General features: G+C 52.4%; 1 pseudogene; it reads right to left on the bottom strand.

Annotated features, from left to right (window-relative positions):
• Nucleotides 1-12,335: 12,335 nt before the first annotated feature.
• LOC103296310 (hsp90 co-chaperone Cdc37-like) lies at nucleotides 12,336-14,389 on the bottom strand (annotated as a pseudogene).
• Between the last annotated feature and the right edge of the window lie 129,790 nt (nucleotides 14,390-144,179).

Here is a 144,179-nt window from a genome sequence, read left to right as displayed (position 1 = left end):
GGTGTCCTTTGTTGGAAGGAGATGTCCAGTGAAGGCTATGAGTGTGTGTGCGTGAGTGTGTATGTGTGTGTCAGTGTATGAGTGTATGTTTGTGTGTGAATGTGTGTGAGTGTGTGAGTGTGTCGGTGTATGAGTGTATGTGTGTGTGTGAATGTGTGTGAGTGTGTGAGTGTGTCGGTGTATGAGTGTATGTGTGTGTGTGAATGTGTGTGTGAGTGCATGAGTGTATATGTGACTGTGTATGTGCATGTACATATGTATGTGAGTGTGTGTGCATGTGTGTATGTGTGTGAGTGCATGAGTGTATGTGTGAGTGTGAGTGTGTGTGGGTGCATGTGCTTGTGTGAGTGTGTGAGTGTGTATGTAAGTGTGTGAGTGTGAGTATATGTGTGTGTATGTGTGTATGAGTGTGTTAATGTATAAGCATATGTGTGAGTGTGGGTATGTGAGTGTGTGAATGTAGGTGCATGTGTGTGTGTGTATGTGAGTGTGTGACTATGTGATTATGTGTGAGTGTGTGTATGTGAGTGTATGTGTGAGCATGTGTGTGGTGTGTGTGTTTGAGTGTGTGAGTGTGTATGTGTATGAGAGTGTGTGAGTATATGTGTGAGTGTGTGTGAGTGTATGTGTGAGCATGTGTGTGGTTGTGTGTGTGTTTGAGTGTGTGTGATTGTGTGTGAGTGTGTATGTGTGTGAGAGTGTGTGAATATATGAGTATATGTGTGTATGAATATGTGTGTATTTGAGTGTGTGTGATTGTGTGTGTGAGAGTGTGTGTGTGTGTGTGTGTGTGTGTGTGTGTGTAGTGGCATGGCTTTCCCCAGTCAGCGTGGGTCCAGGATTCCCAGGTTTGCATGTTTGTGTGGGTGAGGGAGACTGGCTAAGTTTTGGTGTTCCAGCACAAAGCTATCAGACCGAGGACCACAAAGCTGGCTCACATCCCCACTTCGCTGGTAGAGCTGTGCCCATGCCCCTCCCCTGGCCAGAACTGGTCAGGAATGATGAAGGACAGCTCCTGGCTGGGCAGATCCCAGGCCCTCCGCTGGGTCATTTGGGCATGCTGGACTCTCCATGGTCCCCCTCTGCTGATGCTGGTCTGCATAGAGCGGGGAGCCCAGCTTAGCGGTGAGCCGTCTCCTCAAATTGGGGACCAGGAAAGTGTCCTGAGATTCCTGGGAGGCCTTTGCTCTCAGCCCTGCTTCCTGCTCGGCTCTCCGGAGCTTGGCAGGAGGTGGCTTTCCTCCCAGGAGCAGATGAACATGCTGACAAGACAGAGAAGCAAACCGAAGGGAAGGTCAGGCTCCAGAAAGCATTCTCCACGGAGGAAAGAATGTTGACTCAGACACTACATCCTTGGACCAGGATCCAGGCGGACCTTTAATCCACATATAAGCCGCCTCTTCCTTTGGGGATACGGTTGCAAGAACGACTGGAAATTTCTACCCATATTTTATTCTCTTCCAACAAGAAACATATTTTATTCTCTTCCAACAAGAAACAGCCAGGGTTTCAACCAGCCAGGCGGGTGCTGCCCCTCGGGGTGACTGTGGAGTCCCAGAGCCGCCCTCTGCTCTTTCCTGGCGTTCTTCTCCAGTCTTACAACGACTGCAAATGTGTCAGGGAGAGTTCATGCACTTCGTGACTTTGTCTCAGAAAGTCTCTAATCATTGCCGGTTCCTTAATTCAGTCAAGGCCATTCACAGTGACATAGAGTAGAATCAGAGACCACCCCTCTCTTAACCAGCGGGGCACTGGAGATCCTCATCCACAGGCTACCGAGGCAGCATAAGGGCATATGTGACAACTTTTAAATCTCATGCTTAAAAAGAACAAATTTTTAAAATTTATTGGTATTCATAGCCTCCTCCCCTAACCCACTAAGTGTTCCCATATTGATTACTCTTCCTTCATTCTCAGCCTCCAGTTCTCTCACAAAATGGGTCTGGGCCCCTTTGTATAAGTCGGGGTAATTATGAAACGACTTTGTACTTCTCTTGTGAATTTATCTCTCTATCAATAACCATACTTATTATCTACCTATCTATCTATCATTCTCTCATCTATCATCTATATATTTCTATATCATTTATACCTCTCTATCACCTATATGTCCCTATTATCTATCTATCTATCTATCTATCTATCTATCTATCTATCTATCTATCATCTATCATATCTCTTTCTTTCTTTCTTTCTTTCTTTCTATCTTTCTATCTATCTATCTTTCTTTCTTTCTATCTATCTGCAAAACATAAATCCATATGTGAAAGAGAGAACATATAGCAGTCTATGGGGATAGGTTATGGAGTGAAAGGGCTTTTTGATAGATTTCTAACTCACCCTAACTCACCTTTTGCTTAATGGATTGTCTTTATTTGAAGGGATAAATGCACTGGTTTTATGAACCAGACCAGGACTTTATTTGGGGCCTGAGTCATGTTTGATCCTGGGTCATTCCATGCCATAGTTCCACAGTTTCTTCATCTTTAAACTGGAATTCATTCTTTCCACAAATGATGACTGACCTTTTTTATGTGCCAGGCACCGCTTTAAGTGCTTGGGATACATCACTAATAAAGCAAATCCAAATCTCTGTTCTCTTGGAAATTACATTCACGAATGGAATAAATTGTAAATTAAGTGATATGTTAACATAGAGCAAGGTAAAGAACACAAGAATGCCTGGTGGTTAGGGCTCAATGATAAATATTGCGATATTTAAATATTAAAAATAGAGTGATTAGAATTGGCTTCATTAAGAAGATGAGATTTGAGCAAATGAATGGTAAGAGGGGAGTGAGTTAGGCATGTGGCTATCAGGTGAGTTGGGGGGGGGGGCGCAGATAGCCCTATTATGGGAACATATTCACAAAACAAGGAGGAGGCCAGTGTGGCTGGAGTGAGGTGAACACGGAAGAGGGAATTAAGCCTGGGGTTGGACAGATCATGGGGAAATTGATCATACAGGGATTTGTAGGCCAAAATAAGGAATCTGGCTTTTATGCTGAACACAATCAGGCACCATTGGGGGGTTCTGCCCACAGGGGCGGGCATGTCATGCCCTGGAATTCAAGTGGGTCTCTCTGAGAGATGCACTGTCAGAAAATTCGAGGAGGTCATGCGTGACATCAGGGAGGCCAGGGAGGAGACTATTACAGTAACTTGGGCAAGAGACGACAGGTGGTTTGGACCAAGGACTAACAGTGCCTACCGCACAGGGTGGTTGTACCGCTTAAATGAGATAATGTATGGGTGAACCCAGAAGGCTGCCTCACAATGTAAGCATGCAACAGATGGTAACTATAAGTATCGCAATGTGACCTCATGTCAAGACTTGAGCCACATGGAGACCCAAAATTTATTCAGGTTTTAACTCCTTCTTTTTAATTTTGGATAAATTTCCCAGGTGATTCTACTCTGCGTTTCAAAGTAATACTAATGGTTCAGTAGGTTTGTACAAATTATGCTCAGCCATATATCCATGCAAATTCTCCAGAGAGGGTTATATAACATTCCTGGAATAATAGAATGGCTCAATTATTATAGGGCATTAGCAATATAAAGTGTATTCACTATTTCTTAATGTAACACTAGACATCTCTTCGTTTCAAAAACAGTCCCCTACTTCCAGAAAGCATCAAAGATGCAAAAATAATGTACAAGGTCATTTCTTCTACCCCATAACCTTCTTACTCTGCTTTGTCACAGCCAAGATACTGTGGCATCCAGTAAGGTTCTGATTGCCTTTGGGCAGCTTTTATTTCTTTGACCTCTTAAAGTTAGACACTTCAGAACCCACGTCTCTCATATATCCCATCTGTCCAAAGTCTTAAAACTATGGGGACTATAGGGTGAACACAAATTTTCTTGTATACAATAGCATCTTCCTCTTCCTTAAAAAAAAAAAAAAAGATATTTCCAAACAGACTGCAAATGCTCCTTACAATTTCTGTCTGCTGTCACCAGCCATGGGCTATAAAAAACCTTGTTTTTATTTGAGGGCTGTAAACAGGGAAAGAAGAGCGAATAAAAAGAGAATGACATTTCAGTTTCAGGACTTTTGGGTCAATAGTCCAAGTTGTCTGGCGTCTTGTCAACTTAAATCCAATTAAGCACCCCCAATCAAAAGGTTGATTATGACATCACACTTCTCAAACCCAGAGAAACATTTCCCCAGCTGTTTGCTTTTTCTACAGAAATGTGTAGAAACCTAAAAATGACATGAGATCATCTAGGTACTAGTAAGGGCTCCCAAGCCCCTGGTAACCAGTCAGTGCTCAGTAAGTGTTAGCTAGTTATTCTTTTAGCCAAGACTGGACGTGTGCAATGGGGTGCCTCCAATTTCACACCTTTCTTTGGACTCCTCTTTCTCACGCTGCGTATTTTTTCTCATTTAAAATGCTCTTATTTCCCTGTCCCTGAACTCCTGGTGTCCCTGGGCCCAGCTGTGCCTGAGCCCTGTCCAAGGTCCTGGCCTCCAGGTTTCATATTTCAGAAATGGGGCTACTGTTGGGTAATACTTTCCAAGTAGATATTTCCTTGGATTTCCTGAAAGGCAATGTTCTCTGTCCCTCGCTTCTTCTTCCACCTTTATTTTCTTTGTTCCCAGGCCTCGGGGAACCTTCCTTTCCTAGCTGTGAGCACCTACACTTCCTGTGGCCATCGCATTTCCTGTTGCAGCAGGTCCCGCTGGCATCCCCTATTCGTTCATGTGGAGCCTGCCAGGATTTCAAAGTACAAACTGCCTCTCAGATTGGCTTCAGACTTCCTCTGCCCCATGCAGGGCTGAGGTTGCTTCCTGGAGCCCATTAGGATCTGCCTCAGCTGCCTTTCCTTTCATTTCTCTATCCTACTGTTTCAGTTCTGACTACAAAACAAAACCTTGCTGCTGTTTTTATCTACCCCATGCATTAGAAGTTCTTCTTTCAAAGTCTAGACCAAACTTGCCTTTCTTATCTCTGTTTCATCCCTTGGGTCTGAGATAACTGCAGGGACATTAACCACAACTACAACCACAGTGGCGGGTGCTGTCTGTTGCTTGTTATGAGCCAAGCAGTGAGGTAAGCACCTTGGGTAATACTGGCCCTGCTTTACAGATGTGAACTTGGAGGCTCAATCGATAGAACAGCATATTCTCTACAACAGTATCTTCCATTCCTATTCATCAGTTTATGTCTAAAATCTTTCAACCCATGTGCTTGAACCTACCCTCTGGGTCACCGAACCTCACTATCCTGAATAGAGCTCAGGAGTGAGTTAGATTCCCAGATGTGAAAAAGACCAAAAAATAGGAGAAGAACTGAGGCAGGGATTTCCATGCTGCACCCCAAACCCCTGGCTGCAATTCACAGCCCCGGCTGCATTAGAGCAAGCCTGGCCTGACCTTGGGGAGGAACACATGTTCCACTCTGTAGGAAGTGAATGAGACCTCCCACAGTTGGGATCTAGGCTCTTTCTTCAGGGGACCTTGTCTAGGACACAGCTTTGAAACCAAATCTAACCCTCCCATCTGCTGAACTACCCAGATGTTAGCATGAGAGGGGTCTGGCTGAGATCCAGAGTTGCCAGCTCTGATCTGTTGTCTCCTAGGGATGGTGACAACTCAAGTGCTGGACAGCGGTGTTAGAAGTAGCGCGATTCTGATCGAATTCAGCTGGGGTGCAGGGTGTCTGGCTCTTGTTCTTACAACCATGTTGCCTCCTCTTAGGGTTCCTGAGAGGTTGTTACACAAAGAACAGTATCAACAGCAAACAAGGCATCCCTTTACTCTTAGGGACCCAATGGCCCCTATGGCCATTACCCAATGAAAGAATCTCAGGAAGAGCTGGAATAATAGGGAATGTAGCTCATTCTAAAGAACTGCGAGGGTTTCTACTGCCTCCTGAACCCAAATCCCAATGTGGTCACCAGCTGGTCCCCAAGTTGGAAATGAGTGCACCATTGCATGCACGCGGGAAGGTGAGGAGAGGGCCCAGACATGGAGGCAGGAGGCGGGAGAGAAGAGGAACCCACGTCACTGGTTGTCAGACTTAGGAGTGCTTGAGATTGTCTTGGGAGAGTATTGTAAATAGTCTAAGTGCCCATCAGCAGATGAGTGGATTAGAAAATGGTGGTACATCTACACAATAGAATACTACGCTGCTGTAGAATTCTTACCATTTGCAACAGCATGGATGGAACTGAAGAGCATTATGCTAAGCGAAATAAGCCAGTCAGAGAAAGACAAATATCACATGATCTCACTCATTTGTGGAACATAATGAACAACATAAACAGATGAAAAAAAACAGATCCAGAGACAGAGAAGCATCCATCAGACCATCAAACCTCAGAGGGAAGGTAGGGGAGGGTGGGGGTAAGGAGGAGAGATCAACCAAAGGACTTGTATGCATGCATATAAGCCTAACCAATGAACACAGACACCAGGGGGGTGAGGGCATGAGTGGGAGGTGGGAGGGCAATGGGGGGATAAGGACACATATGTAATACCTTAATAAATAAATAAATAAATAAATATTTTTCTCTTAAAAAAATGCACATGTCAAAGAGACAGTTTAGGACCAGTGGGTTGGAATCAGGCGATTCCGATCCACAGTGAAGTCTAGAACAGTGAACACTGGGGACTCTGTGACAGCTCCCTAGGCTACAGTCCATTCTGTGTGCAGGGGTTCCGCTCAGTCCATTAGGCTGGCCCTCCATGCGGGTAAGATAGAGACAGGGAGGACACTGCTTCCCCACCTTCTCCATGCGTGAGCTTTGAGGACTCCTTTATCTTAGCTTGGAGGAGTCCTGGCAGCAGTCTGGCCTCTTTTCCTGGTCTGATCTATTCTTCATTTGAGGGTGTTCCTCCACAAATCCCAGATTTACAGAAAGGCAGTTCCAGTGAGGAGAACAAGAGAGACCCACTGGAGGGGAAAAGGCATGTTTTTCGGTGAGTCTCTGAAAGGGAGAACTAACTTACTTGATTCCCCCCCACCCTGGAAGGTCCACCTCATATTCCCACGGCCTTAGAGTGTCTTTGGTCCGTATTCCAAGCCCTCATGATGGGCTTGTGTCCCTGATGGTGCTCACTTAGCTGCAGGAAGACTGTGTCCCCCTGCCCTGCCGTCTCCAATGCCCAGCGCAGGACCAGGCACCCGTAGGCTCGGCGAGCGCTGGCTGAACACATGCGTGAGGGAACGAATGGATGAACTGGGACGGGGCTTCTCAGTCTTGCCAATAATGCCAACTCTGAACCCAGATCTCTGTGACCTTTGGGGAGTCAGTTGACCTCTCTGGCTCTCAGGCTACTCATCTGGAAGGAGAAATAATACTAGTCCTGACTTCGGAGGCTGTGAAGTTTGGTTATTGCATGTTTAGTGCTCAGGACAGTGTCTGTGAGCAACCGCATCCACTAGCATTAAACTTAAGAAAAGGACACAATGTTATCAATGTTTAATTTGCTGAATAGGCCATTAAAAAGGTACAAGAAATAGCATTTATTGTTATTAGTTCATATAGAATAGATATCTCCACATAAAAACAGAGGAAAGGCATACTCTCAGAGTAATGATCATTCCTTTAAGATTTTAATAAATCTAACTTTATAAAAATTATCTTCACTCTCTTCATTTAAAAAGTTACAAAGGACCAAAGGAAACATCTTCTTTCCTCGCTCAGAGCCACTGAGCTGGATTGCTGCCCTTTGCAGGAACTGGCGTGGCTGGTGCTCACGGCCAAGAGCCTTGGCGTCTCTTTGCTCATGGTGGCACTGGGTTGCTAAGAACCATGGGTCGTGTGGGCCTGATTGTGGCTGGGCAGGGCAGGGTTGGTCACTGCTGCCTTTGGGGCCTGTGGACAGGATTCTGTCTTGGCTCAACCAAGCGTGTTCTTTGTTCCTTATTGTGACACCTTGGCCACACACACCTGCTCTTCAATGAGAATTTTCTAGAACTCCTTTGATTCCCAGCACTGGGATGGATGCTAAGGAGGATCTCTGGGTCAGCTGGTCACTTGACTGGGATGGGATGAATAGCACCGTCTCATTCACATGTCTAGGGGCTGTCTCTGCGAGCTGGGGTGATATGTGTGTCTCATGTCCAGCAGGCTAGTGTAGACTCACTCATATGATGGTCACAGGGTTCCCTAACACAGCAGGAGGGGACAATGCCATCGCACAAGCACTTTTCAAGTTTATGGCAGCATCATCTTTGCGATGGTCCTATTGGCCAAAGCATGTCACATGACCAGGCTCAGGGTCAGTGTGGGAGGGACAGCGGAGGGCCTGGACACTGGGGGTATGAGCAATGGTAACAATCTACCACATCGGTAACAGCAGGCTGTTGTTTTTAAGAAAAGCAGAACCTCTTTCCCCAGGTTAAAAGAACTTATTCAGGGCAGAATGTGGGCAAACCAGCTATTTCTCTCATCGGCGTAATGTTTAAGACCATGGGCTCTGGTTCCATCTTGTGATATTTTTCAGAGGGAAGGGGGGAGTGGGAAGAAATCACACAAAGAACTTGTATCCATATATGCATAACCCATGGACACAGGCAAGAGGGTGGTGACAGCCTGGGGACGGGGCAGGAACCAGGTGGGGGGTTTGTGAGGGGAAGAAGGGGGACATCTGTAACACATTCAACAATAAAGATTAAAAAAAAAAGAAAGAAAAAGACCACGGGCTCTGGGTTAGACCTGCGGAGTGCAGGTCCAGCTCCACCGCTGCCCGCTGGTTCCTGGGTCAGTCTCACCCCCTTCTCCTTCTTCAGGCGCCTTTTCTGTATTAAATGGTAATGAGGCTGCTGGGGCAATGATGATGTCCTGAGCATGGAATGCCTTCAGGGACTTATGGTGCTGAGAACAGCGCCTGGCACACAGCGGTGCACAACGAGGACGGCTAATACCACTGCCACCGGGTTCCAGTGCTTTCCCGCGGCCCCTGCCCAGCGCTCCTCCCAGGAAACACGGCGGGGGTGGGGGAGGGTGGGTGGAGACCACAGTTTGGGCAGCAGCAGCTTCAGGGGCCGCTTTCTCTACTCCCTCCAGGGCCCTTGGAGCCGACGATGGGCCAGCCCTTCCGCCGCTGAAGAGCGTTGCCCACACGCGAGGTGCTGTTATTTTTACTCCGAGAGAGAGCTCGCGCCTGGGACTCCCGTCAGATGCAGGTTCCAGTGGAATTAGAAGGTCACTGCCCCGCCAGGACACATCTGGCCGGAAGGACATGCCCGAGTCCCCCCGGAGGCTCCTGGTCACCTCTGCTGCCTGGCCTCAGAGAAGGGACGGAACGGGTCTGCCTGCAGGTAATTAATTAATTCTCCTGCTGTTGGGGATGTGCATCTGCTTCGGTGGCTACATTTGTTAATATCAACAGGGATTTCTTTCAGAACAATTGTAATAAAACTTAAAAAAAAGAAGAGGAACATTTTTGAACCACTAAGCAGGCCGTCCTAAATGTCTGGCCTGTGTGGTATGTAAAACCTTTCATCCAGCGTGCATTTTTTATGGAAGGATGGAAAACCTGAGAAATAAAACATCAGAATGCACAAGGTAGAGCTTCCCAGGCAGCTGGAATGGAGCAGCCGCCCCGGGCGCAGGGCAATGCTGGGGGGCACAGGGCCAAGGCACTGGGGGTGAGCAGGCGTCCAGGAGGGTTAGCGGAGCCAGGAAAGAGCCAGTGAGGTCTGAACAGCGGTGAACTCCTGAGGAAGGATCCAAGAATAAGAGACAGTCACTGTCACCCAGGACGCTCACGCCACCGCTGCTGGCCAGTCACGGTCATGCTCCAACAGACAGACCCAAACCTGTGCAGTGGTTCACACACCACCCACACTCACTTTTCCGATGCTACGTCAGAGTGGGAGCTTCTGAAGGGTGGGCACCTCTCCTCCAAGTGGCTCTTCAAGGTCCGGTCTTCTGCAAGCCGTGGCCTGACCATCTCGGAACGTGGCTCCTGAGGTTCACATGTGCCCGAGGATAACGCGGGGAGTGTCTGTGGGTCAGCCTGGCTGGGGCTCCATTATTGATACTCACACTTCATTGGTTAAAACTCAGCCACCTGGCCACGCCTACCCGAGAGAGTCTGAAAGTGTGGTCCCACTGTATTCTCTCCTCCCCTGAAGGGATACTAGTTCAGCAAATGCATAGCCAGTTCCTGCCACTCCTTGATTGCATCATTTGCATTTTTGCCCCGGAATAATCTATTCTGTGTACTGAAGCTACAGTGGTCAGTGCAGCTCTCGATTTCTTATTGCAATACGATTAGAACCCGACCCCTTCCCAGGCCCCGCAAAGCCCAGCATGGCTGAGAATCTGCCTGCATCTCAGACTTCCATCTCATGCCCTCTCTGCTCAATCCAGGGGCCACTTATCCCCAAACATACAGGGAGCTCTTCCCTGTCTGATGGAATTTTAAAAAATTTAATACCCTTATTTTTTCCCCATGGAAGTCTTTATTTATATATATAAAAGGCTAAGTTGACTCATGCATGTACAATACATATAAAGCTCTTGCTGGCGCCAATCACACGCATGTGTTTCCATCTGTCATTGTCGATCTTGAATTTAGTTGACACTTCTATTATAGAGAAAGGGCAAATAGCGATATTAAAATATTTCTTCTAATTAGTTTCCTTTCAATGTGCATAAATTCGTGCTCCAGGCCTCTAGTTGACATATAATTGAGAAGAAAAAATTGTATATATTCTAGTTGTACAACGTGGTGATTTGATACTAGTATGCATTGTGAAATGGTCACCATAGCAAACTAATTAACACATCTGTTTCCTCACATAGTTAACATCTGTGTGTGGTGAGAACACTTATGATCTTCTCTCTCAGCAAATTTCAAGTATAAATATGTTATTATTAACTACTAGAGGCCCGGTGCATGAAATTCATGCACTTGAGGGAGGGGAGTCCCTGAGCCCGGCCTGTGTCCTCTGGCAGTCCGGGACCCCTCGCTCCCTACTACAGCCTGCTTGCTGCTTCTTACCACTTGGCTCACTGCTCCTTAGAACTGCCAGAGGCAGAAGAGGCTCCCACCACTGCTGCTGTGCTCGCCAGCTGTGAGCCCGGCTTCTGGCTGAGTGGCGCTCCCCCTGTGGGAGCACACTGACCACCAGGGGGCAGCTCCTGCATTGAACATCTGTCCCCTAATGGTCAGTGCACATCATAACTACTGTCCCTTAATGGTCAGTGCACATCATTCTGGTTGTTCTGCCATAATGGTCGCTTAGGCTTTTATTATATAGAGAGTCATCACATTGTACATTAGGTCCCAGAACTGATTCATCTTATAGCTGAAAGTTTGCATCCTTTGACCAAATTTCGCCACACCCCAGCCCCTGGCAACTGCTGCTTCTGTGAGCTTCACTTTTTAGGTCCCACATATAAGTGAGATTATACAGTATTTGACTTTCTGTATCTGGCTTATTTCACTGAGTTTAATGTCCTCTGGGTTCATCCATGTTGCAAATGCTGGGTTTTCTTCTTTTTTTATGGCTGAGTAATTTCCCATTATATGTGTATCTCACATTGTCTTTATCCACTCATCCTTTGATAGACCCTCAGGTTGTTCCATGTCTTGACTAACTATATATATAAAAGGCTAATATGCAAGTTTGACTGGAGACTGGAAGCTCAGTTGCTCGCTATGACGTGCGCTTACCACCAGGGGGTGGCACGGAATGAAGGAAGGCCCTGGCCGGTGGCTGGCAGCCAGGGAAGAAAGGCCCCGGCTAACAGCTGGAAGGCCTGATGGGCCCTGATTGCCGGCCAGGCCTAGGGACCCTACCGTGCATGAATTTCATGCACCGGGCCTCTAGTTGTATATAATGCTGTGATGAACACAGGGTGCAGATATCACAAGGAGATACTGATTTCATGTACTTTGCATAAATACCCAGAAGTGAGATTGTTGGATCATACGGTACTTTGATTTTAATCTTTTTTTTTTTTTTTTTTTTACAGAGCATCTGAAATCCTTTATTGGAAGACCACTGCTGTTTACCAGATAGAAGACTCCACAGCTGACCGAGGGAACAGAGCCCACAGTGACTGGAGCAGGCCCTCGGCTGGGGACCCTCCCCCTCTCCTGTGAATCAGCCTAACCACCTCTGCCCTCCCTGGACCCCGGGGCCTTTGGCATGATGCTGATGGGGGAGCTGGAGGCAGTGAAGGCCCTGGACTCAAAGCAAGACTTGGATGAGTGCTGGGGGGAGGGGCATGGGGGCGGGTCTCCCAGGCTGGAGGGTGGGGGAAAGGGAAGGACACTAGCGGGGAGGGCAATGACATCTACTTTCATTTTCTGAAAAGTGGGCACAGAAGCCTACAGGCAGGTGGGCGGCAGCTGGGGAGAATCACGCACTGACATCCTTCTCATCTGGCTGACAGCTTCCGGCAAAGAGTCCCGGGCCTGCCCGCGCCCCCTCCTTGGCCTCGCTGGACTTGGAGTTGGGGGCCCAGAGCCTGAGTGGATGCAGCACTGTGTGTGGTGCTTCACATCTCGCTGATGGCATCTTGGAGCATCTGCACGGCCTTCACATCAAAGCACTTCTGGAGTTCCTCGGGGAGAGACTCGTCGACTTCCACGGGGTCCAGGCCACCCGGGCCACGCCGCTTCTTGCATCCCTCCTCCTCGTACTCCTCCATGGCCTTCTCGATGCGTGCGTGGCGTGGCCCGCACATGCTCCCTGAGGGCCTCCAGCTCATCGCTGCAGCCCTCCAGGTACCGGCGGCCGCTGTCTGGATCTTGGTGAAGCACTGCCGGAAGCGGGCAGGGCTCCACCTGCAGGCCTTGGCCAGCTCCAGGACGACCTGCATGACAATGGTCTGGCGTGCCGCCTGCCCCATGTGGCACTGCTCTCCACCTCTAGGTCAACGCACCGGATGACCAGGTGGTTGGCGTCTCCTCGCACACCAGGGGGGCGTTGTCTGAGGTGCTTCTGACGGCCATCCCAGCGGAGGAGGTGCCCAAGTGCTCTATCTGTTCCTCAGACTTCTCCCAAAGGTTGTGGGTCCTGTCCCCTCGCCTCTTCTGACTCCTGCACCTGCCCAGGCTTGGTGCTGACCATGCTCCCGCTGAGGCCATCTTTGCTGAGCGTGCCCACGTTCCAGGGCATGCTCTTCTCCTTGTGCAGAAGCTCCAGCTTCTGCTCCCAGCTCTGCTCCTCCTTAATCTTCAAAAGAAAAAAAAGACAAAAAATCCACACCTGAGGATAGGTTTTTGATGACTTTTAGAGAGAGAGGAAGGGAGAAAGAGAAACAATGATGTGAGAGAGAAACTTCGATCGGTTGCCTCCCATACGTATCCCAACCGGGGATCAACCCCACAACCCAGGTATGTGCCTTGACTGGGAATTGAACCCACAACCTTTCTTTGGCGCACAGGCCGACGCTCCAGCCAACAGCGCACCGGGCCAGGCTCCCTCGAACTCTCTGAGGAGCCTCCCCGCCCTCTCCCGGGCGCTGCACAGTTCCATTCCCACCCGCAGGCACTCCCCGCCCCACGCACCCGCACGCGGAATCCTCGAGCTTTTCTCTGGTGCTGCTTTCCCTCAGGACACCCTCTGCTGGGGGTCCATCTCCTCAGTACGCGTAGTTGTTAAAATGCCACTTCCTGCCCGGCTGGTGTGGCTCAGTGGTTGAGTGTTGACCTATGAACCAGGAGGTCAAGGTTCAATTCCTGGTCAGAGTACGTGCCTGGGTTGCAAGCTTGATCCCCAGTGTGGGGTGTGCAGGAGGCAGCCCATCAATGATTCTCTCTCATCATTGATGTTTTTATGCCTCTCTCTCCCTCCCTCTCTGAAATCATATATATATATATATTTTAAAAGTCACTTCCTAAGAGACACTCTCCTGACCACCTTAGGTTGCCAGCCCCTGCCCCGCTCTCCCCCGCATCACTCCAGCTCCCCTTGCTGGAGCCGTCCCACTCAGAATGGCCGGCACTACTCCTGGGATGGCCTGTGGATCCCGTGTCCTCCACTAGCCGGAGCGGGGGAAGTGCTCTGGGCTTTGAGAACCATTCAGTGCAGTCACGGTGCCCACGCCTCAGTGCCATTGTGGTGTCCACGCCTCAGTGACCTCGTGGCCCAGTGTCCTCGTGGCCCAGTGCCCTCGCAGTGCCGCGCCTCTGCGGCTGTACTGCAGGAGCAGCCACACACACTGTAAGTGAATGTGCATGGCTGTTTCCAACAAAACTTTATTTTCAAAAACAGACCATGGCACAGGCTCTCATTAGCTGATCCTGGCCCTGGAGCCAGAGGTCCTGGTGGGCAGTGAACTCTGCTTTATCCATTGCTGCACCCTCAGCTCTTAGCATGGCGACTGGCATGTAGTAGAGCTCCTCCAAGCCCATGTCCAGGGATGTGGACTTGGCTGTAAGCTCAATATTGAGGGGGAATGTGGGCATGCAGGGACTCAGGCCGCCCAAGCTTAGAGATATTGGGTGTGGCAACGGGACATGCTCATTCCCAACCGAGCTCCCTGCCTTCCTCGACTCAGGAGACTGCTGAGCAGAAATCTTGACCTTCGTAGACAATCTCCACTTTGGGATGGCCACGTACACAGTGCTGGGTGCGGGTACCCGAGTGGACTGCTGTTGAGCTGGGCTTCTGAGAAAGCATTTGCTTTCCCGAGGAAAAGGAACAGACTCGGTCGTGCATCCTTGACTCTGTCCCTCTGACTGGGTGCAGATGTGATGCCAGGAGGGGCAGGACAGAGGGCGGCCCCGTGTCACCGAGAGAGTCTACCCCAGTGTCCAGAGCTCGGGGCTGCTGGCTATTTAAGGCAACTCGAGCCTTCACTTGGTTAGTCCCTGGGAGTGAGGTTTGCTTTTGCTTGGAGCTGAACACGTCCTCACCGCTGCGCTTGGTAACTGCTCTGCCAGCGGCCCATCCCCTGCCCTCTGTCCTCCCTGGCCATCTCAACAACTCTTTCCTCTAATTGCCCCTGTCCTTTCCTCTCTGTGCAAATTCCCAGCAGAATTTGGGAAGAAATAACTAGAAAAGTTCTTGGTCTTGGGAGACATAACCCTGTGGGGACACCCTGCCGATTGGGGACATGGCCAGCGACGCCCATCTCCTGCTCGCCCCGAGTTTGCCAGCCTTTGAGAGCTTCAGCGCTGGGTCTCCTGACTCTGGGCCGATTGACTGGCACCCTCCACACCTTCTAAAGCCCCAGGCCTGTAGGACCCGCCCCACCCGGAGGCTGCATGCACACCCCTCTGACTGCGCCCAGCCCTGCTTTACCAGAGAGAGGAGGCTATTAGGAGAGGGACTTCCCATGGGCCACCCTGACAGCTCTATGAGAACCTTCCTTCCATCGAACAGCAGCTCACAGGAGGGCCTGAGATCTTTTAAGTCATTTATTAATTCATTAATTCAATAAACATTTACTGAACACTGTGTGTTTGCCACAAGGCAAAATGACAGCTATTCCCAGCATAGAGATGCTCACAGCTGAGAATAGGTGACAGACCCATAAACAGATCCCCCTGATAAGATGGTCACGTGCTATGAGGGAGATCCCCAACATGCCAGGAAAAAGGAGGGATAGTGGTGCGCTTGCCTGGCAGTTTGCCCGGGTTTCAAGTACAAATGCCCTGTAAACAAGGGTGGCCACAGGGTCACTCCAGGCAGAAGAAGGACCATGCACTGACGTCCTGAGGCGGGAGTGAGGACCGAGACCGAGGACCGGGGATCGGGGAGGAGGTTGCTGTGGACAGGGTCTGGGTTCTGGGAGGTGCTGGCAACAATGCTGACGCTGACGCTGACGCTGGCCATGGCTGGGGAAAGCAGGCCAGCCAGGCTGGAGAGCGTGGCCCCAGACCTAGGGGCTTCCCCAGCAAACAGCCCTGAAAGCATGGAAAACACAGAGGGAGGGCTCCTCTACCCGTGCACGCTATCAGTGTGAGTGTTAACACGACACCGGGAAAGTCTCTGGAGATAATCGAGTGTGTACTTACTGTAGCATGGGCCTCGCCAGTGTGATCACGGACTCAATTCACACTTCCTGTTTCCTTTTCTCTAAGACAACAATCTATCATGTTTCCTACTTACTCTCAGTAGCATAAGCAAATCCCCTTCCCTCCTAGTGGCCATCACAGACAGGAGGGTTATTGCATCTGAGGGTGTTTGCCTAGCTGTACAAGGCTCGATTGTGCCTGAGAAGTCACACTGTGCATTGGAATTGTCACACTCACACACACACACACACACACACACACACACACTCACACACACAAGCATCACACACTCACACACATACATATACATACACACACTCACACACACATACACACACAAGCATCACACACTACTCACACACACTCACACACCCTGCAGGGGTTGCCACACATGTAGCTGCTTAAGCCAGCTGGCACTCTGGTTCAACAATGGGAGATGGTGTGCCAAGCAGGGTGACCTCCCTGACCAACCGCGAGAAGCCAGGGCCCTTGCCCAGCCCCGAAAGCGCCCGTCTTCTCCAGCCTCCCCCTCCCCTACTTTGTGAGCTTGCTGACCTTGTCCGTGAAGCTCACTCACATTTGGGCTTGTTGGTTCTGGTTCAGGATGGCGGCATTTACTGGGGAATGGACGAGAAGCGTGGCTAGGGTTCTGTTTCCAGAATTGTGATTCTAGAATTCTAAGTCTCACGAGGCTCCGGGGCGCTGCACTTCGAAGACACTAGAAGCACAGCCCAGCAGAGATGGGGCTGGCACCGAGGGTCAAGCCTGGCCTCTGACTCTCTGTCCTGGCCGAGGCAGGACGGCCCGATGGTTGGGCATCTCCCAGGACTGGATGCTCTGAGGCCACTAGAGGAAGTGAAAGTAGTGCTGGCTGATGATGCGAATTGTTTAACAGCAGAGGCCACTACAGCTCCCACACCAAGCCAGGCTCCCCCGGCATCTGGACGGCTGAGCCCTCTGGGAGTGCTGATGAGCATGCACTGAGGGTGTGGGTATTATTTCTCAGCAGCTACCTCCTGTGGTCGCCATGATTCTTTTTCCTTTTACTCTGTATCCTGGGAGGAGATACCAATGATTTCTTCTGGAAATCGGTTCTGCAGCCCTTGCTGTGCTCCGTGGGTGTTTATAGGCATGGACTGAACCCACAGTGCGCCCTGCGCAGGTGCGTGAGGCAGTCGTGACAAGGACATAGGGGAGGGGGGAGTTAAAATGCAGAGTCTGAGGGCCAGTGTGTGGCCTAGACGTCCTCCTCTCTGGGCTTCCATGTCCCGCCCGTAATTGAAGGTGATGAACTGGGTGGTGGATCTTGGTGGCCAACTTAGATGCGCACAGGGGCCAGAGACAGCAGAGCAGTGAAGCAGGCCGGATAGGGGCGCGATGGCCCACTGGAGAGCGTGTTGGGCCCTGGGTTAGCTCCAGCTCCTTGTCCCAGGCAGGAATGTGGGCCCAAAGTTTGGACAGCTTCTGTTTTACCCAGATAAGCCAGGAATCTGGATTGTAGGCGAGATCTTCACATTTGTAAATACTGGCCTGCACTTATTGAAACACTGAGAAAACCAAATGCTCTCATCCAATGACCAAATTTCAACCATGGCCACCACTTTCTGTCCTCTCCGCTGGCTGGTCTGCCATCCACGCCTGGTGGTCTGTGACCCATTGATAGTGCTTTGCGGGGATGGAGCTCCGACCGTGAACTGTGGGCACCCTTCTGTGGTTGTTTAAAAAAACAGCCAGAGGGGATTATGCTGAGTGAAATAAGTCAGACAGAGAAAGAGCAATACCATATGATTTCATTTATATGTGGAATCTAAAAAGACAAAATAAATGAACAAACAAAACAGAAACAAAATCATACATACAAAGAACATTTTGATGGTTGCCAGATTGGGGGGTGGGTGAAAATGGCGAAGAGATTAAGAAGCACAAATTGGCAGTTACAGAATAGTTACAGGAATGTAAAGTACAGCATAGGGAATATAGTCAGTAATATTGTAATCACTATGTACCGTGCCAGGGTATTCGAATTTTTGGGGTGTTCACTTCGTAAGTTACATAAATGTCTAATCACGATGTTGTACACCTGAAACCATATAATATTGTATGTCAACTGTAATTGAGAAATAAAGATTTATTTTAAAATGAGCTCTGTTATTAGCTGAGCAATTTGGGCCAGTCACTTCTCCTCTCTTTTCTAAAACGGAACACAATGAGGGCTGTCTCGTCGGGCTGCTGGGAGAGTGATAGGGAACGATGGACCCACACTGCTCAGCCCAGGGCACTGCCACGTCTTAATCCTCTGTTCCTTCTTCAGTCCTTTCCCCTTGCATTTTATTTACTCATTCAGTCACTCAGCAAATAATAATTAGGCGCCGACCGTGGGCCAGGCATTGTGCCAGGTGCTGGAAATACAGTAGAGAGCAAGCTAAGTGGGCTCTGTGAACCCTTTGAAGGATTAATCACAATGCAAATGGTCGTTTCCGGATGTTAATTATGTACCAAGTGCAGTGCTCAGTGCTTTATAAGCATTGACTCTTTGATAACCCTATCAGGTATCTACTCTTACTCCTACTTTACAGGTTAGAAGAAATGAGAGCCGAAACAAGATCCATTACTTGCTCCAGGCGACACAACTAATAATGGAGCTGGGCCTTGAGTCTCGCTCTGCCTGACCTGGAGCCCTTACTGCCCGAGACTCCAGGCTGTGAGCAGCCAGTAAACGGACAATGCAGAGTACAGTGCAATAGGGGTGAGTGAGAAGAAATAGGGGGTGGGAGCACTGAGGAGGGGCACCTGTTTCAGCTGGAAGTGTGTGTGTGTGTGTGTGTGTGTGTGTGTGTGTGAGAGAGAGAGAGAGAGGGGTGGGGGAAGGAGGGTGGTGGTGATCAGGAAGGTGTTCTGGAAGAAATGTGTGTGCGCTGAGGCCTGGACGCTCTGGGCCTCTGCGGGAGGGAGCCGTGTGGGCCTCTATGGAGATGCAGGTGCAGGACCTGTGGGCATCGCCTCTGGGCTCCCCACTGTGCATCTCTCATGGGAAGGGTTTTAATTCTTCGAAGATCATGAATAAACTTTTGAAAAGAGAACATTTGGAGGGAGCGAAAAGGCAGTTCCTAATGCAGCATTCGGGGAAGGGGTGTCCCCGGGAAAGCGGTGACCAGCTGACATTCCGCTTGTTCCACTTGAAGAAATTGCCTTTGGGACCAGAGGCTCTGGGTCAAGTGACTGGGCAAGGCAGGATGGCCTGGTGGTCGGACCTGGGGGCTCTGTCATCAGACTGCTGCTTAATTTTTTCCTTCCAAGTTTGCAAATGAACGTTGCAACAGTTGGACTCATGTCTTAGAGTGACTGGGATGACTACATGAGGCAATGAGGGGTGTATATACCCATATATCCCCAATGAGATCTATATACCATAAATAGGACGGGGAAGACTCCATAAATAGGACAGGGGAGGCTGACCATGCAGGACGATCAGCAGCTCTTTGCTGATTAAAGAATGTGGCACACCCCAAATCAAAACCCTCTCCCCTCATTCAACAAGTGTTCTTATCCGTCACACACACACAGAGGCAGGGATGACCTGATTTAATCCTCCTGGTAGCCTTGTGAGATAAGGGCGCCTAAACTTTTTCATAGGCGCGCTCTCAACATCCGTTAGGTTACCAAGCTCTGTTCTCAGAAGGGACAGGCAGGTATCACAGAGCACCCGTCCCGCCGCTACAGTTTCTTCTGCCTGGCCCGCTTCTCTGCAGGTTTATCAGGATGTCCTCCTCATCCTTTCAGGTTTCTGCTCAAAAGTCCCCTCCTCCGAGAAGCTGTTCCTAACCTCTTTGTGTGATATAGCCCCCTTCTCCTGATTTATTTTTCTTCATACACTTCATAAAAGCTGACATTTTTCCTTTCTCCCTCCCTCCCCCCTCCCTCCTTCCCTCCCTCCCTCCCTCCCTTCTTTCCTTCCTTTCTTCCTCCCTTCCTCCCTCCCTCCTGCTTCTCTCCCTCTCTCTCCTCTCATTTAATTTTACATCTAGAGCTGAAGCTTGGTAAAGGCCAGAAACTTTGCCTTATTTATCCAGCTACTAGAGACCTGATGCACGAAATTCATGCAAGAGTAGGCCTTCCTTCCCCCTGCTGTCGGCACCAGCTTCCCTCCGGCACCCAGGTCTGGGCTTCCCTGGCATCCCCAGCTTTGTCCGGAAGGTCGTCCAAAAGGACATCCAGAAGGACATCTGCTCTAATTAGCATATTACGCTTTTGTTATTATAGATAGTGCCAGTTCTTAAGACTACATAAATAGTTAATATATGAACTAATAAATGAACTAATACATAGATGGATGGTGGATGGATGTATGAATAAATAAGTGAATATACAGTTGGGAGGACAGATGGATGATTAAATGGGAAGATGAATGGGAGAATGAATGGATATATGAATAGATGGGGTGGATGGAAGGAGATGTGAATTTATTTTTATTATTTTTAATTTTTAATTTTATTGAACATATTGGGGTGACATTGGTTAATAAAATTATATAGATCTCAGTGCACAATTCTATAATACAATATATTATGTGTTCACCATCCAAAGTCATCCCTTTCCATCACTATTTATCCCTCCTTTATCCTCTTCTACCTCCTCCACCCCCTTTTCCTTTGGTAATCACCATGCTGTTGTCTGTGTCTATGACGTTTTATTTTTTGTTTAATCCCTTCACTTTTTTCATGCAGCCCCCAACCACCCTCCCCTCTGACAAGTGCAGTCTGTTCTCTGTATCTCTGAGTCTATTTCTATTTTGTTTGTTTGTTGATTTTGTTCATTAGATTTTACGTATAAGTGAAATCATATGGTACTTGTCTTCCTCTGACTGACTTATTTCACTGAGCATAATACTCTCCATGTTCATCTGTGCAAAAGGTAAGATTTCCTTCTTATTTTATGGCGGAGTAGTATTTCGTGTGTAAATGTACCACAGCTTTTTTATCCCCTCATCTACTTATGGCACTTGGTTGCTTCCAAATCTTGGCTGTTGTCATTAACACTGCAATGAATACAGGGGCACATATATTCTGTTGAATTAGTGTTTCTGGTTTCTTCGGATATACACCCAGAAGTGAATCGCTGGGTCAAAAGGCGGTTCCTTTGTTAGTTTTTTGAGGAAACTCCATACTGCTTTCCACAGTGGCTGCACCAGTGGGCATTCTCAGCAGCAGTGCACGAGGGTTTCCTTTTCTCCACGTTCTTGCCAATGCTTGTTGTTTGTCAATTTATTGATGACAGCCATCCTCTCAGGTGTGAGGCGATATCTCATGGTGGTTTAATTTGCATTCCTCTGATGATTAGTGGTGTTTAGAGCATCTTTTCATCTGTCTCTTGGCCATCTGTATGTCCTTTTTGGAGAAGTGTCTGTTCAGATACTTTGCCCACTTTTTAAATTGGATTGTTTGTTGTTCTGGTGTTGAGTTTTATAAGTTCTTTCTAAATGTTGGATAGTAATCCTTTATCAGATGTATCATTGGCAAATATGTTCTCCCATCTAGGGGGTTGTCTTTTCTTTTTTCTTTTTTTTGATGGCTTCCTTTGCCATACAAAAGCTTTTTAGTTTGATGTAGTCCTATTTGTTTATTTTTTCTTTTGTTTCCCTTGCCTGAGAAGATATATCAGAAACAATATTGCTATGAGAAATGTCCAAGATTTTACTGCCTAAGTTTTCTTCTAATATTTTTATGGTTTTGAACCTTAAATTTAAGTCTTTAACCCATTTTGAGTGTATTCTTATGCATGGTGTAGGAAGATGGCCTAGCTTCATTTTTTGTCCAATTTTTCCAACACCATTTATTGAATAGACTGTCTTTACCCCATTGTATGTTCTTCCCTCCTTTGTCAAATATTAACCATAAAGGTGTGGGTTTATTTCTGGGCTTTCTGTTCTGTTCTATTGATCTCTATGTCTGTTTTTATGGCAGTACCATGCTCTTTTGATTACTATGGCTTTATAGTATAGTTTTATATCAGGTAGCATGATTCCTCCAACTGTGTTCTTTTTCTCAAGATTTCTGTCTTCTGTGGTTCCACATAAATTTTTGGAATATTTCTAGTTCTGTGCAATATGCCATTGGTATCTTGATAGGAGTTGCATGAAATGTGTAGACTTCTTTGGGTTGTATGGACATTTTAATGAAGTTAAATCTTATTATCCATGAACATGGTATATGCTTTTGTGTATTTATATCTGCTTCAATTTCTTTCTTCAGTGTCTTACTTATAATTTTCAAAGTACAGGTCTTTTACATCTTTTGTTAAATTTATTCCTATGCATTTTTTTTTAATGCAGCTGTAAATGGGGTTGTCTTAGTTTTTCTTTCTGATAGTTTCTTTCTAAAATTGCAACTGATCCCTGCCTATTTATTTTGTATTCTGCTACTTTACTAAATTCGTTTATCAGTTCTAGTAGTTTATTGGTGGAATCTTTAGGGTTCTCTTTATACAATATTATATGACCTGCACATAGTAACAGTTTTATTTTTTCTTTTCCAATTTGGATGCCTTTTATTTTTTCTTGTCTGGTTGCTGTGGCTAGGACCTCCAGTATTATGTTGAATAAGAGTGGTGAAAGCAGACATCCCTGTCTTATTCCTGACATTTAGGGACATATTTGTAGATTTTGCCTATTGAGTATGATGTTGGCTGTGGGTTTGTCATATATGGCTTTTATTATGTGGAGGTATGATCCCTCTATTTCCACTTTGCTCAGCGATTTTATCATAAATGAGTCCTGGATTTCATCAAATGTCTACTCTGCATTTATTGATATGATCATGTGATTTTTATCTTTCATTTTGTTTATGTGATGTATCACATTTATTGATTTGCAAATATTGTACCTACCTTGCATCCTTAGAATAAATCCCACTTGGTCATGGAGTATGATCTTTTCAATGTATTGCTGGATTTAATATTTTGTTGACAATTTTAGCATCTATGTTCATCAAGGATATTGGCCTATAATTTTTTTCTTTGTAGTGTCTTTATCTGGTTTTCGAGTTAGGGTAATGTGGGCTTCCTAAAATGAGCTTTGGAGCCTTCCTACCTCTTGAATTTTTTGGAATAGTTTGAGAAAGAAAGGAGTTAGTTCTTTGAATGTTTGGTAAAATTCACCAGTGAAGCCATCTGATCCAGGACTTTTGTTTGTTGTGAGGTTATTATTATTATTATTATTGCTTCAATTTCATTCGTTGTAATTGGTCTATTCAAATTTTCTGATTCTTCCTGATTCAGTTTCGGAAGATTGTATGTTTCTAGGAATTTATCCATTTTGTTCAGATTCTAAAATTTGTTGGCATAAAATAGTTTATAATATTTTCTTATAATCCTCTGTATTTCTGTGGTGCCAGTTGTTATTTCCCATCTTTCATCTCTGATTTTATTTATTTGGGTCCTCTCTCTTTTTCTTGATAAGTCTGGTTAAGGGTTATAAATCATGTTTATCTTTTCAAATAACCAGTTGTGGTTTTATTGATCTTTTGTATTGCTTTTTAGACTCTATTTCTTTTATTCCTGCTCTGATCTTTATTATTTCCTTTCTTCTACTCGCCGTGGGCTTTGTTTCTCTAGTTCCTTTAAGTGCAAAGTTGGATTGTTTATTTGAGGTAGGCCTGTAATGCTATGAATTTCCCTTTTAGGACTGTGTTCACTGTGTCCCATAGGCTTTGAGTTGTTATGTTCTAATTTTCATTTGTTTCAAGGTATCTTTTGATTTCTTCCTTCTTCTCATTGTTAACTAATGTATTGTTTAGTAACATGCAATGTAGCCTCCATGTCTTTGTGTTTTTCAGTTTTTTTTCTTGTGATTTATTTTATTTCATACCATTATTGTCAGAGAGGATGCTTGATATAATCTCAAACTTCTTAAAATTATTGAGACTTGTTTTATGTCCTAACATGTGGTCTACCCTAGAAAATGTTCCATGTGTACTTAAAAAGAATGTATATTCTGCTGCTTTGGGGTAAAAATGTCTGAAGACATCAATTAAATCCATCTTTCTAGTGTATCATTTAAGGCTGCTGTTTTCTTGTTGATTTTCTGTTTGGAAGATCTACCCATTGACATCAATCAGGTGTTAAAATCCCCTATATGACTTGATTACCATTAATCTCCCCCTTTATGTCCATCAAGATTTACTTTATGTATTTAGGTGCTTTTTTATGTTGGGTGCATAAAAGTTTGAAGGGTTATATCTTCTTGTTGGATCAATCCCTTTATCATTATGTCATGTAATTCTTTGTCTCTTATTATAGCCTCTCTTTCAAAGTCTATTTTGTCATATGTAAATATTGCTATTTCAGCTTTGTTTTTTATTTCCATTTGCATGAAATACCTTTTCCCATATCTTTACTTTTAGTCTGTTTGTATCTTTCATTCTGAGGTGTGTCTCTTGTAGACAGCATATATATGGGTCTTCTCTTATCCATTCATCTACAATATGTCTTTTGATTAGAGCATTAAAGCCATTAATATTTAAAATGATTGTTCATAGGTATATATTTATTGCCATTTTATTCTTTATAACTATGTTCCTATGTTTTTTTTCTTTCTTCTTCTTAAAGAAGACCCTTTAATATTTCTACTCCTTAAATAACACTTGTTTAGTGCTAATGAACTCCTTTAGCTTTTTCTTGTCTGGAAAGTTCCTTATTTTTCACTAAATTTTAAATGATAGCCTTTCTTGGTAAAATAGTCTTGGTTATAGTGCCTTGTTCTTCATCACTTTGAATATTCATACCAATCCCTTCTGGCATGAAATGTTTCTGTTGAGAAATCAGCTGACAGTCTTATGGAAGCTCCCTTGTAGGTAATTAACTGTCATTCTCTTACTGCTTTTAAGATTCTCTCTTTGTCTTTAACCTCTGGCATTTTAATTATGTGCCTTGGTGTGGACCTCTTTGGGTTCATCTTGTTTAGGACTCTGCATTTCCTGGACTTGTGAGTCTTTTTCATTCACCAGGTTAGGAAAGGTTTCAGTCATTATTTCTTCACATAGATTTGTGATACCTTTCTCTCTCTCTCTTCTCCTTCTGGTATACCTATGATGCAGATGTTATTATGCTTCATGTTGTCCCAAAGGTCCCTTAAACTATTCTCATTTTTAAAAAAATTATTTTTTTTATGCTGCTCTGTTTGGATATTTTATGCTACCTTGTCTTTCAAATTTCTGATTTGATCCTCTGCTTCATCAAATCTCCTAGTGTATTTGTCACTTCAGATATTCTTCATTTTTGTCTGGCTCTTTTTATGGTTTCTATGTCCTTTTTCATGCTGTAGTAGTTTCCACTAAGTTCCTTGAGCATCCTTATAACTATTTTTTTTTAAAATCTGTATCTGGTAAATTGTTTGCTTCCATTTTCTTTAGCTCTTTTTTTTTTCTCCTGGAGATTTCTCCCTGTTCTTTCATTTGGGGCATGTTTCTTTGTCTCCCCATTTTGGCTGCCTCTTTGTGTTTGTTTCTATGTATTAGGTAGATCTGCTATGTCCCCCAGTCTTGGTGGGGTGGCCTTATGTAGTAGGTGTCCTGTGGGATCCAGTGGCACAGTCTCTTTGATCACCTGAGCTGGGTGCTCCAGGAATGTCCCTTGTGTGGGTTATGTGAGGCCTCCTATTAAAACTGAGTCTTGATTGCTATTGGTCTGTTCATGTGGGTTTGACCCTGTGGCTGGATGACTGAGAGGATTGACCTGGACCACAGTGTCCGAGCTGCTATATGGGTGCGGGTTACACTAAGTGGAATTTGTCTCAGCAAGTTCTGGTGCCTGCCAAGATTGCCCTGGGGACATGCTACTTGTCTGAAGCTGACCACTGGGTGTGCTGGTTCTGACGCCTTTTAGGAGAGACTCTGGTGCAGGCAATATTAGACACTATTTGTGACTGGCCCTGAACAACCTGTTTGGAGCCACAAAGTGACCCACAGTTTTTGTCTGCCTTTGCTGGGTCTGGGTGTGTGTGGGAAGGACCAAGCTGTGCATCAAGGCCAGCTCCCACCAGCACCGAGTTTAGGGACAGGTCAGCAAAAGGCCCAAGATACCCCAACATCCACTTCTGCCTGCCTCCGCCTGCCAGCTGCCTGTTAGGCTCAATCGCTGAAAGAGCCTCTGGCAGTACTCAAGTTGCACGAGGAAGGTTCTCAGTGACTCACCAAGTGGAGTGACTGGTGTTCACTAGATCGCTACAGGTTCAATCTCAGTGCCAGTGTGGGCCTGAGGCCACTCAGCAACAGCCCCAGGGTTTACCAACTCTAGCTGCCCCTCTCTGGGTGCCCGCAGACCTTTGTATTAGGGTAGAGTCTCAGGAAATAGTCAGAAAGAGGCCAGCAGAGTCTATCAGGCCCAAACAGACCAAGATTTGGCCATTTGCTGGGAGGGCTTTGCACTGGTTGGACAAGCAAGGGGAAAATGGTCCCTGTTCTAGAGCCACACACTCAGTCTGTCCCAGATTCTGCTGGGAGCCCGAGCTCAGCAGGGCAGTACTGCCAGGAGTCAAGAGGGTGAGTCCGGTGGATATTCTATGAGGGGACGTGCCAGTCAGGCTTGGGGAAGGGGCGAGGAGTGACCCCCGCTCCAGAGCCACACAACTCAGTCACTGACACCCCCTGAGTCTGCCTGGACCTCTATACCCCTGCCCAGGTACCTGACTCCTCAGCAGGGTATGAGCTACACAGGGTGGGGTGACAGTGAGTCCAGTGGGTAGGACTATTGCATTCCCCCAGGCTGATGATGCAAGGAGGTGAGTGCTCCACCCAAGAAAGATGGCATCTGTGGCATGGGAGAATGATTCAGCACAGGGATCCTGGTAGCTGTCCCTTCAGCTCTCTCCCCAGAGCCACAAACCCCAAACTTTACTCACATGGCTCTAGTCTACACCACCCTCCCTCTGCCGGAGCCTAGGGTGAATGGCTGCAAGTGAGATTTTGTGTTTGTCTTTTAAGAGAGTGCCTGTGTTTCTAGCAGACTCCTGTCTCTCCCTGGCAGATAGAATCCCGTCTGATTTTTACAGCCAGATGTTATCTGGGCTTCTCTTCTCAGATCCGGTGCTCTGAGCTGGGCAATTTGGCCTGAGGTCGAGATGCAATGCTCCTTATGGGGAACACTTAGAGCTGAGCTATCCCTTTGAGATCTCAGCCACCACCCATGCAAGTGGGGCCAGCCCTTTTCACATCTCTGTGCTTCCTTCCTGTCTCAATGTGGCTTCTTTGTAAATTCATGGTTATAAGACTTCTCTTCAGTGAGCCTTTGGTTGGTTTATTCAGGTTGATTATTCTATATTTTAGTTGTAATAGCAGTTTGGTCCTGGGAGGAGATAAGTGTAGCTTCCCCCTAATCCACCACCATCTTGGATCTTCTCTAAAAATTCAGGAAATTATTAAGCATCTCCTGGGTGCCAGACATTTACTACATATAATCACAACAGGTCTCCCAACAGCTCCTCTGCATGGATAGGTGGGTTGATGGATGAAAAGCACATGGGATTTTGAATCAAATGGGGCTTGGACCAAAGCCTGGCTACATCTCTCACTGGCTTCTGCTCCATGCATCCCTTTGTATTCCAAAGCAGTTCACGGCATCACTTTGAGCATCATCAAATCATTAAGCAAGTGGAATGCCCCACTATTTCATGATGTCCCTATCTTTCCCAGTGGTTTGCAAAGTGTGTTCTGGGGAACCCTCTGCCAGAAGCCAATACCAGCATGTCATAATTATAAGAGTTTTATCAAAAGGTTGATGAAACTTGGGGGCTCAACAAGGGCTGAGTCACATATGTAATTACCTGTTGGAATGGCTGAAAAGGCACTTCCCCCAAACCTGAATAGGATGATTGTTTACTGCCAGACAGCTCAAAGTATCTTAATCTACATGTTATTGCCTCCTGTTGGCCAAACACCTGAACAGCTGTAGGCTATTCCCCAATCTGGCAATGCTTCTGTATGAAACCCTACCCTTTGAAGTGTATTATCTCCACCTTGCCTTAGGACAAATTGTGTTAATAAAAAGCAGGGGTCCTGAGACAAGGAGAATGAAGAACTAAGAACTTAGAACTTTAGTTCCTTTAGCTGAAGCTCCTCTGACCCCCCAATGCCTTTAAAAACTATCTTTCATCTTTGGACTCTTATTTAATGTACACACAGCCTTTCTCCAGATTGCTGAACCCCTCTTAATGCTGGGACAAGAACCCCGGCACCCTCTAGTTTTCTGAGGTGGTTATGAGCCAAGGGGAGTCTGTTTTCCTTCCACTCCAGAATTCAAGTAGAGCAGCCCCTTCTTATGTGCCATAAACATCGTCCATGAGATTTCAGTTGATAAAAAGAGGTAAGATGCTATAAAATTATATCCAAATATGATCTAAACCTTTCATTTTCTATGTGATGAAATCATCCCAGATAGATGCACTTACTCCCCCTAAAGTGTCACTTGGGATTGTAAATCATAATTGTAACCATGACTTGGCTTAAATATAACTGCAAGCCTGACTGTCTTTCCATGGTATACATCACTCATTTATTCAACCATTTAACACAAAGTCTTTGGACACCTATTCTGTCCTGGACCCGAATCTCATACCTCATTCCAGTTGCTGGGGATATAGAGATGAACCAGACAGGCATGTTTCCTGCACTCTCAGAACAGACAGCAGATGATTGGGGAGATGTAGCTAAGTGAAGTGCAAGTTCTGACAGTGGTGACAGTGGTGATGGGAGGCATTCCAGGAAACTGCAGATGTTAGCTGCAAATGAGAATGGACACAACACAGTGAGAAAACATTTGGTTCTGTCAGAATAAAAATAGTTTGGTTAAGGCCCCAACTCCTACTCCACATCTCCTCTCACTGGCTAGGTCTGCAAAGCCTCACCTGCAATCCAGCTCTTGGGAGCCCACGCTAATCCACGTGGCGTGCGCGTTTTATTGCTGGGTAAGCCGGATCTGATTTTGATGAACCCCACTGACATGTGTGTTTTATTGCTCAGTAATCCAGGATTGGGTTTTTATCAGCCTCGCTGCCCAATATCCATTTATTGTGCTCCTGCTTCTGCCTGACTCTTTCTTGCGAGTGGATGGGAAGTTTATGCTTGAATGAAACGGCAATAAATTAAACTGGAAAACACACATACACGTAGACACACAGGACAAAGCACTTCCCTCTGTGGGATGGCTCCCGGGAGCAGAGGGATCTGGGGAGACTGACATGCCTTGCAGGGGGAGGGATGGTAGGAATAAGGGGGTGAGAGAGAGAAGGACGAAAGGGCTGCTCATTGGAACTGCAGTTGGGAGAGTCGCTGGCATGGCCATTTAGGGGCCCTGGATTTTTATAGGAATTAGAAACAGTCGCTTCTGTGCTTTCCTAAGTCAAATGGGAGATGTCTGCTTTTTAATTTTTTTTTATTCTATCATGACCTAAGTTATGATCGGTAACCACTGGGCTCATCTTCTGAGATTCACTGTTGCTGACTGCCGAAGGACATGGTATTATAACTCAGGAAGCACTCATTAAGACCTACTGTGCATAGTTGCCTGGTGAAAAGTGAAGGAGAAAAAAGAGGCAATTTCCTCTGCTGAACTCCTCTCTGGAATACATGCCATCCCTAGATTAAAATGATTCTGAGGGGCGGGAGCTACAGAGGGCTGGTTGGTGCCGCTCATCGACGGTAAGGTGTACAGGGAGGTGGCTGTGCAGGGAGGTGGCTGTGCACTTGCCCTTCCTCTCAGCCCCAGCCCCAGCCCCAGCCCCAGCCCCAGCCCCAGCCCATCCTGACTGCTCTGGAGCCTCTGCCCCAGGTTTCTCTGATCTCCCACCTGGACGCAGCCACTGAACCGTGGCCACACTTTACTCATGTCTCACTGTATTTGGTTCTCAACTGTAAGTGAGCTAACTGAATGGCAAGTGACTGAAGCCGGAAGTCTTCACCCATAACTGTTATCCTGCAGGCATGAGGGGTTCCGGAGCTCAAACAATAGCACCTGGGCTCTGTCTTTTGTATTTCGTTGCTTTCACTTTCAGAAAAGTTTTTCTCTATGGGTGGACCTGGCAGCTTCAGGTTGATATCTTCCCAGCCCAGCAGCTTCATGGAAAAGAACGCTTCTCTTTTTCCATAGAGATCTGGGGCTTGAATCCCACTGGACCAATGTGAGTCACATGTCCATTCCTGAACCAATCAATATGGCCAGAAGAACGGAATACTCTGATTGGCCAAACCTATGACACCCTGCAGCTGGAGAGTGGTGTCAATCACTCCCATGCCACATCAAGTCATGGTGGATTATGGGTGATTTTTCAAAGTAAAACTCAGGCGCTGTTATCCAAAGAAAGGGAAATAGATCCTAGGAGGGCAAAACAGTCAATGCTCACCTCTCTGTCTGATAACATATTCCACGTCCCACCTGTGTTATGATTATTTCTGCTTATCTTCCTCCCAGATAAATGCTTCTTCAGGCCGGAACCCACCACTGTTTCAACACCTCCTGCCAGACCCAGGTGGGCGGGGAGGAGGGTGGGGGGAAGAGAGAGGGGATGACTTTCACCTGGCAGGTGCCCGGTAAACAGCGTTAATGAAATACTAAGCATCCACGCTCTCCCTCGCTTTGCTCGGTGTAGTGCCTGTGAGGGTCCCTGTGTGGAGGGGAAGGCCCGTTTCAGCACCCTTCCCAACAAACCCATCTCCACCGAACAGGCAGGGCCTTCAGAGCATGTACAGTGTCTGGTTTTATGGTTAACAAATAAAATTAAACAAAATTAATGAATGTGTCAAAATTTCTGAGGCTTTGATGACTCAGACCCATTGGGTAACTGTTTCCTTAGAATGAAACAGATTTATCTTTCTACTGTTCATAACTGTAGGCCATCCAATAGAGAGGCAAGCTGAGGCTCCCGGGGGGACGGGATACTGAGGGGGTGAGAGAAAAGGCTTTCCAGGCACCACAAAGGTTAATGAAAAGTCAGGTGCAGAATTCAAGAAAGTTCTGCATATAGAGAGCTGGACTCAGCTTTGGATAGCCGGAGTCAGACGGCAGCGGCTGGTGGAGGGAAGGGCATCTGTTTCGTCGGGGGATTAACCAGTGGATTAAAGAGAAACCCTGCCTGGGGATAGCTCTTCACTTCAAGCAGTGCGCTAACTACTGAGGAGTTGAGCTTGTCAAAAATGTGTATTTCTGAGGATTGTCACCCCAAGAAATTGAATTAAAACCATATTTCTGGGCTCACTTTTGAGATTTGGATTCACTATGCCCGTGGGGCAGGATGCAGAAATGGTGTTTGAAAGATGCCCTGGCAAAAGCAGGTGGGAAACCTCTGTGTGGGCTCACCTGCTGCAGCAGTGCATGACGGGTAAACGCGGAACCTCTGTACTTGGCAGGTGGGGTGAGAATCTCAGCTTGGCCCCTCAGTGGCCAGGAAACCTTGGGTAGTGACAGTCTTCAATTCTCAGATGCTCAGAAAATCATGAAGATGAACACAGTTCTTACCTCTCAGGGCTGTATGAGGATGAAGAGGTAAGGTATGGACAGCCCGTGGCAGAGTGCCTGGCGTGGCCCACACAGCCAGAGGTTATGAAACGCTGCCAGTGCTGTTATGCTGCAGACTCAGGATCCAGAGGTGTGTCTCACTTTATGCAAACTGCTCTAGAAGAGAAATCGACAGTCACATCTTTATAACGACAAGAATTTAGAGTGCTCACTATATGCTAGACCCAGTTCTCAGTGTTAACCCAAATGTCCAACTGTTAACCCATTTTGTTCTTACAATAGTCCCATGAGGTAGGGGCTATTATTATTCCCACTCGAGGCCCGGTGCATGACATTCGTGCACTCGGCGAGGAGGGCGGGTCCCTCAGTCTGGCCTGTGCCCTTTTGCAGTCTGGGAGCCCTTAGGGGATGTCCATCAGTTGGACATCTTTGGCGCTGCCGCAGAGGGGGACCACTGCGCTTGCCAGCTGTCAGCCCAGCTTGTGGCTGAGCAGCGCTCCCCTGCTGGGAGCGCACTGACCACCAGGGGGCAGCTCCTGCATTGAGCGTCTGCCCTCTGGTGGCCAGTGCGCGTCATAGCGACCAGTCTACGCTGTTCGGACGATTTGCATATTAACGTTTCATTATAGAGGATTATATAGACGAGGAAACAGGCCTAGAGAAATTAAGCTGCTCCTTCCTTTGCAGATGACTTCCATAGGAGCCATGTGAGTGGCGCCCAGGGAGAAGCCACTGATTTAGAACTGGGTGGGAGCAGTTCTTGGGGGTGGACTTGCAGTGTGAAATAAATCCAACTGCACTGCCTGTGCAGGCAGGCGCTTGCGGCTGCACTCCCAGCTCCTCACAGCCTTGGGCGCGGCACTGTGAAGAGGCTTGGCTGTTCTGTGCAGTCGTAGCTATACAGCCGGTGCCTTTCAGAGCTGCCTTGCCCGGGGGTCTTGCACCTAATGGGTCAGGTGAGGTTCTCTTCCCTCCTCAGTTCCCACTCCAGATACCACTTGGGCTGTCCTGCCTGAGACCCCCATAAAAGTAATCTGTCCCGAGGTGGTGGCCCCGTCAGAGGAGCGCGGCCCGCTGGTTTGCAGGCTGCCCTCCTGGGTTGGAGGGGATGGAGTCTCACACCTGATGCCCCTTTCCTGGTCCGAGGGGACCCCGGAGTCAAAGCACTCCTGGCGTGGCAGCACCCAGTCTCCCAGGCCCACCCCTGTGCTGCAGCCCGCCCTGCGGAAAGGCGTCTGCTTCCTTGGCCTCAGCTGCGGGCGCATGTGATGAGCACTTGCCTCCTGCATCCTGCTGGTCCCACCACCCGCGGCCGGGCCTCCTGTCCTCCCTTGGCTCAGGCCATTCTTGAGGAGGAAAGGCAGTTCCCAGGCCAGGCCACGGGGTGGTGTCTCCCCGCTCCTGCCGCCCTCTGCGCAGGCCAGGGTCGGAGATGCCACCGTCCCGCTCACTCCTTTGGGCTTGGCGACTGGCTTTGATCTTCTGTTCCTGTCCTTCTTGTTACTCACTAGGTTTCTTGTAAACCTCAGCAAGACTGCACGGCTGTGGCAACTAGACAGCGATGCATTGTTTAGAGAAGTCAACAATCTCTCCCCTCTCTCCTTCCGACGTTCCCTCCAATGCCGGCTGTTTTATAGCTTGCCGCAAATTTTCCCAAGCTCATAAAACACACACAAATATGTATATCTATTTTTCAAAATGTTTTGTGTAACTTGAATCATATTCTGTACATTATTCTGTAGCTTGCTTTTTTATCTCACTCATCACGTCAGAAGTTCCTGCAGACATAAGATTAGATCAGCTCACTTTTGTGAAGTAGCTGCATGATACTGTAGTTTGGATTTCCGGGATGATTCCAATGATTCCACAGCAAGTGGTCATTCAGGGTGTGTTGAAGGTGGGGCTCGTGGGTGCCCCACCCCTCGAATGATGCCATAAACGTGCCCACGTCTCTGTACGATAGATTAGCCTACACTGAGATTGCCATGTCAAAGGCTGTGTTACAATAGCTATTTCCAGATTAATTCCCAAAGAGCACTGGAAGCTTCCAGCGGGAATGTGGGAATACCTATTTCTCCGCACACACGCCCGCGCCAGGTCCTGTGTTTCTTACATCCTTATTCTGACTGATGAAAAGTGGTATCTCGCTGTTGCTTTGCTATGCGTTTCTCTGAGTAAGAATGAATTTGTGCACCTTTTCATACAGTTCATTGTATTCTGGCCCTCAAAAATCTCTCTTAACATGCAGCCATTTTGGAAGGTGTAATGCCTAACGCCTTGTCACCATTACTTGAGCTCAGAGAGAGGCCGGACGAGAGGAAACTGCAAGAGGACGCAGGGGTTTCAGTAAAGGAACCACCCGTGTTCAAAGTCCGGCAGGGACCGGGCCTGTGCCCTTGGCTTTGCAGCACGTTAACCTTGGCGGAGACCCCAGGAAGGGTGCGCAGGAGCTCTCTGCATTACACCTTGCAGTGCGCAGTGACCTCAGGTAAGATGTGTAATTGGAGATTGTGTTAGGATCTAGCTCTGTCTTGTTTAGTGGTGCTGTCATCACTTTAAAAATTATGAGTTTAACGCACATTTAGCGATGCTGTTTAGGGCCATTTCTTTGGCTAAGCTTTCCTGACACTGGCCTGTCATTTAGTAGCTACTTCCGGTGGCGCTCTAGTTCTCAGGGACTGCAGTCGAGGTTTCTTCCTTTGAAGAGGCGGAGGGAGTATGGTAAGAATGATCCTACCATCTGAACTGTCACGTCCCAGATTTGGGTAGGGTTTGATTTGGGTAGGACTATAGCATGTGCCTGATACATCACGATGGAGAGAAAAGTTCACTCACTTACAAGGCGTTTATGCCGTGTCCAAGTGTGCCAGGTACGGATTAACACTGAGGGTACCACGCTGAACAAGACGCGCCCGTGGGCCTCACATTCCTGGGAGGAGGGCTCACTTAACACAGCTGGTTCACAGTGGAACAGGCTCCTTTAAGGTAGAGCACTTCCTGTTTCCTCGACCTGGAACCCTTCCCCAGGTCCTACAGGGCCTGTTCCCACCTGGAACCCTTCCTGGGTGCCTGCATGGGGGATTCCCCACCTCCTTCAAATATTGGCTCCAATGCTGGCCCCTCCCCACCAGCACCCCTCATTCCCTGTTTTACATGTGTTTCATATTACATGTCACCTCTATCATCCTATATAATAAAAGGCTAATATGCAAATTGTCCCCTTGGGAGTTCGACTGCCAGAGTGGGAGTTTGATCGCTTGCTATGACATGCGCTGACCACAAGGGGGCGGCATGGAACATGGCGGGTGACCAGCAGTGGAGGCAGGGCACTGAGGGAGCAAGGGAAGGAGGAGGCGGGGAGGTGGGAACCTGATCGGCCCTGATCTCCAGCCAGGCTTAGGGACATTACTTATGCACGAATTTCGTGCACCGGGCCTCTAGTAGTATATACTTTTAGTTACCTTTGTTTCTTATTGTCTGTCTCTTGCTGTTGGAGTGAAGCTTCCTAAGGCCAGGGATCATCTGTTTTACGGAAAGATCAGTCCCAAACACCCAGAGGAGGCATGGAACCGGAAACTATACATCCTTGCTGAATTCATGAGAAATGCAGTTCTTAGTGGATACGTGAAAATTTAAAAACATTGGTCCTTAGGGTTTCTGAATCTCTGCTGAACGTAATCTTGAATTTCATTCTGCTCTCATGGGAGCTTTCCCGTCTTCTGTTCAACAATAGGCAGGTGGACCCGTAAGGGGAGGGCAGGTTCTCCATCTCGGCCACAGCTGAGGGGTCACTTAGAGGACGGACTGACTGCAGCTGTCGCCCCCCTTCCCCGCTGCTGTAGCGGGGGGTCCCTTACTGAGCACATGGGCCGCGTGTGCTGCAAACAGAGCTCGGTAGCAGCGCCCTCCTGTGTGGTGATGGGAAGGAGTGACTGTCTGTGTGAAGGAGGAGTCCTGGCTCCGGCCCTGGAGGAAGCAGGCAGCTCGGCCCCTCGGAGTCAGGAGGACCTGAGGTCACCCCGCTTTCAGTGAGAACATGTCTCACCCAAGCGTATTGAGTCCTCATGTTGGGGAAGGGGGCGGGGAGGTCTGAGGACCGCCACGCTGACCCACAGGCGAACGAGAAGCCGGGTGAGGATTCGGGATGTGACATCCGAAAGAGCGATGTGACCGTGTCTCCGTAAGCCGGCCACGGGGGAGTGGTCCCCAGCGCAGGAGTGCTGGGTGATCGCTCGGTAAACGAGGGCCAATGTCTGCTCTTGTGCTGCTCACAGGGAGAGCGGATCCTTCTGTAACAGGGTCCCCGCCTGGCTCCGGTTTTGGTGAGGGCTTCTCAGGACTTAGGGGGACAGTCTGCTGCTGGGGAGAGGGTTAGAACGGGAGCTCCCACATTGTCTTGCCTCTGGACCCAGCACCATCTCCCCTCGTTTGGGCTTCCTCACTCAGGGTGGCCCCAGGGGAGCAGGAGCCTGGCGTTGGCCTTCCTATAAGACTGGGCTCCACAGTGGGCAGGAGGCAGGAGGGCGGGCACCTGGGAGAGGGCCCACAGTGGGCAGGAGGCAGGAGGCAGGAGGGCGGGCACCTGGAGAGGGCCCACAGTGGGCAGGAGGCAGGAGGGCGGGCACCTGGGAGAGGGCATTTCCCTCCTGTTGGGAAGAGGGTGGCTTCCCAGGAGTGCAGGGAGGCCCTAAGTTGGGCTCAGAGGAGGGCCCAGGAAGGGAGCACTGTGGGGTAAGGGGAGGATGGGGTGAGGAGAGGAGTAGTCACGTGGAGACGCTTTCTGAAAGCCAGGTCCTGAGGCTCCTCACAGCGTGGTCCAGGGGAGCAGGAGGTTTGCCCTGAGTTCCATCTCACACTGAGCTGCTCTGTGAGGTCTGGGCCTTCCATTCACTCTCAGACCCTCAGGCCGGCTGCAGGCCCCGCTGTGGAGGGCTGGGCAGGGCACAGCAACCCAGATGCGGTTCTAGGCATCAGAGGCCGCACATTTTAGCGAAGGAAACAAAGAACAAGCAAACATATAAATAAATAAACAATATATATTGCGGTAAGTTCTAGGAAGGAAATAAGCGAGCGATGGATGGTGTTAATGAGGTGTTTGTGGCCAACTGTTGAAGAGGAGCCATTGCACCGAGATAGAAGGGATGAGAAGGAACAGGGGCCAGAGGAGGGGGCAGCGGGGAGGAAGAGGAGGAGGAGGGGGGCAACATGGTGGAGAAGGAGGAGGGGAGAGGAGGGGGAGGGAGAAGAAGAAGAAGGGGGAGAGGGGCAACACGGAGGAGGAGGAGAAGGGGCAGCAGGGGAGGAGGTGGGGCTGCAGGAAGGAGGAAGAGGATGAGGAGGAGGAGGAGGAAAGGAGGGCAGCAGGGAGGAGGAGGAGCAGTCCAGGACACAAGCTCTTGCTTCAGCGCAGCCATTCCCACCCGGCTGAAGCTGGGCCCTCCTGGGAGCGTAGGATTGCCTGGTCCCTCGCCTGTCTGCGGTAGATGTGACCTCATCAATCTGGGGTCGGCCTGAAATATGATGTATGTTAAAGGCTCCCCAGGGACTCTGAAGTGTGGCCAGGGGTGGGGACCCCTGCCTTAGGGGAAGAGAAGGGAGCTGTATGGCTGAAATGTAGTGCGGGGTCCCAGAGGAGAGGGCAAAGGAGGTGACTTCAGGTCACGCACAGCCTTGGAGGGCATTCTGAGGAGTTTGAGTTTAGTGAGTAAAATGCATTTATTCATTTCCACTGTAGCAGTGCGTGTGTGTGTGTGTGTGTGTGTGTGTGTGTATGTATGAGAGAGAGAGAGAGAGAGAGAGAGTGAGAGAGAGAGAGAGAGAGAGAGATGGCTCTGGCCCGCTCGCCCCCGCGCTCTCCTTCCCTCGCTCACTAATTCCACTGGCCTGTCCTTCTCTCCCAGCTGCGGGGAGCGGACAGGGCGGAGCCCTCCACATGTACCGTGTGGCTGATTCCGCAGCGGGCTCACCTGTCCCCCACTTTCCAGATGAGGCCCTGAGGCTGTGGGAGATGGAGCCCTTGCTCAGGGTCACGCCACAGTCAGTAGGGGCCGGGGAGGGAACCCTAGAACCCGAGTCTTAATCATGAGGAAACGCTGCTCTCCGCATGGACAGGGTTCCGGGGCAGGCTCACTCCTGGGACCTCCCACAGCAGCCCGTCCTGTGGGAGGCTAGCGCCTATGAGACGTTAACCACTGGATCACCCCTTACTTCTCTTCTGTCCTCCACCTTAGTTCTCAGAATTAAAGGAGAGAGAGAGAGAGAGAGAGAGAGAGAGAGAGAGAGAGAGAGAGAGGGAGAGAGAGAGAGAGAGAGAGAGAGTTTTGTGCTTAATGCTGAAGGGTAACAATGTGCTGGTCCTGGCGCTCATAGAGCTGACTTTGGGGAGAAGGGACTTTGGCGTGGCCGGATGGGGAAGGTCTCGGCGCCAGGGGTGCGGCGGGTGCAGGTGCCCTGCCCTGGGCTGGGACCCGCAGGGGAGAGGCGGCCCCCACACCGTGTTCTCAGTAGAGCATCCGTTTGGAGGCCGAGTCCTCAGGAAGGTCTGGGGGTCTGGCTGCGAAGTTGGGAGAAGAAACAGCCTTTTCAGGACACCCCCCCCCCCCCCCCCCGCCCGCCCCAGTGTGCACAGCAGTAAGGAAGACAGGGCCGCTGGGTGTGAACAGGAAGGGGAGGCTGACAGCTGCGGGTGGCGCGGATGGTGGACGAACCAGAGGCACTGGCGCCGGAGCACCTCCAGCAGCCAATTGCCCCAGACCCGCCCCCATGTGACCCCCAGAACTTGGACAGGCTCCTGGGCACCTGCCACGAGGGAGGGGTGGGAGCTCACACAGAAACGCAGGTGGGTGTGCAGGAAATGAGCCTGTTTCTGTCACGGTCCGGAGACCGCTGTTTCCCCGGGCGGACCCAGCCAGGCTTTGGGGCAGGCCTGCGCCCTCCCGGCCCTGCCCTGCCTCGCTCCGGGCTCTGCACAGACCTGCCTGCTGCCCAGGCCCCGCCCCCTCAGCGCCCTGCATAATTGGGATGATGCGCAGGGGAAATTAAAAAGGTCATTAATCACCGCGGAGCTGCAGGCAGCTCTCTGGGACCTATTCTTCATGATGATTAATGGCGGGCGGCGCCTCCCCACTCCCCGATTCATTTTCCTGCCACCGTTCACTCACTGGCCCTGCTGTGTCCTTCCCGTCCCTGCCCCAGGCCCAGGTTCCCAGGATGACTGGCTCAGAGCAGGCCTTTCCTGGCTGCCTTCCTGCCCCTGGGCTGGGGCAGACCCAGCTGAGGCCCCCGGGCCCACGCACAGGGGCTCTGTCCTCTGCCCCTGGTGAGCCCAGGCAGGTCGCTTCACCTGTAGGAAGCTCAGGCTCCCTGCTCTGGGCCAGCACCAGGACCACGGCAGTGGCGATGGGACAACGAACAGTTACTGAGAGGCAGTGCCGGCACGTTACGGGGCGCATTTCTCCCAGCACGACAGCAGCGACAGGCGTGTGATGAGCCCGTGTTACCAAGAGAACATAGTCAGAGAGGAAGAGGAACCCGCTCAGGGTCCCACAGCTGGTAAATGCTCAGGGTCCCACAGCTGGTAAATGCAAGGACGGCCCACAGCCAGTCCCGTTGGGTGCTGAGCCCGCGCCTTCAGGGACCCGGCACAGCTGGGCGCAGCCGCCCTCGCCCAGGAGCGAGAGGCCCCTGAGCGCCTTCTCCGCCCTCCTCCACCTCCAGGCGGGTCCGGCCCTTCGCTGCAGGATGAGCGAGGCCAGGTCATGCTTGGACGGCCTCCCCTCTCCTTTGTTTGCCAATTAGCCTCCCGTCCGGCTGCCGCTGTGTAAGATGCTTAAGGTAAGCCGCTCCTCTGCCCAGTGATGCGGAGCCCGGGTCTGACCGGCCGGGCGGAGGCGCTTGGTTTTCCGGGATAACTACGTCCTGGGGGATTCGAGTGAATTTATAAGGAGCGAGGAGCTTCTGTAAAGAAGGCACGGGAAGCTGCCCCAGGCGGGCAGAGACGAAGGAACTTACCCCGGCAGATGCAAAACCTTGGAGGCGTGGGAACCGCCACAGGACGCAGACAGGTTGTGGCCCCGCCACGGCCTCACCGGGTCACCTGGCAGCTCACTCAGCTCTGGGCCAGCCTCGGTACAACCGCAGCCGGAGGGGAGTCAGGGGCGGAGGGCAGGGCTGAGGTGCTGGGTGGGGGGCAGTCTCAGGGGAGAGGGCCTGCGAGAGGAAGGGCGATGCTTTGGCTCCCGGCCTCGTCGGGACACCCTTCCTCGGAGGGACCAGACTGCAGGCACCAGGCACCCCAGTGGGTCCCCAGGAGCCTGGCTGGGTCATGGTGTGAGGATGCACAGACGATGATAATAAAGGTATTAGGTAACATCTATTAAACAACCGTGTGCCAATCTTGACCATCACCTTGGGAAATAGCTACAAACTAATGTCCATTCCACAGGTGAGGAGACCAGGGCGGAGGGTGAGGTCAGGTACCCGGGAACACAGGGGTGACTGGCACAGCTGGGTCCGGACCCAGTCTTTCCTGGAGCCACAGCTCTTGGTCCCCATAATTGGCTGAGATTTGTCACAGTGTCATGGACCCAGTATCTGGTGGTACGGGGGCGTCCTGGGTACCTGAGTGTATAGGGCTTTCTCCATACCCATAGCCTGCTGTCTGCCTCAGTTTACCTGCTTAGACTACCGGGCCACCTGAGCACCCAGGACCCGCTGCACAATATGTGAGGTTCCGTGAGAAATGAAAATGGAGGGTCCGTGTTTAAAATTATGACACGTTTTAAGATAGTGGCGGCAGGGCATCTACCAAGCATGGGACCCTTCTCACGTGACTCCACAGGCCGTGCATCCGTGAAAGTGGCCTGTGAGCCCCGAAACAGTCCCTGGCCCCACAAGTTCTCCTGACTCCCACACGCATCACCTTGTCTTCCCGGAGGCAGGCCTTTGTCCCCTGTACCTCCTTACTCTCTGGGCTTTCTGGGAGGGACGAGCTGGGCCCCTGCCTCCCTCAGTGGGCCCCACACCTCTGGCCCCAGTGGTTGCCGTGAGCTCATCTTGGCGTTTGCCAGGTGCAAAAGGAAGGCTGAAGAATGGCTGCTGCTCATGGGCCAACAGAATAAATGACTTGCCCTTCACTCCCGTGACTGCCTGGGCCTTGGGTACAGAGACTTGGCTTGGCCCGGACAAAGCCTGGAGCACCACTCCTAACCCACCAGAAAGGAATGTTCTGGAACCCGGGCAAGTGCTCAAAGGCCTCCTCTAATTAGCCGGCTGGTGGCTAACGAGGGATTTCTCCGAGCAGAGCTTCTGCTGGCTGGTGCGTAATTACCATGGAAACCCTCATGCTGCGCTCAGCCGCTTCCCCCAGCAGCTTCCCGGGGGAGCAGACACAGCGGCATCTGGGCTATTGACATTGTTGTGGGAGAAATAAATGAACAATTAGAAGCAAGGCAGGTTGAATCCTTGTTGGAGTAAAGTTTTACCTACATCCGTCCTGGGGCCTAATTGATGCTGTTGTCCTTGCCAGAGAGGAAATCATTGGGAGGTGATGAATTCAGGTTGGATGAATCCTCTTTTGCTAAACTCAAGGGCAGGAAAAATGCCTAATTAGGAGCCAGATTTTTCTGCCTTTTAGAGGCAGCTGCTGGGTGGGCCAGGAGATACGAAGACTTTTATTTCCTTCTTCGTTTTTATATTCAAATATTTATCCTGCCCACCAGTCAGGGGAAACCTCACGTCACACTACAAGTGGGATCCAAAAATGTAACCTTGTAACATGCAGAGTCCCCTTCTTGTGGAGGTGACTTAGTGAGGACAGGTGGGGTTTGAGAGCTGTATTAGTCAGGACAGGCTAGGCTTTGCAGGAGTAACAAATAAACCCCAACATTTCAGTTGGCTTAATGCCATGAAGGTCACTGAATGGGTCATGTGAAGTTCAATTGTGGTCAGGCAGCTTTTTATGTCATATGACTATGCCACCTGGAGCAGCTGGCCTCCGTTGCAGCAGGGGTGGGCGGGAAGGTGTGTGTGGAGAAAGTGCCACAGTGATTCTCAATGGCCACAGGCAGGAGGGACACATCCTGTGTCTCCTTGCAGTGTGTTGGCCATGAGGCCCCGGCCTGAGCACACGTGAGGCTGGGAGAAGCAGGGAGAACATGGAATTTTGGCAGCACCAAACAATCATGACGCCATATTGCATTGAGAGAAATGCCAACACACACACACACACACACACACACACACACACACACACAAATAAATCCATTTACTTAGGATTGAGAAATAAAAATCTCTGGTTTCTGCTTCAAAGCTTAAAAAAAAAAAAAGAGAAACAGAAAGAAAAGAAAGGAAAAAAAAAAAAAAGAAAGAAAGAAAGAAAGAAACTGTCAAAACGTAGCCCTTTGGAGACTGAGTAGGGACTGACGGGTGCCTGGGTCCACATTGCCTTCTGCCACGCTGCTTGATTCACACTCAAGGTTACACGACAGAGTGAGCCCCCTCCCTGGAGAGCCTTCCCCAGGGCCTGGGTTAGTGTGTGCGCTTTCCCACCTGCACTTTCGGGCCAGGCCTGTGTCCACAGCACTCCCTTCAGACTGGCTAGTTCTAGGGGGACAGCAACCAAAGGGTTGTGAAAAGGGGGACAGAGTCCAGAAAGGCCTCACAAAGAACACATCACAGCAGAATTCTGAAGGTGAAGGATGCATTCATTCATTCATTCACTGGTTGATCCACTCACTCATTCAGCACTGTGTTCCCGGACAGGGGCCTGTGGGACGAGGCAGGGCCACCTCTGCCATAAGACTGTGTGCGCAGCAGGGGGAGGGCACAGGGCAGAGTAGGACACGGGAAATGTCTTCAGAGGTGCGCACAGCTGCACAGGGTGTGGAGTGGAGAAAGGAAAACACGTGAGCCAGAGGTGCCCAAGAGAGCCCAGAACGTGGGATTTGACCGAAACCTTGAAGATGGATGTTGATATGTGTCAGTGTTAACTTTAGGGCTATATTAGAAATATTTTGTTGCATAAGGCATGCATGTTTATGGTAAAAAATGTGAAAAATACAGATAGAGCAAATTCAACAAAAGAAAATTACTAACAACAAATAATATTTCGATATCTATGCATCTCTCTGCCTATGTATCTACCTAGCTCTCTGTAAAATAGGGCCGCTTTATGGACACTGTTTTATAAAGTACTTTTTATTTTATAATATAGCGATCAATTCTGTGTCAATACAGACAGATGTGTATAATCATTTTAAACAGATGATTCGCATTCTGTTCTGTGACTATACCTTACTTTCTTTAATCACCCTCTATTGTTAGGTTCTATATTTCTTTCACGTTTCTGTCATTTAAAATGCCGCTGTGATTAAGATCTTTGTGTGGTGGTTTCCTCAGGAAGAACGGAATGTTTTCAGCAGGCGGGGAGTGGAGGCTGGAGATGAGGGATGTTCTCGGCAGAAGAGTCAGGGACACGGCAGTTACTGCAGGCCCACTGTGTGCTGGCGCTGCGCCCTGAGCTTTCCCCTACACCCACGTGTGGCCTTCCTAAGAGGAGCCTGGGGCTGTTCCCATGTTACTAAAGAGGTCGCTGAAGCACAGACAGATTCACTTACCTGCTCAGGGTCACACAGTAAGTAGCTGAGTCAATGGTGGATCTCAGTTTGTGGGACCCCAAAGCTCAGGCTCCGTTCACTGCACTGTACGTGTAGGAAGGTTGTCATGCTGGGCACCTATATATATAAAACCCTAATATGCAAATAGACCGAACAGTGGAACAATTGAACAACCGGTCACTATGATGTGCGCTGACCACCAGGGGGTGCACGCAGAACATGCGGTCATTGGCTGCGGCAGGATGGTGGAGCAGGTGAGTGAGGGTGCCAGACCAAGGCAGGGCGCGGGTCACTGTCATTGGGGTGAGCCTCTGGTGGTTACTGAAAATTCTTTGCTTCCAGCACCCAGCACTGGCCCTAACAGCTTGGCGCCATCAGTGGGTGCAAGCAGCGGCTGCCAGCCCCAATCGCCCCTCAGGGTTTCTCCACCTCCCCCTGCTCCTGATTGGGGCAGCAGCTGCCGCTCACACCCGCTGACTGCACCAGCCCTGCTTGCACCCGCTGCTGGTGCCAGTCCCAGTCGCTCCATGCCGTCAGCGGGTGTGAGTGGGCCAGCGCCATCAGCATGTGGGAGCGGCAGTGGCGGGAGTGAGGCTGCTGGTAGACAGGGGGCCGGGGGCCTTGGCAGGAGGGGCCGGACAAGGGCCCAGAGGATGGGCCGAGACCTGCCCCCTATGCCCACAGCAGCCTCTCGACCCATGGTTCCAAGGGGCACGAATCCGTGCGCTGGCCCCTAGTTTGGTTATAATGGTCCTGTTTTTGCTTGGATACCTTTACTTCGGGAAACATGTGGAAAGAGGCTCACGGAGGCTCTCGTGTCTGCAGGCTGCCACGTTGAGCCTTCATTCCTTCCTCCTCAGGAGGGGCGATGTCTGCACAACTTCTTGCTTGGAAATATATTGTTTTGAACTTGGCAACCTGTAATCTGGGTTGCCATGGTTACCAGAGAGTCCTGGGGAATGATGAACACAAAGGGTGGGCTAAAACACAATCCAGTGCGTCCCCTCCAATCTCCCCCCAGCTGGTGACAGTCTTTGACATGCCTCGTGTGCCCGGGGGACCCCACACAGCAGCATCCACGCACACCCAGGCCAACAAGGCACCCCTGTGTTTTCCGTGTGTAATAACTACTGGTATTTATTGGGCACAGTGGGGAAGCCCTTTCTGTGGATTATTTAATTCTCCCCAAACTGGGCATGGTATATGCTACTATCATTCCCATTTTACAGGTGAAGCCACAGAGACACCACGGAGCTCAAGAACACGCTCCCGTGTCGCTCAGCTAGCAGAGCAGTCTGGCCTTGGGCCAGTGCGCAGACAACCCAGCCTGGCTAGGGCCAGTCTTCACAAGTCACAGCAAACAGCAACCCTCGGCATCTGTCGGCACCGAGCTCCTAAAGGTGCCTAGCAGGGATGTGTGGGCTCTTCAGAGGGAACAGGGCTCAGGTGAGAAGGTGTGGGGCCCTGCAGGGATGTCCTGGCACAATGGAAAACAGAGAGTCCACACTCAAATGTCGTGGGCGTCCAGCCATTGAGCCTGAGGCCGCAGTGAAACCTGGCAGGGCATGCAGGATGGCAGGCTTCGAAGTGTCATTGCTCACCTGCAGAATTTGCCTCATCCTTTTTCAATGTTAAGGTCCTTAACCAGACCCAAGGCTGAGTGCAGGAGGCCCCGAGAGCTGTCCTGGCAGCAGCCTAGTGTGTCAAGGCCCCTCCCCCTTGCAGCTTAGAGCAGGCCAGGGGTTGGGGCGGGGTGGTGTTTGCGCTATGAGCATGAGTGATCAGTGTAGCGGATGGCAGCCAGCATTTAGAAATGACATAAAATAGAACACTGTGGACAATAACAAAGTACATTGTATGTGGTAAAGGCAGGTGTTGATTTGTGGAACATGTGTTGCTATTAGATGCACTAGGGGTCATCTACACTAATAAAAGAGGAATATGCAAATTGACCATACCTCCTTGACACCCACCAGCCAATCAGGAGTGAGTATGCAAACTAGCCCAACAAAGATGGTGGGTTAATTTGCATATGCAGGCGCCTGCTATGATGGAAGAGTGGGGGGGGGGGTGGGTGCGGGGTGGAGAAGACTGAAGGCTCCGAGGAAAACCCGTGCCAGCAGCCAGGGGAAGGAAGGCCTATTACATGAATCTTCGTGCAACGGGCTTCTAGTGCATTATAAATGGCCAACAAGTTCAAGAATTGACTTAAAAAGAGAGATTATGGGACCCAGGAGAAGAGCACAGCAATGGCCCATCAGCTGAACACCGGTGCGAGTGGCGTCAGACAGCTGTTACCCAGCGTTAGATCCTGTAGCTGCCACTTGCTAGCTGTGTGGCCCTGGGAGAATCACTCAGCCTCTCTGTGCCGCTGTTTCCTCCTCTATAAAATAGAGGGTGAGGATTAAAGGACTTAATACATGAAAAGTAGTTCAGGCAGTGCCTGGTGCATTAGACGTTTCCAGTGGCTGTAAGTGTTACTGCCGCGTGCATGTAATTCTGTATCTAAATGTGTTCGTTGAGGAGGTGTTGGAGACTCTGGGGTTTCCTCACCTCTCACGAGTGATAAAACCTCCCAAGTTACGCTTTTTCTCAACAGGTTTGCCACCAGAACACAGGTGTCATGAAACCACCGCTAAACCTAAGCCAAACAGGAAAAGAAAGATTCGTGACAACATCGGCCGTGGATGCCTGCAAGCCCACCATTACTGGCGACTGAGGCACAAATGCGTTGAGACCGAGAAAAGAACCATTGAGAAGTGTGAGAAGGAGGCTGCTGAGACGGCAAAAGCCCTTTCAGGTACGCCTGGGTCTCGGATAAACCAAACGCTGAATGCGAGCGTGGGATCATCTCTGATGCCTCCAGAGGAAATTCCAGACCAGCTAGTGTTATGTGACATCGATGCCCCAGGACACAGAGGTTCATCAAACACATCGTTCCAGGCTGTCCCAGGCTGCTGCGCGGGGGGTGGTGAGTTTGCAGCTGGCATCGCAAGGAGGGGCAGGCCTGCCAGCGTGCCCTCGGGCCCCCACACCGGGTGTGAGACAGCTGCTGGCTGGTGTTATGGATTCCAGGGAGCCGCCTACGGCCAGGAGAGAGACGAGGAGATTGTTAAAGATGTCAGCGCCTACACTAAGAAAATTGGCGACAACCCCAACACTACAGCATTTGTGTCAATTTCTGGTTGGAAGGGGGACAACATGCTGGAACCAAGTGCTATCGCCTTGGTTCAAGGATGGAAAGTTGCCCATAAAGACGGCAGTGCCAGAGGGACCACGCTGCTTGAAGCTCTGGGTGCATCCTGCCACCATCTCGTCCAACCGACAAGCCCCTGCCTCTCCCCCCGCCCCCAGGATGTCTACAGGATGGGTCGTGTGGGTGCTGTCCCCGGGGCCGAGTGGACACGGGTGCTCTCAAGCCCGCACAGTGGCAACGTTTGCTCCAGTCAACATCACAACTGAAGTCAAGTCTGTTGAAATGACCAAAGATCTGTCACAGGATTTTGAAACCCATTAAATCAAAATTTAAAGAGGAAAGAAAAATCTCCTCAGTTACTCTGATCGGGCTTTATCTTCGTGCCCAGAGTGGTGTGGCATCGTCAGTAGGGCCCAGAGAAGGGCTGTTAATTACCAGAGTTTCCATGGCTTTCTCGGGGGGTGGGGAGCACTCCCAGGCCCTGCCCGGGGCTGTGGACCTTCTGTCCTCTGTGGGGTCGCAGGGGTTCCCGGGTCCAACAGCAGGCTCAGCCCTGGGCCCGGCAGGCGGGCTTCATTCCAGCAGCCCTCAGCACACCCAACACGCTGAGCGGCCATCACCCTGCTATTTGGAAATGGAGAGACAGAAATGCATAAGGGTCACCTGATGGGCTTAGGGTCCTCCACGCGGGACCGTGACATTGGCAAAGCCGTGCGGTGCAGGTGTGTGCCTGGCCCCGGGACCATGGCAGGAATGGAGGCCACGCGCAGCAGGTGACCAGAAGCCGGGGCCGTTCTGAGGCGTCTGCTCGTGGGCAGCGGGGAGCGGTGGCCGTTGCTGGCTGGGTTCCGGTTGCACCCTCATTCTTTCAGTAACACGACCTCCAAAAGCAGCTCGGTCAGCACAGTGCCCGGTTGTCTAATTCTCTCCCCTCTCTCTGAGTTTGACTGACCAGCCTCCTCGTTCCCCAATGATCAGAGTTCCCCGAGTTACTTAAATGCTGCTCTCTATTTAGCTGGGAAGGCTCCACAGGGGGCCGGTGCTCCATAACATTGCCACTAACCCACTTGCTTGTCTTAATCGTCTCACTTCTGCAACTGAATTAGGAAAGAAGGGAGGAGCGCCTGGGAGCTGGAGACAGTGGGGTGTGTTACCCCGAGGTGACTTCCATCGCTGAGCGCTGAGCGTGCGCCGGGTAAGTGCTTCGCCCTCATTGCCGTTCTGTGCTCCCCGTGGGCGGCGGCCGTTGTTTCCATTTTGCAGACGAAGAAACGAGTCCGCAGGGTGAAGCGCTTTACCAAGGTCGCAGGGTGAGCGGCTGTGAACACGGGCACGGACAGAGCCATCTGCCTGGCGCTCGCTCGGTGTGGGAGAACGCCGCCACCTGGCACTCGGGTCCAACGCAGCTCTGCCTGGGCCTTCTTCCTCTTTCAACGTGGAACTGCGGTGGTTCAGCAGCCCCTTCCCTTCATCCGTCTCCTTCTCCTTGAAAAGGTTACCGCTATGGCGCCCGGGACAGGAAACAACTAGACTCTGCCCCGATCCAGGGTGGCAACTGGTTATCACCCAGGTTGATGCCGGCCACATCTAGGATCAATAAACAGGGGGTGGGGGCTGGCAGTGACTTAGGGTGCCTGCCAGGGGCACAGGCAGGCACAGATGACACATCTGAGTCCCCGCTCAGTCTTTGTCCACGCAGATCCACATTATTTTCAAAAACGCAAATAAATGAAGTAAACACGTATGTGTATGCACTGTGGACATGTGTTCCTTTTGCTTGCCTAGAATTTATTCTCCTTCTGATAAAATCACATAACCACACCATCACCACAACAAACAATGTAACACACACACCTCACCCCGCACACCACTGCTGTCCCATGGGCCCTATCCCTTTTCTGCTCTAAGCCACCAGTGTCCCCTGCAAAGTAACAGGTGCAAGACCAGGTCTGACTAATCAGCTATCAGAGCTTCTCACCTCAGCCACCGTGACTGGTTCAGTGATAGCACACTTGACTCAAAGCAGGCCAATGAGACATGAGCCTAAGATGCCCCCCTCCGCCCCATGGCTTACCTGATAGACTGCAAGACTGCAGCTGCTGGTGGCCCTGTATGTCACCAGTTGGGGAGCACCTGGTGCCAATTGGGGAAAAGCAGAGTTGTCGATAGAGGGAACCATGTCCTGAAGAAGTCGCTTTAGCCTCTGATCCTAGTCTAGCTCGTCTAGAGCTAATCTCCCCTGGAGCTAATCTAGTCCAGAGCTAGTCCTGCCTGGAGCTAATCTAGTCCAGAGCTACTCTCCCCTGGAGCTAATCTAGTCCAGAGCTAATCCCGCCTGGAGCTAATCTAGTCCAGAGCTAATCTCCCCTGGAGCTAATCTAGTCCAGAGCTAATATCCCCTGGAGCTAATCTAGTCCAGAGCTACTCCCGCCTGGAGCTAATCTAGTCCAGAGCTAATCTCCCCTGGAGCTAATCTAGTCCAGAGCTAGTCCAGCCTGGAGCTAATCTAGTCCAGAGCTAGTCCTGCCTGGAGCTAATCTAGTCCAGAGCTACTCCAGCCTGGAGCTAATCTAGTCCAGAACTAGCTCTATCACAGGAAGCTCCAATTTGGTGAGCCTATATGTTTTGCTTAAGATAGTTTGAGTTGCATTTCTGACACTTGAAACAAAAGCATAATTAACGACTTACTTTGTTTAAAAAATGTTTGGTGATTTCCCTTGTAATGGACTCAGTGTTTGTGTTCCCTTAAAATCCGTATGTTAAAAACGAACACCAAGGTGATATGTTAGGGGGTGAGCCTTCAAGAGGAGATTAGAGCCTGAGGGTGGAGCCCCCACGAATGTGATCGGTGCCCTTATAAAGGGACCCAGAGTTCCCTTGTCCTCATTCCAACATGTGAGGACACACCACTAAGGCACATCTGCATCCAGGGGGAGATCCTCACAGACCAGGATGCTGACCCCTGGCCTTGGACTTGCTCATAAGACCCCGTCTGTGACTCTTGGTCACAGCAGCCCTGATAGACCAAGAGACCCCGTCATTCACATTTCCTTTTCATCTGCACTTTTCACGGCACTCAAGGGCACGTGGGCCTTATGCTCTTTGTAGCAAAGGCTTTGTCATCCTCAGCACACGCTGCCCTCTGCTTTCATCCCTGCCACGTTACCCCGCACATCAGTATGGCCTGTCTTCCCTGTTTCAGGCACCACCTGCCTCAGCCCTCCGAACCGGTTATCATCACTGGATATTCCCACACACAGCCCTGGAAGTGCACGCACAGTGCCGTGGTCTCTACTTAATAACACAAAAGCAGCTCCCCCAGGGAGTCACACTGTCCTGTGCTTGTAACCTGCAGCGACCCATGAGGTGCTGTGCTCACCCCTTCACTGGTGGGGCCACTGAGGCGCCGGATGGGTGAGCAGTCTCCCGGTCACACACTCGGTTTCAGTGCCAAGCTCCCAGCGTCGGGCTGCCCGCCCAGGTGACCAGCCCCACCTGCCTCCTGCCCCGTGCCCCATCCGCACCGGACATGCTGCTGTTTGCTGCTCTCAGGGCTACAAAGGGTTAAGAGACTTTGTGAGTCTTACATGGAGAGAAAGGCATGGTGATGGGGCTTGTTTTGAGGGGAGGAAACGCCTGTCTTGGTGTCAGGCGCCATGTAAAAACGTGTTTTATTCCACATAAATTAGTCCGTGTGTTCACCCCGTGCCGGAGACGGCCCTGCGGCCGGGCTTGACATTAACGTAGCCATGAAGATGGCTCATTAGCACAGCCGGCCGCCTGCATTCCCCTTTGTCTCTTTTCCCAGAGCAGAGCGGGACACGGGGCCTAATTGGGAGGCAGACGGCACAGCAAGTGCGAAAGAGCTTCCCCAGCACTTCTCTCTAGCCGCATCTGCACGCGTGGAGGGACAGTCCAGGGTGGCGGCTGCGGCCACAGAGGCTGAGATGCAGGCGCCTGGAAGCAGGGACTCGGGTGTATTCCAGGATCCTGGCGCACGGAGTTCAGAGAATCTGAGTAACAGAGCTGCTGGGTCACAGCTGCTCAGAGTATGGGGTCCCAGCATGTACACTCCCAGAGTCCTGGGAACACCGTGGAGCGGCCTCCACACACGCCCGCCAGCAGGGGGTGGGCCTTCCCCACCTCCACACTCAGCTGTCTCCCTCCTCCCACCTCCCCTCCCCCTTGTCTGCCAGGTTCATTCCATCATTCAGGTCTCAGCTGAGCCACTCCCGGTGGCCTTTCTTTCCATTGTCACCGTCAGGGGCTGTGACATGGCAGCCGAGCCCCTCACCTCATGTCGTCATTCCCTCCACTGAAGCGCTACGCCTCCCTCCCCAGGACCGCAAGGCCTTTCAGTGGGAGGGCCTGTTGTTCACCACCCCATGCCCACGGTGGGCACTTGCCTGGCCCCGAGGGGCCCTCAGTGGAAGGAAGGGGTGGGGTGGGTAAATGAGCTCAGACTCATTGGCTCTGGGGACTGAAAGGAGCCTTAGCGTCACCTCGCTCAATGCCTTCGCCCAAGTCCCCCACAGAACCCCCAGCCAGCAGCTGTGCAGCCTGGGCCGACCCCCCAGGGAGGGACCTGTCCCACTGTGGACAGGCCCATGCTGTGGCCTGCGGAGAGCGGCCTGGGGCGGGCAGGCATGGAAGGAGGCAGTGCAGACACTCAGATGAGAGGTGAGAGTGGGAGACAGAGCAGGAGAGAGTAGATGAATTGGGTGTATGTAGGAGGCACCTGCTGCTGGATGAGATACAGGGGTGAGGAGTGGGGGAGAGTGAGGAGAGTGAGGCAGGGGGAGCGGTATCTATGAGCAGGGCTCCCACCTGCCGCTGTGACTCACCAACAAAGTGGCCTCCTGCGAGATTCGAGTCTGCATAGGCCCAAGTCTTCTACCTGCATTTCTGTTTTATTCACCACCCAACACCATGATTCACTCATGAGAGACACAAAAATCAGTGTTTGTTGAGCCGGGCGTGGTCTGCGCGCAGGTTCTCAGTCAGGCTCAGGAATGAGTGGCTGAGGGTCCTGGGCCTCTTGCGATGCGATGCGGCGGGCTTCCCGCGGGAGGAGCGGGGAAACGGCAGAGATGCGCTGAGCCCCCTGCGTGTGCGCAAGCCCTGGTGCCCTGACATCCACCTGTCACTCACAGAGACAGCGAAGGTATTGGGCCATAAATTTGTCTGCAAACTAATCTGCTGGCAATAATAAACATTAATTAAACATGTAGTCCGCCGTCATTTTCCTTGTCATAACCCATTTTAGAAGGGCGTCGGGCTCATCTTGATGGGTCGAGGCTCTTAAAAAAATCCAGGAGTTTGAGCTCATGTATTACTTTTCCCGAGGTCCTATTTTCTGTAGCAAGCAGAGTATTTAGTTTGCTCTCTATACCGTGGCAATAAATTGTGTATTTACATATTTATTCATTAATTCAATTATTCTTTTTTAATTAAAAAAATTTAATTGTATTTATTAAATTGATTGGGGCGACATTTTCCCACATGAACATATAGGATTCATGTGTGGATTTCTATATGTTTATGTGTGGATTTCATTCCATTACTAGTGGCCCACTGCATGGATTCGTGCACATTGAAAGGAAATTAGTTAGAAGAAAGATTCATGTGGTAATTACGTTACTGCAAAAAATTACATGTCAAAATAGTATATATAATATAGTGTTATAATAAAATTAAAACATGTGTGTGGTTGTCACCAGCGAGAGCTTTATATGTTTCGCACATGCACAAGTCAATGTTTATTTTTCAATTGCCAGTGTGTGTCATGTATGGTCGGATGGATGGATGGTCAGTCACTTAGCCTTTCATATATATATAGATTTATTAACTCAACAAATATTTTATTGTGTGTCCAAATATTTTATTATATTTTGTGTCCAGTGATCAAGCACTGTTCCTGTTTTGGGGACACAGTGGTAAACATCATGACCCGGGCCCTGCCTCACAGAGCCACGTCATCAGCAGGAAGACGAACACTGAGGACGCAAACAAATCGACAACAGGATTTACTACAGCGAGAATGTCTGTGGAGAAAAAGAAACACGAGGTGAGGGTGGAGGGGGCTTGGCTGGAGAGCCTTTAAGTGAGGTGGCCAAGGAAGGCATCAAGGTGCATGGATTTCAGGGAGCGTGTACTGGAGAAGAGGCAGCATGTGCAAAGGCCCTGTGCAGGGCCGTGAGCCTGGCGTTTTAGGGAAGAGAAGGCCTGTGTGCTGGAGCAGTCGTGCCAGTGAGCTGTCTCTGTGCAGAGAAGGTGGTGAGAGGAGCCAGGATGGATTTCATTCAGCCACTTTTTTTTATTTTTCTATTCAATCTGCAGATGGCGGCTGCCTGTTTGGTGCAGGTAATGACTGCGGCAAAATCCTGAAGGTAAACCAAAGCCCGAAGAAGCTCCTGGTGGGTAAGACAGAGAAGTCAACGGCCATATGTTATAATGTAAGGAGAGCCGTGACGGTGGACAGGGTGACGTTTACTCTTGGGAGGGTCTGACGGGAGGGCCGTGCTTTCTGTCCCCTCGGAGTCCGGTTTGGTCATATGATTTGCTTTGGGACAAGAAAATGTGAGCTGGCAGGATAAGTTCTACCTTACAAACAGGCCCATGCCGAGCCCCTGCCACAGTGACCTTGGTCCCCTCTGCCACGCCACTGGCGATGCTCTAGACCAGCAGTCTTCAGCCGGTGGCCGCAAAAATCTTTAACACATGCAATACCCGATTATTCAGTCAGGGCACTGGTCACTTTTCCCTTGGATTGTCACATTAAAAAATGACAACAACCAACACAGCAATAGCAGGCCAGTGTGAATGAATCAAAATTGTATCTCTCTTTCTCTCTCTCTGTCAGATTGGCAAAAAAGGAACACATTTTTGGTGTGCCACAGAATTTTAGTGTTAGTGTAAGTGCCAGGAGAGGAGAAAAGTTGAAAATCGCTGTCTAGACAGAGGCTGCTGGGTCCGGCTGGGCCTGGAGGCTGGGGATGCTGGTGGTCAGGCCGCGGAGAGAAAGGACGCGCCGGGGCTAGGCCTCCGTGCAGCACGGCCCGCCTGTCCCGACTGGTGTGGCCAGGGAAGGACAAGCACAGAAATGGAGCTGTGACCCGGCTGCAGTCGGGAAAGCCCCCAAAGAGGGGACATCTTCGCAGAGGCTGGAGGGCCTGGATTCCCGGGCACAGGGCAGGGAGCCGGTGTGCGGGCAGAGGGAAAGAGGTCTGCTGAGGAGGGGCCGTGGGTGCTGTGGGACTGTGCAGGTCGCAGGGCAGGCCTGGACAGACACGCACGGTTCAGGCCCGGGACGGACACACACAGTGCAGGCCTGGGACAGACACGCACAGTGCAGGCCCGGGACGGACACGCACAGTGCAGGCCTGGATGGACACACACAGTGCAGGCCCGGGACGGACACGCACAGTGCAGGCCTGGATGGACACGCACAGTGCAGGCCTGGACAGACACGCACAGTGCAGGCCTGGACGGACACACACAGTGCAGGCCTGGGACAAACATGCACAGTGCAGGCCTGGACAGACACGCACAGTGCAGGCCTGGACGGACACTCACAGTGCAGGCCAGGGACAGACACGCACAGTGCAGGCCTGGGACAGACACTCACAGTGCAGGCCTGGACGGACACTCACAGTGCAGGCCTGGGACGGACACGCACAGTGCAGGCCTGGGACGGACACTCACAGTGCAGGCCTGGACGGACACGCACAGTGCAGGCCCGGGACAGACACGCACAGTGCAGGCCTGGACGGACACACACAGTGCAGGCCTGGACGGACACGCACAGTGCAGGCCTGGACGGACACGCACAGTGCAGGCCTGGACAGACACGCACAGGGCAGGCCTGGGACAGACACGCACAGGGCAGGCCTGGACGGACACTCACAGTGCAGGCCTGGGACGGACACGCACAGTGCAGGCCTGGGACGGACACTCACAGTGCAGGCCTGGACAGACACGCACAGTGCAGGCCTGGGACAGACACTCACAGAGCAGGCCTGGGACAGACACACACAGTGCAGGCCTGGACGGACACTCACAGTGCAGGCCCGGGACAGACACGCACAGTGCAGGCCCGGGACAGACACGCACAGTGCAGGCCTGGATGGACACTCACAGTGCAGGCCCGGGACAGACACGCACAGTGCAGGCCTGGGACAGACACTCACAGTGCAGGCCTGGACGGACACTCACAGTGCAGGCCCGGGACAGACACGCACAGTGCAGGCCCGGGACAGACACGCACAGTGCAGGCCTGGACGGACACTCACAGTGCAGGCCCGGGACAGACACGCACAGTGCAGGCCTGGGACAGACACTCACAGTGCAGGCCTGGACAGACACGCACAGTGCAGGCCCGGGATAGACACACACAGTGCACGCCTGGGACAGACACGCACAGTGCAGGCCTGGGACAGACACTCACAGTGCAGGCCTGGGACAGACACTCACAGTGCAGGCCTGGACGGACACTCACAGTGCAGGCCTGGGACGGACACGCACAGTGCAGGCCTGGGACAGACACTCACAGTGCAGGCCTGGACGGACACTCACAGTGCAGGCCTGGGACGGACACGCACAGTGCAGGCCTGGGACAGACACTCACAGTGCAGGCCTGGACGGACACTCACAGTGCAGGCCTGGGACAGACACTCACAGTGCAGGCCCGGGACAGACACGCACAGTGCAGGCCTGGGACAGACACTCACAGTGCAGGCCTGGACGGACACTCACAGTGCAGGCCCGGGACAGACACGCACAGTGCAGGCCCGGGACAGACACGCACAGTGCAGGCCTGGACGGACACTCACAGTGCAGGCCCGGGACAGACACGCACAGTGCAGGCCTGGGACAGACACTCACAGTGCAGGCCTGGACGGACACGCACAGTGCAGGCCCGGGACAGACACACACAGTGCAGGCCTGGGACAGACACGCACAGTGCAGGCCTGGACAGACACGCACAGTGCAGGCCTGGGACAGACACGCACAGTGCAGGCCTGGATGGACACACACAGTGCAGGTCTGGGACGGACACGCACAGTGCAGGCCTGGGACGGACACTCACAGTGCAGGCCTGGACAGACACGCACAGTGCAGGCCCGGGACAGACACACACAGTGCAGGCCTGGGACAGACACGCACAGTGCAGGCCTGGGACAGACACGCACAGTGCAGGCCTGGACGGACACGCACAGTGCAGGCCCGGGACAGACACGCACAGTGCAGGCCTGGACAGACACGCACAGTGCCGGCCTGGACGGACACACACAGTGCAGGTCTGGATGGACACGCACAGTGTAGGCCTGGGACAGACACGCAGAGTGCAGACCCGGGACAGACACGCACAGTGCAGGCCTGGACGGACACTCACAGTGCAGGCCTGGGACAGACACACACAGTGCAGGCCTGGACGGACACTCACAGTGCAGGCCCGGGACAGACACGCACAGTGCAGGCCTGGGACAGACACTCACAGTGCAGGCCTGGGACGGACACTCACAGTGCAGGCCCGGTACGGACACGCACAGTGCAGGCCTGGACGGACACTCACAGTGCAGGCCCGGGACAGACACGCACAGTGCAGGCCTGGGACAGACACTCACAGTGCAGGCCTGGACGGACACTCACAGTGCAGGCCCGGGACAGACACGCACAGTGCAGGCCTGGACGGACACTCACAGTGCAGGCCCGGGACAGACACGCACAGTGCAGGCCTGGGACAGACACTCACAGTGCAGGCCTGGACGCACACGCACAGTGCAGGCCCGGGACAGACACACACAGTGCAGGCCTGGGACAGACACGCACAGTGCAGGCCTGGGACAGACACTCACAGTGCAGGCCTGGGACAGACACTCACAGTGCAGGCCTGGACGGACACTCACAGTGCAGGCCTGGGACGGACACGCACAGTGCAGGCCTGGGACGGACACTCACAGTGCAGGCCTGGGACAGACACTCACAGTGCAGGCCTGGGACAGACACACACAGTGCAGGCCTGGACGGACACTCACAGTGCAGGCCCGGGACAGACACGCACAGTGCAGGCCTGGGACAGACACTCACAGTGCAGGCCTGGACGGACACTCACAGTGCAGGCCCGGGACAGACACGCACAGTGCAGGCCTGGGACAGACACTCACAGTGCAGGCCTGGACAGACACTCACAGTGCAGGCCTGGGACAGACACGCACAGTGCAGGCCCGGGACAGACACGCACAGTGCAGGCCTGGGACAGACACTCACAGTGCAGGCCTGGACGGACACTCACAGTGCAGGCCTGGGACGGACACGCACAGTGCAGGCCTGGGACGGACACTCACAGTGCAGGCCTGGGACGGACACGCACAGTGCAGGCCTGGGACAGACACTCACAGTGCAGGCCTGGGACAGACACTCACAGTGCAGGCCTGGACGGACACTCACAGTGCAGGCCTGGGACGGACACGCACAGTGCAGGCCTGGGACAGACACTCACAGTGCAGGCCTGGACAGACACGCACAGTGCAGGCCCGGGACAGACACACACAGTGCAGGCCTGGGACAGACACGCACAGTGCAGGCCTGGGACAGACACTCACAGTGCAGGCCTGGACGGACACGCACAGTGCAGGCCCGGGACAGACACGCACAGTGCAGGCCTGGACGGACACACACAGTGCAGGCCTGGACGGACACGCACAGTGCAGGACTGGACGGACACGCACAGTGCAGGCCTGGACAGACACGCACAGTGCAGGCCTGGGACAGACACGCACAGTGCAGGCCTGGACGGACACTCACAGTGCAGGCCTGGGACAGACACACACAGTGCAGGCCTGGACGGACACTCACAGTGCAGGCCCGGGACAGACACGCACAGTGCAGGCCTGGGACAGACACTCACAGTGCAGGCCTGGGACGGACACTCACAGTGCAGGCCCGGGACGGACACGCACAGTGCAGGCCTGGACGGACACTCACAGTGCAGGCCCGGGACAGACACGCACAGTGCAGGCCTGGGACAGACACTCACAGTGCAGGCCTGGACGGACACTCACAGTGCAGGCCCGGGACAGACACGCACAGTGCAGGCCTGGACGGACACTCACAGTGCAGGCCCGGGACAGACACGCACAGTGCAGGCCTGGGACAGACACTCACAGTGCAGGCCTGGACGCACACGCACAGTGCAGGCCCGGGACAGACACACACAGTGCAGGCCTGGGACAGACACGCACAGTGCAGGCCTGGGACAGACACTCACAGTGCAGGCCTGGGACAGACACTCACAGTGCAGGCCTGGACGGACACTCACAGTGCAGGCCTGGGACGGACACGCACAGTGCAGGCCTGGGACGGACACTCACAGTGCAGGCCTGGACAGACACGCACAGTGCAGGCCTGGGACAGACACTCACAGTGCAGGCCTGGGACAGACACACACAGTGCAGGCCTGGACGGACACTCACAGTGCAGGCCCGGGACAGACACGCACAGTGCAGGCCTGGGACAGACACTCACAGTGCAGGCCTGGACGGACACTCACAGTGCAGGCCCGGGACAGACACGCACAGTGCAGGCCTGGGACAGACACTCACAGTGCAGGCCTGGACAGACACTCACAGTGCAGGCCTGGGACAGACACGCACAGTGCAGGCCCGGGACAGACACGCACAGTGCAGGCCTGGGACAGACACTCACAGTGCAGGCCTGGGACGGACACTCACAGTGCAGGCCTGGACAGACACGCACAGTGCAGGCCTGGGACAGACACTCAGAGTGCAGGCCTGGATGGACACACACAGTGCAGGCCCGGGACGGACACACACAGTGCAGGCCTGGGACAGACACACACAGTGCAGGCCCGGGACAGACACGCACAGTGCAGGCCTGGGACAGACACTCACAGTGCAGGCCTGGACGGACACTCACAGTGCAGGCCTGGACAGACACGCACAGTGCAGGCCTGGGACAGACACTCACAGTGCAGGCCTGGATGGACACACACAGTGCAGGCCCGGGACGGAAACACACAGTGCAGGCCTGGACGGACACGCACAGTGCAGGCCTGGACGGACACGCACAGTGCAGGCCTGGACAGACACGCACAGTGCAGGCCTGGGACAGACACTCACAGTGCAGGCCCGGGACAGACACGCACAGTGCAGGCCTGGACGGACACTCACAGTGCAGGCCCGGGACAGACACGCACAGTGCAGGCCTGGGACAGACACTCACAGTGCAGGCCTGGACGGACACTCACAGTGCAGGCCTGGGACGGACACGCACAGTGCAGGCCTGGGACGGACACTCACAGTGCAGGCCTGGACAGACACGCACAGTGCAGGCCTGGGACAGACACTCACAGTGCAGGCCTGGACGGACACGCACAGTGCAGGCTCGGGACAGACACGCACAGTGCAGGCCTGGACGGACACACACAGTGCAGGCCTGGACGGACACGCACAGTGCAGGCCTGGACGGACACGCACAGTGCAGGCCTGGACAGACACGCACAGGGCAGGCCTGGGACAGACACGCACAGTGCAGGCCTGGACAGACACGCACAGTGCAGGCCTGGACGGACACTCACAGTGCAGGCCTGGGACAGACACGCACAGTGCAGGCCTGGGACAGACACTCACAGTGCAGGCCTGGACGGACACTCACAGTGCAGGCCCGGGACAGACACGCACAGTGCAGGCCTGGACGGACACTCACAGTGCAGGCCCGGGACAGACACGCACAGTGCAGGCCTGGGACAGACACTCACAGTGCAGGCCTGGACGGACACGCACAGTGCAGGCCCGGGACAGACACACACAGTGCAGGCCTGGGACAGACACGCACAGTGCAGGCCTGGGACAGACACTCACAGTGCAGGCCTGGGACAGACACTCACAGTGCAGGCCTGGACGGACACTCACAGTGCAGGCCTGGGACGGACACGCACAGTGCAGGCCTGGGACGGACACTCACAGTGCAGGCCTGGACAGACACGCACAGTGCAGGCCTGGGACAGACACTCACAGTGCAGGCCTGGGACAGACACACACAGTGCAGGCCTGGACGGACACTCACAGTGCAGGCCCGGGACAGACACGCACAGTGCAGGCCCGGGACAGACACGCACAGTGCAGGCCTGGACGGACACTCACAGTGCAGGCCCGGGACAGACACGCACAGTGCAGGCCTGGGACAGACACTCACAGTGCAGGCCTGGACGGACACTCACAGTGCAGGCCCGGGACAGACACGCACAGTGCAGGCCCGGGACAGACACGCACAGTGCAGGCCTGGACGGACACTCACAGTGCAGGCCCGGGACAGACACGCACAGTGCAGGCCTGGGACAGACACTCACAGTGCAGGCCTGGACGGACACGCACAGTGCAGGCCCGGGACAGACACACAGTGCAGGCCTGGGACAGACACGCACAGTGCAGGCCTGGGACAGACACTCACAGTGCAGGCCTGGGACAGACACTCACAGTGCAGGCCTGGACGGACACTCACAGTGCAGGCCTGGGACGGACACGCACAGTGCAGGCCTGGGACAGACACTCACAGTGCAGGCCTGGACGGACACTCACAGTGCAGGCCTGGGACGGACACGCACAGTGCAGGCCTGGGACAGACACTCACAGTGCAGGCCTGGGACGGACACTCACAGTGCAGGCCTGGACAGACACGCACAGTGCAGGCCTGGGACAGACACTCACAGTGCAGGCCTGGACGGACACGCACAGTGCAGGCCTGGGACAGACACGCACAGTGCAGGCCTGGACGGACACTCACAGTGCAGGCCTGGGACGGACACGCACAGTGCAGGCCTGGGACAGACACGCACAGTGCAGGCCTGGACGGACACTCACAGTGCAGGCATGGGACGGACACTCACAGTGCAGGCCTGGACAGACACGCACAGTGCAGGCCTGGGACAGACACTCACAGTGCAGGCCTGGACGGACACGCACAGTGCAGGCCTGGGACGGACACTCACAGTGCAGGCCTGGACAGACACGCACAGTGCAGGCCTGGGACAGACACTCACAGTGCAGGCCTGGACGGACACGCACAGTGCAGGCCCGGGACAGACACGTACAGTGCAGGCCTGGACGGACACACACAGTGCAGGCCTGGACGGACACGCACAGTGCAGGCCTGGACGGACACGCACAGTGCAGGCCTGGACAGACACGCACAGGGCAGGCCTGGGACAGACACGCACAGTGCAGGCCTGGACGGACACTCACAGTGCAGGCCTGGGACAGACACACACAGTGCAGGCCTGGACGGACACGCACAGTGCAGGCCCGGGACAGACACGCACAGTGCAGGCCTGGACGGACACACACAGTGCAGGCCTGGACGGACACGCACAGTGCAGGCCTGGACGGACACGCACAGTGCAGGCCTGGACAGACACGCACAGGGCAGGCCTGGGACAGACACGCACAGTGCAGGCCTGGGACGGACACGCACAGTGCAGGCCTGGGACAGACACACACAGTGCAGGCCTGGACGGACACTCACAGTGCAGGCCCGGGACAGACACGCACAGTGCAGGCCTGGGACAGACACTCACAGTGCAGGCCTGGGACGGACACTCACAGTGCAGGCCCGGGACGGACACGCACAGTGCAGGCCTGGACGGACACTCACAGTGCAGGCCCGGGACAGACACGCACAGTGCAGGCCTGGGACAGACACTCACAGTGCAGGCCTGGACGGACACTCACAGTGCAGGCCCGGGACAGACACGCACAGTGCAGGCCTGGACGGACACTCACAGTGCAGGCCCGGGACAGACACGCACAGTGCAGGCCTGGGACAGACACTCACAGTGCAGGCCTGGACGGACACGCACAGTGCAGGCCCGGGACAGACACACACAGTGCAGGCCTGGGACAGACACGCACAGTGCAGGCCTGGGACAGACACTCACAGTGCAGGCCTGGGACAGACACTCACAGTGCAGGCCTGGACGGACACTCACAGTGCAGGCCTGGGACGGACACGCACAGTGCAGGCCTGGGACGGACACTCACAGTGCAGGCCTGGACAGACACGCACAGTGCAGGCCTGGGACAGACACTCACAGTGCAGGCCTGGGACAGACACACACAGTGCAGGCCTGGACGGACACTCACAGTGCAGGCCCGGGACAGACACGCACAGTGCAGGCCTGGGACAGACACTCACAGTGCAGGCCTGGACGGACACTCACAGTGCAGGCCCGGGACAGACACGCTCAGTGCAGGCCTGGGACAGACACTCACAGTGCAGGCCTGGACAGACACTCACAGTGCAGGCCTGGGACAGACACGCACAGTGCAGGCCCGGGACAGACACGCACAGTGCAGGCCTGGGACAGACACTCACAGTGCAGGCCTGGGACGGACACTCACAGTGCAGGCCTGGACAGACACGCACAGTGCAGGCCTGGGACAGACACTCACAGTGCAGGCCTGGATGGACACACACAGTGCAGGCCCGGGACGGACACACACAGTGCAGGCCTGGGACAGACACACACAGTGCAGGCCCGGGACAGACACGCACAGTGCAGGCCTGGGACAGACACTCACAGTGCAGGCCTGGACGGACACTCACAGTGCAGGCCTGGACAGACACGCACAGTGCAAGCCTGGGACAGACACTCACCGTGCAGGCCTGGATGGACACACACAGTGCAGGCCCGGGACGGACACACACAGTGCAGGCCTGGACAGACACGCACAGTGCAGGCCTGGACGGACACGCACAGTGCAGGCCTGGACAGACACGCACAGTGCAGGCCTGGGACAGACACTCACAGTGCAGGCCCGGGACAGACACGCACAGTGCAGGCCTGGACGGACACTCACAGTGCAGGCCCGGGACAGACACGCACAGTGCAGGCCTGGGACAGACACTCACAGTGCAGGCCTGGACGGACACTCACAGTGCAGGCCCGGGACAGACACGCACAGTGCAGGCCTGGATGGACACTCACAGTGCAGGCCCGGGACAGACACGCACAGTGCAGGCCTGGGACAGACACGCACAGTGCAGGCCTGGACGGACACGCACAGTGCAGGCCCGGGACGGACACGCACGGTGCAGGCCCGGGACGGACACGCACGGTGCAGGCCCGGGACGGACACGCACGGTGCAGGCCCGGGACGGACACGCACGGTGCAGGCCCGGGACGGACACGCACGGTGCAGGCCCGGGACGGACACACACAGTGCAGGCCTGGGACAGACACGCACAGTGCAGGCCTGGGACAGACACGCACAGTGCAGGCCTGGGACAGACACGCACAGTGCAGGCCTGGATGGACACACACAGTGCAGGCCTGGGACGGACACGCACAGTGCAGGCCTGGGACGGACACTCACAGTGCAGGCCTGGACAGACACGCACAGTGCAGGCCTGGGACAGACACTCACAGTGCAGGCCTGGGACAGACACACACAGTGCAGGCCTGGACGGACACTCACAGTGCAGGCCCGGGACAGACACGCACAGTGCAGGCCCGGGACAGACACGCACAGTGCAGGCCTGGACGGACACTCACAGTGCAGGCCCGGGACAGACACGCACAGTGCAGGCCTGGGACAGACACTCACAGTGCAGGCCTGGACGGACACTCACAGTGCAGGCCCGGGACAGACACGCACAGTGCAGGCCCGGGACAGACACGCACAGTGCAGGCCTGGACGGACACTCACAGTGCAGGCCCGGGACAGACACGCACAGTGCAGGCCTGGGACAGACACTCACAGTGCAGGCCTGGACGGACACTCACAGTGCAGGCCTGGGACGGACACGCACAGTGCAGGCCTGGGACAGACACTCACAGTGCAGGCCTGGACGGACACTCACAGTGCAGGCCTGGGACAGACACTCACAGTGCAGGCCCGGGACAGACACGCAGAGTGCAGGCCTGGGACAGACACTCACAGTGCAGGCCTGGACGGACACTCACAGTGCAGGCCCGGGACAGACACGCACAGTGCAGGCCCGGGACAGACACGCACAGTGCAGGCCTGGACGGACACTCACAGTGCAGGCCCGGGACAGACACGCACAGTGCAGGCCTGGGACAGACACTCACAGTGCAGGCCTGGACGGACACGCACAGTGCAGGCCCGGGACAGACACACACAGTGCAGGCCTGGGACAGACACGCACAGTGCAGGCCTGGGACAGACACTCACAGTGCAGGCCTGGGACAGACACTCACAGTGCAGGCCTGGACGGACACTCACAGTGCAGGCCTGGGACGGACACGCACAGTGCAGGCCTGGGACGGACACTCACAGTGCAGGCCTGGACAGACACGCACAGTGCAGGCCCGGGACAGACACACACAGTGCAGGCCTGGGACAGACACGCACAGTGCAGGCCTGGGACAGACACGCACAGTGCAGGCCTGGGACATACACGCACAGTGCAGGCCTGGATGGACACACACAGTGCAGGCCTGGGACAGACACGCACAGTGCAGGCCTGGGACGGACACTCACAGTGCAGGCCTGGACAGACACGCACAGTGCAGGCCTGGGACAGACACTCACAGTGCAGGCCTGGACGGACACGCACAGTGCAGGCCTGGGACAGACACGCACAGTGCAGGCCTGGATGGACACACACAGTGCAGGTCTGGGACGGACACGCACAGTGCAGGCCTGGGACAGACACGCACAGTGCAGGCCTGGACGGACACTCACAGTGCAGGCCTGGGACGGACACTCACAGTGCAGGCCCGGGACAGACACGCACAGTGCAGGCCTGGGACAGACACGCACAGTGCAGGCCTGGACGGACACTCACAGTGCAGGCCTGGGACGGACACGCACAGTGCAGGCCTGGACGGACACGCACAGTGCAGGCCCGGGACAGACACGCACAGTGCAGGCCTGGGACAGACACGCACAGTACAGGCCTGGACGGACACTCACAGTGCAGGCCTGGGACGGACACGCACAGTGCAGGCCTGGACGGACACGCACAGTGCAGGCCTGGACGGACACGCACAGTGCAGGCCTGGACGGACACGCACAGTGCAGGCCTGGACGGACACGCACAGTGCAGGCCTGGATGGACACACACAGTGCAGGCCCGGGATGGACACGCACAGTGCAGGCCTGAATAGACACGCACAGTGCAGGCCTGGACAGACACGCACAGTGCAAGCCTGGGACGGACACGCACAGTGCAGGCCTGGACGGACACGCACAGTGCAGGCCTGGGTGGACACAAGAGGTGCAGGCCTGGACAGACATGCAGAGTACAGACCCGGGACAGACACACACGGTGACTTCTCCGCGCTCAGAGTGTCAGACTCCTCGCAGCACCACTGTAAGGTGGCCCGGCCGCCTGCACCTGCCCTGTCGGAGGGCTCACTCTTAGTCCTGCGGTGTTGGATGTAATGGCAGATGCACTGGCTGTGGGGTCCAGCTTTGTCATGGCTTCCACCCAACGCCACGGCAACGAGACCCCACGCGTGGCACTTAGCATGTGCCTGGCTCTGCGCACTTGCGGGCACTTCCAAGCCACAGTGTTGGTGTCGCTGTCACTCCCACCTTCCTGAAGAGGGAAGGTGCGCGGGGTGCACCCGGCTTGTCAGAGCCCGGAGCTGCCAAGCGGCAGAGCCGGCAGGAGAGAAGAGCCCGAGGGGGGTGGGGGCTGGGGCTGCCCTCGCCTGCCCACCCCACCCCCCAGGGCACTGAGAGCGCAGGCGAGGGCAGGAGGCAAGGGAGCAACAGGACCAGATCTCCCTGTGGCGCTCACCCTGCTGCCGTCGGGGCTGGGGAGCAAGGCTGGGTGGGGAGAGCTCCTTCGATCCTCCTGGCTGAGGACAGACCAGGGGCAGCAAAATGGAGGCAGTGGGAGGACCTTGCTGAGGCCCGGTCTCTGGGTTCGTGCCCGTGGCATTTCATCCCTGCCCCCCCCTCACCCCGCTCCCCCTGCAGAGGGCTCTGGCCCGTTTCTCTCCCCGTCTCCCCACAGCGCTTCTGTAAGTCGCAGCCCTGAGATTCGCACTGCCCAGGGCTCCATGGGTTTGGTTTTGTTTCCTGCGATTTCTGTTTGGTTAGTGACAAGGCTCTTTCTAGGTTTGTGTTCCCAAGGCCGCTCTCCAGCTCCCATCGGTCCTAGGTGAGCAGCCTGGCCCCCTGGCCCAGGTGAGCGGGCTTTCCGGGCTCAGGGCACCTCCTTCCAAAGGGCAGATCTTCCCTGTGAAAGCGAGAAAGCGCGGGTTAACTTTCCTTCCCATTAGCTCTGCATTTGCTATAAAGATATAATCCTTTATTAAGTTAATGAGGCACAATAATTATTAATTGCTAATTATTCATAGTTGCTTGGTCTATTTAAAAGAAATAGACCATTTAGAGCAAGATTTAAAGATATGCAAATATTCAGCTACTCTGCGGTACCAGGGCAAACACAATGACTTTTCCTCGGAAACATATTAATTTTGTTCTAAATTCCACGACTTGGGAAGTCAGTGGCCCACCTTTGTGTCCTTGGCCGACCTCCTTAACTTCTCTGTCAGTTTCCCCACCTGCTTGCAGCCCTGCTGGGCTTTTACAAGGTGCTTAGCATGTACTGAAAAAGTCAGGAAATGTAAATTAGAAAAATCAATCCTTATTTCTCAGGATCATTGGAAGGATTAAAGGTCATAACCTATAGAAAAGGTCAGACACATAGTAGGGGTTTAGTAAGCAATTGTTCTCCATCACTCCTCAAGTCTTCTTGGGTTGTGGACATCAGCAATTCACATTCTGTTTGGGATACTGTCTTATATCTAAAAATGCATTTTATGGTTATAAAATAACTAGAAGCCCGATGCACGAAGATTCGTGCTAGAATGGGCTTTCCTTTCCCTGGCTGCTGGCACTGCCTTTCCACTCCGGCCCAGCCCCTTTCCGTTCAGGCCCCAGAGCCGCCTCTTTCTGCTCTGGGAGCTGCCTCTTTCTGCTCCGGCCCCACCTTCCCATGCTGCCCAGAGGCCCTGAGAGACCAGGGGTGGGGCAGAACGCCTGCGTCATTGCCATGGCAATGACGCAAGCATCCTGCCCCCATCACTCAGCGCCTGTGTATGCAAATTAACCGCCATCATTGTTGGGTTAATTTGCATATCACTCCTGATTGGCTGGTGGCATAGCGGAGGTACGGTCAATTTACATGTTTGTCTATTATTAGGTAAGACTAGAGGCCCAGTGCATGCAATTCGTACACTTGCGGGGGTGTCCCTCAGCCCAGCCTGCACCCTCTCCAATCTTGGACATCCCTCTCACAATCCGGGAGTGCTGGCTCACAACTGCTCACCTGCCTGCCTGCCTGATCACCCCCTAACCACTCCCTGCCAGCTTGATCAATGCCTAACTGCTCTCCTGCCAGCCAGATTGACCCCAACTGCCCTTCCCTGCCAGCCCAATCACCCCCAACTTCCCTCCCCTGCTGGCCCCGTCGCCCCCAACTGCCCTCCCCTGCAGACCCGGTCACCCCCAACTGCCATTTCCTGCCGGCCTGGTCCCCTGCAGGCCTGGTCACCCCTAACTGTCCTCCCCTGCAGTTCTGGTTGCCTCCAACTGCCCTCCCCTGCAGGCCTGGTCGCCCCTAACTGCCCTCCCCTGCTGGCCTGGTCACCCCTAACTGCCCTCCCCTGCTGGCCTGATTGCCCACAACTACCCTCCCCTGCCAGCCATCTTGTGGTGGCCATCTTTGACCACATGGGGGCAGCCATCTTGTGGGAGGGTGTGAGGGTCAATTTGCATATTACTTCTTTATTATATAGGATGTGTATTCATTGTAGAAGACCTGAAAGATTTTTGAAATATGAAATGAAAATCTCTCATAAAGCCACCCATTAAAGATTTCCATGGTAGATATTGTGGTTCAGTTCCATTCTCTGTCTCTGTCTCTCTCTGTGTGTAAAAATAATTGAGGTTATCATATATATATGTAGGTTTTTCTATCTTATTTTTTTCAGTGTATTATAAAAGTTGTTTCCCATGGTTGTACCCCCCTCGCCCCTTGTTTAACAACAAAGGCATCAGACTTTGGAGTAAGCTTAGCTCAGGGATGAGAATTCACAGCTTTCCTTTGTGTTAGATTTTGTCCCTGAGAAACTGCCCAATCTTCTCTTGTAAGGTGAGTGTGGGATCCAAATGATATAAGGCCCACAGTTCCCGAAGCAGAGTCAGTGCTTACAGACGGCCCGTGGCTGTTACTGAGGCAGACAGATGCCTCTGCCAGCCAGGCTGGGCTACGCTGCCTTGACCAGCAGCACTGGAATCTCAGGGACTCAATACACAGAAGCCTGCTCCCCCCGCCGACCACGCTCGCGGGCAGCTGTCTTCACATGGTGATGCAGAGCCCAGGTTGCTCCCGCCTTGTGTCATTTCCGTTGCACACACGTTTCCGTGATTGCTAAGCCAGGGAGGAGGACCTGGAAGGTTTCACCCTAGCAATTAAATGCTTTGATCCAGAAGAAATATGCGTCCATTCTGCTTACAACCCATTGGCCAGAACTAATCGTATGACCCCACCCTCAGGCTGTGTGTGTGGAGAAATGCGCATGGAGGGCTCCCGGGACCCAGAGGAGGAGGCCTGAGTACAGGTGAGCGCAAGGAGAGTTGCCATGGAGTCTCTCCTGGTAGCACTGTCTGCTCTCCTGGGGGTCAGAGTCCTGGGATTCAGGGCCAGCCCCAGCATATGCATGTGTGCCGAGTCCTGGGTCCCGGCCTGGCCAGGGGGAGAGAGGCATTGACGGCTCCTGGGTGTGCCGGATGCCGGGCTCCTCCGGGTTCCCCCGGGTTCCGATGCCAGTTGTCTATGTGAGTTACTGCCCTGTTGCTCGGTGCTGTGAATGGTGCTTTTAAGCAAATGGTCAGCTGACCACAGTGCAGCGTTTCATCAGGGCCCTGCCATCTCCCTGACCTTCGGCTCATCTCCGGAGCCATCGATCCCTGAGGAGCACATCAGGCCTCACATTGGCTTTGAATGCCACACACATGACCGTGTGGAGGACACTCAGGAGGTCTGAGCCCCTGAGCTAGAGGCTGGCTGAGCACCCCGGTGCCCAGGGACCACCCGGTTCTCAGAGGATCTTCAGGAAGAATTGCTTTTGGTGTTCATACTCTTTTCCTTCTTCCCAGTTAATATCCTTTCCTCTTCCTAGACCCTGGCCATGGGGACAAGGAGAAGAGGAGTGCCTGGTGGCTTCGCTTCCTACTGGCAAGTTGCTCCCCATCTCTGGGCCTGCACCTCCCGTTTATGCAAGGGGGATGGGATGAGCTCTCTGACCTCTATCATTCCACGATTCTATGACTTCATGTCTGAGCTGGCCCACAGCTCGGCCTGAGGAGCCACCTGTCAGGGGCCACCCATAGCCGTTAAGTCACAGGCAACAGAAACATCGCGAACTGGCTTCAACGCACAGAAATGCATTGCCGCCAAAGGCGTGGGGTGGACTTCTGCGAAGGGTGGCTTTAGCATGGGTGACTGACAGCTCAGCATCTCAGCAGCCAGGTTCCTGCTGCTGACCTCTGCACAATCCTCGAGGCTGGCTTCCTCAGGGCGTGGGACGACGCCTGCAGCCAGACCAAGAAGGGGGAGCCTCTTTTCGTGGGGCTGTCCTGGGCAATGGGGACGTCACTGACCGCCGCCCAGCAGTCTCCCCAAGGCGGGGGGTGGCACGTGCCCTTCCTCACGGCTGGGGTCCCTGGCTATGAGTAGGATGGCCTTTGTGCAAGCAGGTGTCTGAGGGGCGCTCCGGCGATGGGGTGTGTCCAAGCTTCTGTTGAAAGGAGGGAGTGAGGCTGGGACAGTAAAACCACACTTCTTTTCTCATTGACTTCATCATTTTCTTTCCAGACAATCAGTTCAACAGAAAATCAATAGCTACATATACTGAATGCTGCTGTCATCGCCTCTCTGTCAAGATCTTTACCCACAACTTCTTCCCGAATCTTTACAACAGCTCAGGAAGCAGATGCTGCCATCATGCCCATTCGACACCTCAGAAAGGGGGCTCAAGGTCACCGATGAAGTGTTAGACCCAGAGTCAAGCTTATGTCTGTGTGATGCCAAAGCCTGACCCATAGCCTGTGCTGTCCCTGACCCATGACCCTGTGCTGTGCCTGACCCATGACCCTTTGCTATGCCTGACCCATGACCCTGTGCTATGCATGACCCTGCACTGTGTCTGACCCTGTGCTGTGCCTGACCCATGACCCTGTGCTGGCCTGACCCATGACCCTGTGCTGTGCTTGACCCATGGCCTGTGCTGTGCCTGACCCATGACCCTGTGCTATGCCTGACCCATGGCCTGTGCTGTGTCTGACCATATGTTGTGCCTGACCCTGTGCTGTGCCTGACCCTGTGCTGTGCCTGACCCATGACCCTGTGCTGTGCCTGACCCATGACCCTGTGCTGTGCTTGACCCATGGCCTGTGCTGTGTCTGACCCATGACCCTGTGCTGTGCCTGACCCATGACCCTGTGCTGTGTCTGACCCATGAACTGGTGGCTCGTAAATACCATATAGACTGGTGCAGTGTTTGGCAGGCCAAGGCGTCACTGCCTCTGTAAACACGCCTCCACCTGTGGATGCACACTTGCTGCCTCAGTTAACCCACCGCGAGCCAGAGGGGAGGCCAGGGCTGCTCCTGTTTTGCAGTTTGTGAAGCTGGGCCTCGGAGAGGGCATTTCACCAGCCAAGGGTCTCCTCACCAGTCAGAGGCAGAGCCTATCTGACCTCACTTGGGTTCAGGAAAAAAAGCTTTTGTCCGTAGGATCAGACACCCAGTGAAAAGTGGTCTAAGCCACAGCGGGTTGTTTTCCAGCAAAACCAGAGAGGAGAAGCGGCTACGCAGGCTCCAGTCGCTCCAGTGACACTGCAGACCCACACTCTCCCTGGGCTCGGCTCTGTGTGCTGCCCGTGCCCCTCCCGGATCCCCAGGCCTCCTGGTCCCCACGCCAGCTCCTCTACAGGGAGGCCAGGGAGGCTGGGGAATCGGTCTCCCAGCTCACGTCTATTTCATCAGGAAGAAGATCCCGCCCGATGGCCCCTTGATGGCTTTTCCTTTACCCCCTTGGCTAGAGTGTTCACAATTGTAGCTGCAAATGGGGAAAGCGGTGTCTGACCCACGGCCCTGTGGGAGGAGGGGAGAGAATGGCCCTTGGTAACGCAACCAACAAGCCAATCAGCCACCTGGAAGGTGTCCCACAGGCGGGCCTATACCTCATTCCTCTGTTCTTACTAGAGGCCCGGGAGCCTGGCTTCTGGCCGAGCGGTGCTCCCCCTGTGGGAGTGCACTGACCACCAGGGGGCAGCTCCTGTGTTGAGCGTCTGCCCCCTGGTGGTCAGTGCATGTCATAGCCACCGGTTGTTCAGCTGTTTGGTTGATTTGTATATTAGCCTTTTATTATATAGGATAGCCTGATGAAGCACTAAGTGCTCAGTAAGTGCTTTTTAGAATAACCAGATGATTTAGGAAGTTTGGGAGCCTCTGAGGGATTTTGGAGAAGTGATCGTTGATGGGTAGATGGGGTTGCGGATTAGTAGTTGCCTTAGACTGTTAGGGCTGTTTTAACCAAATACCATATAGACTGGTGGCTTATAAACACTAGGAATTATTTTCTCACGGTTCTGGAGGCTGGGAGTCCGAGATCAGGGTCCAGCAAGGTGGGTGAGGGACCTCTTCCGGGTTGGGTCCACACGTGGTGGAGAGCAGAGAGAGGAAGCACGCTCTTGGTGACTCTGCTAAGGGCATTAATCCCGTTCACCTGATCCTGTTCACCTTCCCAAGGCCCCACCTCCTAAACAGCACATTGGAGGGGCGGGTTTCAAAATAGGAATTCGAAGGGAGACACAAGCATTCAGTGCTTGTCATATGTAACAGGGGTCTTTCCCTTATATCCTTTTTGCTTTTTAGTGATTTTGACAGATTTCCAGGGAGTTGCACAGGAAGAAAATACAGGAGCCTCAGTTTCCTCACCTGTGAAATGGGTAGAATGAGATCCAGTTTGTCTCTTATGAAGCTTCTAGCTTCTGTCCTTGGTCCTGGGATTAGAGACATGGAGAACAGCAGGACTAGGAGGTGGGCTGAGAAGCAGGGAGGTTTAGGCCTAGGGTTAGAGTTAGGTTAGAGTTAGAGTTAGAGTTAGGGTTAGGGTTAGGGTAGGGTTAGGGTTATGGCAAGAGGTGGGTGGGGGAAGGAGAGAGCCACGGAGACCAGGGACAAGCACTTTGGTCACAGCAAATCCTGTTCTCCACTTGAAGCAGGAGGTGAGACCATGTTCAATACCCCAGGGAGGTGGGCCGTGGAAAATGACACCGACTCCCTTTCATTAGGTGAAATCCCATACTCCCACGGGAGCACTGAGGACGTGAGGGGAGTGTTTCCTTTCTCTCATTATTTTGGAGTCAGTTTATTAAGTGACAGAGAGAGTCCAGAGCGGGGGACAACGGAGGAATGATGGTGTCACGGCTTTCTCATCCTCTCCTGGCCCCTCCTCCTCAGCTGCTCTGTCTGCAATTCTGGCCTCTGCGTGGGACAAACACTCGCTTATCATGTCCCAGGGCGATGGAGGAGCCTTCCTACAGGGCGTTCGTGCCTTTATTTTACAGATGAGACAAAATGCAGCTGTTGTAGGGGCTGAACTGTGTCCCCCAAATCAACTGTGTCCCCAGATCCACAATTCGCCGCCCTGACCCAGGGCCTCCGAATGGGACTGCAGTTGCAGACAGGTCTTTAAAGAGGTCATTGAATTGACACGAGGCCCTTGGTGAGCCCTGATCCAATGTGACTGACGGCCTCAGGAGAAGAGGAGATGTGGACACAGGGACAGCTGGGATGCGCCCGGGGAGAGGCCACGTGAGGACACAGCGGGAACGTGGCCATCTGCTCGCCTGGGAGGGAGGCCTGGAAGAGAGGAAATCTGCCGACACCTTTATCTCTGCCTTCCAGCCTCCCGCACTGTGAGGACACATCCTGCTGTGTCAGCCCCGCCTGGTCGTTTGTTCTGGAAGCCTTGGTGAGCCAGCACAGATTCCCGTGCTGAGAGGTGGGGCGCGGCTGCCGCCAGCCCGCCCCCTGCGGACATGCTCTGGGACGGGGTGCTGGGCAGGGGCTGGACGCTTCCGGAGGCGCGTGAGGAAAAGCCTAGATCACCTGGAAGAGACCATGGGTGAGAAGGTGGAGGTAAAGGTGCTTCCGGTGAGACCGCGATGGCAATGAGCTCACTTAGGGGCGCTGGAGGACCGGCCAGCCAGGCCGTAAAGCGGCGGGGACGGCGGCAAGGCGCTCTGAGCTGTGTGGAAGGTGGGGCGTGAGGAGCGTGCTGTTTAGTGGCGGAGATTTCTAAGCGACGTGTCAATAACCTGGTCTGGCTTCTCCTTATCGCTTACGGTAGAATGTGAGACAAGAAAGATAAATTGAAGGAGGAATTACTAAGCAAAAAGGAATTACTAAGCTCCAGACGTGAAGATTTGGAGCATTCCCAGCCTATCTATATTGCAACAATGAGATTCGGGCCTCTGGTTAAATGCCTCCTCCTTGGAGCAAGGTCCCTGGCCCCGTGCCCGAACAGCCCCTGCTCTCGCTCCGCCCTGTCATCGGCGGCTTTTTGTTCTTTTCCATAGAGGCCATCAGTGGGTGCACCTTTATTGCCCTAATTCATTAGAAGGGAAGCCCGTGAGGGCAGAGAGAAAGTGTGCTGTTGTCATTGGTTTTGTTTTTGTTTGTCTTTGTTTGTTGCTGGTACCCAGGCGCCCACCTCGCACAGCCGAGATTCCCTGCACACGGACGGCACTGGCCAGCTGGCCACATGGCCTGTGGGAACCCGGGGGGCCAGCCCCATGAGGTCTGTCTATACACGGGGTGATCTCTACTCTCCACGCCCCAGGGACTGCCCAGGGCCACTGTCTCCAGGCCAGGCCCAAAGGCTGTCACTGAGACACCCCCACAAGGCCGTTAGGACACTTGTCATCCCCAAGGAGACCCCTGGACAGTGGGCTGGAGGGGCTAACGTGGGGTGTTTGCTGGCCCACAGGGTCCCCGTTTCCACTCTCTGTAACCAAGTGGAAGCTCTGCTTAGGTGCCCCAAGACCCAGGGAGAGATGGGTTCCATCCGCAGCATGAAGGATTTGGATTAGACCTAAGAAGTCACTTAGAGCCGGAAAAAGATTCATCCCAGACCATGAATTCTGGGATTTGCCAGCAGCCAAGATGGCCCTGTGGGTGGTGGGCGCAGGACGCAGGCCTCGGCCCCGGGGCAGAGGGTGCCCAGGGCGCCTTCCTTCCCGTTATCGTCCCTGACACAGGCCCAGAATCGTCCTGCTCTGGTGGGAACCCTGGAGTGGCGAGACACACTTTTCAATCATTTTAATTCCATATCGATTATGTAAAAGTGGCCGTTTCTTTTGGGCATGGCAGCCACCAGGAATTGACTGGCTGGGGGGGGCGGCGCACCGTGCTGAGCGGCACTAACGAGACATCCTCTCCAGAAATGTGCCCTGGAAGCAAGAGGCGGCCGCTGCCCCGCGGCTCCCAGGTCTGCAGGAACCGGGGAGCAACTGCAACCGTCACTCATTGGTGGTCCTCTTGTCACAGTCCACTCTCTGGTGTGACATTACGATTACGACCAACAGCGAAACATTTGCATAGTAAACAGCAGCATCTCCCTGCATCTTCAGAGAGTGAGAGCCCGAGGGAGTGCCCGCCGGAGGAGGCTTGGAAGCCCTGCCGAGCTGCCCTGCATGCCAGGCTTTTGTATGCCTGCTAAGATAATGCGGAAAATAACCCAATGACAGCGACCACGGCGCGAGTGATTGCTGTAAGTGATGCGCTCCGCCTGCATCACTTCACTGCGTCCTCAGCACGACCCCCTTAGCTCCATTTTGCAGATGAGAAGACCTGGCCTCAGAGACCTGGGTGCAGTGCCTGCCAGGACCACAGAGTCCAGACGTAAAGGAGCCGATTTACACCTCAGCTGCCTGGTCCCCAACCTTAGGCCACAGCAGCTGGGGCCAGAGAAGGGGCGGGCCTGGTAACTTGGGCGCACGTTACCGCTGCCCTTAGCTTCCCTGTTTCTCAGCCTCCTGAGAGGTTAACTGCACAGATCCACTGCGGGCCAGTTTATGTACTGCGGCCCTGTGGGGGCCCACAGGTCACTGCCACAGCTAAGCCTTCTTTGCCCACGGTTAGTAATACACGTAAGACTTACTTGTAGAGAATTTGCTGTCTTCTTCTATAAGTTCTAAGCAATTTGATTATAAATCAGTTAATTTATTCAAGAAGCCCAGTGAGTGTTTAAGGCCCAGAGAGGTTAAGTGATTTTCCTGGGTTGTCACAGCCAGTTCATAAAGGAGGCAGGATTGGAACTCGCAGTCTGGTTTCTGAGTCCAGCCCCTACCCACAGCACCCCCCCAGGCCTCTGGCGCTGTTTTCACCCATCCAGGACATTTCCACGTTTACCGCCGAGTGCCCATGGGAGCCTAGGTGTCCTCCTTCTCCTTGGACGGAAGGGGAAACTGAGTTGCTGGGAAGGAAGGGAGGCGCATGGACCCCAGGCCAGGAGCGGCAGGTCAGGGACCGAGTGGGAGCGTGGTCACGGGGTCCCGAGCAGCCCTCGGTGGAGCAGGTCAGGTTCTGTGCAGTCTCCGGGCGCCGTACCCCTGGCCTGCGGAGTGCCCGCCTCCATGTGACAGTCAGACCCGCGGCCCACGGTCTGCAGAGAAAGTTTCATCTCATTAGTCAAATTAAAACTTACTTCTGAACTCGGTGTATCTGTGGGAGAGACTTCAAGTAAATTATCGTTTTATTTATAGCTCCCCATCTTCCAGAAACTTAAGCGGCAATATGTTATCTGGCTCATAAAAAAATAAAAATAAAATAAAATAAAATGACACCTCGAGCGGTGCTGTAACTAATTAGGGAGACTTCCAAACTGCTGTTAATTCCGACGCTGAAATGTGCTCCTGCCGCCAGCAGCCGCCCGAGCTCCGCGGAGACGGGGCGCAGGCAGCTGTGGCGCTCAGATTTCACATTAAGTCAAACAATTATTTTGATGGGTTGAGTGAGCTTTGCAAAGTGCCATTATAATAAAGCCCTTCAATTGCCCTGCGGGGCGCTGTGCCACCCGGGGACCCGGAGGAGGCGGCTGAGGCAGGGCGCCCTGCACCTGGCAGGCGGGACCCGCTCCCAGACAGGCCAGGTGTTCATTGCGGAGGCCGAGCCATGGCCCGGAGCGGTGGGGAGAGGCCCTGGAGGAGGGGCGAGCTCGCCAGGTTTGCCTTTGCTGGAATCCTCATTGTTTGTTTTCTGCTTGCCAGCGCTGTTAATTTTTTACTTGAAATAATTTTAGATTTACAGGAGAGCTCCAGGGACAGGGCTGAGAATTAGAGTCCCCCTCCCCCGACCCCGGCTTCCCCGATGCTGGCGTCTTACGTAACCACGGTGTATTCTTGTGCCAGGCACCCCTTAGGTGCTGAGGGTCCATCTGTTGGAAAACAGAAGCGATCTGTGTTCCCGGGGAGCACTCAGGCCAGGGGAGCCGGGGGGCCCTAGAACAGGCCCATGGCCATGGCCACAGGTGCTGGCCGTGCTGCCGCCACATTTCTCAGACGCCATGAAAGCAGTGCTGATCACTGAGGACACCGGCATGGCAGCAAAGGCCTGCAAGGAGCAGGCGGTGTGAATCTGTGAGAGTCACACCCCTGGTTCTGTACTGGGAGGGGAGCTGGGTGGGCGGTCAGGGAGAAGGGGAGGGAGCGGGGACCGGCATCAGGAATGCTCCTGTGTGTGACCTGGGCAAGCCACATTGGGATGACAGTATGAGGAGAGTGGGTGTGACTCAGTTTCCCACAAATGCCCTGTGCGGTGCCAGTGAATGAGGAATGAGCCTTTGCCCCCGGGACCCTGCAGCAGCACCCTGTCAGCTCTGCGCCCCCATCCTTGCCCCCTGGATGTCTCTCCACTGGGCAGCCAGGGCCTCCTGCTTCAGATGTTCAGTTGGGTCCTGTCCCTCCGTATTCAGTGCCATCCAAGGCCTCCTCCTCTCACTCAGGCCGCACAGCCTGTGGTCTCGCTGCCTCTTGGGCCTCGTCCCCTCTCCCTCTCCTGCTTCTTGTGCTTCCTGAGCTGCTCCTGAAACAGGACAAGCAGGCTCCGGCCTCAAGGCCTTGGCCTTGTTGCTCTCTCTGCCTGGGAAGCTCACTCCCGGGTTTCTGCTCAGCGTGCTCCCTCACTTTGTTCACATCTAGTCTCCGTTGCCACCTGCTGAGCAATGTCCTCTGTTCACCACCCCGTTCCTCATGCCTAACAGTGCCTGGCCGAGGGAGGCACCTCAGCGAAACTTGCAGAGTGAATCCTGCCTGTCTGATTCCTCCCTCCCTCCCTCCCTCCCTCCCTCCCTCCCTCCCTCCCTCCCTCCTTCCTTCCTTCCTTCCTTCCTTCCTTCCTTCCTTCCTTTCCTCCCTCCCTCCCTCCCTCCCTCCCTCCCTCCCTCCCTCCCTCCCTCCCTCCCTCCCCTCCCTCCTTCTTTCCTTCCTTCTTCCTAGAAGCAGTTGCTTTATGACCCATTCTGCTCCTATACAGAGAGAAGGGGCCTTTGAGGACTGTGGTTTGGGATCCAATTTTCTCCAGCCTCGTGGCCTCTCGGGGTGAAACGCAGGAGCCAAGCTGCTGCAGGTCAGCTGCCCTCTGGGGTCCAGTGGGAAACACGTCCCAGCCAGCGCGTCCCGCTCTCCTCCAAGCCTGGAGTTAATGAGATGGACAGGCGCGGCCTCTGCTCACTCACTGGAGGCCCATTTCGCCTGTCATTTCTTCTTGACCTCCGTCCAGAATAGCCGGCCAGGAGGGAAACTCACATCGGCCACTCGTTTAATCTGCCCTTCGTGACTCAGCGCAGCACCGGGCCCAGGCTGTGCGGCCGGGTGGGCCGCGGGTCAGGGAGCTGATTTCAGCGTGTCTCCCACGTAGTGAGATGCTGGCCCCTCCTTGTGTGATCGGAGAAACCACGCCATCCCTAGGGGCGTCCAGGGGGCCTGAGCGACAGGAGGTAGATGCACCTTCGCTTGGCTTCCTGGATCCACCCAGTCCCGTCACCAGATGGCTATGGGAGACTTGCTCCGAGCAGACACGAGAGAGGTTCTGGAAGGTTATGGAAGATTATGGGAGACTTGCTCCGAGCAGACACGAGAGAGGAAGCCCGAGCATCGGCCAGTAGGCCCTGCCAGACCAGCCTGGCATGGGTGATTTGGGCATCCACCACTGACTTGTCCTGCGGTGATGACGGCCGGGGTAAAGCAGCCCTTGTCCATGGTGTGGCTCCCATGGTTCCGTTAGCTGCGGGGAGCTGCAGTCTGAAAACACTAACGGACATTCTAGAAATAAAGGCTTCCTAAGTTTTAGATCCTGTGCCACTCTGAGTAGTGTGATGAAATCCCCCGCCCCCCGCCTGCACCGTCAATCCCCTCTTTGTCCAGTGTCTCCACGCTGCAGACACTCGCGCCCATCGGTCACTCGGTAGCCCTCCTGGGATGTCGAGGTGTCTCCGTGCTTGTGTGTCAGCCACGCTGATTTTACTCAACAATGACCCCAAAGCGCAAGAGGAGGGGTGCTGGCCATCGGACAGGCCAGAGGAGCTGTGCAGCGCTGCCCGTAAGTAAAAAGGTGAAAGCTGCCAAGTTAATCAGGAGGGGCTGGGGGAGTAGACAGTGAGGTTGCTGAGATCTGCGGTGAGAATGACTCTTCTCTCTGTGAAATTGACTAATGCACAGATTAAACTTTACCGTCGGTGTGTATGTGTAGGAACAAACATAGCGTGCATGGGATCAGTACCACCCTCGGGTTCAGGCGTCCCCTGGGGGTCTGGGATGCATCCGTGTGGATAAGGGGCAATGACTATCCATGTATTCCCGACCCCACATGGATACTGGCTGCCTCATTAATCCCAACAACTACCCAGTGAGGTGGTGTATCTCCTGTTTTACAGATAAGGAGACAGACTCAAAAACTTGCCTTAGAGCCGAGGTTCAGACAGTCTCACTGCAGAATTCCTAAACTCAGTCATGAAGCTAAATACAGAAGTTCAGTGTCCTTGCCCAAGGTAAGTTTGTTTCACCTGCACACACATGGATTCTAATTAAATTAGTTTGTCAACATTTAAAAAGCAATTAGGTAATAGCAGTTTATTTTTAGATTTTACTTTGAAATACTTTTAGACTTGTAAAAAGTTGCAAAAACAGCCCAAAATTTGCCTTATGCCCTTGGCACACTTTCCCCCTAAGACAACATCTTCAACATAGAACATTATCAAAACCAAGGAAATGACATCTGTGACTACCATTAACCAAACTACAGGACTTACCACATGTCACTAGTTTGTACACACGCTTATCATTTAAGTAGGCGATCTTAAAGAAAAAGTGGGGAATGTGAATATCTATTTAAAAATCTGTATCTGAAAACACTGGGCCAGATTTCAAAACCTGGAACGGTCAGCTGGAGCCGCGGACTGGCGGCCGCACTCTTGCTACCAGAAATGGCAGCGTTGTTATAACACCGTGGGAGGCTGCGGGACGAGGCACGCTCTTCCCTGTACATTTGTTTTCAAACTTCTGTGAATCTGTAAGCATTTAAAAATAAAATGTTAAAAAAGGCAGCTAAAAAAAATCAAAGCACCAAATCAGTATCCTCAGGGTTTTGCTCTTTGTGTAAAATAAGCAGACCGTTTTCGGCTGAACTTGCCTGTATCTGCAGGAATATATCTCCGAAAAGCTACACGAGAAGCTCACGATGTTTGTTTACTGGGAATAGGACCTGGGTGGCTGGGGATAGTGATGAGCAGAGAATGTCTGCTCTCCTCTCTTTTGTGTGTTTTGAATTTTGAACCATATGAGCACACTATCTATTAATAGATACATAACCAAATATTAAAAATGTATTCATCAGAGGACCTCCACTTCTGGTAAGATGGAGTGGACAGCCCTACTTTACCCCACTTATCCTACTAAGTCCAGCTAAAGTCCCTAGACACTCTATTTTACAACAATCATAAGAAGACTCTGAAAAGAGGAGAGAAGTCAGACTGGGGACCTCGAAACCAGAGGAAGACCATGGCAGGGAGTTCCCTGGGCTTTGTTTGTGCCTCATATATCCGAGACTGTGTTCCGGAGAAACCCGCAATCCAGAAATGCCAACTTCCATGTCCATCAGCAGCAAAGGGTGAGTAGAGAGCCTAGACTTCTACCCTTGCCAGGCTGTGGTGCGGCGCACCAACTCCTCTGCTAGGGCGGTGTCAGTGGAGACAAGTGGGGAGCCTGAACTTCCACTTCTACTTAGCGGTAAGAGGGACCTCATTCCCCTCCTCGCTGGGAACGTGTCAGAGGAAGCCTGCTGGAGAGTCAGGAATTTGACCACTGCCCTGCTCTTACCCTCTGTGGTACCAGCAGAGACAGTGGTATGACCCCCCCTCCCCTCCCAGGTAGGATGGCATCAGCAGACACCTAGTAGGGAACCCATACTCCCACTCCTACCCCAGTAACTAGAAACCCCTTTCTCACTGAGCATCAGTGGTGGCCAAGTAGAGAACCTGGAATTTCATCTCCTTGGGGTGGTGATGAGGTGAGTCCCCCCATGCCTGACTGGAGCAATGTCAGCGGAGGCCTGCTAAAACATAAAATGTAAGTAAGATCTAGAGTCCTATAACAATATCCAACAATGGCCAGGTATCAATCAGATATCACTTGTTATACCAACAACCAAGAAGTGTCAAGTTGAATGGAAAAGGGTGTCAACAGAATCTAACACCAAGATGACAGAGATGTTAAAATTATCCCACAAGTATTCTACAGTAGCTGCCATCAAAATGCTTCAACAAGGAATTACGAACACAATTGAAACAAACAAAAATATAGGAAGTTTCAGAAGAGAAATAGAAATTCTCAGCAAAGACTATAAGATACAAGGAAGAGCCAAGTGACAATGTTACAACAAAAAACACATAAAAAGATGAAATAAAGAATGGGGGGGCTCAAGAACAGAATGGAGAGGACACAAGAAAGAATCACTTAACTTCAAATAGAAATTACCCATTCTGAGCCACAGAGAGAAAATAAAGAGGAAAAAATGAACAGAACCTCAGGAACATGCAGAATATAACAAAAGATTCAATGTTTGTGTTATCAGTCTTTAGAGGAGAGAAAAAGCTATTTAACAAATGGTTGAAAATTCTCCAAATTTGACACAAGTCATAAACCTACAGATTTATGAAGCTGAGTGAACAAGACAAAAAAATCTTGAAAGTGGCCAAAGAGAAATTATGCATTACTTATAGGGGGAAATGATTAGAATAACAGAAAATTTAAAAATCAGAAACCACGAAGGAAGGAGTGAAGTGGCACAGTATTGTTCAAGTGTTGAAAGAAAGGAATTATGAATCCCCAATTCTGCTTCCAGAGAAAATATCCACTGGGAAGAAAAGGGAAATCAAGACATGTTCTGATGAAAGGAAACTAATAAAGTTTGGGTAGGACATACCATGAATGGTTAAAGGGAGTTCTTGACACATAAAGAAATAATATAAAAAGGAAACTAGGAACAACAGGAAGAAAGAAAAAAAAAAAGAAGAAGAAGAAGAAATAGAGCAAAAACATGATTAAGTGAAATAGACTTTCTTCTCCCCCGAGTTTTCAAAAATACGTTTTCCAGCCAAAACAAATTATAACTGTTTAGTGCGACCTTCAATGTATATGGAAGTGATATTTAAGACACTTTAAATATTTTAAATGGTTAAAAGTAAAGAATCATAAAAGGAAGTAAGAATTCTAAACTTCACTTGAAGTGGTAAAATGTGGATACAAATAGACTATGATAAATTATGCATGTATAATGTAATACCTAAAGAAATTAATTATAGAACTGTACACTCAAAATTACTAGTAAATCAAATGAAATTATTAAAAAAATGTTTACTAGTAAATGACCCAAAACAAGGCAGAAAAGAAAAACACAGAGAAACTAAAAACAGAGAGAACAAACAGAAAATAGGACTTTAAATGACTGACTTAAGCCATAATATATCAGTAATTACATTAAATGTAAATGGTCTAAATGTACAAACTAAAGGACAAAGATTGAGACAGTGAACTAAAAAAATGTGACCCAATTATGTACTGTCTATAAGAAACTCACTTCAACATATAGGTGGATTGAAAGTAAAAGGATGGGGAAAAAACATTAAGAAGCAGTAGTAGCTATGTTAATCCTATCTAATAAAAGAGTAATATACAAATTAACCATCACTCCACTACACCCACAAGCCATGCCCACAAGCCATGCCCACAAGCCAATCAGAAGCAAATATGCAAATAAACCCAACCAAGTTGGCTATGGCCACAGAGAACAGGAGGGAGGCTTGGGTTTCCCCGGCAATGGAGGAAGCCAAGCTTTCTGCCTGCCCTTGCTGGCCTAGGCCTCCACTCAAGGCTACAAAGTTTCAATGATAGAAGATACATAAATCCAAACAGAAATGGTGGCAGCCACAGAGCTGGAAAGAGCAGGAGGCTAGGGTTGCCCCCAGCAATGGAGGAAGCCAATCTTTCCGCACACCCGGGCTGGCCCAGGCCTCTGCGTAAGGCTACAAAGTTTCAATTATAAGTTCCAACAGAAATGGCTGCCGCCATGGAGCAAGCAGAAGGCTTGGCTCCGCTTCAGGTTACAAAGTTTCAATTGTAGAAGATAAATAAACCCCAGATATCAGGGCCTCTGCTTGAGTCACCAGGGGGCGTGGCCAGCCTGCAAACCATTGCAGGCCCCTCGCCCAGGCCGCCCCACGCCCCAAGGGAACCTCCACCCTGATCTGGGACACCCTTCAGGGCAAACCAGCCAGCCCCCACCCATGCAACAGGCCTCTATCCATCTAATAAAAGAGTAATATGCAGATTGACCATCACTCCAACACACAAGATGGCTGCCCCCATGTGGTCAAAGATCCTGCCCCCATGTGGACACAAGATGGCCACCACAAGATGGCCAGCAAGGGAGGGCAGTTGGGAGGAACCAGGCCTGCAAGGGAGGGCAGTTGGGGGTGATCAAGCCTGCAGGGGAGGGCAGTTAGGGGTGACCAAACCGGCAGAGGAGGCAAGTTGGGGGCGACCAGGCCTGCAGGGGAGAGCAGTTGGGGGGGACCAGGCCTGCAGGGGAGGGCAGTTAGGAGTGACCAGGCCTGCAGGGGAGGGCAGTTAAGGACAAACAAGCTGGAAGGGGAGAAGTTAGGCATCAATCAGGCTGGCAGGGGAGTGGTTAGGGGGTGATCAGGCTGGCAGGCAGAAGCAGTTAGGGGCAATCAGGCAGGCAGGCAGGTGAGCAGTTGGGAGCCAGCAGTCCTGGATTGTGAGAGGGATGTCCAACTTCCCGGGCAGTTGGACATACCTCGAGGGGTCCCAGATTGGAAAGGGTGCAGGCTGGGCTGAGGGACACTCCCCTCCCCCCGTGCACAAGTTTCGTGCACCGGGCCTCTAGTGTATAGATAAAGATATTCAGAATAATGAAAATTGCCAGGGGAAGAGAGAACTGTAACCTAATGATAAAAGGCCCAACCCACCAAGAATAAATATCAATCCTAAAAGCCTATTTAGAGAACAAAGGAGCTCCAATGTATGTGATGCAGAAACAGATAGAACTGAGAACAGAAAGAGACACATCCTCAGTTAATGTTGGAGACATCAACATCCTTCTCACAACAACTGATGGAACAACTGGAGAGTAAGACTATAGAAGAACTTAACAACAGCCTGTGTCCAAGATCTGGCCTCACAATCTGTGTTGGAAGAACACACACCAAAGCCCCACCCTAGGCCCAGCTTCTTCCCCAAGCTTTGTGCCTAGAGCTCAGGCTCCTTTTTTGGAGGCAAACTTATTCCTGGTTTGGGAATAAACATGTATAAAAGCCTGGAAGCCTAAAGCACAAGTCCCATTTGGGGAAAGGTACAATGTTAAACACAAGCAATTGAGCAGGAGATGTGGTTGAAGAGAAAACAGGGCAGGTTTGGAGAGACCTGAAGGGCCCTGGTCATCTCTCCGCCTCAGCTGTCATGGTTCCTACCCTCACTCCCGGGGTTGAGCCACATAGATCAATCTCTCTCTTGCTTCCACGCTTCTCCTGGAGCCTCAGGTCTTAGCTTAAATGCCACTTCCTCTAGGAAGCCTTCTCCGACTTCCCCTGCCAGATGTGGGTTAGCTGCCCTTGCCATGTGTTACAGCACCTGGTGCCTTCCCTACTCATAGCACCTTTTCACCGGCGGTAGGGGTGTGAACTGATAGGAAGTTAGAACGTGTAATGGGGAAGTGTGGAAGGCTGTAGGCAGGATTCCAAACACTTGTATAAAATAAGCACGTTTCCTTGTGTGTGAATCTTATATATGCATATGCTTATAAATGCATAAGTGTTTCTGGAAGTATTCCCAAGAATCTGATAACATTTGCCTAATTCCAGGAATGACTTTAACTCCAAGAATTGAGTCGGGGTTCTAGGTAAGTTGTTTGGGGAAAAAGCTGGGCCTAGGGTGATGGTTTGGTTTCTGTTCTTCGAACACAGACCCTGAGACAAGGATTTGGTCACAGGTGGTTTATTTGAAAGGTGACCCATAGAAGCACTAGTGAAGGGGTGGAGGAGGTGAAACAGGAAAGGGAGAAAAGCCAGGAAGGGGTGAATTCATGGGAAGGTCACTTTTGTGGGCACCTGGGGCTCAGTCCTCCTGAGGTCCCTCTGAGGAACCACCTTGGTATCATCTCATTGTGGCTTGAAGAGGTTGGGTCACTGTCCACTGACCTGCAACCCCCCTGCTGTTTGCACCCTGTTTGCACCAGAGCGTGTGTAATGCAGGAGAAAGCCAGGCAGAGAAGAGGCATCCCTACATCTCCCTCGCAGGTTATGGTGGGGTGTGGATAGCGTCTGCTCGGGTCCAGGACTCAGGACTGTGCTGCCTGAGTCTCCCTTGCTGTCACGAGAGGGCTGTGCTAGAGGGGCGTCTGCTTCTGCTCCTGGCTTCAGGGGCACAGCCCTCTCATGACAGCAAGGGAGACTCAGGCAGCACAGTTCTCCTGGCTATCAGCCTTTTTAGGGGTAGACAGAGGAGGGGTGATTACCTCCCCCTTTCCAAGACAAGAGACTGAGGCTCAGACATCTGACATAACTTGCCTTAGGACACCCAGTTCCTGCTAAAGACAGACAGGATCCCTCAAAGTTCCCAGTGTTATTTCACTGCCTATCCTAGAGGCCAGGCCTCAGCCAGTATTTTCTAAGTACAGATGTTACGGAACCAGTTCCTTCTCATCCCAATGGACAAATACAAAGGGAACTTTAAAAATATTCTAGTTTACATTTAAAAGAATTTTTTAAATCATTTTTTAGCCCAGCTAATGTGGCTCAGTGGTTGAGCATCGATCTATGAACAAGGAGGTCATGGTTTGATTCCCAGTCAGGGCACATGCCTACGTTGTATTCAATCCCCAGTGTGGGGAGTGCAGGAGACAGCTGATTGATGATTCTATCTCATCATTGATGTTTCTATCTCTCCCTCTCCCTTCCTCTCTGAAGTAAATAAAAATACTTAAATAATCATTTTTTTGTTTCAATTATAGTTGACATTATGATATTAGTTTTAGGTGTATAACCCAATGATTAGACATTACATAACTTACTAATTGATTATCCTAATAAATCTCACACCCATCTGAAACCATACATAGTTATTAGAACACTAGAGGCCTGGTGCACGAATTCGTGCACCAGTGGGGTCCCTCGGCCTGGCCTGTGGGATTGGGCTGAAACCAGCTCTCCAACATCCCCCAAGGGGTCCTGGATTGTGAGGGAGAGCAGGTCAGGCTGAGGGACCCCAATGGTACACAATTGGGGCCGGAGGGATGCGGGAAGTTGGCCAGCTGGGGAGGGGCCATGGGAGGGCTCCAGGGTGTGTCCAGCCCATGTCAGTCAGTCCCGATCAGCCTGACTCCAGCAGCAAGCTAACCTACCATCAGAGCATCTGCCTCCTGGTGGTCAGTAGTTGAGCAGACTTAGCATACCATTAGCATATTACGCTTTGATTGGTTGAACAGACGACCTGACACTTAGCATATTAGGCTTTTATTATATAGGATTATTAACTATATTCCCTATGCTATTCTTTACATCCCATGACTATCCTGTAACAACCAATTTGCACTTCTTAATCCCTTAACCTTTGCACCCATCCCCCTCCTATCTGGCAACTGTCAAAATGTTCTCTGTATCTATGAGTCTGTTTCTGTTCTGTTTGTTCATTTAGTTAAGATTCAGTTGTTGATAAATATGTATTTATTGCCTTTTCATTGTTCATATTTTTCTTTTCTTCTTCTTAAAGAAGACCCTTTAACATTTGATATAAAACTGGTTATAATACTAGTTTAATGGTGATCAACTCCCTTGTCTTTTTCTTGTCTGGGAAGTTATTTATCTGTCCTTTGATTCTAAATAATAGCTTTGCTGCATAGAGTAATCTTGGTTGTAGTTCTTTGCTTTTCATCATTTTGAATATTTCATGTCAATCCCTCTGGCCTGCAAAGTTTCTGTTGAGAAATCACCTGATAGTCTTATGGGAACTCCCTTGTAGATAAGTTAACTGCTTTTCTCTTGCTGCTTTTGAGATTTTCTCTTTACCTTTAACCATTGGCATTTTAATTATGATGTGTCTTGGTGTGGGCCTCTTTGGGTTCATTTTGTTTGGGACTGCACTTCCTGGACTTGTACATCTATTTCCTTCACCAAGTTGGGGAAGTTTTCTGTCATTATTTTTTCACATAGGTTTTCAAATTCTTTCTGTTTTGATTGGGTGTTTTCTGCTTCCCAATTTCTGATTTGATCCTCTGCTTCATTTACTCTATTAATGATTCCCTGTATTGTATTCTTCATTTTAGTTAATGTATTCTTTATTTCTGACTGGTTCCTTTTAATGTTTTCTAATTCTACTTTGATGTTTCTTATCTCTTTATTGAAGTTCTCATTAAGTTCATCTACTCTTCCCCTAAGTTCATTGAGCATCTTCATGACTAGTGTTTTGAACTCTGCATCTAATAGATTGCTTGTCTCTATTTTATTTAGTTTTTTTTTTTCCCCTGAAGTTTTGTTCTTTTTTTCATTTGGGACATATTTCTTTGTCCCCTAATTTTGGCAGCTTTCCTGCGTTTGTTGCTATGTATTAGATAGAGTTGCTACATCTCCCAGGCTTGGAAGTGGCCTAATATAGTAGGTGTCCTGTAGAATTCAGTGGTGCAGTCTCCCCGATCACCCTAGCTGGGCACTTGAGGTACACCCCTGTGTAGATTGTACACCTTCCTGTTGTAGTTGAGCTTTGAATGGTGTTGGCATGTCAATGGAGGGATTTAAATCCAGGCTGGTCAGCTGCAAGGACTATCTGTGAGCACTGATCACTGATTACTATGGAGGATCAGATGTGCAAGGGCCCATCCACAGAGCAGGACTTGCTTTAGCGGGGCTCTGCCCATTGAGTTCACCCTGTGAGTGTGTTGTTTGTAGAGGTGGTTAGGTGGTGGTGCTTCCACATGGTCTGAAATTGTCCATTGGATATGCTGTCTCTGGGACCTCCTGGGAGGTACAGATCAAGGTCAGTCACTGCCTGTGTTCTGCCTGGGGCCACCTGGTGTGAGCTACCAAGTGATCTGTAGATGGCTGCTACTTGTACTGGCTTGAAGGTGCCCCAGTAAGGCTCAGCTCTGAACTAAGGCCGGCTGCTGTTAGTGCTGGGCCTAGGACCACTTAGTGAGAAGTATGGGGCACACTGATGCTAGATGCTGCTTGTTTGAGGTATTTTAGGAAATTCTAAAGAATGAGCCAGGGTAGGCCATTTGTATAAAAAAAGTCACTGGAAAGAGCTTGGGTGGGTCCAAAAATTTGGTAAGAGAGGGCCTCAGGAAATCGCCAGGGTAAGGCAAACAGTGTAAACCAGGTTGATGGAGTCTCAGATATGGCACAGCCTGTGGGCTCTGGGAGGGAGGGCTCATCAAAGGAACAATGGCCTCTGCCAGCACTTCTGTCTGGGAGAAAACTGCTCCCTAGCTCTTTCTCTGATGCTGGATAATTTAGTTCCTTCTCTTATGTCTCTGGTGCCTTTCAAGTGTCTGCCCCCAACTTTGGAGCTCAAAGGGAGTGAGTCACAGTAAGTCCATGTATGGTTCCTTTAAGAGGAACTGCCTGGGACTCCAGCAGCCCTCCGTCTCCCTCAGCCTCAATTTTCAAAAGTTATGGGAACTTCTCTTCCTGGCACTGGAACCCTGGGCTGGGGGGTCTGGTGTAGGGCTGAGGCACATAGCTCCTTAAGGGGGACTTCTGCAGCCAAGATATTCCTCCCAATTTTTGTTCACCACACATGGGTGTAGAATCAGCCTGTCCCCATTCTTTGTCCCTCCTACCAATCTTGATGTGGCTTCTTTAATTTCCTAGCTGTAGGACTTCCATTCAGCCAGATTTCAAGCAATTCTGAATGATGTATTCTGTAGTTTAGTTGTAATTTTGATGTAGTTTTGGGAGGATTACCTATGCTGTCATCTCGATTGGAAGTTATTCTACTTATCCATTCCTAAACAAAGCTCCAAGAATGACCAGAATCTGTGCACCAGCCAGCCATTTCCTGGAGCTGCAATTTGTCAGCATCAGACAGAGATGCTGAAGATTAGTTTTTCCAGCACACGGAACTCTCTAAGCAGAGAGAAGCAAAGATTCCTTATCTTCACATAGCGGGGCCTCCATGGGTCACACCAGAGCCCGCAGGCCTATGTGCGATAACCACTGGGTGCCTGGACTTGGAGATTTGCACAGCCAGAGTGGAGGGTGGATGCCTGTGGATTTGGAGGGTCTGCTGTCTGCCTCTTCAGGGGCTGAGTGAAGCCAGGAAACACCCTGGTCATGATTTGGATTGTTCTTTGATGTTGTTCTTCCCCCACAGTCCTAGCTGGGGGGTGACTGTGTTTGTACCATGTGACCTCACCTTCATGGCTATGGCTGATTACACTGTGGTGGATCAGAAGATCCAGTCCTTGTCTAGGATGATTGAGTCAGTATTTTTTAAAAATATATTTTATTGATTTTTTACAGAGAGGAAGGGAGAGGGATAGAGAGTTAGAAACATTGATGAGAGAGACACCGATTCAACTGCCTCTTGCACACCTCCTACTGGGGATGTGCCCACAACCAAGGTACATGCCCTTGACTGGAATTGAACCTGGGACCTTTCAGTCCGCAGGCTGACGCTCTATCCACTGAGCCAAACTGGTTAGGGTGAGTTAGTCTTTTTGAGAATAAGAAGACACGCAGAAACTACTGTCAGATGCTGGTGAGTCCTTGCCCTAGAAGGCATGGAATCGGGGGCAGAGCTGGGCCCTCTGCAACTCAGAGCTCGAGGGAATTAAGAAAGCCAGGAGCTCAGTAGGAATTCTTTCTATCACAAGAGTGAAAAATTAAAAACAAATTAGCATTCACACAAAAGGGGATTTACTGGTTCAGGTACCTGTAAAATCCAGGATAGCGGAGGCATTAGGCACTGCTCGATGTGGGCGCTAAAGCGATGTCCTGCGACCTGTTTCTCTCTTCATGGCTGGCTCCACTCTCCTCCTCGTGCCGCTTTGCTCTCCACTAGGTTTATCTTGGTTGTTTCCAGATGACTCCGATAGTTTCCAGATGAATCTATATTCTGCCTCTCGAAACCTCACTGTACCTCACTGACTCTGCTTGGACCATGACACCACCCCCGGGCCTAGTGAACTAATTGGCTAAGACCTGGAAACGAGTTGCATCGGTAGCTTTGGTCACTGGGACCTTATCCAAGTCATATGACAAAGGGAAGGAGAGGATCCCCAATATCTGCAAGAAGAATGATTGGCTGTTGGGTAGTCCACCACACCATTACTAATGGCAGATGGTTATATGCAGAGAGGCAAACGGAGCCAGTACCCAGAGTGAGAGAGAGACAGGTGACCCTGGTCATATAGTGAGAGACAGAGAAAGACCAGGGGAAGGAGGGAGGGAGGAAGAGAGAGAGGCCCCTTGGCTTCATATGCATTCCCAGAAATCCCGCATGGAATTGCCTTACAACGAACCTCCCTTTTTTTCTCCAGGTAGAATTCTGATTTTTACCACCTCCCGCCCCAAACTCAGACAGAGAAATGCTCGGTTACCCTGGTCACCTGGTCAGAGCGCTGGACAAAACGGGAGGGCCACCTCCTGCCCTCCCACAGGTGAGCCGTGAGCTCTCCCAGTTGTGGTGCTCATTTCTTGAACTGCAGTGGTCTCCCCAGTTCCTAAGCACCGTTTGTCCTAATTAACCAGCGTGCAGGCAATTTTTCAGCCTATCAAGTAATGAAATGAAATAATGAGCTCAGCTGAGGACGACTGGAGAGGCGGTGAGTTCACTGGAGACCCGAAGTTTTATTACCAATTCCACTCAGGTTAAGCTACAGAGGGTTTTTATTTTTTATTTTGCCACTTTCCTCCTAATCATACCTTCAAGTCAGGAGAATCATGCCTGGATATTAAGATGAAAGATGCCTCTATGTTTCCCTTATAAACGGGCTCGATTTAATTCATGATTACACCCAGTTAATTTGAATGCAGTAATGATCCTGCTCTTGGGGAAAGGGAATCAGATGAATGTGTTATGCCCACCTCATTTGATAACATCTCTGAGGAGTTTCTCTATTAGAAAACAAAATATTAAGAATGGCTTTTCTGCTTTCATATGTGTGTTTGGACTTTGACAATTCTTCATTTTGATGACTTAACAGAAAGCGTGAGGGGAGATAAAGTGGGCAGACCCACTCATTCAAACCAGAAAGTTCTATGTCCTTCGTGATCTGGCCTTGTCTGGCTTTCCACCTCGGTCATACATCAGGTGCTCCATAAATGCTACTAGAAGGGCGCTAGCTCCCTGCACAGCCTTGCACCCGTCCTGCTGCCCAGCTTGCTGCCCCTAGGGGGCGCTGCTCCCCTTGGCCACTTGACCAAGTCCAGCTGAGCTTCTCTGTTCCTTGCTCCCTTGAGCAGAGCTGAGACAGGCTGACATTTCCACAAAGAGCATCATCTCGGGAAACGTGTGAGGGATGGAAATAAACAAGGAAACGCACCGACACATGAAACGTTCAGGCCTCCTGTGAGCCTCAGAATTCCAATCCAAGGGCGAGGGCTTGGCCAGGTTCAGTTCTGAGTGGCTCCCGGCCAGTCACGGCTCTGTCTGCACCGCTGCTCCCCACCTGCATGCGGCCAGAGCTGCCTGTTTTCCACATTGAAGGAGTCACTTGCCGGACACATTGTCCCCTTCCTGGGACTGTCTCTTTTCAGGCATCTCTCTCCACATTCCAGACACTCTCCTGGCCTAAAGCAGGGTCTCCAGGCGAGGTCTCTGCCCCAGGGGCATAAGCTTCACCCAGAAACTTATTAGAAATGTAAGTTCCCAGGCCCCTCCAGGCCTTCTGAACTAGAACTCGGCTCAGCAGAGATGTGTTCAACAAGCCCTCTGGGCCACTGTCCTGCACACTCAGGTCAGAGGACCATGGGGGTGAAGAGCCAGTCGGGGTACACATGCCACGAAGAGTCTCCTCCCTGCAGGTCCTGGTTGTCATGGTCACGTTCTCAGCGCCTGGAGAGAGGGGCTGAGCAGCAGGGACCCTGTGAGAATTGCTCTGATCAGGAAGGGCCCTGCAGAAACCCAACCCCACTCCTGGGCCCCAGACCTAACTTTCTGGCTCATACTGTGTCTTTAATTTTAAATTTTAAATAAAAATTGAATATATTTAAGCTGTACAATATGAGGATTTGATATACATACACATAGTGAAATGGTTAATAGAGCCGAGCTAATTAAATGATCTCCTCATACAGTAACCATTGTTTGTAATGTGACCATCTGAAACCTACTTCTTAGGACATTGTCAGTACTCAGTACAGTCGTAGGAACTGCAGTCACCCTGCTGTGCCTTAGGCTCTAGGCTGATTCACCCTGCACAACTGCAGCTCCATCCCCGGACCCACAGCTCCCGTTCCTCCCGGATCTCTACTCTCGGCTTCCTCTTCAACTTTCCAGATCCCACATGTAAGTGAGATCAGGCCCTTTTTCTTTCTGTCTCGTTCATTTCCTTTAGCATAATTCCCTCCAGGTTTATGCATGTAGCAAATGGCAGAAGCTCCTTTTTTAAAGCTGAGAAATATCCCTGTGTGTGTGTGTGTGTATTTGTGTGTGTGTGTGTGTGTGTACCACAATTATTTTATCCATCATTATCAATGGACACTTAGTTTGTTTCATGTCTTGGCTGTTGTGAATAATGCTGCAGTGAACATGGGGGTGCAGATATCTTTGAGATCCTGACTTCATTTCCTTGGATAAATACCCAGAAGAGGAATTGCTGGGTCATATGTAATTCTATTTTTAGTTTTTGAGGGACCTCCGTACTGGTTTCCATAGTGGCTGTGCCATTTTATACCAGCCCCAATGTATAGGTTCTCCTTCCCTCCACATCCTCACCAACTCATAATACACACACACACACACACACACACACACACACACACAACACACACACACACACACGTAACAGGTGTGAGGTGATAGCTCATGTGGTTTTGATTTGCATTTTCTTGATGATTAAAGGTGTTAAACAGCTTTCCCTGTACCTGTTGTCCATCTGTATGTATTTTTTAGAATAATGGTATTTTTTAGAATAATGTCTGTTCAGGTTCTTTGCCTGATTTATATATATATATATATATATATATATATATATATATATATATATATATATATATATTTCAGAGAAGAAGGAAGAGGGAGAGAGATAGAAGCATCAATGATGCAAGAGAATCATTGATTGGCTGCCTCCTGCACGCCCTCCACTAGGGATTGAGCCCACAACCCGGACATGTGCCCTGACGGGTTATCGAACCGAGACCTCCTGGTTCATAGGTCGATGCTCAACCACTCAACCACACTGGCCCAGTGGTTTTGCCTAATTTTTAATCAGGTTGTTTGTTTGTTTGCTATTGAGTTATTTGAGTTCCTTATATATTTTGGATATTAACTCCTTATTAGATATATGGTTTACAAATATTTTCTCCCAATCTGTAGAATGCCTTTTCATTGTCAAATAGCAGAGAACTCAAACCAGCAGATATTAGGAATATGAGTCTGTGTGGTCAGTGTAGAATTTCCAATTGTAAGTTAGTTGCCTACTTTTAAAAGTTGAAAATTTTATGTGAACATTTGGATTTCTGGCTTCTACAGGAAATCTGAAACTCTGGATTTGTAGTCCCCATATGATGTGCACTAGCTGGAGCTGAGTAGTGGCTTTACTTTTTAGATGGAGCTTTCATTCTCCAGATTTGCCTCAGTCCTCACTATTGTCTTCCAACATTGAAGTTGACTGTCAATCACCATTTATCCTTGTGCTTGACCTGTTCTTTTATTCATTTTGCCTTTTTAGGCATACAAAAAACAAATCTCTCTTGGGTCTATATTACTCATCAAGGGAGAAGATGTGGGTTAATGGGGCAAGAGGCTTTGAGAGAAATGCTACAGGGTTCATTTCTTTGTAGAAAAGAAGAATGCATGACAATGTTTAATCTGAAAGCCCAATATAGCTTTCATTGAAAGAATGCAACTTAGGATGGCATGAATATGCTCCCCTAAATCATTGTTTCACACTCTTTGGGGCTCAATAGTTGTGCTTGCATTTGAGACCCCCGTTATGATTTTCAGTGCCTCTTTATTGGGTCTCTGTTGTGTAATGAGTTTCCCTTCTGGTTCTGCAACTACATTACACTCTGCTCTTGGGTCACAGACCGTGTGACAGGTCCCGGAGTCTGCGGGCTCTGCCAGGCCCAGCAGGGAGCAGAGGTGAGAAGGCGGCCAGGATCGACAGGGCAGGATACTCAGTCGTGAATGCCGCCTTAACAATGTTGCCCACGAGGGCTTGGTGGACTCTCACACAAGCTGAGCAGGTGTTCAAACCTGTAGGGCTCCAAACTAGCAAGCAGGTGGTTAGAGTTAGGGAAACAAAGAACTGATCAACTAGACTTCATTTTTGCTCTGTGAAAGAGAATGTCAAGAGAATAACAAGACAAGCCATAGACTTGGAGAAAGTATTTGTAATGGACACCGATAATGGACTGTTATCCAACATATGTGAAGAGCTCTTAAAACTCAACAATAAGAAAACAAACAACCTGATTAAAAATTAGGCCAAAGTAATAAGCACCTCACCAAAGGAGCTATACAGATGACACTATAAGGATACACATCAGATGTAATCAGAGAAATGCAATTAAACCCCCACAAAATACCACTACACACCTATTAGAATGGCCAAAATCTGGAACACCGACAGCGCCGCATGCTGGTGAGGATGTGGAGCAACCGGAACTCCCTCTCATTGCTGATGGGAACGCGGACTGGTGCGGCCACCTTCGAAGACAGTGTGGCAGTTTCTGATAGAGCTACACATACTCTTCCCATATCATCCAGCAGCCGCACACCCTGGTATTTGCCCAAATACTCCTTGGAATTTATGTCCACACAACATCCTGCACATGGATGTTTGTAGCAGCAAATTTAGAATAAATCAAGTTGTCCTTTAGTAGGTGGTGGATAAGTAAATAAACTGTGATCTATCCAAACAGTGGAATATTGTTCAGTGATAAAAAAGAAAGAAAGAAAGAAAAGAAATACCAGGCCATGAAAAGCCATGGTGGGCCCTGGAATGCATCTGACTAGGTGAGAGAAGGCCCGGCCGACTGAAAAGGCTGCACACTGTGTGACTCCAACTGCCTGTCATTCTGGAAAAGGCGAAGCTGTGGGGACAATAAAGGGACAGTGATTGACAGGAATTGAGGGGGAGGGACGGATGAGTAGACAGAGCACAGAGGATTTTAGGGCAGTGAAGCCGGTGTGTCTGTATGACACTGTAATGGCGGACGCATGTCAAACCCATGGAACGTTCCGCACCAGCATGAACTCTAATGTACACTGTGGACTCTGGGCGATGATGATGTGTCAGTGTAGGCTCTTCTGTTGTCACGGATGTACCATCTGGTGCGAATGTTGATAATAGGGGAGGATGTATATGTGAGGGGACAGGGGGTGTATGGGAAATCTATCTTCCGCTCAATTTTGCTGTGAACCTAAAACTGCTCTAAAACGAACATCTGTTTGGAAAAGAGAGTATGCAGCAGTCGGTGTATACAGTGAGTGGTCAGGGAGAATTTTCCTTCTACCACCACGTGTAACAAAGCACCCGCAGCTCAGGGGCTGGAGGCGGCTCCCGCTGTGCCCACCTGGGCTCCCTCACAGGCTGGGTCAGAGGAGAGCTGCCCTGGCTAAAGTGCAGATGGCTGGTCGCACATCTGGCGGCTAAGCTGGCTGCTGGAGGAGGCATCTTGGTTCTCCTCCACCAAGGCGGTGGCCGCTCTTCTTCCCTCTCCTGGGCCCAGCCCGGGCTTGGCTGTGGCCCGCAGTCTGTCCGGCCTCTGTGCCTTCTCAGCTTGTCAGGGTCTCTCATCTCCTCCTTCCCGTCTCCCTGGGCTCGTTTGTTCTGGCCCAGACCCTCTCGGGTTGTATCTGTTGCCGCACAGGCTGAAGGAGAGAGACGAAAGAAAAACACAGACGGGGTGTGGAGAGCCGCACTCTGGGCTGGACCAGGCCGGCCTCGCGTAGCTCAGGGGGTGCAAGTGAGAGGCCCCGGAGCCTGCCGCCCGGCTGCACGTGAGGGGAGCCTGGCAGGGCACAGAGGGCACTGGGTGCTTATTCTCTTCAAATGGAAGAAAATCCATTGAACGGGCTGTCAGACTGCGTGAGCGCCTGTGTGCCAAACCACGGTTCCCACTTCCCGGGAAGACATGTCATCCTGACGTCAACGTGTAGACACCGGTCCCGGGATGGGCTGTCCACCTCATCGGGGAGCTACTGTGTGTGTGTGTGCGCGCGCGCTATCACATCAGTGTGCGTGTGTTTGTGTATGTGTGAGTGTGTGTGTGAGTGTGCGTGTGTGTCAGTGTATGTGAGCAAGTGTGAGTATGTGTGTGAGTGTGTGAGAGTGTGAGTGTGTGTGTGTGAGTGTGTGTGTAAGTGTGTGTGAGTGTATGTGAGTGTGTGAGTGTATGTGAGAGTGTGTGTGTGTGTGAGTGTGTGTGTGTAAGTGTGTGTGAGTGTATGTGAGTGAGTGTATGTGAGAGTGTGTGTGTGTGTGTGTGTGTGTGTGAGAGTGTGTGTTGTTGAAGTAATTAAATGAGGGGCTGTGAGACTGAGGGACTCAGGTGCCTAGGCAGCCTGCCCCAGACAGACAGCGTGCTGCGCCCCTCTCCCTGGGGGGTGAAGAGGAAGGGAAGACAGCCCATCACCAACACCAACACCAACACCAACACCAACACCAACACCAACACCGCCCAGGCTTCCCGATGGGGCAGCCGCCTCAGCAGCAGCCACCACACAGCTGCTTTGTTCTGCGTCAGGGTTGTCTCCATCACTCTGTGCCTGGTAGAGCGGCAACCCTAACCACCTGCATTTTGCTGCCGGTGGTGGAACTGATGCATGCTCAAATAAACTTAACATTTTTAATGTGCCTCAGTTTACCTTTGAACAGTCTGTGTGTGCGCGTGTGTGTGTGAGAGAGAGAGAGACAGTGAGAGAGAGAACAAGAAGAGGATAAGGGGAGAGGGGGGAAAGAGAAGAGGAGGAGAAAACTAAAATTCCGAGCACCTGCCCCGGGAGGTGGTCCCGAAACCCTACCAGCTTAGCAGACAGACCCCCACGCTGCCCAGACCCTCGGGCCCTGCGTCCTGACGGCCGTGGTGCTCTGTCCCCATCTTCTCATCCCTCCCTGCGCGCCTGACTTGGCCCTGGCACAGACACAGCGTCGATGGGTTATTTGAAAAAAACATGGAACAAATGAATGAGTTCCAGTAGAATACAAAATAATTAGATTTTTAAAATTTTAAATGCTTTTGGAGGAAAAAAAAAGCTACCTTTGGTGGTGGCCTCAGAGGCTCATTTCCAGAGGGCTCAGCTTGAGCAGGTGGCCAGGTGAGGGTGTCGACCTGGGACAGGGCCCTCCCCAGGTTGTAAGAAGCCCTCCCACCTTCAGAAGTAACCACGTCCCTGGGCCGCCTCTAAGCCACCTCCCTCTCTTAACATAGGTGGAGTAAACTGAAGATTAAGCAATTAAACAACAATTAAACACCTTACAGCCCTGGCCCTGGTCAGAACCCTGTGAAGAAATGACAATGGAGATAAAGGACAAGGATCAGAGTCCTGCTTCCAAAGGCTGTGAGGTCCTGGCTGGGCTGTGCGGCCTGGGCAGGTGGGGGCTGGGCTGTGCGGCCTGGGCAGGTGGGGGCTGGGCTGTGTGTCCAGGGCAGGTGGGGGCTGGGCTGTGTGTCCAGGGTAGGTGGGGGCTGGGCTGTGTGTCCAGGGCAGGTGGGGGCTGGGCTGTGCAGCCTGGGCAGGTGGGGGCTGGGCTGTGTGGCCAGGGTAGGTGGGGGCTGGGTTGAGTGGCCTGGGCAGGTGGGGGCTGGGCTGTGTGTCCAGGGCAGGTGGGGCTGGGCTGTGTGTCCAGGGCAGGTGGGGGCTGGGCTGTGTGGCCTGGGCAGGTGGGGGCTGGGCTGTGTGTCCAGGGCAGGTGGGGGCTGGGCTGTGTGTCCAGGGCAGGTGGGGGCTGGGCTGTGTGTCCAGGGCAGGTGGGGGCTGGGCGGTGTGGCCAGGGCAGGTGGGGGCTGGGCTGAGTGGCCATGGCAGGTGTAGGACCGCTCTGGCTGTGGGCCTGAGGTGAGTCGGGCAGCTCTCCTGCCCTGCACTGCCAGTTAGCATGGGGGTGGACTTCCCAGGATGAGGGGGACCCTGTACTGTGCTGGCCACGCAAAAGCGTGCTGCCACGTCCTGCCACATGCGTTGTCCTCAGACTACTGAGATGCCTGATGCTTGCCTATATTAGTTGGCAATTTAAAATGTCATTTTTTGATCCGAAACAAACATCCCTTCATTACAGACTTCCTGCGCCAGGCACTTGCTCGGCACTGGGAGGACAGCAGAGCAGGAAACAAGATTCCTGGCCACGGGGAGGCCTGTTCTAGTGGGAGGAGATGGGTAATTAACAGGTGAATAGTAACTGACAACCCGGCTGCCAGGCTGCGGTGTGAATGATGCAGGAAAACAGACGGGAGAGGAGAGGAGCTGCTGATGCTCTGGGTGTCATTTACTGTCATTTCCGTGGGTAGGTGAGGAAGGGACTGAGAAGATAAAGAAATACCCTGAGACACCCAGCCCTCCTCCGTTCAAGCAAGTCCCTTCCTGTCCTGTCCCACCGCCTGGACCGACTCCGAGCTGGTTTCTCTGCTTTCAGTTTTCTCCTCTAGCCTGCCTCTCACACTCCACCCAGAGAGCTCGGACCCAGAGAGAAGTGCCCGATCACTCACCCGCTCCAGAACCCGAGGCGATTGTCCTTCACCGAGGTCAGCACACCAATGCCCCGGGCACAAGGCAGGGGTGAAAATGGGCAAGGTGGTAAGGCAGGGCGGTGCCAACCTGTAGGAACCTCTGCCCCCAGCCTAGTCAGTAGCTGTAAAGAGACAAGGATCCAGCCCTAGCCGGTTTGCTCAGTGGATAGAGCATCAGCCTGTGGACTGAAGGGTCCCTGGTTCGATTCTAGTCAAGGGCACATGCCTGGGTTGTGGGCTGGATCCCCAGTTTGGGGTGTGCAGGAGGCAGCCGATCAATGATTCCCTCTCATCATTGATGTTTCTATCTCTCCCTCTCCCTTCCTCTCTGAAATCAATAAAAATATTTAAAAAAGAGAGAGACAAGGATCCAGTGTGGCCAGAATTTTGAATTTTTAAAATGAGAGCAGAAATCTTGATAGTTATAGAAAATCTTTTCCATTTCAAATGTTGATAATAAATTAAAAGAATTTACACTAACGGGCCAACAAAACATGTCTGTGGTTCAAATCTGGGTCACTGGGGCCCCCGTTTGCAAGTTCTAGCACAGAGGGCAAGAGCGGTCCCCGCCCAAAGCAGCCCTGGCATCGCCGAGTCTGTGAGAACTAATGACCCAGCTCAATGACCTCGCTCCATCTCCCCAGACGCACACCTGTGCCTCAGCTGTAGTAAAGTGACCTCGGTGCCAGATCTACCACCTGCTTTTATACCTCTGTGCTACTTTCCCCTCTATATAGAATGGTGAACTCCTATTCACACTACAAAACCCCATTCAAAGGCACCTTGTTGGTGAATCCTTCCACCTCTAGGTCATTCCTCCTTCCTCAGAACTTTCATAGCCCTCGGCATGTGTGTTTGCTGTTAGATACAGCAGATTATATGGCAAATCATTGACAGGTCGGCCCCACCCACCTACCTTCGACCCTTTTGAAGCAGGGATAGCTTTTTGCATTTCCATTTTGCAAGCCCCTCACAGGCATCCTGAGAAGTGGTGCTCAGTAGACTGGGGAGGGCAGTTAGCACACTGGTTAGGAGCTTAGGCTGGGGACACAGAAAGACCTCCACTAAAACTTTAGCCCCACCATTTATATGTCTACATGTGACTGCTTATCTGTAAAATGGGTATAATGAATAAAAGAGTTCATGCCTATAAAATGCCTGGCATGTAGTTGGCTCTCAATAAATGTTCAGAAAGATCAAAAGGAAGAGAAATCATTTTCTACATGTGGATATAGAAGAGTGGCTTTCGAAGGTCTCCTCTGTGGCCTGCCCTTAGTGAAGACAAATTCCACCTTGCGTGGAACCCAGGGCCCACGTGTTAATTCCAGGCTGGAGCCAAGTTCTAGGAAGATTAGCCTGGGTGCGCCCTGCCCTCTCTGTACCATCCTTCAGGGTCCTGGTCTCGGACCCTTCCCCACTTCCCTGTCTGTGCACAATATTTCAGTAACTTTAAACATTTAAAACATTAAATTAATTAGTTTATTAAATTATCGACATATATAATACCTTACGATGTGATTACCACACTGAGTCTGGTAACCATCTGTCACCATACAAACTTATTACAATACTAGAGACCGGGTGCATGAAATTCGTGCACGGGGGAGGGGGGGTATCCCTCAGCCCATCTTGCACCCTCTCCAATCTGGGATCCCTCGAGGGATGTCCAACTGCCCGTTTAGGCCTGATCCCGGGCCTAAATGGGAAGTTGGAATCCCTCTCATAATCCAGGACTGCTGGCTCCCAACTGCTCGCCTGCCTGCCTGCCTGCCTGATTGTCCCTAACTGCTTCTGCCTGCCAGCCTGATCACCCCCTAACCACTCCCCTGCCAGCCTGATTGATGCCTAACTGCTCCCCTGCCTGCCTGATTGCCCCTTAACTGCCCTCCCCTGCCAGCCTGGTCACCCCTAATTGTCTTCCCCTGCAGGCCTGGTCACCCCCAACTGCCCTCCCTTGCAGGCCTGGTTCCCCCCAACTGCCCTCCCCTGCAGGCCTGGTCCTCCCCAACTGCTTTATATATTTATATATATACTAGAGACCCGGTGCATGAAATTTGTGCACAGGGGTGTGTGTCCCTCAGCCCAGCCTGCAACCTCTCCAATCTGGGACCCCTAGAGGGATGTCCGACTGTCCGACTACCGGGATCAGGCCTAAATGGGCAGTCGGACATCCCTCTCACAATCCAGGACTGCTGGCTCCCAACTGCTCACCTGCCTGCCTTGCTGATTGCCCCTAACCGCTTCTGCCTGCCAGCCTGATCACCCCTAACCACTCCCCTGCCAGCCTGATTGATGCCTAACTGCTCCCCTGTCAGCCCAATTGCCCCTAACTGCCCTTCCCTGCCAGCCTGGTTGCCCCTAACTGTCTTCCCCTGTAGGCCTGGTCACCCCTAACTGCTCTCCCCTGCAGACCTGGGTCCCCCCAACTGCCCTCCCCTGCAGGCCTGGTCCCACCCAACTGCCCTCCCTTGCAGGCCTGGTTACCCCCAACTGCCCTCCCTTGCAGGCCTGATTGCCCACAACTGCCCTTCCTTTCGGGTTTGGTCCCTCCCAGCTGCCCTCCTCCGCTTACCTGATTGCCCATAACTGCCCTCCCCTGCCAGCCATCTTGTGGTGGCCATCTTTGACCACATGGGGTGGCCATCTTATGTGTTGGAGTGATGGTCAATTTGCATATTACCTCTTTATTATATAGGATGATTGACTACATACCTTCTCCTTTCGCATCCATCCTCTGTCCCCGTCCTCAGGCAAGCACCCCTTTCATCTCTGTTTCTATGTGTCTACTTCTGCTCTGTTTTGTGTGTTTAGATTCCACATACAAGTGCAATCACACGGCATTAGTCTTTCTCTGTCGCACTTACCTCACTGAGCACCATGCCCTCAGGTCCCCCCATGTTGTCACATTTTTCTTTTAAATTCGGGATTCTTTGTTCTATTAATAACACTAACAACTCAAACTTAACAGTTCTTAACAGTTCTAAACGTTGACGTTAGTCTCTAACTTGATCTTTCCAACCTTCTCCTGAAATAATTAGGGCTGGTTTTCATCTGTGCATCTAAAGATGAGGTGCCCAGGAGCAGAGGGTGTGACTTTGCTAAAACCAAGCAGCAAGGTTGGTGGTGGAGCTGACGCTGACGAAATGCCATTGGAATCAGGCTCCATGCTGTGGCTGCATCACACCGTGTCTTCCTGCCCTCATCTCACCCCTGCATCATTCATTTGATGAGTGCAGTCCAGTGCCTTCTCTGTGCAGGGTTCTCAGCACAGTGTCAGGCTCATAGAAATAGTTAACACGATTTAGCTACTTGATTTTAATTCGGTTCTACTTTCTTATGAAGGGCTTTCCTTCCTGTGACTGGCAGGTTCTGGCCCAGCATCCCTGCAGAGCGCACTGGGCAGAGGTGAGTTCTGGGCCCGGCATCCCTACAGAGCGCACTGGGCAGAGGTGAGTTCTGGGCCTCATCACCCCTGCACAGCGCACTGGGCAGAGGTGAGTTCTGGGCCTCAGCATCCCTGCAGAGTGCACTGGGCAGAGGTGAGTTCTGGGCCCGGCATCCCTGCAGAGCGCACTGGGCAGAGGTGAGGTCTGGGCCCGGCATCCCTGCAGAGCGCACTGGGCAGAGGTGAGTTCTGGGCCCAGCATCCCTGCAGAGTGCACTGGGCAGAGGTGAGGTCTGGGCCCGGCATCCCTGCAGAGCGCACTGGGCAGAGGTGAGTTCTGGGCCCAGCATCCCTGCAGAGTGCACTGGGCAGAGGTGAGGTCTGGGCCCGGCATCCCTGCAGAGCGCACTGGGCAGAGGTGAGTTCTGGGCCCAGCATCCCTGCACAGCGCACTGGGCAGAGGTGAGGTCTGGGTCCGGCATTCCTGCAGAGCGCACTGGGCACAAGTGAGTTCTGGGCCTCAGCATCCCTGCAGAGCGCACTGGGCAGAGGTGAGTTCTGGGCCTCAGCATCCCTGCAGAGCGCACTGGGCAGAGGTGAGCTCTGGGCCTCATCACCCCTGCAGAGCGCACTGGGCAGAGGTGAGTTCTGGGCCTCATCATCCCTGCAGAGCGCACTGGGCAGAGGTGAGTTCTGAGCCCCAGCATCCCTGCAGAGCGCGCTGGGCAGAGGTGAGTTCTGGGCCTCAGCACCCCTGCAGAGCGCACTGGGCAGAGGTGAGTTCTGGGCCTCATCACCCCTGCACAGCGCACTGGGCAGAGGTGAGTTCTGGGCCTCAGCATCCCTGCAGAGCGCACTGGGCAGAGGTGAGTTCTGGGCCTCAGCATCCCTGCAGAGCGCACTGGGCAGAGGTGAGTTCTGGGCCTCATCACCCCTGCAGAGCGCACTGGGCAGAGGTGAGTTCTGGGCCTCAGCATCCCTGCACAGCGCACTGGGCAGAGGTGAGTTCTGGCCTAGCATCCCTGCAGAGCGCACTGGGCAGAGGTGAGTTCTGGGCCTCATCACCCCTGCACAGCGCACTGGGCAGAGGTGAATTCTGGGTCCCGGCATCCCTGCAGAGCGCACTGGGCAGAGGTGAATTCTGAGCCCCAGCATCCCTGCAGAGCGCGCTGGGCAGAGGTGAGTTCTGGGCCTCATCACCCCTGCAGAGCGCACTGGGCAGAGGAGAGTTCTGGGCCTCATCACCCCTGCAGAGCGCACTGGGCAGAGGTGAGTTCTGAGCCCCGGCATCCCTGCAGAGCGCACTGGGCAGAGGTGAGTTCTGGGCCTCATCACCCCTGCACAGCGCACTGGGCAGAGGTGAGTTCTGGGCCTCAGCATCCCTGCAGAGTGCACTGGGCAGAGGTGAGGTCTGGGCCTCAGTATCCCTGCAGAGCGCACTGGGCAGAGGTGAGTTCTGGGCCTCATCACCCCTGCAGAGCGCACTGGGCAGAGGTGAGTTCTGGGCCTCAGCATCCCTGCACAGCGCACTGGGCAGAGGTGAGTTCTGGGCCTCATCACCCCTGCAGAGCGCACTGGGCAGAGGTGAGTTCTGAGCCCCGGCATCCCTGCAGAGTGCACTGGGCAGAGGTGAGTTCTGGGCCTCATCACCCCTGCACAGCGCACTGGGCAGAGGTGAGTTCTGGGCCTCAGCATCCCTGCAGAGTGCACTGGGCAGAGGTGAGGTCTGGGCCTCAGTATCCCTGCAGAGCGCACTGGGCAGAGGTGAGTTCTGGGCCTCATCACCCCTGCAGAGCGCACTGGGCAGAGGTGAGTTCTGGGCCTCAGCATCCCTGTAGAGCGCACTGGGCAGAGGTGAGTTCTGAGCCCCGGCATCCCTGCAGAGCGCACTGGGCAGAGGAGAGTTCTGGGCCTCATCACCCCTGCACAGCGCACTGGGCAGAGGTGAGTTCTGGGCCTCAGCATCCCTGCAGAGTGCACTGGGCAGAGGTGAGTTCTGGGCCTCAGCATCCCTGCAGAGCGCACTGGGCAGAGGTGAGTTCTGGGCCTCATCACCCCTGCAGAGCGCACTGGGCAGAGGTGAGTTCTGGGCCTCAGCACCCCTGCAGAGCGCACTGGGCAGAGGTGAGTTCTGGGCCTCATCACCCCTGCAGAGCGCACTGGGCAGAGGTGAGTTCTGGGCCTCATCACCCCTGCAGAGCGCACTGGGCAGAGGAGAGTTCTGGGCCTCATCACCCCTGCACAGCGCACTGGGCAGAGGTGAGTTCTGGGCCTCATCACCCCTGCAGAGCGCACTGGGCAGAGGTGAGGTCTGGGGCTGCGCCAGTGGCGGCTCTGCTTCCCGGTTGAGCTGCTTGCAGGCGGAGAGTCTTTATGACAGCTATGGGTTCATAGTTTTTAAAATAATGACTCCGGTTTCAAAACTATCCCTGCTCATTAAAACTAATTCAAACGGTGCCAAAGTAGGAAGAAGGAAGAAAAAGAAATCACCCTGAATCTTTCTACCTAAAAATAAGCGCTGTCAACAGGAAATGCATGTCATTCCAGACAGAAGGAGGGAAAGAGATGCTGTAATAAATAGAATTATAATATATGTGGTATTTAAGTAAAAGTTATTAAATTTCCCTGAAATTAATAGAAGGAAAAGCAATTTAAGTAAAACTGAAGGATTTGCTAACAGGTACTTCTTCATCATAACTGCTTTTCCTTGTAAGGGCCCTCGAAGGTTAAGGATGGAAACATCGACAGGCAGGAAACAGTGTTCCCACTTGAACTAGGCGGTCCTGAGGGACCCCGCGATGGAGGCTGACACACCGGCACGCGCTGCGCTCCCCAATGTCCCTGTCCCGGTTCTGCCTCACTCCTCCCACTGAGAGTGATATATGCCTCCTAGCCCCCAGGTGTGAGGCTGGGCCAGGTGCCTTCTTTGGCCAAAGGGATGTTGGCAGGCGTGACGTAAGCAGAGGCCTTGCTGTGCTTTTGTGGTTTGGCTTGGCTCTGGAGCCCCTGTGGTAACCTGGGAAGGATGGGCACTGAGTGGCCGCTGCCCTTCCAGCCCAGGCCTGAGAGCATGGAGTGGCCCTGAACCCATCCTATAGCCGGGACCCAAGGCCAGCCAACCTGCAGCCCGACAGAGTCATCTGGGACACAATTGGTCTGTAGAACCTGTAAGCATGAGAATAAACGCCGTGGTTGTGAGATACTGTGTCCCGTTCCCCCCCGCCCCCGCCCTTCGGTGGTTTGTTACACAGCATTTTTGTGTCAATAGCTGACTGATACACTGGACTAGGAAGCGAACATCAGCCTTGTCCCACCACCACGACTATGTTAAGAACAGATTTATGGGTTCCTTTTGCCAATCTCAGTTCTGTTCCTCCCCACCAAATGACCCAGCCTGCCAGGCACCTATCCCACCCGAGGTGTATACCGCAGCCTATGTACTTGTGACCAAGGAAGGCAGCAGCAGTGCCATCCCAGAAGTAATCAAACACTCTGCAACACGGGTGCGAGCACAAGGATGTGAGAACAAAGGTCACCTGACTGAAGTTCAGACAGGCGCGCCCACAGGAACGCGGCTTCAGTTGAAAAGGCTGAAGGCTGCTTATAAAACACCCTCATGCCTTTTGTAAGTAGAGGTATAATTATTTCATTATGTTTTCCTGTGAAGTGTGAAAACTCTCTTTACCAATCCTCTTAAATTAGTTAAATATAATATTCAGTGAGACAGGAGGCAGAGCAATGTTAATTGCAAGTGGAGAGGTGTTTATAGGTTGATAGCAGCCAACTATGACTAAAATGAGTGTCTGGGGGTGCCTGCAGCAGCCTGATACCCCAAGTCCAGTCTGCATTTCCAATGGGGCGCCTGGCACCAGAGGCTCTGCTCCTTGGGCCACAACTACAGGTCACCTTGGAGAAGATCTCTTTGAATGGAGTCGAAGAAGATGCAATTTTAATTCTATTCTGTTTGTCAGATTTTGCCTGGTGAGATGTTAAGGATAATGATAGGATTTAAGGAACACTCATCTTACCTTGCACAGGTTGCTGGTACAGTTGTCCCTGAGCCTGCCCTGCCCGATCTTACCTTCGACAGCCAGGGTTGGGGCCGCTGCATGGCCTGCACAGGCCACAGGTGGGCTCTGGGGGCAGTGCCACGGAGAGTGCAGGGTGTTCAGAGGCACAGACTGGCCCAGGGCTTGGTTCTGCCCGTTCTGGTCAGATGCAGTGTCCTCCCTTCTCTGCTCTGCTCCTGCTCAGGGTGGGCGCTCAGCAGTGTGGCCAGGGCTAGGCCTCAGTACTTACTGAGTCAATGCGGACCCTCCCCCGGCTGGGCCTGTCTGCCCAGCACGACCAGCTGATCAAAGACCCAGCAGATGCATTTTGATCACTTCCTTCACTTCCCTGGGGGAAGAAATTGTAGGACCACGCTGGCATCCAATCACATCTTTCGGTGTTTATTTGGAACACCTACGGTGTGTTGCTAACTATTCTTTTATGGACCAGCCTGGCAAGTCTGGCTTAAACAAAAAATAACCTTTCACAGACAATGGAGAGATGATTCCCTTTCCTCCCCTTTGTTAGACAGGCAGCCGCGGTTTCGGAGGGGAAGCAGAGATGTTGGCATCGCTTACTTAGGAACAATAGGCAATAATAATAATGGCCGACACCGCTGATTCCCCATAAAGAAGAACCTGGTGGCACAGTGTGTGTCCTCGGGCCCAGCCCCATGACAGCACCAGCTCCACAAAGGGCATCGGGGCCCAGTTCCCTGGCTCGGCCGTGGCCAGTGAGAGCGCCCGAGACTGCGTTCCCCTCGGGGCTTGCGGACGTGCTGATGCTCGCCTGGGTCCCCGGAGCACTGAACCGCAGCACGTCTTTTAGACAAACACCTGTTTTGAAGGTTTTCTACATCGTCAGGCTCACGAATCCACTCCTGCCTGCACTTAACTTATCTACCATTTTGGTTCTCCCGGAGGATGTCTCCTGTGGAAGCATCTCTAACCGCCCGCCATGCTGAGAGAGCCCGCCTGCCACTTTGACCATCCTGCCGGATTTTATTTGCTTACTTTTGTAACTCTACCAGCATACACTCTGGTCCTCATTCACTTATTGGTTTCTTTGTTTTCCTTCACTGGGCTGTAAACTCCACGAGGTCAGGGTCCTTTGTGCTTATTCGCGGCTGTGTTCCCAGTGCATGGAAGGGTAGAGGCCCATAGTAGGTGTTCAGTAAACTTTGTTAAAATAAAGAAGTGAAGGCTGAGTGAACTTGGGTTTGTCCCTTCGGACCAGTTCTGAACTATCTCCTCCACAAACAGATACCATTCTCTTCGGTCTACGCTGAACGTCTGTCTTCCACACCCGCCATGGTCTGGACTGCTCCTCGCTTTGCCTGTCTTTATGGAAGCTCCGGTGTTGGCTGGGCCCATATTGGACTGTGCACCCAGAGCCTGCACGCAGCTCAGGGCCGGCCCAGTGAGGATGCCTGGACAGGTGGCTGAGAGATGCTGATACGGAGATGAGAGAGAGATGAATTTCCACAGGAGGAAATCGGGGCAGGCGGAGAAATTGTCGAAAGGCCCTGAAATGGAAGCCAGTGCAGGAGGCTTCACCCAGTAGGTGCTTTGGAGCGCCCGGTGGTGGAGGAACCAGGCGAAGCTGTCCAGACCTGGGACAGTGAGGCTCCGGGATGGGTCTGGGAGGGTGACCAGACGAAGGTAAAGGTGGGACACGCATGGAGTCCACCAACAGGCTGCAGGGACCCACTGTCTGCACAGCTGGAAAGGAAATTCTCTTTATAGAGAAAAAATGTAGAGGTTCTCTGTGATCCTTCAGCCAGGCCCAGAGCTTTGTTAAAACTTTCCCCTCGCCGAAACTGGTTTGGCGCAGTGGATAGAGCGTCGGCCTGCGGACTGAAAGGTCCCAGGTTCGATTCCGGTCAAGGGCATGTACCTTGGTTGCGGGCACATCCCCAGTAGGGAGTGTGCAGGAGGCAGCTGATCGATGATTCTCTCTCATCGATGTTTCTAACTCTCTAGCCCTCTCTCTTCCACTCTGTAAAAAATCAATTAAAAAAAACACACACAAAAAACAAACAAAAACTTTTCCCTCAGTCCCCAAACCAGCCTCACTTGATTGGCGCGCCTTCGGGAGTAGAGCCTGGCCAGCTCTCCTTTGCAAATCCACTTCACCGGAGAATGCATCAGCTGATTGCCTTTGAGAGCCCAGGGATAAGGCCCCATAAGGCTGTACTCAATGGGCACGCCTGCTCTCCTGCTGAGTTCTCCATCGCCCTGGAGTGCCCGGCCCCTCCCTGACCTGGGCTCAGGGGCTGGCTTGGGGTGGGAGCAGAGCAGCCACGGGCAAAGATCTGTCCCGCACTTTGGCCAACACTCCCTCCCTCTCAGCCTTGAGTTCTTGGGTGGGTGCTTCCCGCCTGCCATTCTTCTCTGTCCAGTGTGTGCCTTCTTCAGATTAGATCTCGTGCCTCAAGGCCACGTGCCCCGAGAGAGGAGGCGGCAGTGAGTGTCTGACACCTTTCTTGTTCCTCCCCCACAGTCAAATGTTCTCCAGGTTGTCAGTGAGAGAGTTTGCAACAACCTGATTAAGAATTCCCCTACCATCCGCTTCTTGTCCTTGTGTATTCAGGCAACGTCCTGGAATCTTCTAAAGGCTTCCTCACATTATCTTCTGAGCTGCCTAATGCTGCAGGCCCTTTTCTCTCTGATGCCTCATCTCTGGCGCTATAGATGCCCAGGTGGTGGGGGTGAGGGCGCTGGTGATGGGGAGGTTCCAAAATCCACTGAAATCATCTCTAAACTCCAAGATTCTGGGCTGTACCGAATGCACTGCTCCTAAATCCTGCTCCCATTTGGACCTAGACATGGACACTGTGGAGTGTTCAAAGGGTCTTAGAGAGAGGGTTACCCAATTCACAAATGGACATGGGGGGCGGGAACTGAGATTATAAAGCAAATTAGGAGAAGGATGACTTGCTATTTTTAAACATTTCATCATCATCTCCTGGGATGAATATTACAGCATTCACCCTGGCAAGGGGGTGAAAATGCCGCCTAGACTTTGGCACACCCATGCCAAGTGCTTTTGTATGTGCCCGTCTGTGTGAGCACCAAGCATCTCAGACGAGCCCCGAAGATCCGCGAGGGGTGTGAGAGGGTGCCCAGGATCTCTGCCCCACTCTCATTTCCTATTTCTCCTCCGCCACTTCACCCTCTCACGCTCCATTCAGCTTCCCTGAATGTACAGCCCCCACTCGTGTCTCCCCTGCACGCCCGCCTCTCCCTCTCCTCTGCCTGCAGACGGCTGCAGGAACCCCGCTCTGTGAGACTTCGCACCGACCCTTCCCCAGGGTCTCCTCAGCTCCTAACAAGGCCACAGTCCTCAGTGTGTGACATTACAATGACTATTTAAGTGTAATTGTTACCGTACAAGGGCCCTATGGTCCTAGCTGTTTCAATGTTTAGCAAAGAGGATGAATTTCCCTGGGGGCTGACCACTCTGATCTCTTATCCTCCACCTTCCCTGCCTCTGCTGGCTGCACCCCCAGGCTAATCTGACCAGGCAAGGGGCCCGCCTGGAGACAGGCCACTAGATGGAGTCTTGCTACCATCGAGCTGACTCCCTGGGAGCCCCAGCCTCTGTGTGCCCAGGATCTGGGCCACCATCTACCTCTCTGCTGCATTTGCACGGGGGCGTGTCTGTCCTCTTCTGGCTCTCTGTCCTGCCTGCTGCCCTGACACCTGCCTGCGAGAAATGCCCCTTAAATCCCAGCCCCGTCCCCAGGCCTATTCTAAAGTCACCCTCTGGAGTCCCCCTGAGAATGAATTGACCACCTCAACCTCCCCCCCACACTGACTTTGGGCATCCCCTTTGGCTTGGCCTCACCACCAGGCAGGCAGCCCTGCTGCCCAGCGGGGACCATGGCTGGCGTGGGAGCGTGGAGAGCTGCGTGGCCTTGGGAAAGCCCGTGTCCCCGCGAGAATGGGCAGGTCTGTGCAGCCTCACAGGCCTGAGGGAGGCTGGAATGATGTCAATACCGAGCACGTGTCAGCATCGAGAAAGAGGTCAAAGCAGGGCGAGACGCTGCTGCTGCAGGGCCCGCCGGTCTCCTGTGGCCGCCCCTCCCACGGACGCCTCTTCGCCACGCCAGCCCGCCCATTTCTCTCCTGTCTCCTCTCCCATTTCTCTCCTGTCTCCTCTCCCATTTCTCTCCTGTCTCCTCTGATGTTCGTCCACTCTCCCTGGGTCATTATTCCTGACTCAGACACGCCTTGTGCGTCCGCTGGGCCCGAGGTGCACCGTGGCCCTGGTCCTCCCGGCAGACGCTGCCCGAGGACGAGGCTCACAGGTCCAGGCTGGCTCTGGCGCGGCATTCTGTGTAAACAGCCGCTGTAATCCAGCCGCAGCGCCGACACCCTCTTATCTCCTGGTGGATAGGATGCTGCTTCTCAGGTGTTGCAGAGGGGAAATTCAAGGTCAGAACAAACAAACACATAAAATCAATTTTACCTTGGGAACCGGCTCCTTTACAGAGCGCGGCCCGATAGGCATCGCCTTCGCCCGGCGCAGCCCACGGCGGCTTCGCGGAAGGCTGCTCTCAGGCCTCCTCAAGGAAGACAGCACAGGACAAACCAACCGCCAGTGTCTGTGTGCTGGGCGTCTTTCACTTCCTTCCCCCTCTCCCCCCGGCCCCCCCCCCCCCCCGCCTTCCCTCCCACCGCTGGCTGGCTGCCTCTTTTCGTGTTTTCCTTTGCTTCTCTCTCCCCTCCTCCTCTCTGATTTTCTAACAGCCTGCCTCTCCTTTTTCCTGTCTTATCTCTGTGCTCTCTTTCCCCTCCCCGTGTCTCCCTCCCCTCTCCCCAGCCTTCTCTGCTCTTGTCTTCCATTTAAAAAAATGTTTTTATTGACTTTCAGAGAGAGAGAGGAAGGGAGAGGGAGAGAAAGACAGAAACATCAATGATGAGAAAGAAGCATCGATCATCTGCTTCCTGCACGCCCCCTATGGAGATCGAGCCCCAACCCCAGGCCCTGAATGGGAATCGAACCCGTGACCTCTCAGTGCGCGGGACAACACTCTACCACCTGAGCCACCCGGCCGGGCTCCTGTCCCCTTTATAATCTCTCCCCACAGCTTCCCCGTCTCTCTCTCATTTTCTCCTTGTCTTCCCGTCTCTGTCACCGTCTCCATAGGGTGATAGACAGTTAGGCAGTTCTGTGGATTTCCTCTGATGAAGGGCCGAGGTTATGTGAGCAGCTTTGTCTGCTGAACAAGGCGGTCTGTGGAGTTCCTGGGTGTGCGAGGTGGTCCCAGGGTGGAGGAGGCAGGCTTGGCCTGGGGTGAGGACAGCGGGACCCTGAGGGCACTGGCTGTGTGTGGGGGCTGAGGCACAGCGGACCTGCGTGCGAATCCTGCTTCCTCCTGGAGCTCTCCCCCGGGGGTCAGAGCCGCAGGAGCGCCCATCTCCCTGCCCGTGAAATGGAGCCATGCTTTCAAAATGGGCATGCCCGGAAATAATTCATAAAAGCCCCCCAAACAGTGCCCGACAACTGGCAGGCTCTCAGTAAATATTTGTTGGACAAATGAACTAATAAGTTAATGAGGGATTTCACGTGGCCCTGGCACATGGCACGAGTCCTATGAATCATTATTATCAGTGAAAGGAGATCAGCAACGGGGGCTTTGCAGCCAGACTCGGCCAGGCTGGGCAGGGCCAGAAATGGGGTGCGGCCTAGCGTGCCCCTTGGTGGTCGTGTCGGAGGCAGGGGCAGGCGACCTCCGGTTCCTGCTATAACCGTGATCTCCCGCCAGCGTCCTTGCAGCCGAACCCATCGGCGAAGTGACACAGGAGACCGGGGAGGAGCATGCTCTCTGAGACGCTGCGGCTTTCCTCTGAGGTGCCCTGACGACTGGCCTGGCTCCTGATTGGAATGAGCTTGGCTCTGAGCGACGGGCAGGGCTGTGCAGGCTGGCCGATCGGCGGGACCCATCATGAGGCGGAAGCCTTCATGTGCCATTGGAAACGGGTTCACTTGTTCCTGCGGCCCCCTCCCCGCCCCAGAAACCCCATATAAACAGCACTGCTTACAGTGCAGTGTCTCCGTGGCGCGGCGACCCCGATGCTGCCTTTGTTTTAATGTTAGATTTTCTGTGTCATTGGCCGGAGCTGTGTGTCCGTGCAGGGGAGGAGGTGACCAACGTCGTCAAGGAAAGCCTAACAGGACGTTTCTTATAGACATTCGCTGGTGAGGGCTCCACCCAAATTAGACCGTGTGACAGTTACTATACACACACATGTGTGGATGTGTTATATGTGTGTGTGTGTGTGTGTGTGCGTGTGCGTGTATATATATATATGACTTTTGTCTGCTTACATAATATTTAGGAATTTTATTTTATTTGGAAAATGAACATCTCATTTAAGGGTGGAACCCTGTCTTTCCAATGGCTGTTTCCTTACCGGACACGGAGGGACAAACCTCAGGACGCCTGCCCATCCTCCCAGCAGCCGCCGTGGAGAACGAGGCACAACCACAGAGATGATCCACATCCGGCCTGTCACCAAGCAGGCACGTGTCCTAGCGCGTCCCCTGAACCGGGCCCGACTGGAGGCTCAGGCTGCACCAGCTCAGCCCGCCCTTCCCGGAAACAGAAGCCAAGGGCTTTACGTTCCTGTTCCCAGGTGGGCGCTTGTCGCTGTCTGCTCTGGGGATGGTCCGGACCCTCTGACGTCGAGGCTGCATCTGACCTCACCGGCGGGTCCGAGCGAAGGGCCAGAGGACCGATTGCTCAGGGCGTGTCCTCTGTCTCCTGCTCCTGCCACGTGTCTCTGACCTTCTTCCTGAGTCCCGGGTGCTGGATGCTTTGGAAAACACGCCCCGATGCCACCACTGGAGACATAAACTCTGAGTGGTGGGTCCCTGAAATTGCATCATGAAAATCTCCCTGGGGTGGTAACATAACCCCGGCTGAGAGCCACTGCTAAAGCCCCGGCTCCCAGCCAGCCCAGCCCCAGCGCAACCAACCACGGGCCAATGCTGCCCACACCCCTCGCAGTGCCCCCGCCCTCCCCCGGGCCCCGCCCCTCTTTCCTCCTTCTCTGTCACCTTCTCCTGTTCTTGACCTTGGCTCCCTCCCTCTCCACTCTCAGGGCTGGCCAGGTGTGGACTAAATCAATGATCTTCAGTCTTACATATAAAAGACTATATTGTAAACTTCCAGCTGCCATGATGGGGCTCAGATTCTAATGAGACCCTCCTCCTATTTTGTAGTTAAGAAGAAACAAAGCTGCAATAATATTGAGTCACTGGCTTCTGATGGAACATTGGCTTTGACCAGAGGCTGGTCCTGGGAGCAACGCTCTGGTGCAGGCGCAGGTCCTGGCACCCACTCGCTCTGTGGCCACCGCTACCCCCCATGGGAATGTCCACAGTGTGGGTGGGTGTATGTCTGTTCTAAGGTTATCAGCAATCTGCTCACACTTACCTACTTTTGAAAAAAAAACGGGTCAACAATTCACACACTGGATGCTTGGTTACTGGAAGGAAGTTACTAGCAGTAACACCAGCTGACGTGTCCTGGGCACCCAGACGTGGCAGGTGCTGTATGGAGAGCTTTCCTCATTGTGTGGGCTCATTTCATCCCAACAGCCCAGAAAGCGGTGCCCTTGCCCTCGACTTTGCAGAGGAGGAAGCTAAGGTCCAGCGAGCTGAGTCTCAGGTGGACAGGGCAGAGCTGGGATCCCAACGCTCATTTCTGACTCCAAATCCCAAACTTGTACCCACCGCAAGGCACACACCTCACACTGCATTCTGCATGCACACCACCAGGGAGTGGCGGAACCACATTCGTACTAGCCAGGGTTCTCCACAGCTGCAGACCAATAGGGTAGACATAGGAGAGACACAGGCATATAGACATAGACATAGTTATGGATATAGACACAGACAGACACAGACATAGGTGTCGACATAGGCATAGATGATCTAGATCTAGATACAGATACAGACACAGGTCTTTCTCTCTAGAAGGAAACGTGCTGCAATCTATCGGCTCCCATGAATGCGGAGGCGGACAGGCCCACCATGGCCGTCTGACGCTGAGGACCTGGGAAAGCCGGTGGCACATTTCAGAGGCTGGAGGCTGAGAGCCACGGCGCCACCTCCAGCTGGGTCTGAAGGCCTGAGGACCAGGCCCTGCAAGGAGAAGATGACGTCCCAGCTTACGCTGTGGGCAGAGCGCAGATTCAACATTCTTCCACCTTTTCATTCTATTCGGTCCTCAATGGATTGGGTGATGCCCACCTCCTCAGGGGAGCCCCTCTGCTTTCCTCTGTTCACCCATTCAAATAGCATCCTTCTAGAAACCCTCACACACACCCAGAGGAAACATCCGCATCTCCTGGCCCGGTCAAGGGGACATGTGAGCCATCACCACAGCCTCCCTGGGCGTCTCGAGGATGGTGTGTGTGGTCCCGGGCAGCCAGGGCCCATCAGCGGGCCTGGGCAGCACCGGAGGGCCCATTCCTAAGGAGCCCCCAGGCGCTGCCACTGCGGCTGGTCTGCACACCCCACCGGGCTGCCAGTTGACAACTGAGCAGGTCTCAGAGGATCAGGGTGATGAGTGTAGGCCCCTGGGGATGGTCCGGGCCGAGGTCAGAGTCCGCCCTGACACGAGAGCTCCCCGCTCCCTGGTACTCACAGAGCTGCGACGCAATCGCCTGCTTGTTTCAGGCAAGGCCACGACAGGCCGCGGCGCCCAGGAATCTTCCAGGCTGCAGTCCTGGTCTAACAGGGCTCTCCTCCTCCTCACCCTGCACCCCCCTCCACCTCCCTGCCCAGCCAGGACCCTTACCTCCCTTTCCTGGGCGCCTCTTGGAGGCCCAGGCGGTGGGTCGCAGGGCTCTAAGGCTGGGCACAGGGCCACCTGGGCCTCTGTGCTCACCCTCCCTCCTGCTCCCGCCCCAAGTTATGAGATGCCAGGGCCTGCGCTGCCCTCCGAGCACCGGGACGCTGGCCTCTCTCCTGCCCGCCCGCAGCCCTATCGCTGCATGAGACAAAGATGGAGTCGGAGAGGCAGAGCTCGGTTCTGCCGCTGCGCAGACAGGCAAGGAGGCCAGTGTGTCTGCGGGAAGAAGACAGTGCCTTTCAGGGCATTAATTTTTCAGTTTGTGTTCAGATGTGCAGGCCCCTGTCAGCCTCAGAGCTAAAGGATGGCTCTGAGTTTAGAACGTAATTTAATTCCAAGTGAGGCTCACCTGGCGAGGGCTGCTGAGAAAGGGCTGGGGCAGATGGAGGCGGCTGGAGCTAATGCGGCCCCCAGCACCTGGTGCGGTGCACATGGGATGTTACTTTACTTCATCATTATTTCCCTATTTATTGATTTTTATGGGATGTCGTTTTATCAGCCTCTGCCATGCTCTGAGGGTGGGCGTGCTGTCCCCAGTGCAGAGATAGTAACATACAGTGATCCTATTCCTCTAACAAACATTGATCAGAAGCCACTTGATGCTGGGAAGTGCTGTGGCCCTTGCAGCACAGTGGCCGCCAAGACAGATACCGTCTCTGCCTTGTGGGGCCTCGTGACCTGCTTGTACCTGCCAGGGGACTGGGCATTACAATAACTCAGGTTGAGAAGCAAACAGCCTCGGGGCTGAGAGGAGGATGTGAGGTGGAGGCTTCCTTTACACAGAATGTCCCGAGGCCTCTCTGAGAAGGGACGGAGCTACGAGGAAAGGCTGAGAAGCAGCCAGTCGTGAAGACGGGGGTGGGGTGGGGGACAGTCCTGGCAGGTGGTCAGCACCCACGGGCTGGGAGGGAGCCACGGCCTGGGAGAGGGCAGGTGGCTGGAGAATGTGGTCAGGAGAGAGGCGAGGGGTGGGGCTAGAAGGGTCCAGGCCACAGGTCCTTGTAGACCATAGTGAGTCTGGATTTCATTTGACTTAAAACCCATTAAAATGTGGGATCTCACCCCAGATCTTCAAGATTTCAAAGCCTTGATTGTTTGCTATGACAGTGATGGTTTCCAAACATATGTTTTTATAGCAATAGAACCTTGTTATCAAATGAAATCTTATGAATATTTCCCCCCAAATACAAAATAGATAGGAGATATGTAGGTCTGGTTTAAGCACGGGTTTGGGGACCCCTGGATCTAGCAGCTTGGCCTCTTTCTCACCCCTGCACTGAGCCCCGAGGCACTTGAACCCACAGGAAGCAGGCAGACTGATTCATTCATCCCCGTGTTCACCTGCTTATGAAGAGGTGCCAGGCAAGGTGTGAGGCATAGAAACAGAGCGATGCAGGAGGCACAATTCTCGTCTTCATGGGCCTCACATTCTGGTGCAGGACTCCCAAGTCGACCAAGGAATCACAGCGAGGCCCAGAAAAGATGGAGAATTGGACATTACACTGAGTGCCCAGATTATTATGATCTCTGAACACATAATAATCTGGCCACTCAATGGTATATCCTGTATAATAAAAGGCTAATATGCAAATTGTCTCCTCAACCAGGAGTTTGACCAGCAGGCAGGCCAGCCAACCGCCCATGTCCCCTCCCCCTGGCCAGGCTGGCCGAACCTCACCCATGCATGAATTCATGCACTGGGCCTCTAATATATATATACTGAGTGGCCAGATTATTATGCATTCAGAGATCATAATAATCTGGCCACTCAGTCAAGGAGGGAGACTCCCACGGATTCCTGTCACCTCCTCCCAGGTTAATTTTGTGTCCCCCCTTTGCAATAGCACCCAGAATTTACCAGTGTCATGTTCTAGGGGTGCTGACCCCCCTCCTCTCCATAGGAGCTCTCACTGGCTCTAAGGGCAGTGTCTGAATACAGACGGAAGCAGTGTGCTCATCGGGTCAGTAAAGACCAACCAGATTCACTTGGGGGTGTTGGTTGGAAATTCTGAGAAAATGGAAATTGCCCATTTTTCTGGACTTGAACCTGGACGTATTGAGTTCTGGGAGCTGCTGGTAGTGATTATACAACCCAAGAGGAAGGCTGCTGAAATGGGACAGACAGAAGGAGTGACCTGAGAAGCATGGCCAGGCTGTGTCGTGGTTCTATTGCTTTCGTGCTGGATGGAGCTATACGGGAAGCTCACTATACCTCTGGGACTTTTTTGTAATGTGATTTGCAACTGTTAAAATTTGCCCAGGATGATCTGGATTTCTGTTATTTGCAGCCAGCTCACCTACAAATACACATTGGCCTCGTTTGGAGAGCAGGGGCAGGGCTTCCTGAGGAAGCTCCCTTTAAGGCAGTGGTTCTCAACCTTTCTAATGCCGCGACCCTTTAATACAGTTCCTCATGTTGTGGTGACCCCCAACCATAAAATTATTTTTGTTGCTACTTCATAACTGTAATTTTGCTACTGTTAATGAATTGTAATGTAAATATCTGTGTTTTCCGATGGTCTTACGCGACCCTGCTAGCAGTTCTCAACCTGTGTGTCATGGCCCACAGGTTGAGAACCGCTGCTGTAGAGCTTAAGACCATCGGAAAACACAGATATTTACATTACAATTCATTAACAGTAGCAAAATTACAGTTATGAAGTAGCAACAAAAATAATTTTATGGTTGGGGGTCACCACAACATGAGGAACTGTATTAAAGAGTTGCGGCATTAGAAAGGTTGAGAACCACTGCTTTAAGGGGAGCCACAGAGAGTAAGAAAAAGCTCTGCAAGTGGGGGAGTCAGAGAAAAGGCATGTTAGGAAAAGGGGGGGAGGAGGTTGATCCTCGAGTTTACAATTTGGTGAGGAGCCACTTTGCACTTTCTTCCAGAATCTTACATTTTCCTGAAATGAAATCTATGCTCCATTGCCTCATTCTGCTCCAATGAACCTGGATGGCAGAATGAAAAGCTGCAAAGAGCTCAGTGAGGGCCATGGGTCTGTCTGACATAAACTTGCTTTGCAACTTTGCTTGAAGTTTAAACAACATTGGGTATGAAACATGCTTGGCACATAGTAGGTGTTTAACAAAAGGCACTTGCCATTTTGAACAGCAGATGCTTTTAAAGCCCCGAGTCAAAGGCCTCTGAGTGTGTGGGTTTGTGTCCACATTCTCCGTCTTTCTGTGCCTCGCTGAGATCAGGGCAACAGAGAAGCGGGTTTGTGTGACAAGGAAGGCCCCAGACGAGCATCAGCTGGATCGCAGAACCTTGAGCTCCTGGTAGAGGTGGGCTGGGCAAGTGCGTGGAGGCCAGGGAGTGGAGAGGAGGAAGTTGGGGGGGAGGTCTCTGAGAGAGAAAGATGTGGAGACGAAGAGGCATGGTGTTTATTTGCTCATCTGATTTAAGCCCTAAGGACACGAGGGGCATGAGGAAGAACGGGAGGGACTGTGAGGTACAGGGACCCAGAGGGTGACTCAAACAAGGGAGAGAACCTCAAACCACATGGTTGGTTCCTCTGGCAACCGGCCCCCATCCTGAAAGGGTCCCCTCATTAGCATAAACTCAGTTGTGGATGAAAGTGGTTCATTATCAGTAAGAAAAATGCTCTTTTTCTCCATCACTCAGGACACTCCAAGGGTTCTAGGGGCTCTGTTCAGGAACAAGGGACAAAGACCAAATATATATATTTCTTATCATCCCAGGTAGGGAGACTGGTTGGGTCATAGCAAGGGGGAACCGAGGCAGGAGCCCCCTCTCGTGGCCTGGACCAATCCTGAGGTGGGAAGCTCAGGGCAGCCTGGTGAGGCAGGGCTCCACCCGGCATCCGGCTCCTGCATCTGACTGGCAGCCAGGAACCAGGGCTGGGGCGGGACCATGACCGGCGGGTCCTACAGTGGTCCCTCACTTTCTTTTCCTGGGAATGTGGCTTCCTTTCCACCCACAGATGCCAACCTACTCGGTAATGGCGCAGGGGCTGGGGTAACCTGGGACAATGATGGGGGTATCAGTGAGTAACAGGTGATCCAGTTGACAGCCGGGGAGGAGCCAGTTGGCCATGGCACTGCTGCGCCTCGCAGACAGACACGGCAGCTGCCGCGCCGGCATGTGGTGGTGCCAGGATCGGCCCCTCTCCATCTCCCTCTGCTTTCCCCTGCGGCGCCAGTCTCGGGCCGACTCTCAGCTGGTTGCCAGCATCACCAGCTCTTGTTGAGACCTTGTGAGGAGAGAGGGCTGCCTGCCTGTGGACTCACGGAGGCTCAGGGAGGGCACGTGTTGTCCAGCTGCCGTCCTCTACCCCCAACCACCTCTGGGCCAGGGACAGACACCAGGCTGTCCGTCCTTCCACCCTGTCTTCTTAGCTCCTCTTGCCACACGCACATCGATCTCCACGTGTAGATCCGAGGGGGTGGCCTCCTGGCCCCCTCGACCTGTTACGTAGACAAGTCTGAATCTTGGTTAGGCTGAGCTTCAACAGCAGGCAGCACACGCGTGCTGGCGTGCAGGGGTGCACACACACGCACCCACCCTGGAGGCGGATCACGTGTGCAGTGTCGCCCGGCCTTCCTCTGATTGTTCAGAGCAGGGTGAGGAGCCCTCATGGGGGTGGCTGGGGTTTGTGTACTGTCAACAGCTGTCAGCACACCTGGCACATCTGCTTTTTCCTCCGGACGATGGGCGTCCCCCAGTAAAGAGGGGGTGAGCACGTGCCTGCTTGTCAGGTGTGTGAAGTAGCACAGCCGCGGGCATGTTGTGTTGCGGTTTCAGCCTGGCTTCGCCGCATGGCCACGGAGGCTGTGGGGAGTCCTGGTTCGTACCAGACCTCGGCCCGACCTCCCTTCCTTCTCCGATACCAAGATGCGCCACTGCAAACCCCTCTGCAGAGACCAGCGCGTTCCCGGCAAGCAGTGGCTGGAGCAGCCACTCAGTGGGAACCAGCGGTTATCCGCACTAGTTCTGGGCGTGGCGCTGAATGGACTCGTTCCTTCCGGCATCAGCCCGGCCCCCGAGGCTCTGTGAGAAACTCCTCTCACCCACCCCCGGGCCCGAAGAAGCTGAGGCACAGAGATGAATCTCTTTGCCAACAGAAGCTGTGAACATGGGGAATATGGGCTTTAAATGCTTTACTGCCTGTGTGTGGGTGGGGGGTTGGGTCTCCATCCAGGGGTCTGGGGCTGGCGTCTCCCCAGGTGGAGCCACCTGCCGTCAGTGTTTCTGGGAAGATTCGGAGAGAGAAGCACCCGCATCTCCACGCACCTGCCAGCAGGGCCCCGCAAGCGCAGCTGCATCTGGCCGCGGTGGCCCGTCTTTCCCCCCTGTGCCTCCTCTGCTCACTGTGGTCCACACTCAGACGACTCCAAGGCAGGCCTCACGCTGATGTAGCTGCTTCTGGGAAACTAGCCGCCCGCGCTGTATGTGGGCCTCTGCGCCTGTGGCCAACGCGGGGCTGTCAGTGGGTGCTGTGGCTGAGGGAGCACTGCTGCTCACGGCTCCTCGCCTTCCCGAGGAGCCGCATCATCCCTCGGAGGCAGGCGGCGAGCAGGGGCAGGGCCTGGCCACTCCCTGACTTCTGGGCTTCCCTGCTGGGCCCCACACCCGCCCTGCCCAGGGGCCCGCAGCCCAGCCAGGCCCTCGGTCCGAGATTCTGATTCATAGAACATGAGCCTTGAGGGTCTTTAAGAGTCTTCCAGTCCAACGTTTTATTCACGTCAGAAAGCATTTTTCAGCAGTAGGTGGATCAATTTCTCCCCAAGCACCTTTTCCACAGATAGCTACAGTAAACCCTGCACGGGGGTGCCTGGCTTTTCTCCACATGCCACCCTCACCCTTTGTCCCTAGTCCGACCCTGTCTTTCCCCGGGGAGCCCCGTGGGGCACCGCCATGGAGCTCTGCATTGCACCCACTCAAACCGCGGGTCCTGGGCTGGGCATCGCCCAGCTGCAGCCTGCGCTCCGGGCCCCAAGGCCCAGCCTCGCTGAGACAGCCTCTCCCCTGGCTCCTGGCTCCAGTCTCGCCCCCTTATCACCGCGCACTCCGAGGACACGGGGACCTTCCTGTAAATCTGACCCCCTCACCACCGGCTTAAACCCCCTTTCCTGTCGGTTCTCACAGACCCCAGCTCCACGCTGGGTGCTCCTGCCCACGGGGTCCCGCGCTCAGCTCTCACTAGGCGCTCAGCGCCCACGGCTCAGAGGAAGGAAGCACAGCCGCCATCCCTGGCAGAGAGCAGGGCCCGCCGTGCCTGGCCCGCGCTGCTGCCCAGCCTGTGGGAGCGGAGACTCCTTAGCCCCCTGGGGCCGAGGGTGGAGCTGCTTTTTGGGTTGAAGCTTTTCCAGGGAACAGTGCTTATCCTAGAAACTCTCCGATGACATTTCAGTCCTGCTCTGACTCCCCGGGCCAGGAGAGGGTCCCACCTTCTCTGGTGCCTCCGCCCAGGCCCAGCCGTTGGTTCAGGAAGTCCAGCTGCAGCAGAGAGGGCACAGCTCCGAGGGAAGGTGCTGGGAGACGAGACTGGATGCTGCCAGCCCTTCCACACCGGCTCCAGTTCAGACCCAGCCCTGGGAATCGGAGTGACATTCTAGCTGTCTCTTCAGGGGGCTGCCCCCCCGGGAGCTGCTGCCTGGCTGGGGGGTTGGTCTGCAGAGGCTGCGAGGGATGGGCATTCAGCAACACAGGGTGTCTTTGCCAAGTGTCTCAAGTAGCCCAGACCCAAACGTGTGCCCAGGGAAAGAGACGCTGTCACCTTTGTTTACAGACTGACAGTCCTTGTCTTCAAAACGCCCTCACACCAAGACTCCCTGGCTCCCACTTAAAATCAGGAGAGTTTTATAAAGTGATAACATATAAATAACAAATAAATGAATTTAGAGTGTCTTTTTTTAACGTGGCAAAATTTTATAATATGTGCAACAACTTTAAATAAAAAAATCAAAAAATGAAATAATACATAGAAGGTGAATGAGACAGTTCACGTTATTAAGATGCTCGGATGCAGTAAAACATGTCAAAGCACGCGTGGGAGTGAAAGGCCCTCGGGAGGGGGTGAGATGGGCATAAATGAAGGGGCTTCGGGAGAAGACAGATCTGGGCTCCCAGCACAGCTTGGCCCCTGACCCCTGACCCCCACGATCACAGGTCCTGGCTGAGTCCCGTGGAGAGGGTGAGGGGTATTTGAGTGCACGTCTGCTGTTTGAACCTCCACATTCCTCTGGGGAAAGACCTGTTCCCACCTATTCTCTGGGGCCCGTGTCTGGCTCAGCCCCATCCAGGGAGGGCAGTGGGGTGAGGAGGGTTGCACCTGGCACCAGTTCTTCACCCTCCTGCATGCTTGTCTCTGCATGGTCTCACCAAAGCTGGGAGGGGGGGGAGCGGGGTCTGTTCCTCCACCCAGGCATCGGGCTGGCTCGCGCAGTGTTTTGGCCAATTGCACGTGGCGGTGTAGTGGTGAGTGGCTGCTGGTAAGGCCTGGTGTGCTTCCACCTATTACTCTTGTGCAGCTGCCTTCACCAGGAGGACACCCCCGGGCTAGCCTGCTGGAGGAGGGGAGACGTGTGGGGCACAGCCAAGTCACCCCAGTTGCCTCACCTGGTAGCCAACCAACCTCTAGATATGTGAGTGAGACCACCCCCCAAGATCAGCAGAGCCACCAGCTGACCCACTGACCCCAGATGCATGAAGTATTTCTATCTGCAACTGTGGCTTTGCAGTTCTTTGTGGCTCCGTGTTTGGGGGCAGTGGATAACGGATACAGTTTGTGGCCACATCTCGGCCAATAAGAGTTGGCAGGGAGACTTTCACTGGAGCGGTTAGCACTCAGGCACGCATTTTCCTGGTGTGTGCCCACAGGACGTGAGGCTGGAGCAGCTGAAGGCTCCATGCCAGCCGAGAGAAGGCCTTCTGAGACCAAAGCCCGTGCCGAGGGATCAAAACGAAAGAGGGGGAAGATGAACCCGGACAGTGTCCTTGGAGCTCCTGGACCCAGCTACGCCTGAAGCAACTACAACCAGATTGTGTAGTCAGATGGAAGGAGAGCTTCCAGGTTTCGCTAGGGTAACTCAGGCTGGGTTTCTGACGCTTGCTGCAACGACAGTCCTGACCAGTGGCACCCACAGTTCGAGCACTGCGAGGCGTAGGGGGCTGTGAGCGCGCCTGGCTGGGAAGACAGAGGCAGAGGACATTGTCCTTCCTGGCACATCTTACTTTCTGGGGCACCAGGAGCTGGGGGGTACCCTCTGCACCTCCTTGAGTGGTAGAGGCAAGACGAACGCTGGCCCACGGGCTTCCCCACGTGGAGCCAGCACGACTCAGGCTGGCTGGCCACAAACACAAAGCCATTCTGAGAAAGGCTCACAGGGCTGCTCGGTGGGTGAATGATTTCACCCGCTTCAAGATGACAGAAGCCAACCACGTCAGACGGAACGGCCTGGCAGAGATGAGCCCCCTGAGCATCCAAGGAGGAAACCAAAGTGGTAAGGGCACTACTGAAATCATCTTTGTTCAGCTGCAGGCACCAGGTCAGTGTTTTGGCCACAGGGCCTCCCGTCCTCTCGGTGCCAGGCCTGTGGTCCAGGAGAACGGCTCGGAGCAGCCGGCACCTGCAGCAGCTCGTGCCCCCTCTGCATGATCTGCGTCGTGGCTGACGTCCCCACCCGGCCCCGGAATCTCCTGCCATGCTTCCCTGGGGAACTAGGCAGCCAGAACTCACTCCGTGGTCTCTGCGGAGTCACCTGGGTGGGAAAGCAAGCGGCCAGCGCACCCTGGCGAAGGCAAAGGCTCTTTTATAGTCAGTGCCCTCCACTGAGCACAGCTCCGCTGGGCACGTGGGGAACATTTTGCGCACGTTTTCTCATTTCATCCTTGCAGAGGCGTAATGTTCGGGGAGGACACAGAGGCTCAGAGGGGCTCAGGGACTTGTCTAAGGTCACACAGCCTGGAAGAGGAAGAGCTAGGATTTGAACAAGGTCTTTCTGACTCCAAAGTATGACTTCTTAACCCCGAAGTCAACCTGTTTTAACATAGGTTGTTAGACCTGGAAGGTTCTTTAGCTCTCGGCCACTTCAGAGATCAGGAAATGGTGGTCACAGACAGGATAAAGTCTTCAACTCAGATGATTTCTGTTTGGAGCTGCACGATGGTTTATATATATTTTTATGTTTTTATTGTTGATTTCCCTTTAGTTTGAGAAATGGACAGCGTTTGAAAATGTGGCAATTTCACTTTCAAACATCAGACTTGTATCTTCTCTGGATAACAGAGAGGGCCCTGCCACCTGCTCCGCTCCTGCCTGCAGCGAGCCGGCTGCCCAGTAAACCGAGCCCAGCCCTCTCCACGCCTTCCCTTCCCTGCCTGTCCCCTGTGGGTGGCTGGACCTGATTTATCCCAACTTATGGGAGAGAACAGTGCCACTCAGAGAGGGGGAGTGACTGGCCAGAAGCCACACAGCAAAAATAAGTAACTTCACTCTAGTGGGACCTCGAGCGTGTTGCTGGAGCCGGGAGGCCCACCCCAGGTCCTGGCTCTCTGTCCCTGGTACCTCTGTGACTGACCTGGGGCAGCTCCTGTCAGCACATTCTCTGGGTCACATCTCCACTGAGTCACCCCAAGGGTGGAGGCCTGCTCTCATGAGGTTGGTATTTCTCATAAAAAGCCTTGTAATTAACGCTCTCAAAATTCATAAGGGTTGAACTTTCCTTTTAGGAAGATGAGAAACTAGTTGGAGTGTTTCTGAAATTGAACTTCATTGAATAAGAAAGGAAAAGAAAGGGAGAGAGGGACAAAAGGAGGGACGGAGGGCGGGACACAAACCTGTGGTGTTTATTCCTTCCCTCGGTCGGCTCTGATGAAATTCCCAGGGACTCTGTCGCTTTCTCCCAGGAAGGAAAGCAGAGGCGAGCAGGACACAGGCGAGGGGTCTCAGGGACCCAGTGCCAAGGCAAGGCCTTGCCGGGGGTCTCTAACCCTCTCCAATCTTTAAACGAAAAGGAAGTAAGGAACAGTGCGTTTTTGTACTTTTAATTTGTGTGTGTGTCACACATAAAAGTGAATGTGAATGGCACAGCACCCCGAGATATGGGGCATCAGTGGCAGGAACATCGGTGTGCATGCCCGTGAAGGACCCTCCTCGGACGCCACGGCCCCTCCCCCGCAGCCTGCTGCCCTCCGGAATTCTGTTATTATTCTACTTAGTCACCCATATCAGGTCATCCATTTGTAACTTCTTATTATGAAAATGATCAAATAGGCAGAAAATTAGAAGCGAAAGTAGCACTGAATATTTTATGCCTAAGCTGGATTCATCAGCTTTTTAACATTTGGCCTCTTTAATTTTTTTTGCCTTATCTTTCTATTTGTGAGCCACTACATAAGGATTTTACTTTGTATGGCACTGACTGTGTAAAAGCAGAGACCCTGGCCTGAGGGATCTCGCCAGCCTCCGCCCGGACGGTGTGTAGCCCTGGCTCTCTGCCCGCCCTCGGTCACTCAGCCTCTTCCACCCAATTCTGGGGATTCTGAAGCAAATCCCAGACTTCACACGCTTTCATCTGTAGGCAGGTCAGTCTGATCTCCGAAAGATAAAGACTCCTCAAAACTGTAATCGCAATGCCACTACCACCGGAAATAGCAACCTCCTCCTGACCGCCACCAAATGCCTGGTCAGTGTTCAATCCCCGCCCCTTCCCTTGCCACCCCTCCCACTCTGTGTTTGCACACTTGCTGTCTTTGAACTGTGATTTAAACAACGTTCCCACCGTGTATTTGGCTGATAATTGTTTTAAGTCGCTGGGTTTTCCTTCCTGTGGCTTTGGTTTTGTTGTTTATTTTCCCCATCATCATTCATTTGTTGGTTTTGTTGTTTATTTTCCCCAACATCATTCATTTGTTGAAAAGTCTGGGTCATTTCTCTTGCACAGTTGCCCACATTCTGGATTTTGTTGAGCTCCCTCCGTGGTGTCCTTTAACATATTCTTCCGTCATGTCTTTCTCCCGCGAACTGGGCCTTAGCTGTGCAGGTGTGGCCAGGCTGCGGTTTGGGCTCTGGGAAGAGCACTTCACAAGCAGCGCTGGTGTGTTCATCCGGAGGGACACGATGTCTGCTTGTCCCTTTTTATGACGTCAAGTAAATTCTGCTGTTAAGCTTATAGTCTGCCCATTATATAGCCCCAACAGCTCTTCACCCAGTAGATTTAAAGGCCATTGGCAATCATTCTGCAAGAGTTGGGCTGAATCATTTTAAAATTAGTTCTGGCACCAAGCCACGGTTCCTTTAAAATCAGCATGCATTGGCCACAGAAAAGTGCTATTCCTCATAACTCAACACCATCACCTACCTATGTTTAACATCCAGTTACTATTAGAAATTTCCCAATCGTCCCCATTTGCTTTGAAAGAATTTTTAACATTTTAGAATAACTTTAGATTTATAGAAAAATTGGAAGGTAGTAGAGAGTGGCCTCATATACCTCACATCTAGTTTCCCCTCGTGTTAATACCTTGTATTAGTATGGTCCCATTGTCACAACTAATGAATCAATAGTGATACATTATTAACTGAAGTCTATGTTTATTCAGGTTCTTTTAGTTTTGCCTTTTGCCCTTTTCCATCCCGAAAGGTCATCCAGGACCCCACGTTGCCTTTAATTCTCATGCCTTCTTAGGTTCCTTTTGGCTATGACAGGCCCCATCTGGTTTCTATTTCCCTTTTAGTCTGGAGTAACATCTCCCATATTACCTTGTAGAATGTCCCGCATTTTGACTCAGTTTGTATATTTCCTTGTGGTGATCTTTAACTTGTTTCTGTATCCCTTGGATATCCATAAACTGGGAGTTAGAATGAAATGCGCAATTAGACTCAAGGTAAATATTTTCGCCCGCCAATATTTCACAGGTGAAGCTGTGTCCTTTGGACACCACCTCACAGCCACGAGCATGAGGATGGAAAAGACAGGAGCAGGAAAGACAGGCCTGATGGGAATGAGAAGCCGGGGCTGAAGTGGAAGTAAGGCTTCACCTCCCATAGTTTAGGAGAGTTTATTCCAAATGGCTCTTACATCTTGTTTTTCTTCCCTTGAATCTTACTCAATAAAACTGACCTAATTCTAAAAGTGAATGTGCATGATTGGGACGATTATGTTATTTTATTTTCTTGTCTTAGACTGTAGCTATATGAGTTTTTAGGAGCATTAATTTGGACAGATTACCTATAAAAAAAAAAAGCTGTATTATTGGGCCATGGCCAGGCCTTGCAGACAGTGGGTCAAGAACCAGCCCACCTGCCAGTGCATACAGCAGATACCCCTGGAGCACTTGGCTCTACTGACCACGGAGACTGTACCATTGAGCCCCACGAGACACCCCACATAAGGCCACTGTTTCAAAACCAGGAAACATAGCTGATCTACCTCATACACAAAAACAGACACAGAGACGTAAGCAAAATTAGGAAACAAAGGAATATACTCCAAACAAAAGAAAAATACAAACCCCTAGAAAAATAACTAAATGAAATGGAGGTAAGCAGTTTACATGATAAAGATATTAAAATAAAGGCCATAGCCAAAACCGGTTTGGCTCAGTGGATAGAGCGTCGGCCTGCGGACTGAAAGGTCCCAGGTTCGATTCCGGTCAAGGGCATGTACAATGGTTGCTGGCACATCCCCGGTAGGGGGTGTGCAGGAGGCAGCTAGTCGATGTTTCTCTCTCATCGATGTTTCTAGCTCTCTATTCCCTCTCCCTTCCTCTCTGTAAAAAATCAATAAAATGTATTAAAAAAAAAAAATAAAGGCCATAGAAGGTGCTCACTGAACTTGTGAGAAGAATGGATCAACACAGTAACAACTTCAACAAATAGATAGAAAATATAAATCAGCATCCATCAGAAAGAAAAAATACAATAACTAAAATGAAAAAAAAAATATGCTAGGAGGAATCACCAGCAGATTAGATGATGTAGAAGACTGGATTAGTGATCTGGAAGATAGAATAGTGAAATCACCCATTGAGAACAGCAGAAATAAGAAAAAAAAATATTAAAGGGGAATAGCTTAGGATATTGTCAAGCCTGCTAACAGGGCAACATTAATCCTATTGACAGGAGTCCCAGAAAGAGAAGAAAGAAAAAGGAATATAAAACATATTTGAAGAAATAATGGCTTAAAACGTCCCTAAACTGGAGAAGGAAATAGACTTCCAAGCCCGGGAAGCACAGAGACTTCTAATCAAGATAAACTGAAGGAAACCCACACCAAGGCACATCATAATTAAAATTTCAAAAGTTAAACTGAAGAGAGAATCTTAAAAGCAGCAAGAGAGAAACAACTTGTTAAGTACAGGAGAACACCCATAAACTATCAGCTGATTTTTCAGCAGAAATTTTAAAGGCCAGAAGGGAGTGGCACGGTATATTCAAAGTGATGAAAGGGCAAAACCTACAACTGAGAATAGTCTACCCAACAAGTCATTCAAAATTGAAGGAGAGATAAATATTTTCCTAGGCAAGCAAACAAGAAATGTTAAAGGGATTTCTTTAAGTGAAAAAAAAAAAGGCTCTCACTAGAAATAGAAAATATATAAAAGGGAAAAAAAACCTCACTGGTAAAGGCAAACATATAGTAAAAGTAGTGGATCAACCACTTATAAAGCTACTATGAAGGTTAAAAGACAAAAGTAGCAAAATCACCTCTATTTACAATAATTAGTTAAGGAATGCACACACAGAGATGTAAAATATGATGTCATAACATAAAACATTGGGCAGAGGATAAAAATGTATTGCTTTTAGTATGCATTCAAACTTAAAGGACCAATAATTTTTATATAGGAATCTCATGGTAACCATACACCAAAAACCTATACAACTAAATAGATACAACTAAAATAAAATGAAAGGAATCCAAATATAACACTAAAGAAATTCATCAAATCACAAGGGAAGAGAGCAAGAGAAGAAGAAAGGAACAAAGAAGAACTATAGAAACAACCAGAAAACAATGACTAAAAAGGCATTAACTACATACTTTTCAATAATTACTTTAAATGCAAACAGAGTAAATGTTCCAACCTAAAGACATAAGGTGATGGAATATTTTTTTTTAAAAAAAGTACATATGCTTAAGATATTTCATGCAAATGAAAACTAAAATAAAACAAACTAAAAAAGCTGGTGTAGCAATACTTATATCAGATAAAATAGGCTTTCCAAGAAAGACTGCAATAAGAGACAAAGAAGGGCATTACATAATGATGAAGGGATGGATCAACAAGAGGATAAAACAACTATAAACTATGTACCCAACATAGGAGCACCTAAGTATATAAAGGAAACATTGACAGACATAAAGGAGGAGAGTGACAATAATACACTAATAGGAGGGGACGGTAACACCCAAATTACATCAACGAATAGATCATCCAGGCAGAAAATCAACAAGGAAACAGTGACCTTAAGTGACACATTAGACTGATGGATCTAATTAATATACACAGACCATTCAATCCCAAAACAGCAGACTACAGCTTCTTTTCAAGTGCACATGGAACATTCTCTAAGATAGATCACATTAGGCCACAAAGCAAGTCTCATAAAGTTGAAGAAGACTAAAATCATATAAAGTATCTATGATTTATATGAATCTATAAATCATATGAACCTATAAATCAATTACAAGAAGAAAGCAAAAATACACAAACACATGGAGGCTAAACAACATGCTACTAGACAATCAATGACTTGACAAAGAAATAAAAAATTACATTGAAACAAATGAAGATGAAAACACAACAACCCAAAATCTACGGGAGGCAGCAAAAACAGTTCTAAAAAGAAAGTTTGTTTGTTTGTTTATCTATCATAAAGAGAGTTTTATAGTGATACAGGCCCATCTCAAGAAACAAGAAAACCCTCAAATAATCAATCTACCTTACACCTAAAGGAACTGGCAAAAGAAGAACAAACTAAGCTCAAAGTTAGCAGATGGAAGGAAATAATAAAGCTAAGAGCAGAAATAGATGAAATAGAGACTGAAAAACAAAATAAGAGATCAATGAAACTAAGACCTGGTTCTTTGAAAAGATAAACAAGATTGATAAACCTTTAACCAGACTCATCAGGTAAAAAAAAGAGAGAGAGAGGAACCAAATAAATAAAATCAGAAATAAAAGAGAAGCAAAACTGACATCACAGAAGTATAAAAAATCATAAGAGAATATTATGAAGACTTACAGCCAATACCAGAGGCCTGGTGCGTGAATTTGTGCATGGGTGGGGTCCCTAGGCCTGGCTGGAGATCAGGGCCGATCTGGGATGGGCCAGTTGGGGTCTGCCAGCTGGGGGGAGGGAAGCGGCATGGGAGGTTGGCCGCCGGCCCCAAGGAAGGAGCCAGCCCTCGGGCCCCCTGGGAAAGGGGCTGTGTCCACCAACACCAACCCCTGATTCCCTGTCACAACCTGGGGCTGAAGGCCCGGGTGGGTTGGGAGAGGAGATGATGGTCACGGGGCCGGGCTTGGAAGGAATGGAAACCGGCTGCCAACACCCCCAGCCAGCTGCGGGAGGTTGCCTGTGGGAGCACACTGACCACCAGGGGGTAGCTCCTGTATTGAGCATCTGCCTTCTAGTGGTCAGTGAGCATCATAGCGACTGGCCGACTGGTCATTCTGGTCATTCCAATCATTTGGTCATAATGGTTGCTTAGGCTTTCATAGATATAGATTAGAGGTCTGATGCACTAAATTCATGCAAGGGTTGGCCTTCTTTCTGCCAGCTGCCGGCACCGACTTCCCTCTAGCACCCGGGACCCGGGCTTCCCTTGCAGCCCTGGCTTTGTCCAGAAGGTCATCCAGAAGGATGTCTGGTCTAATTAGCATATTATGCTTTTATTATTATAGATAAGTCTTGGCTATAAGACATGGATAAATTCCTAGATACATACCATCTTCCAAGACTGAATCAGGAAAAAACAGAAACTTGAATAGACTGATTTAACAAAATTAAACCAATAATCAGAAAAATCCCAACAATAAAAATCTCAATAAACAAAAGCCCAAGAATGAATACCTATCCTTCTCAAACTATTCCAAAAAATTAAAGATAAAGGAACACTTCCAAACTCATTTTATGAGACCAGCATTACCCTGACACCAAAATCAGGTAAAGAAAATTACAGGCCAATTTCCCTGATGAACATAGATGCAAAAATTCAACAAAATATTAGCAAACCAAACGTACTAGGTGTTGAGGTTATGGAGATAAACAAAGTTCCTGCCCTCTCACAACCTCCATCCTAGTTCCAGAAAACAGACACCAAATTAATTAGGATTTAGTTTCAGGTAGTGATAAACTGCAGGGGGGGAGGTGAAAATAGAGCTAAGGCATCGTGAGTGATAGGAGAAAGATCAGGGAGGGACTTTCTGAAGAGGTGACATTTGAGCGGAGGCCTGGGGGGAGCGGGGACAGGACCCATGAAGACAGCGAGGGAAGGGGCTGCCCACGTGCAGGGAAGTGGAAACGCCAAGGCCTTGAGGTGGGAGAGGGCAGAGTGTGTGAGGACCCGCAGGGAGGCGGGTGTTGGGCACAGGGGCTCAGTGCAGTGGGAGGAGAATGGGGCTCTGAGCCTGGAGCTGTGGACAGACTTCTGGATTTGGTCTGAATGAGATGGAAAACTGTAGGCGGGGCTTAAAAACGTTGTGAATTAACTTTGGCGAGGTATAATTTGCATACAATGCTCTCATTGTAAGTATGCAGTCCAATGAGCTTTGCCAAGTGTACACTCTGTAACCACCTCTCAGGTCCAAGTATAGACTATGTCCATCACCCACAAAGTTCCCTCGTGCCACATGGCAGTCAATCCTCCCTGACGCCCAGCAACCTGTTTTCTGTCACCACAGCAGCCTCAGATCTGCAGGTAAATGGGATTCGGCAGCGCATGGTCGTTCACTTGGCATGCTTTCGAGTTTCACCCACGTGTGCATCAGTGCTTTGCTCTTTTCTATTTCTAAGGAGTATCGCATTATATGGATATACTATCGTTTGTTTTCTATTCATGTGTTAATAGATATTTCGTAGTTTCTAGCTTTGGCCACTATGAGTAATCCTCTTGTGAACTTTCATGTATAGGCCTTTAAATGAACGTGTTTTCATTTCTTTGGGGTAAGCATTAAGAGTGGAATTGCTGGGCCATATGGTATACTAGCATATACGTTTACTTTATAAGAAATGGCCAAACTGTGATTTTTCCCCCCCCCCAAAAAATGTTTTTACCAATAGACACCAGCAAGTTAGAAGCATAAGAGAGTACTGAGCAAGGTGCTCACCTGGGAGACAAACATGGTCAGATTCACATTAAGCACATCACTGCAGCGACCATGTGGAGAATGGACTACACAAGGCCACGAATGGACTCATTGGAGGCTATTAAATGATTAACACAGAGACATCAAGAAACTCGCCCAAGGTAGCACAGCTAGTAAGCAGAGAAACCAGGAGGTGGCCCCATCCTTGTCTGGCTTGAGGGTCCCAGTCTTGTACATGATGCAGAATTGTCATCTAAGGCCATCTGGATGTTTAAATCACCCAGTCAGAATATTTTAATGTTGATTATATATCAATGTATATACATAATTCTCTATCTTTATTTATCGGCTCTATTTTAAGTACACAAAATCTTCCCTGGTCTTTTAGGAACAATTTGATGTCTTGTGTACCCTAAATTCAGGCATTAGGAAGGTCTGTCCATTTAAGTAATACCCATTATTGATGGCATTGTGGGTTCAAAGAAGTAGTGAAATAGGAGTTATCCTGGAGGAAGAAAGGCCTCAGGTTGCACTTGTCTAAATCCCATTTCTACACCAAGCCCACCCGTGACTCCTGGGCTCCTGGCGGCCCGTGTCGCCCTGGGCAGCCTCCCCAGGGTCCTCCATTCAGCCTCCTCGGCCCCTAGTTGTGCTCCCAAGGTTTGGCCTGAACAGGACCCATGAGTAGCAACAGAACTTCTCTGTCCACGGCTTCCTCTTCCTCCTGGGTGCACAGCTAGATTCCATGTTGCAGCCTTCTTTATGATCAGTGAGGGCCACGGCCCAAAACATCTGTCCCAGGAAATGTCCCACGTGTGCACCTGCCGCAGTGTCCTGCGTGCGGCACCCACACCATCGGGGAACCGCCTGTTGCAGGGGGAGGCCTCCAGGGGTCCAGCCGCAGGAAGCGCCACAGGGCGGCGGAGGCTGAGTCCCTGAGAGGCTGGCGGGCAGATCCCCCCGCCTGCCCACCTTTTATACAGGAGATAAACGTACTGTGTTTAGCTGCTGAGGTTTTGGGTTTGCTTATTAAGGCAGTTAGTCTGCAGGACAATAGACTCTGTTTTGTTTCTTCTGAGTTGGACTCGATTCTTTGCCTGTGCCCTCGTCCTGACCATGCTGGGCGGCTGGCTTTGCACTTGGCCTTCGCCGCTCAGCTTCCACAGAGCACGATGACGGTGGGGCAGGAACACTTTCTGTCTGTCCACCTGCTTCACTTGCTTTGAACGTGTTTATTGTTTTAGAAACGACGAAGAGCGTCGTTCACTACAATTTAGTAACAGACAGCCAACAATCAGGAATTCTGGAAGAAGAATGAGAGGGATGCTTACTCTTCACTTTATACCCTTTTGTATTATTTTTTAAATTTGGGGCCATGTAACTCCTTCAAAAAATTCATTTTTGAAGTACAAACATCAACGTCAACGCACTGTGGTTTCAGCTTCTTTTGGGCAAGGACCACCTTCCGTGCCCGGTTGCACCTGAGACTCCAGGTAGGGTCCGGGGGAGCAGGGAGCACGCGTGGTGGTTGCTAATGCAGCTCCAGGGCCAGGCGGACCTGCTGCTGGCAACTCCTGTCTGTCTGACTGCGCACATGCGTCCTCACTTCTCCAGCCCCGGCTTGCTCACGTTAATGCTGCATCGCGTGAGGACCTGTCCCCAGGATTGTTGGGAGGACTACAGGAGACAGCGGTGCCCACGTGGCTCTGCACAGCGCCTGCCATGCAGAAACTACTTCATAAATATTAGCGACTGCAGTTAGGCATTGAGTAAGTGCTTTTGAATTCTGGCTGAACTGAACAGGCAGGGCCTGTGCAAAATAAAGCAAAAAAACATAACCCGCGGAAATCCATGCATCCTGAATTAGTGCTGTCTAAGTTAGTTTGTCTGAATTTATGTGGACTGTAATACAATCAAACAGCCACAAAACAGTGAGCTGCCCCGGTCCCCCCTCACGCGGTCCTTCTCATCCTATTAGGCATTTATTGATAGCCATTTAGAAAGAATGTTTATTTCCTCTGTAATCGCATTTTCAGAAAGAGTGAACAAGGAGGGGGTGATACCGTGAGGAGGAAATTTTATTAAGAGATTATTTAATGTTATTGATACTTTGCACCAAGAGTCGAGGAAAGGCAGCGATCGATAGGCGCCCACATCAATGTTTCATCTACTTTTAGCCCATTGGTGGAGGATTTAATTAGCTTGTGATTTGGAAAACTTCATGGAGTACACAAGGCAATGAATGTTCTGGAACTAAAGACAGAAGTGATTGTTTTGCTTCCAGCATCTTATGAAAAAGAGTGGCTAGAAAACGTTGTGCAGAGAGCTTAGCACAGGTGAGGGGTGGTGAGGACACAGGAGTGGGAGGGGGGCTTGCTCTGGGCCTTATTCATGTGTGTTTTTGTCTCAGTTACACCTCGCTGTGGGGTGGGTTGCTGCCCCACTTTGCCTGTGGGCAATGAAACTGGCTTAGGAACGTGGAGACGTCTGCTCTGAGATGCCCGGGCCCTGCCCCCAGTGCATCAGCTCCCTCTCCTCGGGCAGGTCAGCAGGTCAGCGCTGTTACCTGGACACCTGCAAGGGTTCCTCCATTTCTGCCTTCATCACCCGAGGAAGGCGGAAGGCAGGCGTGCTCACATGGCCACTCTTTGGGTTGGGCAAAGGGATAGCAGAATGCTGCTGGCCTCCAAAGATGTCTGCGTCCTGATTTCTGGAAACGGTGAGTATGTTAGCTTACGTGGCAAAGGGGGGTACACTGAAAATGGAATTAAGATTGCTACTCGGCTGACCCTGAGATGGGGGGTATCCCTGCATTTTCCAGGTGAGCCCCCTGTAATGACAAGGGTTCTGGCAAGTGAAAGAGGGAAGCAAAGGAGACAGAACCAGGGAGACAGCAGCAGGAGGCGGACTCCGCTGAGGTTCCTGACTTTGGGGGCGGAGGAAGGGGCCACAAGCCCAGGAGTGCGGGCGGCTCTAGAAGCTGGAACAGGTGAGGGCAGGTTCTCCCCTGGAGCCTCCAGAGGAACACAGCCCTGGCGGCACGGATTTATCCCAGTGAAGCCAGTCAGGCTTCTCACCTTCCGAACTGTCATTCAGAAAGGTGTGGTTTTTCAAGCCGAGTTTTGGTAATGTGCTACCAGCCACCTCTTGTACACAGTCCGCTATTTGTCCGTGCTCTGGAGCTCACTCTTCACACAGCCCTGCCCACCTGCTGGAGGAGGAACTTCCCCCCGATCGGGCCCTTGTCTAGGACAGTGGTTGGCCAAGTGTGTTAGCAGGTGGCCACTGAGATGGAAGCTGCCCGTCTGATGCGTGTTCGACGTAAGGCCCGCGGTGGTCCTGCACGGGGAGGCCTGCCCAGTCCTCCGTTTCTCTGCACCCGGGGCTGCGGTCCCACACGGACGGCCGCCGGTGGCATCGCTGGGCTGAGGGGGCGGAGGGTCCTGAAGACAGGCCTCAACCCCCTGCTGCGGCTGGTTTGCCCGCACGCTCCTCTCTGACGCCTTGGGTTCCTGTCTGAGTTGCACTGAGGCCGGGCTTGCGCTTCCCATCTCACCTGTGTTCACAATCCCATCTCTCCGGGGAGCGCTGTCGGTGCTGGGACGGTATTTTGGCATCTGCCTCTATGTCTGCATTTCACCGGCTCCACCTTCTCTAAGACGTGCTCTCCTGCTGTCCCTTCCCTCCCGCTGCAGCAGCGGGGCCCAGGCCGCCTGGCGGCCAAGGCCGAGAGGGTTTACCTGCCCAGAAAGGGCACGCACGCCCCGAGAGCAAAGATATTGGACCTAGCGGCGATGCTGTGGGCTTGAGTTTGGCGCAAAGATTACAATTTGCTAAAGGCTTAGGGAATGGTGAGTATTTTTTAACACTAAAGTATTTTTTTAATTAAGGTATGTACTTTTTTTTTTAGGCATAATGCTATTATACCACTTAAAAACTACAGTACAGTGTCAACATTACTTTTATATTCACCAGGAATTCAAAAATTGTGTGACTCATTTTATTGTGATAGTCGCTCTCTGGAGCTCACCTGGACCCGAGCCCTCAATGCCCTCGGGTCTCCCTGTGTTACCTCCCAGCGCCTGGGGGTCAGGCTCAGCTAGGTCTCCCTGGTTTGGGATCCTTACAAGACTGTCATCGAGGTGTGGCCAGGGCTGTGGCCATCTTAAGGCTCAGTTAGTGACGGCCCCTCTCCCAGGCTCACTGGGCTCCCACTGCCTCCAGCCGCTGGCGCCCTCCGTTCCTTGCCAGGTGTCCCTAGAGGGCAGCTCACGGCAGGGCAGGCGCACTCATTAAAGGAAGCCGAAAGGACCAGCGAGAGTGAGTGCAAACAAGAAGGACGTCACAGCCTCGGGACCCCTGACCTTGGAAGTGACATGCCATCATCTTTGCAGCATTCTGGGCATTTGCAGCAGTTGCTGGTTCCAGCTGCACTTGGGGAGGGGGGGCGGGGGAGGAGAGAGACACTGCACAGCAGGGCCATGGAGCCCCCTTGGGAGCTGCCCTTACCCAACCACACCCAGTGTGTTAGCATGTCCCCCAGAGAAGCAGAGACAATGGGAGCTACAGATACGGGCACAGATATACATACCCAAATGGACATGGGTATAGAGAGATTTATTATGAGCAGTTGGCTCCCATGGCGATGGAGGTTGAGATGTCCGTGATCAGCCATTGACGGGCTGGAGGCCCAGGAGAGCCCGTGGTGTAACCCAGTTCAAGCTGAACGCCTGAGACGGCAGCCGGCGGTGTCTGTCCATCCACGGCGGGAGGAGATGAGGTGGGAAGGCCCAGTCCAATAGTGAGGCGGGAAAAGAGGTCTGACACCTCCTTCCTCCTTTTGTTCTATACTGACGGAGCGGTCAGATGGTGTCCATCCACATAGGGTGGGCCGCCTGCCTTACGGAGTCCCTGATTAAAGGTTGATCTTATCCAGACTCACCCTCACAGACGCACCTAGAAATAACGTGCAGCCTGGCAGCCCTGGGCCTGCACAGCTGACCTAACATTGACCATCACACCAGGCGCTTGGAGGGTGGGAACAGGGCCGGTGACATGGCCTGTGATGCCTGTGATACCACATCCTTGGCGGGATGGTCACTTCCATCAGCACCTGTTCACACCCCACCTGTCCTTCAAGATCCAACTGAGGTACCACCCCCCACAGGAAGCTTTCCTGACTCCTCTGAGCCACATGTGCCTTCTACCCTGTAAGGCTCACTCCATCCCCAGCCCTTCCCGCACCTGACAGCATGGCTACAGCCAGGCAGTCTGGCTGGCTTCAGCCCGTCACTGTGGGCTGTGTGTTCCAGTGTCTCTGGGCATTGGGGTCGGCGTTCCTCGTCTGTCAAAGGAGTAGACAATGAGAGCGAAAGGATGTGAGGCTCAGACAGCTGCGTGCCCAGCCGACGGGCAGGGCGTCATCGCTGGCAGTCGGTACAGCAAGTCCGTCACGTAATCACTTGAAAGCAGAGTCCACATCCTGGCATGTTTCCTCCCGCCCCTCAGTGCTCAGCACACATTTAGTCCCAAGCAAAATATCTTTAAATGAACGAATGAATGAGCATGCCCACTGTGAGTTCCATGTTTGCGCCTGCGTCTCCGTGGGGCCTCTGCCTGCCTGTGGGGTGCTTGCCCTGGGCCCTCCTGTCTTCCTGGGCTCCCGCCCGGACCCCAGCATCACGGAGCGTGGTTTCTGGGCTCCAGGTGCCCCTCCTTCTGGCGGCGGGCTGTGAGCTCTCTGAGGCCATCGTCCCATCACTGGGCGAATTGCCTGGTTCCTGCACTGTCTGTCAGGGAGAAGGATTTATGGGGGCATACAACTCTTTTCGGAGACTTTCATCTTCCCTTTGTGTACACGGCCTGCACCCCTCCTCCCTGCCCCATCCATCAGCTGCCCCGAGGACATATATATAACCTTTCCCGCTCTCTGTTACCTCTGCTGCTTGTTTGCTTCCTTTGAGCAAAACACAGGCAGGGGTGGCGGCGAAGATGCACAGCCTGGTTTGCTTTGGCGGCTGAAATCTCCGAGACGCTTTGGGGATGCGCCTCCTTCTCCTTCATGGTTCTTCGCCGCTGAAATATGGCTGCGGGGAGCTGAAGAAATGGGCCCTAGCCTCTTTTCCCGAAAGAATTGAGCCATCTTTTTCCTAGTTGCTGCCTGCCACCTGTGCTGGAAGGTTAATCTGTTCCTTGTCTCAACTAGTGCATTTATCATAGGGAAGTGGTCTGTTGTGGGGAGTATTGATCAAAGGCCTGCCAGGCCCTCTGCTGGGTTGAAATTGAGTGTTGCATTCAATCAATGGCTTGGCATTTGGCGGTGGGGAGAGAAGTCGGTGGCCTCCCCGGTGGATGGCGGGAGGGTCTGAGAGGGGGGGGTATCCCATCTAACTGCCTCTCTGCTTGGCTCAAGGGTGTAGGGTGAGATCCATGTTGGTGGGCCAGGATTGGGAATGTCTGGGAGGTGGTGTTGGGAGCCTCCGCACCCCACAGATGGCCCGGCTCTGTGAGATGGCGTGAGAGAAACTGGTCTCTCAGCTACACTGCTCAGAGGCTACTGGAATAACTTGATGGAATGGTAGGATTGGCACTCAGGAAATCATGCTCAGCTGTGGTCGTGGATGTGGGCCATTCTCCCCACAAGTCGGTTTTTGTTTCCAGAAACCCTGCCCTCTCCTTGGAGAGCATGCCCCGGCTTAGTATGCAGTCTGGGGTCTTCTCGGCAACTAGAATCTCTTCCTTGCTGGTGACCTGCCTGCCTCAAACGCTTGCTTTCAAGCAGCTGCCGCCGCCAGGCCAGTGTGTCCCCTCCCCTCTGTAGCTCCCATTCTTGGGCAGGGAAAGACTCTGTAGCAGAAACCATTTCACAAGCCACTGAGCTCTCTGGGTGAAGGAGGCCAAGGTGATGCAACTGTGAGGGGCAGATGTGCTCTGCTTAGGAAAGTGGTTTAACAGGAGGGCATCCAGGCGGAGGTGGCTCTGTAGCAGCGTCTTCAGGAAGGACTAGGGATGCATCCAGAAAGGTGATGTGGGTAGACACGGAAATGTGCAGGCAGAAGGAAGCATCCATGCAAAGAGGCCAACGAGTAGGGCAGTGTTGGCAGATGTAAAGGCCACTGGCCGGAGAGGTAAACTGAATCATGTTACAAAGGCCTGTATGACAAGCTAAGGAGCTTATTGTGAAATGAGTGGGATCATGTAAGTGAAGGACTTAACACCATGGTTGCCATAAGAAGGTATTTGAAATATTTTATTTCATAGTTGGGATTATTGGTTGTAAGTGACAGAAAGCCATCTGTATCAGACATGGTCTCAGCAGGAGACAGATGGAACGTTCAATTTGGGCAACATGAGCAGAGCTTAATAAAGGAACTATTTATAAAAGTGTGAGGCAGCTGTGACGGAGAGCGCACGCTACAGGCGAGCACCCCAGGGAACTGTGACGGGGCGCCGTTGCTGCACCTGGGCCTGAAGTGGTGAGGGGAAGGGCTGCTTCAGATCCCAGCGAGAGCGAGGCTGAGGAGCAGTGAGGCGGGCGCCTGTGCCCTTGGCCAGGTCACCCAGCACCCCTGTGACAGCGCAGTCAGGGGGCCAGGCGGTAAACCCCTGGCCGCTCGCTCTCCCCTCCCCTGGGTCTGCTGTCACGGTGCCTGTGGCCAAATTCTGCGGAAGCGGGAAGCCTTGGGCGCTGGTGATGAAGGCACGCAGCCTCAGGCCGCGCCCACGCTGGGGCAGGGAGGTCTGTGACTGCAGGCAGCACACAAGGGGGGAGCCCTCCTGCTCCCCTGAAAGGCGCTCCCTCTGCTGTGCTAAGCATGGCCCCAGGTGTCCATTGTGAACCTCGGCCCTGGGAGAGAACGCTGATGCCGATTTGCTTTGCTTCTCACGTCCCATCCCTACCTTTCCCGGTGAACTTACTTCCTGTTGGTTCCAGCTCTCCCGCATCCGAGAAGAATCTGCTCAGCCCCGTGGCTGCTCTCTGCTCTGTGGAGAGGTGGGGTGACCTGCTGGTCTCCACGGTGCCCAGCGTTTCCAGGCTCGCTGTGGGGACGCATATCGGAGAGTGTCTGGTGGAGCCGGGAGTATGTGACCGGCGTGGTAATGTCAGGACGGAGCCGGCTCCGGCCGGCCTCCCACACTCCGGTGGACTTCCTTTCATTGGGAAATGTGCATGCTGGGAAGAAGGGGGAAAACTCGTTTTTATTTTCTTTTGCTTTGTGAAAGAACCAATTGTCCATGAAATCAATAAAGGTGAAATGCATATTAAAATGCTGGGGCCGTTAAATTCAGTTAGATGACAAAACAAAGCTCCAAGGTAATGCCGGCCTGTGCCCCTGAGATTTAGAATCACATTACAGTGCTTGTAGGTTGGTAACAACAACAAGAAATAAGGGTGCGAGTTTAAAATGTGATCCCGGTCAGCGTGGCGTGTGGCAACACTCTCCACCGGAGGTCAGTGGCCAGTCTCCAGGGCAGCCACCCGGCTCCACCCTGAGAAGTCACGGCCCTGTGAGCCTCAACCGCTCCCCCTGAGGTGAAGGGTGGGGGCCCCTTGGGAACACTCTAGGGGCCATGTCGCTTCACAGTTTTGGGGGTTGTTTCTATTGTTTGGTTGTTGAGAACGTTCAATAGGGTTTTCTCTTTTGGGAAATGAGGATGGGTGCGTCATTGAAGCGCTTTGGGACCCAACTTCCCTTACCTCCTTGGGGTCCCTACGCCTCCGCGTTGCAATGAGGGGCGGCTCACCTCTGTTCTAGCAGAGGGCAGACATGGAGCCGCCTGTTGGCTCTCACACACAGGAGGGTGCAGGGTTCTCCCAGCCTCTGCCCTCAGCTCCTCAGACATGATTCCTGGGAGCCCTCGGGTGGCGACAGGTGATGGGCAGAGCCCAGCTGGGTGTGGACTGAAGAGTGGAGCAGGTGGGCGCCAGCCCTGCTTGATGGGCAGGAGGTCAGTGGCCGCTGCCCTGAGCAGGGCTCCCCAGGAGGCCCACACTGATGGGCTCTGGAGCGGGCAGGCTCCGCCCTCTGTGGCCCCTTGGCCTTGGCCTTGGCCAGCGCCATGTGAGCGGAGGCTGGCGCCCAGGATGCTGGTTCTGTCCTCTCCATGGGTCCTTCCGAGTCGTGCTTTCCCCCGAGCTCTCCTTGCCGCCCCGGCACTGTGTCCATCACTGCGGGAACGGGTCAGCACACTCACTGCCTTAAAACAACGCATGCCCATCTGACAGCGCTGGGCTCGGAGATCCAAGATGGTTCTGCCGGGCTGCACTCAGCCGCAGCAAGGCTGACTTCCTCCGGGCCTGGGAGGAACCTGTTCCCTGGCCTTCCCGGCTTCTAGAGCCACCTTCCTCCTGGCTCACGGCCCCTCCCTCCATGTTCAACACCATCGCAGCTCTGCTTCCACCACCACAGGCCCAGCGCTTCTACCTAGAAACAGGGTGCACCACAGCGACCGCCGACAGCACCCGGGCCAGGTGGTCAGCACCGCCTGGCGCATCTGCTGGGAAATGGGGTTCAGGTGTCGCTCACCAACCTGGGTATCATTCCACAGAGCGTTTTTTATTTTTTGTTTTGTTTTATTTTTTTCCAAATTAAAGAGAGACTGATTTTGCAATGAGGACAGACATTTGTGGCCACTTCACTTGCCTAATTAGTACAACGCCATGACGCCGGCTCCTTCAAAGCCTGCTCCCCGGGACGTGGCCTCCGCAGAGCAGGCTGGGGCTTGGAACCAAGTCAGATGTCCAACATCAAACGCCTCAGAGCTCAGGAACCAGCGTCTCTGTCAACGCCGACCAGCCTATTAAATTCCTGCCGTGGCCGCTGTGGCCGCCCGCCTCCCTCCCTTGGTGATGGCGCTGCACAGCCCGCACTGCTGTGGCTCCCAGCGCGGTCCCCGCCTCAGTCTTTCCCAGGTCCTCAGGGATGACTCACAGGTGTGTTCACCGCCCATCCGTCCCTGAGCCAGTCCTACTCAGCTCGGTCCTGGCCCAAAGGTGCTAGGGACAGAGCGGCCCTCCCTGAGCCCACAGCCAGGCCCCTGCTTGCCGCTGCCGGCACATGGCCTGACAGAGTAGCTGGTCAATGTGTTGAATAAATGAATGACTCTTGCCCTTTGGACCTCATGATGGCCCCTGGACGCTGGATCAAGGGCCCCAAATACTAAAGCCTGGGGACCCTGGTGGCTTCCAATGGCAAGCTCCCTGCCTCTGCCACACTCACCTCCTCAGAGGCCAGTTTGCTGGGCAGCGGGAGGCTGTTTATCCAGCCACAGTCATGTTTAGGGAAGCAGGTCGTTGGTGTGTATTTGGATAGAGCACATTCTCTGTCATAGTCCCCATCATCATATAGCTGTGCGCGTCCTCCCCCACCCCGCAATCATTTATGTCTCCCACCTGCATGCTGCAGGCATCTGGGCTGGGACCTGCGACAGGACAGGACTCCCCACCCATAGGAGGTCCTAACAGGCCCCAGGCTGGACAGCCACATGGGTCTCCCTCTGTTGGACCCGGGTCCTGGTCCATCGCATGCTCTGTCCAGTATTGTCCCCTTCTCCTCCCATCCTTCCTTATCCAGCTCTCTCCCAGCTGACGGTCACCAAGGCCGAACAGAGACAACTATCCCCTGGCACCTCGCCCTTGACCTTGTCTCTGGTTCTTCTAAACGGCTCTGTTTAAGAGCACATCGCCCAGGCCTGTACCTGGCTTCAGGGTGAATGTCTATCTTCCTCCGGAGGCCCAAGTAGAGCGGCCCCTGAAGACTAGAGGGCCTGCTAAGGAGAGCCTCCAAAGTAAACGCGAAGACTGCTGTTCCTTGGCCTCCACTTAGAGAGCACAGGTCTCCACGCATGCCCACCACCCCAGCACAGCACCCACTTAACCAACCCAGCCCTGCCCCCCGCCCCACCAGTCCCCACGAAGGACAGACTCCGGGTGAGGTGAGTAAGCCCAGGATCGGATCGGGTGAGTAAGGGGCAGGGTGGGGCATAGCCGGCAACCAGGGTGGGGGCATGGGTACAGGCCACCTATGTTCAGGGCAAATGCTTTCATCCCTTTTTACATGAAGTGTGAGCAACCTCGTTGCACCACATTTTGGGGTAGCTCATGACAGCCAACCAACACTAGGATGTGGAAATTCCTTGGGAACAAATGTCCAAATTAAATATCCCAGAACGAAGGTGGTTATTGCTCAGGCACAAGGTAAATGCAGCAAAACCCCCTTTTAATGAGCGTGAAGGGACGCCAGAATGCCTGCGTCAGTGGCAGGGCTCTGTCTGTGGAACCAGGGCCCGCCAGCACGCCCAGCCCGCGGGACGCTGAGGCGGGTGTCTCAGGGTAGTGAAGTAATAGTATCCGACGGCACTTCGCTCCCATCTGCTTGTTTTAGCGGCAGAGCCGCTGAGGCACAGGAGCAGGGAGCGAGCCTGGGTATTGGGAGGATCAAGGCACCTGGCTTTGACCTTCGGGCAGTAAAGGCCTCAGTCTGCAACTCAGTTTCCCATCTGCAAAATGGGAAGGTTGGACTATTTCTAAAACCAGACGATCCTGTCTTTTTAGGAATCCTGGACTGCTACTGACCAGGCAGGGTGCTGTCTCTTAAAGGTGCAGAGCCCGGGAGGGGCCTGCAGCGTTTGCTCACGCATCTCTCAGATGTTCACTAAAACCTTGCATTGGTCCTGCTATGACTCCATCATCTCCTTACCTACACATACACTGGAGTGAGCGAGAACCCGGCCGTCTCTGAATCCCTCACTCGGCCTCTGCGATAACAAGCACCCAAACAAAGAGGAGACATATTCTTTCACATGAAAGAAACCCAGGCGTAAGCAGTTCAGGGTTGGCTTGGTGGTTCCCAGAGTCATTAGGGGTTTTCTGTTTCCTATTCTACTCCTCAAAGGCACGTGGTGGCGGCTGGAGCTCCAGCCTTCAGGACACGTCCCAAGCAAGAGGAAGAGCGAGAGCGAGGGGCACCCATCTATCCCCCTGAGTCTTCCTCCTTCAGGGAGACTTCCCAGAAGTCCCCCTCAGTGACTTCTGCAGACAACCCATTGGCCAAGCCCAGTGGCAAAGGGAGGCTTGAAAGAGTAATATTGCCACTGGGCATGAGTTACCCAGATAAGAGGAAGAGGAGAGAATGAGGTTGAGTAGGCAAGCAGCGGTTTTCTGCATTGCACCGCCCCTTCTGTAAGGAATGTGTCCTTGCATCTCGGTCCTTGCATGTTCCCGCTCCCCCGTGGGACTAGCCCCTAGGACCTGCCCCAGACAGGCCATGTGCCTGCAGGAAGTGCCATTCTCCTGCTCTGACAGCCTTCCCGCGGCACTGCCACTCCGGGTTCCGGGATGCTGCCCTGCTGGGACTAACGTGGGCAGAGACGCTGGCCCCTGGCCGCCTGGAACACAGCTCCCCGCCTTTCTCATTCATCGGGAACTTGATTTGTGAACCATCATGGATTTCAGCTCCAGTTTAGGTCCCTAAAATCCTGAAGGATCTGAGGCCTGCTTTGCTGGCAGCTCGTGGTGGGGAATTCTGGGTTCTTCGTTGCCTCTCCTCCTGACTCCCCCAGCTCCCCTTCCCTGCACCTCGATTCCTGGTTCCAGCTCAGAGGGCCCGACGCAGATCCACAGGCCCTTCTGAGCAAGCCAGTAATGTGCTTCCTGTACCCGGGGAGGCCTGGTCTCAGATGAAGGGAGTTCTCTCCTCCACAGATCAAGGTCCATAGTTGTACATTGGATAACATACATGAATAGTATCTTTGAGATTCTGCAGGTTATGAGCGGCTAGGGGACATTGGAAAAATGCCCACCCCTC

The sequence above is a fragment of the Eptesicus fuscus genome, chromosome 4, assembly GCF_027574615.1.
Source record: "Eptesicus fuscus isolate TK198812 chromosome 4, DD_ASM_mEF_20220401, whole genome shotgun sequence".
NCBI lineage: Eukaryota > Metazoa > Chordata > Mammalia > Chiroptera > Vespertilionidae > Eptesicus > Eptesicus fuscus.
Note: the sequence above shows the minus strand (reverse complement) of the source record. Positions and strands in the feature narration are given on the sequence as shown.